General features: G+C 39.7%; 1 protein-coding gene across 2 annotated transcripts; it reads right to left on the minus strand.

Moving 5' to 3' along the window:
- Positions 1-38,824: 38,824 nt before the first annotated feature.
- Positions 38,825-101,801, minus strand: MBD2 (methyl-CpG binding domain protein 2). 2 transcript variants are annotated; one of them, XM_082641441.1, is made up of 7 exons: positions 101,205-101,801; positions 87,739-87,898; positions 73,482-73,619; positions 48,738-48,828; positions 47,250-47,427; positions 42,992-43,130; positions 38,825-39,070 (listed from the first exon to the last, which is right to left on the minus strand). In XM_082641441.1, the coding sequence occupies exons 1-6, from the start codon at positions 101,738-101,740 to the stop codon at positions 43,004-43,006; spliced, it is 1,230 nt and encodes a 409-aa protein (XP_082497567.1). In that variant the 5' UTR covers positions 101,741-101,801; the 3' UTR covers positions 38,825-39,070; positions 42,992-43,003. The 2 variants fall into 2 exon arrangements, with proteins under 2 accessions (XP_082497567.1, XP_082497566.1); XM_082641440.1 differs by having other exon boundaries at positions 38,825-39,300; positions 101,205-101,800.
- Positions 101,802-132,941: the final 31,140 nt, after the last annotated feature.

The following is a 132,941-nucleotide window of genomic DNA, read 5'->3' on the forward strand; positions in this document are numbered from 1 at the left end:
AAAGAAAGGGACTGAGAAAATATTTGAAGAGATTATAGTTGAAAACTTCCCTAATATGGGAAAGGAAAGAGTCAATCAAGTCCAGGAAGTGCAGAGAGTCCAATACAGGATAAATCAATGGAGAAACACGCCAAGACACATATTAATCCAACTATAAAATTTAAATACAAAGAAAAAATATTAAAAGCAACAAGGGAAAAATAACAAATAACATACAAGTGAATCCCCAAAAGGTTAACAACTGATCTTTCAGCAGAAACTCTGCAAGCCAGAAGGGAGTGGCAGGACATATTTAAAGTGATGAAAGAAAAAAACCTACAACCAGGATTACTCTATCCAGCAAGGATCTCATTCAGATTCGACGGAGAAATTAAAACCTTTACAGACAAGCAAAAGCTAAGAGAATTCAGCACCACCAAACCAGCTTAACAATAAATGCTAAAGGAACTTCTCTAGGCAGGAAACACAAGAGAAGGAAAAGACCTACAATAACAAACCCAAAACAATTAAGAAAATGGTAATAGGAACATACATATCGATAACTAACTTAAATGTAAATAGATTAAGTTCTCCAACCAAAAGACATAGACTGGCTAAATGGATACAAAAACAAGACCCATATATATGCTGTCTACAAGAGACCCACTTCAGACATAGGGACACATACAGACTGAAAGTGAGGAGATGGAAAAAGATATCCCATGCAAATAGAAATCAAAGGAAAGCTGGAGTAGCAATTCTCATATCAGACAAACTAGACTTTAAAATAAAGACTATTACAAGAGACAATGAAGGATAATACATAATGATCAAGGGATCCATCCAAGAACATATAAAAATTGTAAATATTTATGCACCCAACATAGGAGCACCTCAATACATAAGGCAAATGGTAACAGCCATAAAAGGGGAAATTGACAGTAACACAATCAGAGTAGGGGACTTTAACTCCCTACTTTCACCAGTGGACAGATCATCCAAAATGAAAATAAATAAGGAAACACAAGCTTTAAATGATCCATTAAACAAGATGGACTTAATTGATATTTATAGGGCATTCCATCCAAAAACAACAGAATACACTTTCTTCCCAAGTGCTCATGGAACATTCTCCAGGATAGATGATACATTGGGTCACAAGGCAAGCCTTGGTAAATTTAAGAAAATTGAAACCATATCAAGTATCTTTCCCGACCACAACGCTATGAGACTAGATATTAATTACAAGAAAAAAATCTGTAAACAATAAAAACACATGGAGGCTAAATGATACACTACTAAATAACCAAGAGATCACTGAAGAAATCAAAACCAGAAACAAATGACAATGAAAACATGATGACCTAAAACCTATGGGATGTAGCAAAAGCAGTTCTAAGAGGGAAGTTTATAGCAATACAATTCAACCTCAAGAAACAAGAAACATCTCAAATAAACAATCTAACCTTATACCTAAAGCAATTAGAGAAAGAAGAATAAAAAAAACCTAAAAAGTTAGCAGAAGGAAAGAAATCATAAAGATCAGATCAGAAATAAATGAAAAACAAATGAAGGAAATGACAGCAAAGATCAATAAAACTAAAAGCTGGTTCTTTGAGAAGATAAACAAAATTGATAAACCATTAGCCAGACTCATCAAGAAAAAAAGGGAGAAGAATCTAATCAATAGAATTAGAAATGAAAAAGGAGAAGTAAAAACTGACATTGCAGAAATACAAAGGATAATGAGAGATTACTACAAGCAACTCTATGCCAATAAAATGGATAATCAGGAAGAAATAGACAGACTCTTAGAAAAGCACAGCCCTCTGAGACTGAACCAGGAAGAAATCAAAAATATAAACAGACCAATCACAAGCACTGATATTGAGACCATGATTAAAAATCTTCCAACAAACAAAAGCCCAGGACCAGATGGCTTCACAGGCAAATTCTATCAAAGATTTACAGAAGAGCTAACACCTATCCTTCTCAAAATCTTCCAAAATATAGTAGAAGGGGGAACACTCCCAAACTCATTCTATGAGGCCAACATCACCCTGATACCAAAACCAGACAAAGATGTCACAAAGAAAGAAAACTACAGGCCAATATCACTGATTAACAGAGAGGCAAAAATCCTAAACAAAACACTAGCAAACAGTATCCAACAGCATATTAAAAAGATCATACACCATGATCAAGTGGGGTTTATTCCAGGAATGCAAGGATTCTTCATTATATGCAAATCAATCAATGTGATACACCATATAAAAAAATTGAAGGAGAAAAATGATATGATCATCTCAATAGATGCAGAAAAAGCTTTTGACAAAATTCAACACCCATTTATGATAAAAACCCTCCAGAAAGTAGGCACAGAAGGAACTTACCTCAACATAATAAAGGTCATATATGACAAACCCACAGCCAACATCATTCTCAATGGTGAAAAACTGAAACCATTTCCACTAAGATCAGGAACAAGACAAGGCTGTCCACTCTCATCACTATTATTCAACATAGTTTTGGAAGTTTTAGCCACAGCAATCAGAGAAGAAAAAGAAATAAAAAGAATCCAAATCAGAAAAGAAAAAGTAAAGCTGTCACTGTTTGCAGATGACATGATATTATACATAGAGGATCCTAAAAATGATACCAGAAAAGTAGCATCTAGTAGCATCCTAAAGATGATACTAGAGCTAATCAATGAATTTGGTAAAGTAGCAGGATACAAAATTAATGCACAGAAATCTCTTGCATTCCTATGCACTAATGATGACAAATCTGAAAGAGAACTTAAGGAAACACTCCCATTTACCACTGCAACAAAAAGAATAAGATATCTAGGAATAAACCTACCTAAGGAGACAAAAGACCTGTATGCAGAAAATTATAAGACACTGATGAAAGAAATTAAAGATGATACAAGCAGATGGAGAGATATACCATGTTTTTGGATTGGAAGAATCAACATTGTGAAAATGACTCTACTACCCAAAGCAATCTACAGATTCAATGCAATCCCTTCAACCTACCAGTGGCATTTTTCTCAGAACTAGAACAAAGAATTTCACAATTTGTATGGAAAAACAAAAGACCCCGAATAGCCAAAGCAATCTTGAGAACGAAAAATGGAGCTGGAGGAATCAGGCTCCCAGACTTTAGATTATACTACAAAGCTACAGTAATCAAGGCAGTATGGTACTGGCACAAAAACAGAAATATAGATCAATGGAAGAGGAAAGAAAGCCCAGAGATAAACCCATGCACATAATGTCACCTTGTTTTTGATAAAGGAGGCAATAATATACAATGGAGAAAAGACAGCCTCTTCAATAAGTTGTGCTGGGAAAACTGGACAGCTACATGTAAAAGAATGAAATTAGAACACTCCCTAATACCACACACAAAAGTAAACTCAAAATGGATTAAAGGCCTAAATGTAAGGCCATACGCTATAAAACTCTCAGAGGAAAACATAGGCAGAACACTCTATGACATAAATCACAGCAAGATCTTTTTTGACCCACCTCCTCGAGAAATGGAAATAAAAACAAAGATAAACAAATGAGACCTAATGAAACTTAAAAGCTTTTGCACAGCAAAGGAAACCATAAATAAGACCAAAAGACAACCCTCAGAATGGGAGAAAATATTTGCAAATGAAGCAACTGACAAAGGACTTATCTCCAAAATTTACAAGGCGCTCATGTAGCTCAATATCATAAAAACAAACAACCCAATCCAAAAATGGGCAGAAGACCTAAACAGACATTTCTCCAAACAAGATATACAGATTGCCAACAAACACATGAAAGAATGCTCAACATCACTAATCATTAGAGAAATGCAAATCAAAACTACAATGAGGTATCACCTCACACCAGTCAGAATGGCCATCATCAAAAAATCTATCAACACATGAAGAACCTAAGGGCAGGACAGGAATAAAGACACAGACCTACTAGAGAATGGACTTGAGGACACAGGGAGGGGGAAGGGTAAGCTGGAACAAAGTGAGAGAGTGACATGGACATATATATATGACCAAATGTAAAACTGATAGGTAGTAGGAAGCAGCCGCATAGCACAGGGAGATCAGCTCGGTGCTTTGTGACCACCTAGAGAGGTGGGATAGGGAGGGTGTGAGGGAGATGCAAGAGGGAGCAGATATGGGGATATATGTATTTGTATAGCTGATTCACTTTGTTATAAAGCAGAAACAAACACACCATTGTAAAGCAATTATACTCCAATAAAGATGTTTAAAAAAATGTGGTTGTATGTTCTTAAAGTCAAAAACAAACAAATTAACAAACCAGACCTGAATAAAGTGAATGTTCCCAGCAAGTACCACGTCTTCAAGGGTCAGCTATCTCCCAAGGAAGAGGAAGAGGGCTGCATGTCACATAATTCCAAGAATCACTAATGCAGAATCTTTACCTTCTGAATTCTTCTTGCCAACAACTCTATTTTGAAACCCTATGGATTATTGGGTATGGTATTTTTAAAGAGAATCTCTACTTAGGCTGACACATTTGGGAGAGGGAGTTATTTATTGTTGCATGGGAAGCACCTGGGTTCCCATATTTCTGTCCAACAGGAGATCCATTTTCAACTCTACTTCTGATCAGGAAGCTAATTTTTCTATCAACAGCAGTGAAATCCTCTTCTTCCAAGCACTAAGTGTAGCTCATGGAAAACACAAGAGCCAATGGCCAACGCCTTGAGAACAATTGGAGCAGAGGATGATAAAACTATAGGAACAAATGGCTATTAGCCCATTCTTGGGATAATAATAATCAATAACCAACAGTTTTGCTGAAAGTAATATTCATCAAGAATTGAGTGGATAAATACTGTAAGTAAAATAAATTGGAATGTCTTCTTCAAAACAAAAACTTAGTATTTTCAACTAGCTAGGGCCATGATAGAAGCAAGTGAAATCTCTGGGTACACCAATATGGAAAAAGTACAGTATAAAAAATACGTTAGAGGATAACCAAGATTTATGTAATGGTGGGACAGATGTCCAGATTTGACAAGAACAGGGCCATTTCTCTTTACATTCACTCCTCATTTCCTTAAGAGGAAGAATCAGACCACAACCCTACTATATATTACTTTTAATTGGTTGTCCATAATTACTTTAAGGGTATAGAAAACCTGTGTTGCTTTCATCTCAAAGTATGAGTTCAGTCATTATTAACTAATACATCTTCACAGATTTCTGAATTAAAGACTACGTCCAGATAGCATGAAAAGGGGGTATCTGCATATGGTGGACCCAAATGACTATGGCAGTCAGGATTTTTGTACCTGGTAGGGAAGGCACCAGCTACAGAAAGAATAATCCTAGAATGTCACCCTCTTCTTAATATGTTACCTTAGCAGGTTTTTAATCTAAGAATACTCTTTGCATTTAGTTTGGTACTTAGATGACAAAGATGTGATTCTGATTCTTCCTTCTAAGCAAGGCCTAGAGAAAAGAAGTCCTATATTTTAAAACCTGATCTGCCTATGTGAACAAGCAAGGTTTCCAGCAAGTGGAGTTCTTTGTACTGACTTAAGTGACTTAGTGTACAAGGGGGGTCAGCCACTGAGATAAACGACAGTCTCAGGAGTAACTGTATAGTCAAAGCATTTCAATGAAACAGCCGCAGTTTTTTTCCTCCCCTTCTTCCTCCTCCCCATCTGCCCTCCTCCTCCTTTTTCTTGTCTTTTAGTGATTCCAATGCTTCAGAGTTATTAATATTCAAATACAGTCACAATTTCTAAGTCAATACTAATTTTTAGTATCTGATATTTTAGATGAATCATGCTACTGCTTCCTCTCTAAAAAGAGAGAACCTATGAGTGTTTCACCCACTTTTTATAGACTTTGCTCAGATGTCAAATCCCTGTTCCTTTCTAAAGGTATCAGTAACTGTGCAGTTGATTCCCAAGTCTTTCATCCAACAAACTTGTGCGAAATACTCCTATGTGCTAGGCCCCACGTGCATAAAGATGAGGAAAACAAAGTTCCCGCCCTCCAAAATTTTTAGGGGAAACCATCAAAAACACAGATTGTATTATAGAAACGTAAGTAACATAATAGAGCTCTGAACAAAGGCATGAGAACATGGAGGAGCTGATGATCTGAGTGTCTGTTTCAATGTGGTTTACCAGCTGTAGATAACATTCTGGATCCAAGAAATAGTTCTATGCCGTTGTTCAGGGTTCTGCAGGAATGTATCTGCTTTCCCTTTGCAGGATTTTACTACCAGAGAGGATTACAGGCTCAAACCGAGCATAATACCACTATTACTATTCATCACGCTAAAGGGTCATTTTTCTGGGATTCATCCTTAGGTGTCTTCTCTGTTAATTCAATCCTGGTGAAGTCTTTGACTTCATAGGGATGTGAAGTGATAGATTTATATAAGTTGGTAGATGAATAAAAAGAAGTCATTCCAGATTATAGACTTAAAGAAATTAGAATGAAATGGAGAAAAGAAATGAAATGGGTGGTCAACAGCTCTTTCAGAAATGTATTAATAAGATGCCCAAAACTACTATCCATGCAATCATGTCTCAAGTTATGTATTACATGCCATCTCAGAAACTGGGCTGTGAATCAACATTTGAGTCAAATTCTATTTGAAATGTACCCCAGGGCAATTTAAAGAAATAATTTAGTAAATCTCCTTCTAAAGCAGAGACTGTTACAATGTGAATAATCACTTCCTCATTTTATGTCTTGTAAGTTGGAGTTTTGTCAAGTTTACTTAATGCAAGGCAAACCGCACCTTGTAGTTTTTGTAAAAAAAAAAAAAAATTACTATGAAGGAAATGGCAGCACACTGGCCGACTTTATGTCCATATGCATTCTAGTCACTAGGTTCATGAGATCAGTTGTTCTAGTTTTTAAATCACTTGTACCATGTAGACGAGTGCCCCAGGACAGAGGCAGAATAGGAAGAGGAAAACTGAGTTGTAGACAACAAAGGAGAGGAGAGGAGAGGAGAGGAGGGGAGAGGAGGGGAGAGGAGAGGAGGGGAGAGGGGAGGGGAGGAGAGGGGAGGGGAGGAGAGGGGAGGAGAGGAGGGGAGAGGAGGGGAGAGGAGGGGAGAGGAGAGGGAGGGGAGGAGAGGGGAGGGGAGGGGAGGGGAGGAGAGGAGAGGAGGGGAGAGGAGGGGAGAGGAGGGGAGAGGGGAGGGGAGGAGAGGGGAGGAGAGGAGAGGAGGGGAGAGGAGAGGAGGGGAGAGGAGGGGAGAGGAGAGGAGGGGAGAGGGGAGGGGAGGGGAGGGGAGGGGAGGGGAGAGGGGAGGGGAGGAGAGGGGAGGGGAGGGGAGGGGAGGAGAGGAGAGGAGGGGAGAGGAGGGGAGAGGAGGGGAGAGGGGAGGGGAGGAGAGGGGAGGAGAGGAGAGGAGGGGAGAGGAGAGGAGGGGAGAGGGGAGGGGAGGAGAGGGGAGGGGAGGAGAGGAGAGGAGGGGAGAGGAGAGGAGGGGAGAGGAGAGGAGGGGAGAGGAGAAGAGAGGAGAGGAAAGGAAAGGGAAGCAAGGGGAAGGAAGGGAAAGGAAGGGGAAAGAAGGGAAAGGAAGGGAAGGGAAGGGAGAAAGAAAGAAAGAAAGGAAGAAAGAAAGAGGGAAGAAGAGGGAGAAAGGAAGGAGGGAGGGAGGAAGAAAGGAAGAAAGAAAGGGAGAGAAAGAGGGAAAGAGGAAGGAAAAAGGGATTATCTAAGCCATCACTTATCAAAATTTAATGCACACGTGATTCACCTGTATTTTGTTAAAATACAGATTCTGATTGAGGGGTCTGGGGTGAGGCACAGAGGTTCTGCTTTCTATCAAGTTTCTGGGTGATGCCAATGCTGCTGGTCCATGAACCATACTTTAAGTAGCAAGGGTCTAAACTGAGTCTCTAAAATAATGGTTAGAAGGATACCTTATACTATGCAGTTTATCAGCCACTTGAACATCCAGGCAAAATGACTTTGAGGTCTTCAAACCATATCAGTGAGGGAAAAAGATCAAGAGAAAAAGGGAACTCACTGAGACAATATTTCCTGTTCCTCATTTTTATTTTCTATTGCACTTCCAACCCCACCCTCACTTTTGCTGGGGAGGGCTTTATTTGAAGCAGGAAGTGAGCTACCATAACACTTTTCAGAGGAGTCTTCATAGTATTTCATAACAGCAATGAAAAGGCAGGGCATAGTGGGGCTGGTCAAAGGTTTTAGCTTTGATCTCGTGCAATATCATTTCACTGAGCCACCCAAGCTCACTCTTCGAGCAAAGTTAAGGCAGTGTCTTTTACTCTGGCTCTCTCCCCCTCCTGAGATGTCTCCGGAACAATAGTGCTATATATGTAAAGTTTTTCCTTTGAACTAAGGCAAAGGGAGTACATAAGCCCCAGAACACCTTTGGGTTCCAAGCACTGTATCAACTTTGAAACTAACTATGAGACTATAGCTCTACATTTCTAGAAACATATATTTACTGAAAAATTGTAGGTATGCTATTGCACCAATTTTTTTTAAAAGCCTTGGCCCAAATAAAAGCTTATAAAGAACTTCCCCTTATCAGGGCCTCAGGATAATTTCTACACCTTGATTTTCTCAACAGCCAAAGAGAAATACATAATTAGTTGTACTTCACGTTGCCATTATAAGGCTTCCACTTCTACATGGTTTAGAGAATTCCCTAAAACCACAAATCAGCCATAACGTTCACTAGGATTTAACTTCCTACATAGTAGAAGTAAATTGGCAAAAAGGATACACAAGGGCTTCCCTGGTGGCGCAGTGGTTGAGAGTCTGCCTGCCGATGCAGGGGACACGGGTTCGTGCCCCGGTCTGGGAAGATCCCACATGCCGCGGAGCAGCTGGGCCCGTGAGCCATGGCCGTTGAGCCTGCGCGTCCGGAGCCTGTGCTCCGCAACGGGAAAGGCCACAACAGTGAGAGGCCCGTGTACCGCAAAAAAAAAAAAAAAAAGGATACTCAAAATCAAAATAGTCCCACTTAGAAATTGCACATAGCTCTTCTCCAAGCTGATGGAAAAATATCTTGAAGTAGAAATAAATCAGTATATCAGAATTGTTATTTCAAATATATATCAGGCAAAACTAGGATATGACCACAAATGTTCTTGCAAAATGGCATGCCATGCCAATTAGTTCTACATTTATTTCTTCTTAAAATCTCCTGTGATGTATGTTCTATGCTTCAAAATAAATCTGGGTTAACACAAACCAATTTCTATTGCTAAATACCCTTTCCAGGTCCATAAAACCACTATAAGTGAAAGTACAAGTAAAACCACCATAAGACTATACATATTCACTTAGGATAGATATCAGTGTTATACATACTAATATACCCTATAGAAGCTTATAAATATTAAAGATATACAGAGAAAGATACAGGAACATAATTTTTATGTTACATTATTTATTAACCTGGTCTTTCTTTATTGCAAAACATACCCTGAGTGTTTCAATAGCTATGACATATCTGCCCTCTGGTGGAAAGATGGGTTTAGCATGTCAGGCACCACTGTTCTGGATCCTGCAACAGAAATTTGCCTGCAACAAGAGGGACATCTTTGGGCTTCCCTGGTGGCGCAGTGGTTGAGAGTCCGCCTGCCAATGCAGGGGACACGGGTTTGTGCCCCGATCCGGGAAGATCCCACATGCCGCGGAGCGGCTGGGCCCGTGAGCCACGGCCGCTGAGCCTGCGCGTCCAGAGCCTGTGCTCCGCAACGGGAGAGGCCACAACAGTGAGAGGCCCGCGTACAGAAAAAAAAAAAAAAAAAAAAGAATGAAGGAAACAAAAGAAGGCTGGGAGAAACTAGTTTAATTAAGGATGGAACAACCCAGTCTTCACAGAGAATAAACCCTACAGAATCTTTAGTTGTATAAACTTCTAACATACAAGCAACCTGTCAGCATCTTCATAGTATTTAATTGTTCCCATCACTGGAATTCATGTTTGGTGAGTATATTTCAATAGGGCCTTTCATTCAGGTACCTGATTTCTCCGTTCTGTAAACTCTATCACAATTCCTGTGATACTGGTCCCATAATTTTCCACCTGTAAATCTTTCCTTGCTACTTCTTAATGTCATTTCCTCCACAGTGCCTGGCACAGAGTAAGGGACCAATAAGTTTTAAACAAGCACATTTTTATGAGTGAAATATTTTTTAAGGCACAGAAGGCAAACCATTTGAAAAGCTCCCATAGAAATCAGGTCTACCTTCACCCCTCCTGCTGTTCCACCTATTTCTTTAGAATTAATAGACCATCAGGAATATCCCAGGAATGGGATGTATCAAAATCACAAGATGCTGAAATTCTCTTCCATAATTCCTGCATTATCCAGGTTTTCTAAAGTAAGCATGTAGTTACTCTTAACATCAAAAGCAAAATCATTTCAAATTCTCCCAGCTTAATTACTTTGCCCCAAACCATTTCCATCTACTTTTTTATTCTCTGTTAACTTGGGGCCACCGCCCTCCCAGTCACCTACTGTCAAAATCTCAACTTTCCCTGGATCCTCCCTCTTTCCATTGCTTGCCTCCCCTATGCAAAAAAACTTCAGATTTCATTTGTTTTTTTCCCCTCCACAAAGTCTCTTGCAAACATCTTTCTTTCCATTCCTCTGCCACTCAACATCCTTATGACCTAATCTGGACTCTAGCTCCATCCTGAAAAAACTGCAAAGTTAACCTTAATTTAAATATATATGTATACATATTTGCTTTGTTTTGAGCAAATCACTCCACTCAAAACTGTCACTGCCTTGAGTAAGAAATCCAAATGTTCTAGCCTGACAGCTTGGCTTTCACCTTCCCCTCTGGCTTCTATACCCCACCACTCCACCCCAAGCATCACCACTTTCTGAGAACCCTCTGACCCAGGCAGATGGATCTGCTCTTGACTCCTTTATACAAACCCTTGGTTCTTCCTTCATTATATTCACGTTCACCCCCTTTTCCACACTTCAACATTTTCTCCTACCTCCTCTCACCATACCAAGTCCTCCTCTTCCTTCAACTCCTATAACAAGGTGCCCATCTCCAGAGATTCTGTGACCCCTTACCTCCTAATGATTGCATTCTCCTCTGAAACTATGACATTTATAGTTCACGTTAAACATCTGACAGTTTTCCTTAGTGTGACTGTATGTCCCGGTGTGTGGGGGACACTCCTATTTTGCACCTGTATTTCTGGTGAAATACGTAATAGCGCCCCCTTTCATGCTCAAAAATGATAAAACATGATGATAAAAACATGATCACCCTACTTATCAAACCCAGCTTTGCGAGAATATTGCCTCCTGAGCAGGACTGTCCATGACTCAGTGATGAGAACTTTATCACATTCCTCTGACACCTCTGCACGTGCTGCACATTTGCCCAAAGTAGCAGCTCAAACAGCCCTTGAAAATCAACTGGTCTTATTGGGCAAGTGGGTCTTAGTGGGCAAGCCAGGGATGCTTATTTTGCTTATCAACAGTCTGCCCAACAGATAATTCTATGGGGAATTACCTACTCTACTCCTCACCACCCTCCCCTACACACACACACACACACACACACACTCACAGTCTGGCCAGAGTACATGTCTGAGCTCCTTCCACAGACCCTATCTTTACTGTGTGCCTCATTCTAGGTAGGTGGGGCTAGGGGCGCCTCTGTGTCTTGCAAAACCCAGAACTTCTAGATTGTAAATATCTTTACTAAGGATTGGTCTGAAACATAATCCTAACAGTTTGTCACTGATGACACTCGTTTCCTGTTTTAGCACATCCACTGGCTCCTTCGTTCACAAAACAATTGACAGGCATCTGCCATGTGCGAGACACCATGCAAGGTTCTGTGGACTCAAAAAATAAGCAGTTGTCCTTCCCTGTAGGAACTTAGAATTTTGGTGGCCGAAGAGACACCCAATCAGGATTCTGTGTGGCACGTGCTATTGAGAAATGTATAATATCATATGCTACGGGGACACAGAGCAGAGAATACCTAATTCTGATTGGTCTACTTGGATGAGTTGGAGAAGGTTTCACAGAAGGGACCTTTGAGCTGAGGGACCAGAGAATTACGAAGAAAAGCCACACCAGCAGATAGCTGCAAGAACAATGTCCTGCACGGGAAGGGGAAGGGGAAGCTGGGACGAAGCGAGAGAGTGTCATGGACAAATATACACTACCAAATGTAAAATAGATAGCTAGTGGGAAGCAGCCGCATAGCACAGGGAGATCAGCTCGGTGCTTTGTGACCACCTAGAGGAGTGGGATAGGGACGGTGGGAGGGAGATGCAAGAGGGAGGGGATATGGGGATATATGTGTACGTATAACTGATTCACTTTGTTATACAGCAGTAACTAACACACCATTGTAAAGCAATTATACTTGAATAAAGATGTTTAAAAAAAAATGTCCTGGAAACACGAACTAATTCAGTGTATAACGAACATGCCAGGCATGAGGGCTGGATGTGAAGGGGGGAAAGGGCAGAAGATATTGCTGAAAATGTGGACTGAAGCCAGGCAGCGCCTCGGATAACATGCTCAGAGTTTTGGGCTTTACCTTACAGGCAAAGAGAAACCAGTAAAGGTTTATTAAGTTGGGGAATGATGTGATTAAATTTATGCTTTCTTGCAGAGAAATCCAGAATTCATATACAAGAGGTTAAGGGCTGCTTTTCTGTAAGGAGAGGTTGGATAAGTATACTTAGAGTGTCTGTTTTCAGGGTATGACGGGTTGGGAGGTGTGGTTTAATAAAGACTATGGAGAAGCTAAAGCCCTTCCCACCAAGTAATTACCCATTCTACCCGTTTGTCATTTATCATATAGAGTCTTTGTTACTGGGTGGATTTTGAGGGGAAAGCAGTAGTGATGTGGGGAGTAGGAATGGGGTGGGGGGAGATTGAAAAAAAAGAAGAGAAGCTTCTAGCTTGGGCCACTAGATGGATTATGATGCCGTTAACAAAGTTGGAGAATACAGCAGACCCAGATTTAGGAGGTATGATGATGAGCTTGGTTTGGGACATGCTGAATTAGAAGCACTTGTCAGCATTCCAGATGGGAAAATCTAATAGGTTATAGAACTATGGGATGATGTCATCCAGGGAAAGGATGGATATCAAAATGAAATGGAATCAAGGATTGTAGGAGAGGCACAATTAAGGCAGGCTGAACAGGAGGTATCATCCATCCTGCCTACTTTGATCAACTGGTGGTGTCTGCTTGGAGCCCTGAGAGAGCATGCTAGGGCCACAAACAGGTGCCAGGATGGATTCACAAGGTCGTTAGTGGGGAAGGAAGTGGTGACACAGGTGCCATGAGGCTACTGGGCCAGGTTTAGGAGGTTGTGAAACGCAAAAGTGCAAAAGGCCAACAAGAAAGCACGTCGGAAAGAAATGTTCAACACTAGCAAGTGCCCCAGGGAGAGCTCATAGAATTAAGGGCTGAAAAAGGGACGCTGGAATTTGGACCTTCGTGATCTGAGAGTTGTCTCAGTGATGTAGTGGGGGCAGGACTGAAGAAGGTTGAGGAGTAAATGGGAGGAGTTGAAACTACTTCAATAAGGAGAGACTACGGCTCAAGAAACTCCCAGCATCCTTCACACGCTACAGTGCCTGCCCAGGGATCTCAAGTTCTCCATCGCCACCTGCCGGTTCAGTGTGTCTTGTGCCTGTTTATCATTCTCTCCCCCAACACTTCCACACCATCTCCACCGCGCCCTAAAATTGAAATATCTTTTGATAACATAACAAAAGAAATTAGGACTTTTCAACGTTGAAAAACAAAGGCCAAAATGACAGATGTATACAAAAGGGAACACGCACACAGACACACACACACACACATACACGGGTTCTTTTACTACAAGGGAAAAAAGGGGGAGTTAAAGTGAGGCGAAAGGGCAACAGGCTTCTGCCCACCCTGGGGGTGAAGCTTGGAAAGGACAGTGGGCAACCTTCCAGGTTCCAACAGAACAGGTGAAAAGCAACATATTTGAAAACAGCACAAACAGTCCTGAATTTCAAATTAGAGCTGCCTTTGATGGTACATGTTTAAAGTTACATTAAAGGAAAATGGCCATCTGGGGGATTGTTCTGGAGCCAGCCTCGGCAGGAAGTAATGGGACCGGTCCCTCATTATGATGAAATAGGGACAAAGCTGTGATTGAAATCTCTGGGATTCAGCTCAGCTGCGAGCCTTGGCCATGTTTTACGTTGCACTGACCCCTAGAGGTTCTTCATTTCCTTCAGAACATGCTAGGCGTTTGGCTCAGGGGAAAAGAAATAAATAAAGTATGGGAAAAGGTTGCTTCACTTTCTTAAAATCAGAAAGGGTGTGGAGAGTAGCGGTAAAGCAGAGAGCGGGATCTCACTGCCAAGTGCCATCAATTAAAACCGCCTTAATAGGAGCAAACTTCATCAGCGTATTTCTCATGACCCGAGCGCCAGCAGTTAAGCTTGCTGCTGTATTAGTCAGACAGATTGGAAACAAGCCCTTACTTTTTTTTTTTTTCCGGACGCGCAGGCTCAGCGGCCATGGCTCACGGGCCCAGCCGCTCCGCGGCATGTGGGATCTTCCCGGGCCGGGGCACAAACCCGTGCCCCTGCATCGGCAGGCAGACCCCCAACCACTGCACCACCAGGGAAGCCCAGCGCTTGCATTTTAAATGTGCAACTTTGATTTCCTGCCCCTTGTAGCAGCTGAGACCCTAGGCTAGCTGCCAACCATTCCAGTCCCTTCCAACACAGGGAAGGCAGCCGGAAGCTGTGTTCCTGCGTGGAGGCTCCGGGCTGCCCGGGATGCGGCATCCCTCGCATCACCCCTTGCCTTGCTTCATTCCTCATCTAGAAGAGAAGGTTGAGTCACACTAGGTTGAAATACCAGCGCTGCCACGGAGGCTGGGGGCGCGGCGGACACAAGTTGCAGCATTGCCACCGAGTGGGGAGAAAACAGCTGTGGCGTGTCAGCTTCTCCCAAGAATCTTAATGACACACTTCTGGCAACTGAAATTTTGATTTGTAATACACAAATCACCCAGAGATCTGTCCCCATATATAGGGGGATTGAAGGAAAAGAAGCACATGGAACACTGAGGGAGCTGAGATTCCGAGTCTGCAAGTCTAACTTTGAGGGATGGGCGATTTTGGGGGTGCATTCTAGGGTTGCAATAAGGAATGAACCCCCCGGGGGCAGACAGTCCACGTCGATCAGTCCAGAAGGAGCTGGGATTGTACTCTGAAATTCAAATGATCCGCAGTTATGGTCAGGGAATCTACATAGTGTCACAAATAGGGACAAAGGAAAAATATAAGGAACTTTGGAAACAGCTCCAAAACCATAGCTCGATCACCCTCTAAACGTCATGTAAAGCCTCTTTATCCTTGAAGCAGCCCAGACCTACCTAAAGGGGCTCTGCCCTTCCAGGACATCTCTGGTTTAAAGAGGCTTTGTTTGCACCTGGTCGTGCACCAGGGCTCAGGGTTACCTGATTGGAACTGGAGGATGCTCCCCAAAGGGGTTGCCAACTAACCTGGAGAGGTCATTGCAGTCCATGGATGAAGCAACATGGTGTCCACTCCTCGGTCCTCGATTGTCTTGGTCTGAGCAGGCAAGAGTGCGGATGAGGTTTCTAATCTATTTTCCTCTGGGCAATAATACTCTCACCTACAAGATCGCTACCTTAAAGCTCCTTTCCTCAGCAGTGGTAATCATTAACATCTCAAACAAAGCCAGCGTCTCCAGAGCATACACCTGGGAAGAGGCTGAATTTATTGAAAAATGGTGAGTCTGAGAAATACAATCGCAGATAAATCTCTTTATCCCTATGAACTGTGGAAGAAGGAATTTTAAGCCGGTATATACGTAGGTGACTTTTTTAATTTTTAAAAATGAACACCTGTGGGGGGGAGAGGGGATGACTTCTCACCTAGACACTTGATTTGACTCCAAAATTAGAAACATAGACGGTAATTAAACAACTCGTGTCTTGTGGCTAAACCAGTTACCCATTTCACGAAAATAACAACCGTTAGTGTCACTATCCTTGACGTTATCCATTTGGAATTTCAGGCTGTCTTTACTACTGATAGTCTAATAATTGATCAGGCAGTGATCTGATTTGATGGGGGACTAGCTGAAATAATTGGATTGACAGTTTCCACAGATGAGCTTACACACCATCTTTTGCCCATTAGGATCTCATGCATTTCCTTCAGTAGATCCATAGAGCATCATAATTATTCACAAATTTTCCAGTGCCCCACAGCAGTTGTCACTCAAAAAGTATGTCCAGAAACCAAGGAACAGAAATACATAAGTATGTGAGCATTTATCAAATGTATCCACCTTACTGCCAGTCTAAGGGTTCCCACTTTCATATACAAGGAATCCTGATGCAGTCAGTCCTAAGACTTATAGCACTGATTGTACCTTCAAATATATCCCTTTTCCCCAAGTGTAGTTTGAGTTCGAAAAAAGTATCAGAGCCAGCACTTGCTACCGACTTGTAAGCCTTCATAGTTATGTCTATAATTTCTAAAAAAAACCTGGGAGAATACCAATCTCCCCAAATTACATGAAGATGTGATTTATACTTACTTTCCTTTTCAATTGTGTTTTGTTAGTTAAGCACCTTTTGCCCAAGGGAATGGGGCATTCCTAGTTGTCCTCTGGGCTTGGAAGGTAGAAGAAAGTAGAAAATACAGCCGCTAAGTAGGCGGAAAAAGCAAGTGCTAGTTGGCTAACTCCTGTACCCACCCCAGTCCAAGGATTCAATTTCTCCTTTAATTTCATCTTTTGGACTAAAAATGATAGAATGTTGTTGCTTTGCATTCTCGGGAGTTCCCCTGGTGAAATTCAAACCGGCCCCAGTATGCAGAGGACAAGGAATGACCATAGGCAGGCTACTCCAGATTGGTAGGTGGCAGGTGTAATAAGCAAGAGAACTTACCTACAAGGCTTGTCTTGAGCCGCTGCAAGATGAGTAACTCTCCGCACCTGCCCACCAGAATCTTAAGTTTATATAAAGCCCTTAATGGAGTTCAGTCACATACCTGGTCCAGGTGGTCTCAATCAGACATTACTCTCTCAAGACTTGTTCCTTGAAACTGCTGCTAATATGAGAAGAGTGGACGGGTGGAACATACACCCCAAGGACAGGGGACGGGGTGAAGAGCCTCTGATGTCATGGTCAACTGGTGGCCATATCCTGTGACCTCCTCCAATTGTATTTAAAGAAGCCTAATGCATGGACATACATACACTACCAAATGTAAAATAGCTAGTGGGAAGCAGCCACATAGCACAGGGAGATCAGCTCAGTGCTTTGTGACCACCTAGAGGGGTGGGATAGGGAAGGTGGGAGGGAGACTCAAGAGGGAGGGGACATGGGGGTATATGTATATGTACGGCTGATTCACTTTGTTATACAGCAGCAACTAACACACCATTGTAAAGCAGTTATACTCCAATAAAGATGTTAAAAAAATATATTACCTTCCTCACAGTGTCCCTGTGAGATTAACTGAGTTCATATGTGGAGAACTTGAAAGAGTGTTGGGTACATTATAAGGGCTGTACAATGCTGTGTATGAGTGTGTTGAATGTGGAGACAAAATGTAGAGTGCTTGTTATTTATGGGAAAGGTATTCTAACAACACCACCCGTATGTCAACCACTAGACCCTAGCATTTTTTGCACTACAAACGCACTAAGAGTCTGATGGAAGTGTGCTCATAATGTAGAACACAAGTTTTGCTTTATGATTTCAGCATGTTTATGGACCCCAAGTAGTCCATGGGCTCTAGATAAGAAGCCTCGCCTTATGCTGAAATCAGGTTTACAGTGAAAACATGATGACACAATGAGCATTAAGATATTTTTAAAACTTCAGCATCTAAGATGTGGTATCAAGGATGTAGGGAGTTATGGACTGAAATGTGCCCCCCCAAATTCATGTCCATCTGTCTAGTCATAGCCCCCGGTACCTCAGAAAGTGACTCATTTGGAGATAGGGTCTTAAAGAGGTAAATGACTTAAAATGAGGTCATTTGAGATGACCCTAATCCAATCTGATTGGTGTCATTATAAGAAGAAACTGGACTCAGCCATATAGAGAAGGAAAATGATGGGAAGACACAAGGAGAAGATGGCCATGTACAAGTCAAGGAGAGAGGCCTCAGGAGAAATCAAACCTGCTGACAGCTTGATCTTGGACATCTAAGCTCCAGAAGTGTGGGAAAAAAAACATTCTGTTGTGTAAGCTCCCCACTTTGGGGTGCTTTCTAATGGCAGCCCTGGCAAACTAACACACAGGGTAATAGAAACAGTGACAGCATTGGGGTGTGCTGAACCGAAGAGCTGAAAAAGTTACAAAAAAGAAGGGGGACACTTATTCCTTTACACTTAGATGTGTGAATATGGAAAAGAGGTGAAGAAAAACAGTTGCGATTATGAATTTTACTGAGACCTTGTTTGAAATACTACATCCTTGTTTTGAAATTCTCAAACTGTTATCCCACGTGAGACTCTATGAGACTGTCCGAATGAACCAACAATAAATACAAAACCTTTGTATCCGGATGAATTTAATTACGTGGCAAGAGGAAAAGATTCCATAGGCAAGTGTATGCAAGCATGAATGATGTAGATGCAGGTGTTATATTTCTGAGAGGGGGAAAACTGTCGCTGTCCTTTGTCAAAACACTAGTCACGTTTGGCCAGAGAGCAGAGATTGAAATCTCCCTGTACAATACTCAAGCTACGGCCATGCATAATTGAAGGTAATGGTAGGGCTGCTACTGCAGGCAGAAAGGACATGAATGTTAGCACCAAATGTTGCTTCTAGGAAAATAAGAGCCCAAGTCTGTAAGCCAGGTTGTTTTTCTCTTTCAGAACAGGTCCTGAAACAAAGCCCTGCGTGCCGTGGTGATGACTAAAGAGAGGGAAAAGGAAGAGGAGAGAAAAAGCAAAGAAGGAAGAGCAGCCCCATCATGTCAAGGCTTCCCTTTGATCCAGCCTGGGCAAGAATTGCCTATTAGCTCTGGAAAAGACTCAGGACAAAATTCTGAAAGATTATGGTAAATGGAACCTCAGAAGAGTTCTCTTGGAAACTCAGCACTGACTTTTCAACACGTGCTTCTTGGAGCACATTTCATTGTAAGTATTTCGTGGACATTGATGCATGAGCTGGCAATGCTCCTCTTAAATTTTCTTGAATAAAAACAATTCAGGAACTAGCTTGCATACATTTTGTATATGATTTTTAGAAAGAATGTAGCATTCAGAAAATATATTACATTGATGACTTATTCCCAAGAGTACAGAAAGTTTCCCATTTACCCTGCCTGGGTCATTACCTCGGCTTGGCCCATCTGAACCTGAGCTATCTGGACAGCCAGTAAAAAATGAAGGTAATGAGGCTGCCTCTCCAACCAAAGGCTAGGAAAAGTGAAGCATTAAAGAAATAAAGCATGCCATTTGAGTGAAGATGCAAAATGCTGAAGAAGCAGCATTTTCTAAAATATCTAAATGTGGCTTCTTTCAACATGGGGCTCTTGCTCCTGTTTTCTTTCAGATTTTTTTTCTTTTTTTTTTTTTGCGGTACGCGGGCCTCTCACTGTTGTGGCCTCTCCTGTTGTGGAGCACAGGCTCTGGACGTGCAGGCTCAGCGGCCATGACTCACGGGCCTAGCCACTCCGCGGCATGTGGGATCTTCCCGGACCGGGACACGAACCCGTGTCCCCTGCATCAGCAGGTGGACTCTCAACCACTGCGCCACCAGAGAAGCCCTCTTTCAAATTTTGACACAGGCTTTTTCTTTACAATTTTCTTTACCATTCCCTGTTTAAAAAAAAAATATATATATATATATATATTATTGAATATGAATTAATATATATATATATTTCTATTTCAAGTCATATTTTCTCACCTTTTCTCATTCTTTTCTCATTCCCAGGTCCACTACTCCACTCAGATATCCCCACTTTCCACTCATTTGAGTTCATGCCCTTTCTCTCCGTTCTGGGGTTTTTACAGAAATGTTGCCAAAAAGGTTGTTCTCCCACTTTAACAAAATCCATTCCTCTCTAGAATTAGGGCACTCCCTCATGCTGTTCTTTCTGTGAATATGCTAACCCGATCCACAGAGACAGAATGGAGAGGTGAAAATGGTGTCCTGAATGGACTCTGGCACCAGCTGGGTGGCCTTGATGAAGGTCCTCTAAGACTCAGTTTCCTTATCTGCAAAATGGGGATAGTAATGTCTTTCTTGCAGGGGATATTGTGAGTCTAAAATGAGTGTATGTAGACATCTGTCATTATTATATGTTATCTCATAAGCTATTTTCTGGGAGTTCTCCAACTCAGTAAGAACTGATAAGCCTTTTCCATGGAAAGAAAAACAGATTGTAATAGGAAACAGAGTAATGCTTCTCCTGGAAGTGTTTGGTCTGTGTCACTTCCCTCTGTGCCAGAAGAACTACATGGAAGAAGGTCCAGTCACTGCAAAGATCATCTCCCTTCCTTATGTGGCATCTTAGTGTGATCACAAGGGTGACCCTGGGTTTATGCCCCATGGATCCATACCCCCACTCATTTGTATCTTCATACACAGTTCTAAACATAATTGGATCTTTTGAAAGCCCATCATTGGGTCAAACTGAAAGTTAATTATTAAGTTCACTAGTCTAGCCTGACAATTTTCCATTAAACACCACCATAGAGTGTGAAGTCAGAAGTCAGCATTTTTCTTCAGGAATTAACCAAAACTGCCACCAAAACCATCCAACAAAAGAAAGAAACTGGTCACAAGGAAGGAAAGAAATTTAAAAACTTAAATTTACAATAAGGGAGATGCTATGGTAACATAAGTTCCATATTTGACAACTGCTGACCAAGATCCATCTGGAAAGTCTGCCTCTTCATGGAGATTCAGGAGGGTCACACACTGATAGATGAGACAGGCAACACACTCCTTTGCAGCCAGATCAGCTGGATCCACCCTCTGGATCTACCCTCTGGATTAGTGGTATAGGAGATGTTGCAGCCAGAAAGCCCTCCTATCCATGTTTGTTTAGTACTAGAGCAGCCAAAGAAATTCTGATTGCCAAGGGTGAAAGTAGCTAAAACAAGAAAAATGTCACTCAAAATACTTGGTAGGGAAATGTTCAGGTGAATATACAGTTATGATTCCAAAAGAATATCATTAAGGTTATATGACAGTGTTTTTTCTTTTCCTCTTTAGACCCACAATGACTGTGATTACCAAGCAAACAGCATTCCCATATTATGCTGGGTTAGGCCAGAGGACAAAGATGGTGTCTAACTCATGTGCTGCATTTGGAGAGTATTTTGTACTTTCGTTACTGTATCCAGCACAATCCTGAGCATATATTAAAGTGCAACTCTCTGAAACAAAAAGCAGAATGATTAAAAACAGAGCAAATGTCTCCTATTTGAATTTGACTTACATTGAATTTGGAAGTTCACTATGCATAGAATATGATGCTACTCTTTTGTTTGAACCTCTCAACCATAAGATGTGTTAAGATGATCAAGTTTTGATCCTAAAACAAAGTGGAGTAATGTCCTTAAACAGATGAATGGATAACCATGGATGAACAAACATCCACAGCAATAAAAGAATGAACTTTCAATATATGACTTATTCTCAGTTGTATTATGCTAGGTGAAAGAAGTCAGTCCTGTAAGGCTACATACTGCATGATTCATTCATATGACATTCTAGAAAAAGCAAAAGGCTATGGACATAGAGAACAGATCAATGGTTGACAAGGGTTTAGGGTAGGGAAGTGGTTAACAACAAAGGAATTTGGAAGGGTGATGATGATAGAACATTTCCGTATCAACTATGGTGGTGGACATATGACTTTCTTCCTTTGTCAATACTCACAGGCCTGCACATCAAAAATTTTAGTGTCTATGATTTTTAAAATAAATATTTTTTAAAACCAAAATTACATGTAATCCTCCAGGCAAGCAGGAGCACTTTAGAATTCTCTACCCACCCACCCATCCACCAACCCCAATTCACATCTAGAGAGTGACATGTACTTGAAAGGCAAAATGCTCAGATATATCTACATTTTGACCATATGTACCTTGGAACTTCAGGACCCCCCAGAGATCATGACTCTATTGTAGAAATAATGTGTCAAGACTTGTTCTCCTGTCCTATAACCTCACTTATTGGTTTATCCCTTTTACTAGATTTTTACGACTAGCCTCATAAGATTAGCATCAAGAAAGTTCTAATGTGATATAGATGAAAGGATGGATTTTTTAAAAGGTCTAAAAAATATTGAATTAGAGGTAGGAAAGTCCTATTACTTTGTAATTGCTGCAATAATTATTATTGTTAAAGGTTAATGGAGATTATTGCTTTTTCTTCCTAGGAGGTAAAGTGTTTGCATGATTACTCAGTCTGTGGCCTTGTTGTTTATTCCTACACCATTTATTTGCTCCAGATTAAGAAAAAAGAAAGCAATTATTTCTTAATTATCTTATATAACTTGTGAAGAAAAAGCAACAGAGAGATACTCTTGCTTATTTTACATTACAAGGGCAAGGAATTATTCCTGTATAATAAGAGCAAAGTTGAAAAATAAGGTTTTAGTGAAATGGCACAAAATGCTAATTGCTGTTTAAGTATGATCATTCTATAGCATATCTAAATATTAATTTGATTATCACAGTTCTTTGCTGAAGGCTCTAGTAATAACCAGGTTAGTATTTGTTATTACTAAAATACTTATCATGAAGTGTGTAGTAAAGAATTTGGCCTTGCCTAGAGAAAAGAGTGGCCATTGCCCTTGGCTTCTGGGAGGTAATCTATGTATACCTGAAGGGAGTCTCTCTTTTTATGGGAAGGCCTGGTCACAATAGATTTTAGAATGGGGCTGACCATGCCACACTCTCTTAGGGGGAGAGGGGCTAGCCACAGCAGAAAGAACCAACCGTGTGAATTGGGTAGAAGCTTTGGGTCAAGCAGTATCGTGGAGACTGAGTTTGACCACGTGGGCAAACAATCAATCAGCCATGTCTAGATAGTGAAGCCCCAATGAAACAAAGAACCCTGAAGCTCAGGTGAGCTCTCTGGGTTGGCAATACCCAGTGCGTTTTATCACGTTGATGCTGGGAAGGTAGTGTGTCCTAACTCAGCAGGGAGAGGAAAGTGGGGATTTTGCAATTAATGCCAGGTATTAAATTGACAAACTCACCCCCAAATTCACTGCTCACATCCTGGAGGAACTTAACACTAGTTAAGATGAGAAACATTTGAGGAATGCGCCATATGGAGTCACGTACAGTGTGTTAGACAGAGTCATGCTATCTGGAAGGGATAGATTGGAGGGAGGGATGCATGAGAAGCACTCTGGAAAGCAACGCGATGTTCTCGGGCTTAAAGAAGATATAGGACTTGGATGATTGTGAGAAAAACAAGCTAGTTTTTTTACAAAGAAACAAGTAAAAATGAAAGCACAAATGTGGGGAAAGCATGACACAGAAGAATAGTGAGTCGTTTGAAGCAGGTATTGTGGTTGACTCCTAACAGCCATGTCACTCCCATATGATTAATCTAAGCCATTTGGGGTAATTCCAACCCCCTTTTTCAGTGACTAGTTTAGGAATGGCCAGGTACCCAAATCCAGCCAGTGAAGTAGGGAGGAAAGTGTTTGGGGCTTTTAAAATGCAGATGTAGGAAGAAACAGTCTATCTTCTTCCTCTGGCCACTGTCATGTCTAAACATGTCATCCAGAACCATCCTGCTACTGAGATGAGGATGTAGCTAATACATGGAGGGGAGGCCAGAATCAGAAGACTACACAGAAGCAAAGCTGCCGGGCAGCTTTGATGGTGTGCCCTGGGTGTCTGTCCTCCACTAGGATTGTCTTTAATATACATTTAATATTTAAACCACCTAAGACTGATTTTTCTGTTACTTGTAGCTAGCAGTATGTGACAGACAGAATGGCCCCTTCAAAATGTCCATGCTCTAATTCTTAGTAGCATCAATATAATAGGTTCCATGGCAAAAGGGATTTTGCAGATGCAGTTAAAGTTGCAGACCTTAAAATAGGAAAAATTATCCTGGATTATCTGGGTGGACTCAGTCTAATCAAATGAGCTCTTAAAAGCAGAGAACTTTCTCTGGCTGGAGTTGGAGACATGAGGCAGAAGGGGAGATGAGAGAGATACAAAGCGTAGAATGGATTTGACCCACTTTTACTGGCTTTAAAGATGAAGGGAGTCATGAGCCAGGGAATGTGGGCAGCCTCTAGAAGTTGAGAATGATCCCTGGCTAACAGTCATCAAGGGGGACCTCAGTCTTATACTGCATGTACCTGAATTCTGCGGACAACCTGAATGCACCTGGAAGCAGATCTCCCCCAGAGCCTCCAGATAAAATCTCAGACCAGTCAACACCTCCATTTCAACCATAATACTCTGAGCAGAGAACCAGCTTGTCACAGTGTGCTGGGATTTCTGACCCACAGAAACTATGAGATGATAAAGAGATGTTTTAAGTTTCTAAAACTTTAGTAATTTGTTACCCCAGCAGCAGAAAACAAATACACAGTGTCTGAGCTGATGAAGGGGTTTAGTTAGGAGTATCCTCAGGTGAGGTGTGTCGACCAAGGGCCAGACGTCATTTGAGGAATACACACCTGGTCCAGAAGGATAGAAGCCCACTGTAAACATGACCGAGAACATCAGATTATCTAAGAGGTATAGGTGAAACATCTGGCAGCAATAGGCAAAATGGAATGGAGCTGGAAAAACTAGAGGCAGGGACAGCAGATAGAAGTCACTGCAGGAATCCAGGCAGGGGTTAACAAAAGCATACGAAACCATGAGAATGAGAAGGAAAACTGGGTGGGGCTTCCAGTGACTAATTGAATATGAGTGTTCAAAGCTGAGTCTAAAGTTTGGGTACGTACTAATTAGCAATGGCTGCTGAAGATCTAGGCATCTGATCTTAATTAGGAGCATAAGAGTGGCACCAGTACATCTGTGAATGGCTATCGGGTTAGCCAACCTTCTCTGTCTGCCACACAGCACATGGTTAAATAACCAAATAAGAGGTTTCCCTTTTTTGGGACTTCCCTGGTGGTCTAATGGTTAAGACTCTGCGCTCCCAATGCAGGGGGCCCGGGTTAGATCCCTGATCAGGCAACTAGATCCCACATGCTGCAACTAAGAGCTCTCATGTCACGACTAAAGATCCTGCGTGCAGCAACGAATCCCACATGCTGCAACTAAGACCAGGCACAGCCTAAATAAATACATATTTTTTTTAAAAAAGAGGTTTCCCTTTTTATTTGAGAATATGAGCCAAGATTTTTATAGATATTTGAATAAGCAAGTACTAAGTGGGCATATTTGTGAGAGTGTACATTTCTTCACTGTCACATTTGTTTCTTCCCCAAATGTCCTCTGCGATATCTCTATGCCAGGTAGAAATCTCCTTGAGTAGTTTGAGTTATCTCCATTCTTTACCTCTCACCTGTATTTCCTCTTGCCTCTCAATTGGTCTTTAAGGATATGGCAGTGGAGCCTATCAGATTTCATTTAAAAAAAAAATTCAGAAGAACAAAGATTGTGATCATTCCCTTGAATGAATTTAAAGTTCCAGGAAAGTTGTACGTGTTTTTGACTCATTGAGTAATACTGCACTTCTCCCCAGCATTAAGTGTTTTCAGGGTTAGGTGACTAATCCATCCCCTTCTCACAGCAGATTCTGATAAACTAAAATCTGGCTTGGTACAAAGAGCCACAATGTTATTTTTTTTTAAATAACAGTCATAGCTGTAAGCCTGTGGTTTTCTCATTTACAACATTATACTAAGTGACTTTATGTTTTGGGGCTGATGAAGAAAGGCTTTAAAAGAAGGCATTTATTCCCTTCATAAATAGAACATTCTACCATGCTGCTATTCATATCTTTCCCTTTAAGTTTCCAAATGTTTCTATTTTCACACAACTAGCTATTGTTGGGTCCAAGGCTCTTCAGTGTAAATCATGCTGCGATCAACAAGGCACTCTAACAGCTGGGCACCAACCTCCCACCAACACACCCAACTCCCCACTTTGGCTCTCTCTTGCTCCAAGAGGTATCTGTCAAGTCAGCAAAATTCAGGATAATTCCCCCCAAAGCAGATTCCAATCCAGAAAAAATCATCGGGGTGTGTTTTGAGGGAAGGGGTTGGTATCATTTATGAAATACGGAAACTATGATATGTATTCCCTATTGAGAATTTTATGGAAGCTCTGGATACTAGCCCAGGAGAAGGGCACATCGCCACAAAACTTTGCACTTCATGGCAAGAGGTTGGTGGGCTCCTTGACTCCGGGGTACATGAACCCCAGATGAGGAGTCCTGCACTGGAGTAGTGGTCTCAAAACTCTTTTACTTTTTTTTTTAAACATTTTTATTGGAGTATAATTGCTTTACAATGGCGTGTTAGTTTCTGCTTCATAACAGTGAATCAATTATACATATACATATGTTCCCATATCTCTTCCCTCTTGTGTCTCCCTCCCTCCCACCCCCCATCCCACCCCTCTAGGTGGTCACAAACCACCTAGCTGATCTCCCTGTGCTATGTGGCTACTTCCCACTAGCTATCTATTTTACGTTTGGTAGTGTATATATGTCCATGCCACTCTCTCACTTTGTCACAGCTTACCATTCCCCCTCCCTATATCCTCAAGTCTATGCTCTGGTAGGTCTGTGTCTTTATTCCCGTCTTACCCCTAGGTTCTTCATGACCTTTTCTTTTTCTTTTTTTTTCTTAGATTCCATATATATGTGTTAGCATATGGTATTTGTTTTTCTCTTTCTGACTTCACACTGTATGACAGGCTCTACGTCCAACCACCTCATTACAAATAACTCAATTTCGATTTTTTTTATGGCTGAGTAATATTCCATTGGATATATGTGCCACATCTTCTTTATCCATTCATCTGCTGATGGACACTTAGGTTGCTTCCATGTCCTGGCTATTGTAAGTAGAGCTGCAATGAACATTTTGGTACATGACTCTTTTTGAATTATAGTTTTCTCAGGGTATATGTCCAGTAGTGGGATTGCTGGGTCGTATGGTAGTTCTATTCGTAGTTTTTTAAGGAACCTCCATACTGTTCTCCATAGTGGCTGTATCAATTTATATTCCCACCAACAGTGCAAGAGTGTTCCCTTTTCTCCACACCCTCTTCAGCAGTTATTGTTTGTAGATTTTTTGATGATGGCCATTCTGACCAGTGTGAGGTGATACATCATTGTAGTTTTGATTTGCATTTCGCTAATGATTAATGGTGTCGAGCATTCTTTCATGTGTTTGTTGGCAATCTGTATGTCTTTGTTGGAGAAATGTCTATTTAGGTCTTCTGCCCGTTTTTGGATTGAGTTGTTTTTTTGTTATTGAGCTGCATGAGCTGCTTGTAAATTTTGGAGATTAATCCTTTGTCAGTTGCTTCATTTGCAAATATTTTCTCCCATTCTGAGGGCTGTCTTTTGGTCTTGCTTATGGTTTCCTTTGTTGTGCAAAAGATTTTAAGTTTCATTAGGTCCCATTTGTTTATTTTTGTTGTTATTTCCATTTCTCTAGGAGGTGGGTCAAAAGGATCTTGCTGTGATTTATGTCATAGAGTGTTCTGCCTATGTTTTCCTCTAAGAGTTTGATAGTGTCTGGCCTTACATTTACGTCTTTAATCCATTTTGAGTTTACTTTTGTGTATGATGTTAGGGAGTGTTCTAATTTCATACTTTTACATGTACCTGTCCAGTTTTCCCAGCATCACTTACTGAAGAGGCTGTCTTTTCTCCACTGTATATTCTTGCCTCCTTTATCAAAGATAAGGTGACCATATGTGCGTGGGTTTATCTCTGGGCTTTCTATTCTGTTCCATTGATCTATATTTCTGTTTTTGTGCCAGTACTATACCGTCTTGATTACTGTAGCTTTGTAGTATAGTCTGAAGTCAGGGAGCCTGATTCTTCCAGCTCCATTTTTCGTTCTCAAGATTGCGTTGGCTATTCGGGGTCTTTTGTGTTTCCATACAAATTGTGAAATTTTTTTTTCTAGTTCTGTGAAAAATGCCAGTGGTAGTTTGATAGGGATTGCATTGAATCTGTAGATTGCTTTAGGTAGTAGAGTCATTTTCACAATGTTGATTCTTCCAATCCAAGAACATGGTATATCTCTCCATCTATTTGTATCATCTTTAATTTCTTTCATCAGTGTCTTATAGTGTTCTACATACAGGTCTTTTGTCTCCTTAGGTAGGTTTATTCCTAGATATTTTATTCTTTTTGTTGCAGTGGTAAATGGGAGTGTTTTCTTAATTTCTCTTTCAGATTTTTCATCATTGGTGTTTAGGAATGCAAGAGATTTCTGTGCATTAATATTGTATCCTGGAACTTTATCAAATTCATTGATTAGCTCTAGTAGTTTTCTGGTAACATCTTTAGGTTTCTCTATGTAGAGTATCATGTCATCTTCAAACAGTGACAGCTTTACTTCTTTTTTTCCGATTTGGATTCTTTTTATTTCTTTTTCTTCTCTGACTGCTGAGGCTAAAACTTCCAAAACTGTGTTGAATAAGAGTGGTGAGAGTGGGCAACCTTGTCTTGTTCCTGATCTTAGTGGAAATGGTTTCAGTTTTTCACCATTGAGGACGATGCTGGCTGTGGGTTTGTCATATATGGCCTTTATTATGTTGAGGAAAGTTCCCTCTATGCCTACTCTCTGCAGGGTTTTTATCATTAATGGATGTTGAATTTTGTCAAAAGCTTTCTCTGCATCTATTGAGATGATCATATGTTTTTCTCCTTCAATTTGTTAATATAGTGTATCACAATGATTGATTTGCATATATTGAAGAATCCTTGCATTCCTGGAATAAACCCCACTTGATCATGGTGTATGATCCTTTTAATGTGCTGTTGGATTCTGTTTGCTAGTATTTTGTTGAGGATTTTTGCATCTATGTTCATCAGTGATATTGGCCTGTAGTTTTCTTTCTTGGTGACATCTTTGTCTGGTTTGGTATCAGGGTGATGGTGGCCTCGTAGAATGAGTTTGGGAGTGTTCCTCCCTCTGCTATATGTTGGAAGAGTTTGAGAAGGATAGGTGTTAGCTCTTCTCTAAATGTTTGACAGAATTCGCCTGTGAAGCCACCTGGTCTTGGGCTTTTGTTTGTTGGAAGATTTTTAATCACAGTTTCAATTTCAGTGCTTGTGATTGGTCTGTTCATATTTTTGATTTCTTCCTGGTTCAGTCTCCACAGGTTGTGCATTTCTAAGAATTTGTCCATTTCTTCCAGGTTGTCCATTTTATTGGCATAGAGTTGCTTGTAGTAATCTCTCATGATCCTTTGTATTTCTGCAGTGTCAGTTGTTACTTCTCCTTTTTCATTTCTAATTCTATTGATTTGAGTCTTCTCCCTTTTTTTCTTGATGAGTCTGGCTAATGGTTTATCAATTTTGTTTATCTTCGCAAAGAACCAGCTTTTAGTTTTATTGATCTTTGCTATTGTTTCCTTCATTTCTTTTTCATTTATTTCTGATCTGATCTTTATGTTTCTTTCCTTCTGCTAAGTTTGGGGTTCTTTTGTTCTTCTTTCTCTAATTGTTTTAGGTGAAATTTAAGTTGTTTATTTGAGATGTTTCTTGTTTCTTAAGGTAGGATTGTATTGCTATAAACTTCCCTCTTAGAACTGCTTTTGCTGCATCCCATAGGTTTTGGGTCATCGTGTCTCCATTGTCATTTGTTTCTAGGTATTTTTTGATTTCCTCTTTGATTTCTTCAGTGATAACTTCGTTATTAAGTACTGTATTGTTTGGCCTCCATGTGTTTGAATTTTTTACAGATCTTTCCCTGAAATTGATATCTAGTCTCATAGCGTTGGGGTCAGAAAAGATACTTGATACGATTTCAATTTTCTTAAATTTACCAAGGCTAGATTTGTGACCCAAGATATGATCTATCCTAGAGAATGTTCCATGAGCACTTGAGAAGAAAGTGTATTTTGTTGTTTTTGGATGGAATGTCCTATAAATATCAATTAAGTCCATCTTGTTTAATGTATCATTTAAAGCTTGTGTTTCCTTATTTATTTTCATTTTGGATGATCTGTCCATTGTTGAAAGAGGGGTGTTAAAGTCCCCTACTATGATTGTGATACTGTTGATTTCCCCTTTTATGGCTGTTAGTATTTGCCTTATGTATTGAGGTGCTCCTATGTTGGGTGCATAAATATTTACAATTGTTATATCTTCTTCTTGGATCGATCCCTTGATCATTAGGTAGTGTCCTTATTTGTCTTTTGTAATAGTCTTTATTTTAATGTCTATTTTGTCTGATATGAGAATTGCTATTCCAGCTTTCTTCTGATTTCCATTTGCATGGAATATCTTTTTCCATCCCCTCACTTTCAGTCTGTATGTGTCCTTATGTCTGAAGTGTGTCTCTTGTAGACAGCATATATACAGGTCTTGTTTTTGTATCCATTCAGCCAGTCTGTGTCCTTTGGTGGGAGCATTTAATCCATTAACATTTAAGGTAACTATCGATATGTATGTTCCTATTCCCATTTTCTTAATTGTTTTGGGTTTGTTATTGTAGGTATATTCCTTCTGTTGTGTTTCTTGCCTAGAGAAGTTCCTTTAGCATTTGTTGTAAAGCTGGTTGGGTGGTGCTGAACTCTCTCAGCTTTTGCTTGTCTGTAAAGGTTTTAATTTCTCCATCAAATCTGAATGATATCCTTGCTGGGTAGAGTAATCTTGGTTGTAAGTTTTTCTCTTTCATCACTTTTAATCCTGCCACTCCCTTCAGGCTTGCAGAGTTTCTGCTGAAAGACCAGCTGTTAAACTTATGGGGATTCCCTCATGTGTTATTTGTTGTTTTTCCCTTGCTGCTTTTAATATGTTTTCTTTGTATTTAATTTTTGATAGTTTGATTAATATATGTCTTGGCATGTTTCTCCTTCGATTTATCCTGTATGTGACTCTCTGTGCTTCCTGGACTTGATTAACTATTTCCTTTCCCATATTAGGGAAATTTTCAACTATAATCTCTTCAAATATTTTCTCAGTCCCTTTCTTTTGCTCTTCTTCTTCTGGGACCCCTATAATTTGAATGTTGGTGCGTTTAATGTTGTCCCAGAAGTCTCTGAGACTGTCCTCAGTTCTTTTCATTCTTTTTTCTTTTTTCTGCTCTGCAGTAGTTATTTCCACTATTTTATCTTCCAGGTCACCTATCCGTTCTTCTGCCTCAGTTATTCTGCTATTGATCCCTTCTAGAGAATTTTTAATTTCATTTATTGTGTTGTTCATCATTGCTTGTTTCCTCTTTAGTTCTTCTAGGTACTTGTTAAATGTTTCTTGCATTTTCTCTATTCTATTTCCAAGATTTTGGATCATCTTTACTATCATTATTCTGAATTCTTTTTCAGGTAGACTGCCTATTTCCTCTTCATTTGTTAGGTCTGGTGGGTTTTTACCCTCCTCCTTCATCTGCCGTGTGTTTTTCTGTCTTTTCATTTTGCTTATCTTACTGTGTTTGGGGTCTCCTTTTCACAGGCTGCAGGTTCGCAGTTCCCATTGTTTTGGGTGTCTGTCCCCAGTGGCTAAGTTGGTTCAGTGGGTTGTGTAGGCTTCCTGGTGGAGGGGACTAGTGCCTGTGTTCTGGTGGATGAGGCTGGATCTTGTCTTTCTGGTGGGCAGTTCCACATCTGGTGGTGTGTTTTGGGGTGTCTGTGTAGGCAACCTCTCTGCTAATGGATGGGGCTGTGTTCCTGTCTTGCTAGTTGTTTGGCATAGGGTGTCCAGCACTGTAGCTTGCTGGTCGTTGAATGGAGCTGGGTCTTGGTGTTGAGATGGAGATCTCTGGGAGATTTTCACCGTTTGATATTACATGGAGCTGGGAGGTCTCTTGTGGACCAGGGTCCTAAACTTGGCTGTCCCACCTCAGAGGCACAGCCCTGCCACCTTGCTGGAGCACCAAGAGCCTGTCCTCCACATGGCCCAGAATAAAAGGGTGAAAAAAAGGAAGAAAAAAGAAAAGAAAAGAAAGAAAGAAAGAAAGAAAGAAAGAAAAGAAAGAAGAGGATAAAATAAAATAAAGTTATTAAAATAAAAAATAATTATTAAGAAAAAAATTTTAGGGCTTCCCTGGTGGCGCAATGGTTGAGAGTCCGCCTGCTGATGCAGGGGACACAGGTTCGTGCCCCGGTCTGGGAAGATCCCACATGCCGCAGAACGGCTGGGCCCGTGAGCCATGGCCGCTGAGCCTGCGCATCCGGAGCCTGTGCTCCGCAACGGGAGGGGCCACAACAGTGTGAGGCCCGCGTATCGCACAAAAAAAAAAAAAAAAAAAAAAAAAAATTTAAGTAAAAAAAAAAAAAAGACGGACAGACAGAACCCTAGGACAAACTATACAGACAAAATCTCACACAGAAGCATACACATACACACTCACAAAAAGAGGAAAAGGGGAAAAAATAATCTATCTTGCTCCCAAAGTCCACCTCCTCCGTTCCGGATGATTCGTTGTCTATTCAGGTGTTCCACAGATGCAGGGCACATCAGGTTGATTGTGGAGATTTAATCCGCTGCTCCTGACGCTGCTGGGAGAAATTTCCCTTTCTCTTCTTTGTTCGCAGAGTTCCCGGGGCTCAGCTTTGGATTTGGCCCCACCTCTGCGTGTAGGTCACCGGAGGGCGTTTGTTCTTCGCTCAGACAGGACGGGGTTAAAGGAGCAGGTGATTCAGGGGGCTCTGGCTCACTCAGGCCAGGGGGAGGGAGGGGTACGGAAGCGGGGCGAGCCTGCGGCGGCAGAGGCCGGAGTGACATTGCACCAGGCTGAGGCGCGCTGTGCGTTCTCCCGGGGAAGTTGTCCCTGGATCCCGGGACCCTGGCAGTGGCGGGCTGCACAGGCTCCCAGTGGGAAGGTGTGGATAGTGACCTGTGCTCGCACACAGGCTTCTTGACGGCGGCAGCAGCAGCCTTAGCATCTCATGCCCGTCTCTGGGGTCCGCGCTGTTAGCCGCGGCTCGTGCCAGTCTCTGGAGCTCCTTTAAGCAGCTCTCTTAATCCCCTCTCCTCGCGCACCAGGAAACAAAGAGGGAAGAAAAAGTCTCTTACCTCTTCGGCAGTTCCAGACTTGTTCCCGGACTCCCTCCCGGCTACCTGTGGCACACTAGCCCCTTCAGGCTGTGTTCACGCCGCCAACCCCAGTCCTCTCTCTGCGCTCCGACCAAAGCCCGAACCTCAGCTCCCAGCCCCGCCCACCCCGGCGGGTGAGCAGACAAGCCTCTCGCGCTGGTGAGTGCCGGTCGGCACCGACCCTCTGTGCGGAAATCCCTCCGCTTTGCTCTGCGCAGGAATTGCTCTGCGCAGGAATTGCTCTGCGCAGGAATCCCTCCGCTTTGCTCTGCGCACCCTTGTAGCTGTTTTCTCCTCCGCGCGCCCAGAACTCCCCCGTCTGCCACCTGCAGTCTCCACCCGCGAAGGGGCTTCCTAGTGTGTGGAAACCTTTCCTCCTTCACGGCTCCCTCCCTCTGGTGTAGGTCCCGTCCCTATTCTTTTGTCTCTGTTTATTGTTTTTTCTTTTGCCCTACCCAGGTACGTGGGAGTTTCTTGCCTTTTGGGAGGTCTGAGGTCTTCTGCCAGCGTTCAGTAGGTGTTCTGTAGGAGCTGTTCCACGTGTAGATGAATTTCTGATGCATCTGTGGGAAGGAAGTTGATCTCCGCGTCCTACTCTTCCGCCATCTTCTCCTCCCTCAAATTAAGAGTTTAATAACAAACCCTTTTAATAATAATAAGCCCTTTCAAAAACAAAAGTATATGTCCCCAATTTATGAATATTTACTTATAAATCATATACATGTACTACTTTCCTAATGTATTATATCTTTAATTAAATACTCACAAATTAAAATCTCAAACAGATGAGATGAAAACAAATATTAAAAGGTCAGATATTTTCCTGTAACTGAACAGGACCCTTTGGGGTCTTCCTGGGACAGACCCCTCCTCCATATCCTCAGCTGCAGCTCCTCTCTGAAGTATTTAGAAAATAGTATCTGATGCAGATTTCCTGAGTTTTTCAGATGCTAAAACCACCACCAAATGGAAGAAATTAACTACTTGATGATCATGAGCATGTAGCCCCCATAGCTACTGGCACCTAAGGATTGATAATGTCAACCCTTGTGACACTGCCCTGTTACCTGTTTTGAGCACTAGCTGCCCTAGACTCCTTGTCTAGCACCCTGCAATAAACATTGAACTTTGCCTCACCAAGACCCAGTGTCAGTAGATTGGCTTTACTGCACTCGGGTGGGTAGACCCAAGTTTGGTTCGGTAACATTCCCACCCCCACTGAATGCTTTTACACAGCCCTAGATGCACGTGCCCCACTTTGCAGCCCCTTCCCCAGGCCCTGCGGTCCAGTTGCATCTTGATGCCAGACTTCTCACAGCATCAAGCTCATGACGCAAAAAATAGAGAGTACTACAGCAGAAAGAAAATGCTAACCCCCTCAGATAAAAATAACTCCCAACATTCTGCGACTGAGAAGCTGCACCTCTTCCCACCTGTTATAAAAGATTAATCTTAGTAAAGATTTCTCAGCAGAAGAATTCAATGGAAAAGCTTTGACTATTCAGACTGAAAAGAACCAAGTTTCGCATAAAGAGTCACTCTGCCCTGTGTAAGCTTTCAGGCTACAGTCACACTGTACTTGATAAACCAAACTGTTTTGTTCTCTGTCACAGAGAGAAAGGCAGCTTCAGATGTGAGTGGAGAAGTGTTGGAAGGTTGCATGGCGTTCTAGAAACAGAAGACCTCTGCATTCAAATGCCCCTCTCTGTATCTTACCGCTTGAGTAAGTAAGTCATTTAACCTGTCTGCTTCTTAGATTCCTCAACTCTTAAATGGGGGTAATATCATGTGTATATGACATGGCTTATATGTAGCTTGAAATTCAAACATGACATTCATGGAGGTAAACGTGCTCTATAAATCATAAAATGCTATATAAATGAGAGGAAATAACAACTTGGGTCCTCCTGTCATAAAAACAAAAGCCAAATATTTGACAGAGTAACTTAAATGTGCCCTTCTGGAAAAATCAGTATGCAACTGGAAATTTTAAAGTCCACCCCAGACCCTTTGAGACATGCAGGCTTGATAAGCCACTGCTGTGATTCGCAATCCCATAGCTAATGCTATTTTGACTGATGTGATGACTCCACCTGTGGATTTGATAGCCACTGAAGTAGATTTCGTATAGGGGTCATATATGCATCCCAGCAGTGAAGGCGGGCAGGACAAGGGAGCTATGACAGTCTTAGTGGAGGTTCGGAGGCTATGGCCTCACGAGGTCAAGTGTGGCCGCCACCTGATTCTGTGGAGAACCCTTCCAGACCTTTCTGTTCACTAAACATGCCAGCAGCATGACTGAGCACTTTGTCTCAGTAACAAATGAAAGCAGTATCACTGGATAAGCTTGAAAGCTTAGGGGCCCTAACCCCAGTCTGAAGCTCCTATGTCTGGGAAACACAGGTCCTAGATGTTCTCCATAGATTAAGTCATTGAAGATAACTTACACAAACAATTTTAAAGCTTCAAAATTTATTGCTGTACATTTTCGCATAGCATTTACTATGGAAATACTAATAGTGAAAATATTTATTTTGGACTTCGTAGCATTTGAGGGATCACAAAGCTTTTTGATATCTTTTGCAATCATTTATGAAGATCTATATTGTTCAACTTATTTTAGAAATTCAAACAAGTCATCTTCTATTCAAAGAGATTACATAATGCTTTCTAGATCTCCTCTCTAGCACAAAAAAACTACCCCGGAAGCCGCCAGGGGCATCCCTTTCTGTAATAATACATACGCCTTGCAAGATTTTTCCAACTGCAAGACGCTCTGTTCACTAATTCATTCAACAAGTATTTATTGACAAACCGTTACATGCCAGGCACAGCGCTAGGCTCTGGGGACATGAGGATGAAAAGATGCAATCTCTGCTTTCACTGTGCTTACAGTCTAAAAGTAGAAACAGACATCCAAACAAATTTACAATACAATACAGTAAAGTGCTTCCGTGGAGGTATTGACAAAGTGCAGTGGGAATTTGGAAGAGGGGGAAAAGAACATCTGCCTGGAGAAACCAGGGACAGCTTCAGAGGAGGGAGCTGTGACTTGACCAGTGCTCAGGAATTGGCCGTGTAGACAGGCAGGCAAAGAGAACGACAGGTGCAAAGACACAGGGGCCCAAGGGGCACTTCAAAGGAGCAGGTGATGTGTTTTTTCTTGAGCCGAAGGTGCAGTGGGGACAGTGGCAGGATGAGCTAGACAAGTAGGCAGGCATCAGATCGTGAAGAGGCTTTTGATCATTTGTCCATTTATTCAACACGCACTTTTGAGTGCTCACTGTGTGCCAAGCACTAGGCTAAGCGCTGGGGTGATAACAGGGAAAAAGACAGACACATCCTTGCCCTCATGGAGCTTACATTCTAGTAGATAGACAGACAAAAAGTCAACAGATAAAATACAGATTTAGAAGATTTCTACAAAGGAAATAAACAGAGTGCCAAGGCAGAAAATGAAGTATTGCGGGTACTTATAAAGTGGAGGGTAGTTAGGGTTATCAGCGAATGCCTCTTGGAAGTGACATAAAATGACACCTGCAGAGATAACAGCGAGAGCGCCCACTCCAACAGGAGCCCTCATTATGCGCCAGGCACTGTGCTAACACTTGACAAACAGTATCTCCTTTCGTCCTCACAACGACTCTATGAGGTAGGTATTATTATTCCTATTTCACTGAGGAGGAACAGGCTCAAAGACATTGAGTAACCTGACAAGTCACACAAATGGCAAAACCAGGGTTCAGACACAGGTTCTCTCCATTTCAAAGTGCTCCTTTTTAAGCATGATTCTAAACTGCATACACAGAGAAGTGAGGAATTTCGAGCAGGGAAATGATGAGGTCACATTTGCTTCCAGGACCATTCTGATGACTACATGGAAGAGAAAAAGGAGGGATGGAGAGGGAAGAAGGGAAAGGGGACAGGTGAAAAATAAAAGGAAGCCGCTGAAAGAGCAGAGGAGAGGAAAGGAGGCAGTGGTTGCAGGAACGGAAAAGAGATGTAGATGAAGGTGTGAGAAACGTGGTTAACAATTCTGACAGGATTGATGGGCTATTGGAGGCAAGGGGAAGAGTGGCATTTGGGGTCACACCTGGGCTTCTGCCTTGGGCAACTGGATCAGATGATTTGCTTTTACACGAGTTAGGGAATGCAAGATGGTGGTAGGTTTGGGGGATAAGATGATGCATTTACTTTCGGACATGTCCGGCGGGTATACTGGGAACACCTGGACTTATGGGATAGTTCCCAGCTAGACACCACGTAACGGCTTTCAAACCTTGTTCTCTACCTGAGCCATGTATATAAGGACAAAAATCAAAGTTTTGTACGTGTGTGTTTTTTCTTTTACAAAATTTGTTTATAAGGGCATGTACATCTTGGTTGGATTGCTTTGTGAAAAGAACATATGATCACCAAGGTCAAGTAAAGACTCGTGAACTTTGAGGAGTCTAAGCAAAGCCTTTGGACATTCATTCTAACTAGTCATAATAGCTCTTAAAAAGAAATCAATATTATTGTAACTTCCCACTGCCACCCCAACTGGGACAGTCGGGAGGGCCCAGAGCGGGCACCCTCTGCCACTTGTCTTCCCAGAGTCTGCAAGTATCTCTGCTTATTTGCCAGCAGGATTACTCTGTGGAAATAGGTGGCCTAAAGCCCAGAGATCAAAGTTGCATGTAAATCAGGAACTCCAAGAAGGTGATATCTATGTAGTTTTGCATAAGGTCCAGAGACAGCAGCTCAAACCTAGCCAGCCATATCGCTTTCACCGTTTTCTTTTCTTTCCCCTCCTCGGAAACCGGAAGGGTGCTGGAGGTAGTGATAAAAAAATGTACAAGTGACATTTAGAGGGGTTTGGTCACATCCTTGATCACATCATTCTGCGTCTGATTTTGAAAGAACTCAGAGTTAAGAAGTGCATAAACCCTTCGTACAGAAAGAAAACATGTTTGCTCTATTTCTCAAAATGTACTTAAATTTGCTTATAACCACGCCCTCCTTTCTTTGGCATCAGATTACCTTAAGTATGTTTTGATGTTTAAAACTCATTTCTCAATGCTATGCCAGTTTTAGTAATTAGATATCAAGGAATTTAACTGGTAATGAAGTTAACGCTTGTGAGTTTCAACAGAAAAAAAGATGTTAATACTTTGGAGGCCGGGTAGTAATTAGCAAAGTATTACAATCTGGTTCATTAAGCAACTCTGCCCAGAAAAATGCCTCTCTTTGTGGCAAAGGGTCTGACCTGCACCTGTTAACTCTGTAAGCCAGTAGACACTGGAAAATGTAAAATGTTCTAGAAAAACAGACATGGACTTCCAGTAACATCTGAAGCACACCTGTGTACCTAACTCATGCCCAAGGGAAGAAAATGCCTTATTTTTATAGAACTAACCAAAGTACTCGTTACAGGCAAGGGAGAAAAAATGACCCATGCTACACAACAACTTATAATTCTGGTGAAAGCAGCGCAATTCTCATGATATCCAGAGGCATACTGCAAATGGATGAACTATTGGCTACTACCTCCATTTCAAACCTAAGTCCCAGGGATCACAGTTGAATGTGAACCAGGAATCCTAAGGAGGGGCTATGTATTGTGTGCTCCTTAACAGAAAGAATTCCAATCAGTCTGTGAATAGAATCATTTATTTGTCTTTACAGTGATGATGGAAGAATGTACAGGTGTCCTCTTTCAATAAAGTATAAAAATCTGTTTATATACAGTGAAGTCACAATAAGCTTTCATTGGGAAATTTATTTGGTACTCCTGATCCGTTCATATTAAAATTGCGGGGGGAGACGAATATTTCACGTTAAGTGCTACATTTCCAGTAGATTGCACCTGGCATGAAAAGCTCAGCTTCATCTTCAGGGTCCTGCTTGACAGATATTACAAAAGGCTAATTTTAAGTCCTGGGACTCAAAATAAACATCATTTTTGAATAATAGATATATACATCAAAAATACATCTAAAAAGGCATTGGTTAGTGCTATTAAAAAGCTCTATGTGCTTGGGTGCATTTTTTTCTTACAGGCAAAACCCAGTGGAAACGTTTTTGTTCAATTCTAGGAATTTTCTCTTGGGGAAAGTCGGTCAAAAGTTACCTGTAAGAAAAAACAAACAAACTTAAGTGATTCAGTGATTTCTCAGGTGAGGTCAGCAAAACCTAGAAAAGCAGTTAGAGGCCAAATTTCACTTAGAATAGGATTTTTAGAGCCTGATAGCATTTAGTTACAGCACTTTGTACATAAAAAGTACTCAACATTTCCCTTCATTGTTTCAAGTGTTTTATTTTGAAAATAACCCTTAATACTCACTTCATTTTCAAATAAATCATATGTACACCTTTGTATGCTTATGAAAATATTTTCTATCATTAATTAAATCAGCATAAAAAGAGAAATCACAGGGCATACAAATGAAGAAAACATAATAGACGTAGCCAAATCCAAACATACCTTGAGAAAATTTAGGAAAATTTCTAACAATGATTTATTTTATTTCACAATAATTTATTTTACTTCTCAGACTTTACGGATGATAGAAATGTACTGAAGTTTTATTACTGCTTAACTTGGGTGAAATGGTACTGTGCAACTGCCAATTCAACTACATATGTATTTGATACTCTAGCTCATTTGTAGCTAAATGCTTTAACACTTTTGTTCTTATAGTTATCTTCTTCTTGCAGTCACTCCTAAAATGTTTGATAACCTGGGCACTCCTCTTGAGTGTAAAATCTTAAGTAACATAGCAAACCTCAACCTGCTATTGATGGTGTGTGTGTACACACAGACACACACACGGGCGCACGCACACACGCGCACATGCATGCACGCACACACACACACACACGCCTGCTCGCCCCGACCAATAACAGCCTCAGCTCCGTCCTCCCCGACGGGCTCATGTGTTCCGTCAATCTCTGGAGCAGATTCTGGCGGAAGGGACACATGCAGAGGTGGGCTGAAACCACAACTGAGCCCCAGGGGCCGTGTGACTAAGGAAGAAGAGCTGAAATCTCTCCTTGCGACTGCACGAAACTTGGAGTTACACCTCCGCTGACAGCTTCCTAAACTCTGCGCCTGCCAAATATATATATACATACAAATTAAGGTCCGTTTTGCTAATAAGGACCATCAGAAAGAGCATCCATGTCATAATGCGGTGAACAGACCTAAACAGAACCGCATGTTACAGGTTCCATCTCTTAGCAGCCATGTGAACTTGGCCATGTCCCATCTTTAGTCAAGCCAAGTCCTACCTATCCCACAGGTTATTATGAACACCTAATTAAGTCTTGTGGCAGTGCTCTGGTTTATTAAACACTTCAGGTGTACGTGGGGCTAAATTAGTGATTTAGGTAAATTTAATTTTGATAATTAAGAAGTACATCTAAATCTTCCACAACCTACAAGTCTAATGGCCTGGTCTAATAATACCATTCTCAAGTTTAGAATATGATACACGTAATGCAGATCTCTCCCTAGCACCATGCCAAAGTGATGGCTACTCTTTAAGTACATATTAAAACTTTAATCCCTCAACTTTAGTTTGTTCGTGCATTAACCACAGGCTCACTTACATAGATTAGGGTGCTGCCCTGACGTCAACCTGCAAAGTAATCTGCAAAGCAAGTGAGGGTCTCGTAAAACCTCAACTACATGACCCCTGGTTATTCTAAATTGTTTTCAGGGGAAAAGTCTGAAAAACAACAAAAAGCTCTGGAGAAGAAGAGGGCTTTCCCAGAGTCAGTTCTGATGTGGTGCAGGCGCAATGGTCCAGATCCCCACACTGCACTGAAGTCTCTGGAGAAAAGAAACACGCTGCAGACTTGCCTCTGAGAGACTTTACACACATTAAGTACGCTCATCAAAGTCCATAAAACACATCCTGATCGGAGTGGAAAACAAGATTCAGTGTCAACACGGCATCTTCCTGTCCTCAGTATGGAAAACAAAACAAAACCACTTAAAATAGCACTGAACTCAATTTAAAAGGTTCTGCGTGGTCAGGAAACTGTGTGACCGAAATGTTGCTGCTGTCCCTGACTATGTAAATGGAAGACACTGTGATTATCACCTGATCTGTGTCACTGTGGCATGGGCCACTCCCTGAATTAAGACAAAGCACTGACGGGAAGGAAAGATCGTGTTAACAATGAATTCATCCCCCTGCATGCAACACCCTCAGTAGGACCCTCTGAACAGGACCCCTCCCCATCCATCCAGTGGCTCCAGTTAAACACCTGGAGTCATTCACCCCACTCTCTCACCCTCACTAACAGTCAGTCACCCAGTCAAGTCGATTCTACCTCCAAATACATCTCAAATTGGCCTTTTCCTCTTTTCCTCCACATCTGCTGCCGAGACCCTCGTGAAGCCACCATCACCTCTTGCGGGACTACGGCGGCCTCCTAACTGGTCTCCCTGCTTCTAAGCTTTCCTTAGAAAGGACATCCTTTTTCATGCAGCAGCCGTAGGGATCTTATAAATAAGCACATCTAATCACTTTACGCAGCCTTCAGTGGATTCCCAGTGGTTTTAACGATAAAGCTCAAAATCCTTAACAAGAATCCACAAGGCTCACCATGGTTTGATTCATCTCCACACTTTCCGACCCTCCCCAGACTTCCTACGTTCCAACCATAGTGACCTTTCCTTTGGTCCTTAAAGGAACTGAGCTGTCTCTGCTATTTCTTTGGAGGAGAACACGTTTCCCCTAACTTCTCCTGCTCACTCCTACCCACCTTTCAGGCTCACCGTTAATGCCACGTCCCCAGAGTCTTGTCGGCGCTCACATCGCATTAGCTCCCCTGCCGGCGGCTCTCCCAGCACCTTCATTTCTCCTTTATCGCACTGATCACAGTTGGTGATCATACAGCTATGTGAGCATTTGTTTCATACAACTGTATGGTAAGCTCTGTGAGCGCGGGGACGTCCCCAGGAGCCAGCACTGAATGCAGGACCGACTATGAGGACGAGGAGGTGTGAGGGGCGGAGACGGGCTCGAAGGGCGCCACGGGGTTAGACTCCCACTCGCTCCGCTCGCTCTTCTCGGCCCCTCCCTTTCTCCTTCCCTCCCAACACCACCACCCACCGCTCAGTTTTGCCTTCAGAGGATGCAAATAAATAATTGGCTTGGGGGTGGCAGAAAGACATGGCCCCCAAAACGAAGCCGGAGAGAAGTTGGGAAGCAAGCTGCCACATAAACCCTCGGAGGTTGGAGTGTGATCATCTGAAGAGAATATGTACCCGGTGGAACAGAGACTGTGAGACTCCTACGTGAGTTCAGGACAGGGTCATGATTTGTATTTTTTAAGGTAAATTATCATACTTTAAAACGTCCTCTCATTCTCCCTGCTCCACGTCTGTGCTAGAGAGAACAGAAACGGAGGGAAAAAAGGAGGGATCTTTGCCTACTTTGTGACCATAATTTTACAGAGGGGACAACAGACCCCAGAGAGCTACTGTGGTAGAGGTGATGGCGCCTTCATCTCCTGCAGCTGCTTCTCCCTCCCTGGCAGAGTCCTTTCCTCCTGCTTCTGCTTTTCTCTAGTGACACCTTGGAGACCAGATCCCTTGCAAGTGGCTGCAGGGGTGTGAACATCTTCACGTAATGAGAACAAAAGGATGCATGCTTATATGGTCCTTAAATACAGAGGGGGCCAAACAACAGCACACGCACAAGATTTGCAGAGGAGAAGGCTTTGTAGGCACTGCTGAATCAGGCTACAAGGGCAAAAGCAAGGAAATAAAAGACCTTAAGTTCCACGTCTCTCTGGTGTTGCTTTACCTGATGCTAATCTTAGGCTTCATCTCCACTGTCCATTTCAATGTCCATCTCCTCCGTATCAGCAGCCCGTGACAAGATGTCTGCCATCAATGCTTCTTCCAATTTCTTACGCACTTGTTGTACTCGCTCTTCCTGTTTCCTTTTTAAAAACAGAGTAAAAAGATACTAAATAATTTGGCCAGTACTGGAACAATGAAGCTGCCGAAATGGTTTAGCTTTACTTCAAAGTCATGAAAATTCCTGAGAAACATACATTTCCTTCTCCTTAGACTTTGCAAAAGTTGCTTCTACCTTCACAAAACCAAGTCACATGGGGAATGAACTCTGTCAAAAAGAGGGACATTCAGACAGGCAGATAGCCCTCATCTCACAGAGAATTCCGGCAGGAGTAGATTTATTTCAGTGACCTTTTCTACAACTTCACAAACTTCAAATATGTGAAGATTCAGGGTTATTCCTATAAAGGATAATTAGAAGTAATTTAAAAGCAGGGAAGGAATACAGAAAATAAAGAAGGAGAAGAGACTTGCTCAGTGAAGCACTGAGAAAGACGGAGGAGGTGGAGGCATGATGGGCTGGGATCTCGCTGCCGCTCTCTGCTGCGTCAGGGGAAAGGTAGTTGGAGTTCTCCCCGGGTTCCCCGGCCTGCTGGGAGCAGGGCGTCAGGAAGGAACCAAGGCCACGTGATCCTGTACACCAAGGACAGGGAATGAAAAGACTCCTGAACTGAGATGAGCTGAGTAGGTTAAGAATATGCCACAAGTTTCCCTGTGTCTTGGGGACTCTAAAGGAACCTCAAAAGTGAGAGTTAATAACACCGAGTCATAAAAAAGTTCAGAACCATTAGGTGAAAAACAAAGCACAGGAAGAAAGGCTATTGGTATACAATTCATCTTAAAAAAGCAGGAAAAAACGGAGACTAGCTCCTTGACAGGGCAAGAGAGGGATTCCTAAAACAGTTCTAGCAAATGAAGATGGTAAATAGAAATTCGCCTCCAGAACCCAGTGGAGAGGCAATGGTTGAAGACACAGGGAAGGGACAAGACTGGCTAAGTAAAAGACTTAGAAAAAAGCAATAAAGGGAGAGAGGCAAAGGCCCAGCTGGGAGGATGAGCCTTGATTAGAGAACAGGACGAGTCACCTCCTGAGACCAAAGGAAAGGTGGTTAGGATGGATACACAATGGGAGACGGAGCAGCCCTGGGACAAATAAGAGATGCAACAAGGAATACTGATGGCTCTACTGAAAGAAGTGATTTTCTCCATCATTAGGTGAGGAAGACAAATTGTAACAATGCCCCAAACCTGGGAAAGCAGAAGGGTAGAGGAGCAATGTTCCAGAAGGCTCCACTAAGATGCCCTGAGTATTCACCCCTTGGGCACTCAACCAGTTGTAAAGTCGTGTTTACTGCAGTCTAGTCCCCACGTCTCTCTATCTCATGAGACCATGTCCAAGGCAGTAAAATTAACACATACTGTGTAAACACAGAAACTTTAGACGTCATCTTTACTAAACTCTAAAAACAGCACAAAGAGATAAAAGGTTTGGACTTATACATTTTAAATGAATTTTCAAAAAGAGGGGATCCGTCACGGAATTAATCGAGCTCTGTAGCCTTGATCATATTAACAGAAACTGAAGTTCAACCGATTTTCATGCAGTGGAGCAGTCATGAAGAACGCAATGTTTATTTCTTATACAGTTAGCCCTGCCACTGGCTCAGTGACTCCGGCTTTATGATAAATGGCGTATCCGTCTCATGGCAGTCTCTCATGCCTAGTAACAGAGTATGAGAGTCTGCCAACTGCCCTGAAGTCACCCCATCAGGAAGACAAAGAAAATGGAAGGAACGGTCCTTTTGGCTAGAGAAGTATATCTGAAACTCTTGACATTGGCCACTGTTTCTCTTTTGTCTTGAGCACTGCTTCCCACATTTATGAAAACTGAAATTAAAGCATCTGCTGGATGTGGTAGGCAGAATTCTAACACAGTCCCGAAGATGTCCCCACCTGCCCCTGCTTAGATGCCTAGTAAAATTCTCTCCCCTGAGGGCAGGCAGAACTTATGAATATGACTGAGCTATCCTTCTATGATTAGGTTACTAATAACTGGCCTTGAGTTAATCAAAAGGGATTATCATAGAGGGCCTGATCTAATAAGAAGAGGCTTTAAAAGGGGCTGGGCCCTTCCAGAAAGAAGCAGGAGAGGGGATATGAAGGGAGCCATGGAGCAAGGAAATGCTGGCAGCCTTTAACTGCTGCGAATGGCCTCATCCCACAGCCAACAAGAGAACAGGGGCCTCATTCTTACAAGTACAAAGAAATGAATTCTGCAACAAACTTAAGGAGGGGCCCAAGCTACAGAAGGCCTGCAGTTCTACCGACACTTTGATTTCAGCTTTGTAAGACCCCAGGAAGGGAATCCAGTCATGCCTGTCCCGGACTTCTGACCTACTGAACTGAGAGCTATTTATAGGTATTGTTTTAAGCTGTGAGGTTTGTGAGAACTTGTTACTCAGTATTAGAAAACAAATATACCCGTGGGTGAAAACAGTATCAAGACTGATGAAAATATATATGCTTAATGTTGAGATTCTTAGTTGAAGGTTTAATACAAACAGATTATTGGCTACCCAATTGGAGAAAGGCTAACAATTCCATTTGCAGTCATGTGTTTTGAACCTGTACTAATTCAACAAGAAATGTTTGCTTAATAATTTCTGTGATGACAATGAAATCAAATGGACAACTTGTTAGACAAGTTTCCCCTAAAAGGAAAACATGCACATCTGGCTTTGAGAGAGCTTCCTCCACTGTCAAAAGATCTGGTGTTGAAGCCGTCAGCATTCCCATGACATCACTCAGAGAACCTCAGTCAACCCCCATAATGACCTAGCGGAATCCCTGCTGATTAACTGGGTACTCATTCCAAGACAGACAGGAATTTGTCTCCTGAGTAATTTCCTTCCTCAAAGGTAAGAACTGCCCAAAGAGCACGTTGATTCCCTTCCTTGATTTTACATTTTGTTTTTCTTAAAAAATAACACTGATTGTAAATTCTATGTAATAAAGGCATCTGAATGCAACTTTGAACCATTCTACATCTTTGCAAAAGAAACTACTTTAAAACCCAGGAAAGGCTTTCCAATTATAAACCTAGCTAGACTCAGGCATTTAAAAACATTCTCATGCCAACTTTCATGGATTTAGAAAAAAAATACAAATATAATACATGTTTTTTAATTCCAAAGTGTCTTCTTCCGGTTTGGTCTAGGAATAATTCTCCAGTAAAGCTTTCTGGTTTATATTCAGAGGATAGAAATAGTGAAGTGTACACACTGCCCTATATTTAAAGAAAATACAGTATACTATACAATCATTCTAGAGTAATAATACTGAAGCTCATAAATCCCATATAAGATTTTCTTTGTGGTCTTAAACATCTGGAATAGTTTTGTTTCTCCTAAGCAATGGTTTGCTTATACTCCTTGGGCATTATCAATCTGAGCTATATGTCTTCCTTTCAAAATTTGCTGCTAAAAACCTAATTTGTGGCCCAGCCTTAGAAAGAGTAAAAGATGTTAAAAGATGCACCTTGTGTCCGCTCCTCATTCCTGGCTCTGTTTTATTGCTTTACTCTTTGCTTTTGTCTTTCTTCTCATTTGCTTCTTATCTGGCTTCACTGTGTGTGTCTGTGTGTGTGTGTGTGTGTGTCTGTGCGTGTGTGTGTCTCTTTGGGGCCACCTTAAATCTTTACTTGAAACAGGTTGAAGTAGAGATAAATAAATCTCTAAATTGAGCTTAAGTGAGGTAAATATAATCAAGATAAGTAAACTGAATTTTGAAAACACAACTGAACTTAAAGTAGCACAGCAGTGATCTGCTACTGCAGACAAACCAATGCAGTCAGCAATCACAAAAGGCATAACTGAATGAAGGGGTTCTTAGAGCAGAAAGGCAGAACCCCAGATTTCATAAGACATTGCAAAAATGATGTGGAGAGAGTACAACTGATCTGTCCTTTGGACATCATCGTGATGATGTGCCTTATACACAGCACTGCTACCTTTTTCAAGCATGTATTTGTTTTAAATGTTCTCTATCACCTTTCATTAGTTTCACAAAAGCTCTGTAAAAAAAAAAAGTATAACTTTCTGATTGATTCATCACTTACTAGATGTGCCACGGAACCTAATAGGCAGTATAAAATGTAACAAGTGTAAAAGACAAGCTTTTGAAGTCATGTTAAGCTGCCTTACCTAATGTCTTCATCTGTGACAATGAAAGCCTTGCAGAGGGGTTGAGATGTGTTAAGCCAAACAGCGGGGTTCTTTTCCACAGCAGCGGAGACTTGCCCTGTGATCGGTGCAGAGCTTGTGTGCAAAGCACTGGCAACAGCAGATAAAAGGGTCTCATCATTACTACCTGGACCAACTCCTGCAATTAGAAACATATATGAGTTAAAGGAAATTTCTAGATGTGCTGAGCAAACCTTATGTAACCTAAAACAACGGATATCTTTATATTCATTTGGGATCAGCTATTTAAAACTGACACAAGCCAAAGCAGCAAAGGATAATAGCATATCTATTTAGTTATTATACACCAAAGAATTAACATTAAAGAAACAGTAACAAAATACCTGAGTATTACAATAAAACTTTAACATAACTTAAAAATACATTTTCCAAAGTATTAAACTTTTTAAAAGTTGGCTACATTTCTACAAGCAAGTTCAATTATTTTAATGATCTAAGTCCCTTCTAAGGTCATATTACACTCCAGTATCCCTATTAATGTGTCCCTAGGATCCTGGAATAGTTTCCCCTGTAGCTGTTTAACATTCATTTCTAGCCATATCTCAAAACTTATCTGTTTTGTGTAGGGATTTCAAAGGAAAAGCCAATGCAAGTATGCTGTACCTGCACCTTTAACAGCTTTCTCAAATACCTAACAAAATATCCAAATTAACAGAAGTAATAATTGCACACCTTGACTACATGTAGGAGACTGGAACCATGGCTACATTTAAGTGCACTGCTTAAAGTCCTAAACTTGTTAAACCAGTTAAAGCAATAATTTCCAAGAGCATAGAGGGATGAGACAATATTCTAACCATGAACTATGAGGATTTTTGAGCAATCCACAGTGTATCAAGTTTTAGAAGCCAAAGTTCTAATACTTGAAAAATAATGCTTCTCTAGAAGTTGGAATTAACATATGATATGACAAGCACACCAGCAGCTGAGCTCTCCACCCCAGATCCCACTCCCTCCTGTCACTGGACCAACGGGCATCTGCTCCCACTGCTACTTGCAGCAGCAGTTTGGGGAGGGAGAGGCAGAAGGAGAGCTGTTGGCTGCTCTTCTGATAAGAGGAGGAGAGAAAGAGCATGCGCTGGGGCCAGATGCTGCTTTGAGCAGGAAGCTTGGGACATTCTGTCATTCAGCTGCATTTGGTTCTAAAAGCAGAACATGGGTTAATTTACATGACGAACCTAACTAATCTAAAGCCAAAATGTACACGCAGAAAAAAATCTTAAGTAAGACACTGCCCTGACGCATCCCTGCAACGTACAAGCTTTTCAGGTACATTTCCTCTGGGTTTACTAAAACCCAAGAGGTACCTCATCCAGCAAGGCATACAGTCCCCAAAGCAAAGACTTGTCTCAAGCATGTCTGACTCCACTGCACCTAACACAGAGCCTGGCACATAGTAGGTACTGCTCAACTGAACTTGGATAATACCTTGAAGACCTTTAGGTAGTTCCATGGTTTTTATAATTTGTTCAGTTACATCTGATGCACTAAGTCCTTGTAGCCTCTTCTCCCAGAAAAGCTGTAAGGCAAAACATCACTGTTAATAGATACATTCTTGGGACAAGAAAGTAGCGCATTGATGCTGTTGAATAATGAAATTGAAATCATTTCAGTAGTTTCCTAATTTCCCCACTTTTTCCTTACAAAAAGCTAAATGATATTCCAAACGTGACTTCAACACATCATAATTCTTTCAAGTTATATTACTCAAAAACTTTTGTTATTCTATGCAACCTATTCACTTGTTACATACAATAGATTGTTATGTGCTATGTACTATATATAGTCCTTTATAAGGTATCTTCCAAAGAGTATAACTTGAATTTTTTAAAGATTCACTTGGCATGAAAATTTAATGTTATAATTTACCAGGAAAGAGAAAAACTATATTATGTAATACCTCTTAATCCAATATTGTTTGGGAAATAACTCCTCCACCTATGTGATTTTGCCAAGACACTGAAGTTTAGCCCTTTAGCATACTTTAAGGGGAGAAGGGCCATTTTTTAATGGAAACTTTCCTAAAATGTCTTACATACTTCATTGCTTTTTAAACAGGATGTAATGTTCATGAGTGACTCTCTTCCTGTTGCACAGAGCCTGGGTTGCCTTAGCCACTCGGGGGCCCCAGGTCACCCTTCTGACACCAGTGAGCACACTGAAGTCTCTTCACACCCTCTGGGGCTAGTGAGGTACGCAATTGCTTATTCAAACACTAAATGGTCCAGGACAGTTCTGTTTGATTTTATACCCTTCCTACACTTAGTTCTCTCTCCTACTTGGCTATTACTTCTCACTAATATCATTCATCCATTCGACATGTATTTATTGAGCTCCTACTATGTGCTGTGCTTGTCCTGTGGATGCAACAGTAGATAAGATAGACAGTGTCTTTGTCCTTAAGCCTCATCTCTTTTCTAGTCTGTTTCATATTTACTACAGCCCAAAAAACAGATAAAGGAATTCCTCAGGCTTCGATATATCTGTCTTTAACCCTGGATACCCAGGGCCTGTCGCGTGGTAAATACTGAAAAAATATTTGTGTGAATGACTGAATGTGGGAGTAAATGGACTCAGAATCAGGATCTTGAGGGACACACAAACCCAAGTTGAGAGCCCAGCTATAGATGTATGACCCTGGACGAGTTCTATAACCTCCAGAGTTTCAATTTCCTCTTCTGTAAAATGTGGCAGCAATGACTATCACATAAGATTACTGTGGAGATTAAATAAAGCAGTATATGTAAACACCTGTCACAGAGTAGGAATAAGGTTCATTTCATTTACTTTTAACAAATTTTGACCACTCTGAGGGCTTTTCAGGCTTATATTCTAACTTCAGGATATATGAAAAGTATCAAATAATCGCCTTCCAGACAAATGAAAAGATACAGGAAAATAATTCTATTTATGGCAGAACAATAATATGTTAAATTACATAATAACCACAATGCTAGCACCAAGAGTAACCTGCTTCACTGTCCTTTGAAGACCTCTGGTATAAGGTTAACAGCTCCTTGTATCTCCACACAAATTACATCAGCAGCAGAATATGTGGTCAACACATATGAGGACATGAATATATCAACCGTCATGGGAAAAATAGTTAGGTGAAGGTAATAATTAATGAATGTGATAAATGTCCCAAGAAAGCCTGCCTGCTTTTCCTCTTTGGGGAAATAACAATCATCTATGCTTTGAATATCACAACTATAGGAAAAAAACAAGAAAAACCAAAGTGCAGTTAATTCCTAATGAAAAAGCATACAGAGGGAGTCAGTGAATATGAGATTAGTAAGTGCTTTTATAATAAAATTATATATATATATATATATATAATTTGTAAAAATAGCACTGCAAAAAACCAAGTTTGAAAACCTTGTACAGAGATGATTACTAACAAATTACATCTAAAAATTCCAATTCTAGATAGCAAAAGTTAAATTGTTTACCCTCTATAATTTTTAATGTTTAAATTCCTATTAATTTGAAGGAAAAAAATTTAGAAAGAAAAATTTTGCAAAATAAATCTTGGATTGAGAAACAAGTGTACAGCTCTAGATTACAAATCCTGGTACCACTACGCATCATCTGATAGCCCTCAACTAAATGTGAAGTTGAAACTGAAAGATTGATGAGCTCTTTATAAATGAAATGCTTATGCCATGAAAATGGAGATACATGTATTTATGAATGTATAAGTGTGTATGTGTGTATTTCTCCCTGCCCCTACCCCCCACCCCCGAGAAGTGGGGAGGTAGTGGGAAAGTTCAGAGCAGGAAAGGAGGCTAGTTTGAGAAAAGAAAATATTTAACTGGTCAAGAGTACCACTGCCCTCCTCTCCATCCTGTCCACCATGCGTTCAAAGCTAACAAGCTTGCCTAGGTTCCATGAGGACCGGAACCATCTTCATGAGCTAGATGTCTGTTTACATTTCAATATGTCCCTAACTCACTTTCTCTACACCCATCTTCTCAGGTTCCTACTTGTTTTGTTTTGGAGAGGGGGGATTCTTTGTACTTTAAAATATGTTTAAAATTTACACTGAGCAGGCATTATGCTAAGTGAAGGAGTCCAGTCTTTTACATATTGTATGATTGAATTTATATGACATCCTAAAAAAGAAAAAACTATAGGGACGGTTGCCAGGGATTAGGGGTAGAGGGAGGGTCTCACTGCAAGGGGTTAGCGCAAGGGAATTCCTTGGGGTGCTGGAACTGTACGCTCTGGTTTTTTTTTTTATAAACATAAACTTTATCCCACTGATACAATTACCATTTTTTTCCCCAAGCCAATTGCTCAAGGAATGATCAACATGCACTATCTCCATTCTCCCAGGCCCAGTTCAACTTTATTACCCCACCCCCTATTCCATGAATTTCCATTAAATTTACTGTAAAACTTAGTCAGCTCCTCTCACCAAGTTCAGTGACCTTTCTCGTTATCTCTGGTTACTTTATAGCCCTGAATGCTTTGGAGGGGTGCAGCGAAAGGGAGAGGTCTTCCTCTGCCTGAAATTAAAATTTCTGATCTACTCATTTATGTATTCCACGTGTTTACTAGGTGATTAACTGTGGTAATCTGGAGTTCTTTTTATTGAATTTCCATTAGAAATCTAAAGACAGAAATATCAAAAAGATGAATCTCCCTAAATGTGTAAGGAGTCCCCCACTAGGACAGCTGTCTTCTCCACCCTACTTTCATGAACACTATTGCTTTCATAAATCCTAATCCACCCAATGAAAATCTGATTTCACCTGCCAAATCCAATAGTTTTCACGGCTTAACCCTGCTGCCTTGGGTGAGGTCAAATAATCAATGTAACGCTTTTAAGGATCGAATATTTGGAGAAACTCCCTAATGTGCTCTCCCTCTCAGCTATTCTATCCCTTTCTAACCCCCACTAATCAGACCCTCCTCTAATATCATGTTTTCTTTGTCACCCTCCAGTATATAAGAGAACTGGAGAGCTCCCATGTGTGCATCGCTTTATATTGCCAACGATCTGGGCAATGCCCTATCCAACAAGCCAGTTGACAGAGAAGCACAGGATGGGATTAAAAGTTGTCCAAAACCATAAAGAGTGCCTAAAATATCACTGACAGGGACAGTGCAGCTTTGGAGAAACCATCTTACTAGAAAGTGGAGTTCATCTCTACACCTTTGCTCCACACATGAATGCAGGAAATACCTCTATGACATCATTGGAAGCACAGCTGCAAGTACTTTATCTATCTTAGAGTCCCAGAGGACAAGCATGATGATGTGTTATAACTAGGACTTCGGCAGACTCTTTCAACGTGCCTTACAAATGATATCCAAAGATGAGGATAAGGAAGAAACGGGGATGTCAAACAATTCCTCATATCATACACAAACACACATCCCAATTCTGATGTGCTGGGATGCAAGGCTGATCATGTTTATTAGGACTGTCCTCCATCACCCTGAGCTTAATAATATGTACTCTGAAGGGATCTGTGCTCTTCGGAGGAAGTCAGAACAGAAGGTTTTATTGGAAAAAAGCAGTAGAGAACCAATCCAAATTACAGATACTCTTTTAGTGCCCATTATACACAAAGCACTTTGCTGGGCACCAGGGATAGTTATTAGGATAACTGGCAATCAGGCAATCACTGCCCTCTAGCTGCTTACTGTTTGGTGAAAAACTAGCAAAACTCTATGAGGTAGACTGTAATAATTGCAATAATGAAGATACAAAATTAACTTCAATTTGGGAGAATCTGGAAGGGCTTTTAGGAAGAGGCAGCATTTGAATAGAAGAGGAAAGACTACTCCAAGCCAAGGAAATAGCTTAAGCAAAGGCAGGGGAGTGAGACGGAGAGTATGGGCCAGTATTTCTAAATGCTTTTTATACACAAGAATAACCACGGTGGCTTATTTTACATGCATGTTCTAAGACCTCAGCCCCAGAGATTCTGTTCAGTAGGTCTGGGGTTAGAGAGCTGGCTTTTATTTTATTTTTTTAACCAGTTTCTTAGGTGATTCTGATACAGGCCGGGGATCTCAGTTTGAAAAAGGCTGGTCTGGTCTGTGCTGAGAGAACGGCAGTACACACACAGGGCTGTGTACACTGATCACCGAGACCCCCGAGTTATTCCTGATTCTACTAGAAAATAAAAAACACATCATGCTATCCTCTCCTCACAGAGAACAGGAGGAAGATATGTGCCTTTCTATTTTTCACTGCAGGAGGACGTGTGTCAAAGTATATTTAAGAATATACCAAATTATTTAGGTGTAAACAGAAAAAGGGCTTGCCCAAAGTTCTGTTTATGCCCAGGCATATTCTCTTGGTGGAATAAGAGGAGAAGGAGGATGACAACTCCCACTTACCCACTGAACCCTTTCCTTCAGCCTGGCACTGTGCTCAGGGCTTTACATACAGTAATTCGGTCTTTCCTACAGCATTTTGAAGACATCATTGGTCCCACCTACAGTAACTCACCAAAGGTGCACAACTAGTCAGTGGTGCAGCTGGAATTAAAACTCAGGTCAGTGTGATTAAACAGTCCTGATCTTAACAGTAAAAGCTCTGGAAGAACACTTAAATGCATGGCTCTGTGTTAACAGTAACAGGCCTGAGACCCTTGTAGTCATGAAATCAAAGGCAGATGAAAGATCAGTAACTGCTAAGAAAACTGTCAAGTTGCTCTTAATCCATTTACCAACTAAGTAATGCTGTGTAAATTGCCCACTGTAGGTGACTGGTGCCGACGCCTGCCTCCTCCTCATGTAGAATTAAGAGGCCTGGCCATGTAATGTATTTTGGCTAAAGCTGGCACAGGGTTTCAAGATGATATCAAGGGACATCCCTAGTAGTGCAGTGACTAAGACTCTGCGCTCCCAATGCAGGGGGCCCGGGTTCGATCCCTGGTCAGGGAACTAGATCCCACATGCATGCCACAACTAAGAGTTCGCATGCCACAACTAAGGAGCTGATGAGCCGCAACTAAGGAGCCTGCCTGCCGCAACAAAGACCCAGTGCTTCCAAATAAATAAATAAATAGATAAATATTTTTAAAAATATTTATCTATTTATTTATTTATTTTTGGCTGCGTTGGGTCTTTGTTGCTGCACGCGGGCTTTCTCTAGTTGCAGCGAGCGGGGGCTACTCTTCAATGTGGTGCACACGCTTCTCATTGCAGTGGCTTCTCTTGTTGAGGAGCATGGGCTCTAGGCACGCAGGCTCAGTAGTTGTGGCATGCAGGCTTCAGTAGTTGTGGCTCACGAGTTCTAGAGCACAAGCTCAGTAGTTGTGGCACACGGGCTCAGTTGCTCCACAGCATGTGGGATCTTCCCAGACCAGGGCTCGAACCCGTGTCTCCTGCATTGGAGGACGGATTCTTAACCACTGTGCCACCAGGGAAGTCCCCAAAATAAATAAATATTAAAAAAAAAAAGATGATACCAAACCATAATGTGGGGTAGCTCACATGATAAAAACCAAAGAATTGGTATAAAATATATTCTCTACAAATTAGCTTTCTTAGAATTAATCGCAAATATCGATGACATTGAATAAGACATTTTTTATTTGGTGGATAAAAATTAAAGACAGAAACCCGTACTCCAAGAAAACTCTTTCAGGTAAGTCACGCTAACAATGGAGTGTTAGCTCCAATGGATGTTTCATAAAACAGGAGAGATGGAGTGATTTACGAAGCTTATAGAATGGAAGACTTTTGAGTTTTTTCTGTAAGAGTACTATTTTAGGTTACTTATGCGAATACCTATTTCTCATGAACACAAGGAAAAGCATCTAGATCAAATACACATTTTCATCCACCATTATATTTCATTTGAAAAGCACTGTGTAGTGTTTTAAAACAATTCACTGATTAAAAGAAATTGACCTCCTATGTATACTCATGACCTTAACTTGAGAGTCAACTGGACAGTAGGAAGACTGAACTTCTGAGTAGCTGATTGAACGGGACTGGCCTTCAGAGTCAGACCAACCTAGGTTCAAATCCATTCTTTGTCATTTACTAGCTTTATAAACTTAGACAAGTAACATAGCCCGTTTCAGCTTCCTACCCTATGGAAGGGGACAATAAAAACAATCTCAAATGGTTATGGACACTACACGAGGAGGTTTTATAAACACCTGAAGATAACCCATAGAGAGCAAATATCAGTTTACTACTTAATTTTACCCACGGCGTCTAGCACACTGTTCATCACACAATAGTACCTAGTAAGTAACTGGTCATCTTATTAAAATTAACAAATATAAACACAGCAAAAAGAGTCAGCTCGGAAAGGTGCATATTTACAAAGGAAGACTGAGACATGCATTCCAGTCTGCCAGTCCCGCCCAGATTTTCAGCGGGGGGCCTTCTTGCTACTCTAAGTATCTTAAAACCCTTCCACTTCCTTTTCTCATCCAAGCCAGTCTGCACCCCTCCTGGGCCCAGGGTTGGCTGGGAGAACTCTGGTAAGCTACACAGTTTGCGAGGCCCAGTACGAAGTGAAAATGTGAGGCTCTTGTTCCCAACGTTATTAAGATTATTTCATGATGACAGCACAGCACTTGACCAGGCACGGGCCCTAGTAAGGAAGTGCTCAGGTCACATGCCCAGGAAGCCAGAGGGATGGTAACTACCGTGCCGGGTGGACAGGAGGAGAGACCAGCAGAGACAGGAGACCCCCGTGCCGTGTAGCAGTACTTAGGGAAGCGCTGTGGTATGATCTCATTCTGTGAATTCCTTCAAAGTAGCAGGGCAACAGAAAATTGTTCTGGCCGGATCTATGCAATAACGAAGGAAGCTTCCCCTCACTCCGTGTCAAAACAGCCCAAGGATTTCTCTTCCCTCTTGTCACTCCTCATTTGGAGGACTGGAGAGAGGACCCCCTGCCAAAGCCTCTGCGACTGAGCTGTACGGTAGGAAGGAGGGAAGCCCAGGGAATGAGGAGATCATAATGCGGAAGAAGGACGGAAGCCTCAAGAGGGATGAGAATTTTGTTCTATTTAAAGTACAGTGAGTGGATAACATGGAAGCTTTTCATTAAGATTTCCTGAAACTGCAATTTTCTTGTTATTTTTACTCCATCTATTTCCATCTTGTGATGATAGGAGAGCCCTTAGAGAAACCTCAAAGGGCTATGAGCTTGTTTCAAGAACAGAAGGTAGAAAAGAATCTGGAAACAAACGACCTTTCTGTTCCTCAGTGAGGCAAGAAGGCAAAAAACTCAAACCAGTAGCAGGAGCCTAGAGCTGAGTTTCTCAATCTTGACATTACTGACGTGTCAAGTTGGATAATTCTTGGTTCTCAATGTTTAGCGACATCCTTGGTCTACACCCACTAGATACGAGTAGCACCACCCCAGTTGTAACAGCCAAAATGTCTCTGGACACTGCCAAATGTCCCCAGGTATTTGGGGTCAGGGCGGGAGGACAAAATCAGGTCTGGCTAAGAACCAGGGGTCCAGAGGAAGAGAAAGGGGAGAGGAGACAGGAGGTTTACAGTGGCAGGGGCCCAGATCTCACAGCTGAGACAGAAGGGAGACCCTCCCCTGGCATATGCATCACCACACCAGCCCCTTTCTCGACTTTCAAAGAGTCTCTATCCCAGCTCTCCATTCCCGGGCCTTACCAGAACCACACTAAGTGGCCTGGAGCTGGGTGCCTCTTTCGTCACTGCCAGACAGCCAGAGGGTGAGAAAGATAAAGCAGAAGTGGGAGAAACACTTCTTAACTTAAGAGTTGAAATTGAACACACTTCCTGATAGAAACATGGTTATAAACAGTAATTATTTTTAGTAATTCAGACACACTTTAGATTTAATCGTCTTTTATGGGCTGGTCTAGGACACCAGAACCATATTTCTGTTGGAAGATGTGGAGTTCCAGATGACTGAAACACGACATTTTATATCCCAACCTGTAAGTTGAAAAGCATCTGTGTGTACAGATTTTAGAGGGAGTTCTCTATTATTACCACAGGATCAGAGACCATATGTATGTGCAAAGATGTCACTGACTACTGAGAAAAACACAGCGCCATTCAGAATGACTTTAGGTGTTCAAATATAGGTATGGTAACAAAACAGAACCATGGGTTGATCTTGAACATTTTAACTTCCACAAATTCTTAGTATGTAGCTATCAGTAGGGCCTGGCCAATATTAAATTAGAAGTCCAGGGAAAAAGCATCCCACCAAACTGAGCCATACAAAAACTTAAAAACTTAGATCTTCATATAATTTTCATATCTTGTCTTAAATTACATCTTCCCTTCCCTTTTGAAATTATAATCTCCATTAGGAAAAATCAAACTGACTATATAGAACACACTGAGATTTCAATAATGAAACTAAATTCATCTAAAACTGCTATATATCCAAACTTCTATTTCTTACTGCTCATTTTAAATACCACAAGCTGAATATTAGCTCCTAAGCCAAGAAGCCTGTAATAATTGACTCCACAGCTGACTAGAAACACCAGCAACTGAAGCCTAAAGGCCCCAAATTTCTTCAGTTATCCTCCCTGCCCCACGGATCGCCCCTGGACCATTTCGCCCTTCCTTTGCTATTCTCCTGTCTCAGAGGAGTCAGTATCCTGCCGTCTTTCTGAGAGCTTCTCTACAATGATGCTGGGTCGTATCTTCTCCTGCCTCCTTCTGATCCCGCCCAGCAATTTAAAAAATCCTCCTCTCACACTTTCCATTTTACCCCTTCTTCTCCTTGGGCTTATTCCCCTGAAGTGACAGATACACTGGAACATGGCTAACATAAAAAGTGTCCTTATTTAACTACATCTCCCTCAAACCATCTGTCTTCCTCCTTCCACCAGGAGAGAAACTTTCTTATTTCCTCACCTTCCATTCATTCTTTCCTTCTAACCTCGACCCTACTCCTACTATTATATTAACACTGACCTGCCCAAGGTCACAGTAACCTTCTAATTACCAAATCCAATTCCTGATTCAAGCCTCCTTTGCCCTACTTCACTGTTGCCACTGCCTGCTGTCAGAAGACTTATGCAAGTCTGCCTTTTACGATGCTTCTCTGTATGTTTCTGTATTTTCTATTACTGTTAGGCAACAAATTGACAAGACTTCTAACAAAACAAAAGACTTCTAACAGTAATTATCAAAGAAATAAGACTACAAGCAATTTTTCTAATAAAAACAAATATTTAAAATGTATGAGATGAAATATACCGGGACTTCCCTGGTGGCACAGTGGTTAAGACTTCACACTCCCAATGCAGGGGGCCCAGGTTCAATCCCTGGTAAGGGAACTAGATCCCACATGCATGCTGCAACTAAGAGTTCACATGCCACAACTAAGAGTTCGCATTCCACAACTAAGGAGCCCACCCGTGTGCCGCAACTAAGGAGCCAGCGAGCCACACCTAAGGAGCTCTTGAGCTGCAACTAAGGAATCTGCCCGACACAACTAAGATCAGGCACAACCAAATAAATAAATAAATATTTAAAAGAAAACAGAACAAAACAAAATAATTATCAACATTAAAAAAAGATGTAATATACCTTTTAAAGTATTTGAGCACAGAAGTGTTAATACTTTGTAAAGTAGAAGAACCAAAAGTTACCTTTAAAATTTAACCATTTTATGAATTTTAACTTGCACAGTCTTCATCTCTGTCAAGAGCATGATGCAAGACACTCAAATTTCATGGGATGAATTTGTGGCTAAGTAGAGGGAGTACAGGGTAACAGGAAAACCACTGGTTTAGAAGTTTAATGCTTTGGTCCTGACTCAACCATTAAATAGATGTGCTGTCTTAGGGAAGTCACTTAATCACCTTTGGATGTATCTTCACAAGTAAAATAGAAATACTAATAACTGCCTTATCTACCTCAGAAGATAAACACTGATAAAAAACGAGGAAGTTCTTTGAAAACATAAAAATTTTATTGTATTGTTCAGAATATTTTCCAATGTTAGGATTTCGTAAATTCGATGAATATCTTATTCACTTCTCTAAGGCTTTTGCTAAATCTAATCAAAGAACAAAGGAGCTTGTCATGTATTTGCAGACTAAACCAAAACCCCAAAAATGTACACTTTATATTCAGTGATTCATGAAAAGCTAAATATGCAAGACACTGGGTTAGGGCTACACAGAAGAACAATGTTTCCTGCCCAGAAGGAATTTGCTGTCCAGTTTATAAACTGCTCTATTTCAAATCAACCCCATATGATATCTGAGTTGCTAGTTTTGGTCAGCAAAAACAACTTAACTTAAATACCATGGCCTGCAGACATCAAAAGACAAACATGAGCTACCCTTTCATTTTGGGGAGTGGGCTAGGAAGAAAGGGCTAGATAATGACAAGAAAATTATTATGTAAATCAAGGAAAAGCTTGACTCATGTGGCTGTGCAAACTACAGTGAGATCGCTTGTGAAGGCAAAAGATAACAATGTGGGCTGGAGAGGAGAGAAGGATGAAGCGAGAGGCAGCGGAGCTGAGGAGGACGGAGGTGCAGGAACCGTCTGCTGCAGCTGCTCGTCTGAACGCTGTCATGACGCCACTTCACTTACACAAAGTGGGTAGGTAATACTTGCCAAGTACCTGAAAAGGTACTGTTACCCTAAGATAACCATGGAATAAGAATACTTGCTCATGAGGCCTGTAAGTTTTTCATGTGCTACTCCCACAGGAAAAGTTGTAACAATTTTCCTATTAATATGTAAGTCCATATAAGGATGTAGCTATGTTCCTTTATTTCTTGTATGTCACATTTCCACACAGTTGAAATTATTTGTTCAGTGTTTGTTTTCCTTATTAGATTGAAAGTTTTATAAGGAGAGGATGCATGACTGATTTGTGTGTTTGTACAGCACCTGTAATAGAAGCAACAATATACTCTGTTTAATAAATGAATTAATGATTTCAAAACCCACTCAAGTGCAAGAACTTTAATCTCTGATAGAGAGCTATCACTAGTTGTTTATCAGAAGAGCTTCCCTGAAACTAATTTCAATAGTATAAAGTAATTCCTCATTTTTATAGTGGGACATTAATAGATAATATTTCCTTTTTAATATCAATAAATCAAGAAATAGAAGTACATACGTACTATTTAAAACATGACACGAGCAATGATTAGAACTAAAATCAGGTTACAAATTCTCAAAATTATCAGAAGTATGAATTTAAGTGGAAAACCCAGACCTCAGAACAAAAATTTTAATACCAGAAAATGACAATAAAATATTAAAAACAGTATATAAATAGAATGATAGAATCAAGACCAAACATATCTATAAACTCAATAAATATAATGGTCAACTCAGCTATAAAAGAAAAAAAGACCCTCAGGTCAGATAGGAAAAAAAAAATCAACTGTATGTTTTATGGAAAAAAACAATTTCTAAAAATAAAGGGACTCAAAACGCTGACAATAAAGAGTAAAGAAATGGAAAGCAAATATAGACAATGAGAAAACAAAGCCTCCAATATTACTAGAAAATTACTTCAAGGCAGTAAGTGTCAAATAAGACAAAACTTAACCCATTATAATTAACTAACTTCCATAAAATAAATATTATCTTAATAAATTTGATGATAAAAATAGGAGTTTGGTTTTCCATGGGGAAATGTGCATGTATAGACTGAGTTCAAAACTTGTTAAGAAAGCTCTCCCCAATACTTCATTCCACCTTTCACCTAGATACTACCAACAGAGAAAAGAGGGTATCACAGATACTACAAACATTAAAAATATTACTAGAAGATATTATGAACATCCTTATATCATTAACTTGAAAATTATGAAATGCACGAATTCCTAGAAAAACATGTTCTCGAAGTTGGTACAGGAACTATGAATATTCATCCACATACTCATTAAATAAACTGAATCCGCAGTTTCAAGGCCTTCCACTTAAAAACAACAACAACAACAAATTAGGCTGAGATGACTTCACAATTCAGTCTTCCAAACATTTAAAGAAAAGTACCAATCTTCCACAAATTCTTCCAGGGAATATTAAAAGAGATATCACCTCCCAGCTTATTTTACAAGGCCAGCAAAACCTTGATACTAAAGCTTGAGAAGAAAATTATGAGAAAAGAAAAATGCACATCAATCTCTCTTGTGACTATAAATGCAAAAAATCCTAAACAAAATAACACCAAATCTAAACAATGATAACACAACATGACCACACTGAGCTTAATACAGGAATTCAAGGTATGTTTAAAGGTTTTTCCATCTAAAAAAATCAAGTCTTGCAATTTACCACATCAACCAATCACTGTAATTCACCCTATTGACAGAAAAGAGATCATTATATCATTTAACTAGGTAGGGAAAATAATTTGATAAAATTCAATACCCACTCATGAAAGATATTCTTAGTAAACTAGGAATATAGTGAATTTCCTTAATTTGGCAAAGGGTATTTACCAAAAAACCTACAGCAAGCATCATATTTAATGGAGAATGATTAAAAACGTTCCCTGGTATTACAATAACAGACAAGGATGTCTGCTATCACTTTTATTCAAGAGCATATTAGCATTCCAAGCCAGTGAAATAAGACAAGGAAAAAAAAAATCAAAGGTTTAAGGATTGGCAAGGAAGAAAACAACTCTCGTTTGCAGATGATATGTTTGTTCACGTGCAAAGTTGGAGAGACTCACTATCTAATGAATGAATTTAGGAAGATAACTGAATACATAGTCAATATACAAAATTCAGCTTATTTCTTCATATTAGCAACAGATAACTAGAAAAAATTAAATGTAATCAGAATAGCATTAAAAAACATCAGATATCTAGAAATCAAAGATGTAAGATGTCTAGACTGAAAACTATAAAATCTTAATGGTGGGATATACAAGGTTAGTGAATTGTAAGACTTAATATTGTAAAAATATTAATTCTCCCCCAAATTGATCTATAGATTTAAATCCTGGCAGGTTTTGAAGAAGACTAGACAAGCTGAGTCTAAAGTGTATGTGGGGGACTTCCCTGGTGGTCCAGCGGTTAAGACTTCACCTTCCAGTGCAGGGGGTACGGGTTTGATCCCTGGTCAAGGAGCTAAGATCCCACATGCCTCGTGGCCAAAAAAAACCAGAACATAAAACAGAAGCAATATTGTAACAAATTCAATAAAGACTTTAAAAATGGTCCACATCAAAAAAAAAAACTTTAAATAAATGAATAAACAAATAAAATAAAATGTATGTGGAAACGCCAACAGCCAAGACTAACCAAGATAATCTTAAATGAAGAATAAGAAAGCTGGAAAACTTACACTACCAGATATCAAGACTTTTTATAAAACTACAGCAATTAAAAGAGTGCAGTATTGAGAAACAACAAACAGACCAATGAAATAAAACAGAGTGTAGAAACAGATTCACATGTACAAATAGGGCAAAGGAGCAGAACAGACCAAAAACAGACTTTCACAAGACTTTCACACTTACACATTTCATTTATGACAGAGGTGACAACACAAAGCAATGGAAAAAGAATGGTCTTTCAGTAAATGGTGCTGGATCAATTGGATATCCATACGGGAAAAAAATAAGTCTACCTCACATCATACACAAAAGTCAATTCCAGATGGATCATAGACCCAAATTCAAAAGTAAAACAAAGCTTTCAGAAGATGACATGGGGTATATATTGATAACCTTGGGGTAAGCAAAAATTTCTTAAACACGTCACAGAAATAAAAGGAAGAGACTGATGAAGTATATCCTTTACTTTTCGTAAATCATCATTGAAGTATTACATACAGAAAAGTGTAAAAAAAACCATAAGTATACAGCTCACTGGAGTTTCATAAAGTAAACACTCATGTAACTACCATGCAGATCAAGAAACAGAATATCACTAGCACCCCAGAAGCCCCCACCCCACACTCTCCCAGTCTCTATCCCACCTCCCAACTCTCTTAAAATTATGAACTTACATTTACCAAGAAACTCCATTAAGGAAGTGGAAAAGGTAAGTCACAAACTGGAAGAAGATACGTGTGATAGATATATCTGACAAAGTACTGATACTGAGAATATACAAAGAACTCCCACAAGTCAATGGAAAAAAGATAAACAACATAACAGAACAATGCATAAAAGAGTAGGCACTTCAAAAGAAAGGATATCTATGCAGCCAACAGACATACAAACAGTGCACAGTATCATTAAATACCAAGGAAATGCAAGGTAAAACTGTAACAAATACACCTAAACACATACCAGAATGTTCAAAATTTTAAAGACTGATAATACCAAGTGCTGACAAGAATGTGAAGCAACTGCACACTGGTGGTAGAAGGGTAACTTTGTATAATCACTTTGGAAAACTATATGGTAGCATCTAACAAAGCTGAACATATGCATACTCTATGACCCAGCACTTCTACTCCTCTATAAGCTCAAAACCAAAAACACATACTACAATATTCACTGAAGAATATCCATAATAGCCAACAAGAAAGACAGAAACTAAAATAACAGCAACAGAATAGTCAATGCAGGGAACAGAGAAAAAACAAATATCATACAAATAAAAAATTTCCCTATAATTAATAGATTCAGAGAGGAAAGAGTAGAGGTTGTATCCATAAAACAAGAACAGTAAAATTTTATGTACAAAAGCCAAGAAACAGCTGCTGGAAATTAAAAATATGATCACCAAAATAAAAAAATCAAAAAAAGGACTAAAAGTAAAATCAAGAAAATATCCCAGAAAGTAAAACAACAACAACAACAAGACGGAAAATACAAAAGTAGAAATAGTAGAAAAAGTAGAAATAGATGGCTAATACACAACTCATACAAAGAGAGAATGGAAAGTTAGGGGATTCAGGAGAAAATGGGAAAAAATGACACAGGAAAATTTCCCACGCAAAGGATAGTAGTCACGTCTATCACCTACTAAGTGCCTGGTGAATGAAGAAAGGCCTACAGGCACATATCAGTGAATTTTTAAAAATCATAAATATACTAAACTTTTTAAGAGAGAAAAAAAAAAGACCATAAAAGAGGAACAGAGATTGAGCATGGCACTGAACTTCTCTCTGGCAACTCTAAAGCTAGCGAACAATGAAGCAATGCCTTCAAAACTTCAGGGGAAACGATTCTCAATCTAAGATTTCATACCCAGACAAACTTGGTTGTGTCCAGCTGGAATAAAGTTTATTTCCAATGTGCAGGTTCTCAACTTTACCTCCCATTTTATTTTATTAGAAAACTACTAGAGGATTTGTTACAAACTGAAGGCATCTACTGAGACAGAGGAGGACAGAGTTCCGGAAAACAAACCCCCACACAGAAGCACAGTAAAGAAAATCCTCAGAGCTACAGCTACACAGCAAGACCAGAGAATGCATTCAGACTGAAGAGGAGAGGTGGTTCCAGGAAAGACACAAGAAGGAACGCCATGATTTCAGCATAAGGAAAGTATCAGTGATGGGCATGTGGCAGAAACAAGCATGAGGAAAGATGAACTCTGTTATAAAGAAAACGTAGCATACAATTCTTAAGACTGACAACAATAAAGAATTCTGATGCTGATGATAAAAGACATTACTTGCCAGAACCATGAATAACTTTCAGTCATAATAATGTAGACACTGACTAGTTAACCTATTTAACTAAAAATGTAATATAACTATGTTGGGAGCATGAAGCAGAGAGAGGACTATGTACTCATGTACCATTGTGGGAAGTCAAGAAGTAATGTCTAAAATTAATAAATAAAGAAATAGGATTATAAGTTTATTATTCAGAAATATAGAGGTAATTATAAAGGGAAGTGACCAGAATTGAGATTAAATGCTTCTGGAAATGGAACTAAAAGACACAAAAAGTAGGAAACTACTGTTATGAAACACAAGTTTTTAAGCATTGATTTTTTTTTCATCTATATTCCTACGTTTCTTAGAGAAATACAAAAATCTCAAAAAATGCCATGGATCTACCCATATCGGAGAAATATTTTTAAGTGATCTAGAGAAATATATGATGATTAAAGGTCACTATGAATGAAAAACCTATGGATTCATTAATTTTTTTAAAAAAATTCACATAATCTTTCAGCTGCAACTCTTACCCCCATAAAACTGACAAGTCACCAAACCGGTTTTCTCTATAGGGCTCCAACCAATCATCCTTTACCTGGATCTTTTACTTCCCACAACTGCTTTAAGAGTATACATTTTCTAATACTTATATTCATATTTTATTATTTAAAAAACATTTCCACATTCCAGTCAATGACATTGTTTTCCCAGTTATGTTAAATTTTAGAACTCTCCTCATAGGCACAGCTGATTCATAGACAAATTTTGTCAATTATTTTATGACCAGCATGAAACCAATCTTATCATCTATGCCCTAGCTTCCTATACTTTCTTCAACAGTCTCCTGGCCTTAAGTCAGTTATCATATTACATACAAGAGCCAGATTAAAACCTCTGTCTAGGGACTTCCCTGGTGGCGCAGTGGTTAAGAATCCACCTGCCGGGCTTCCCCGGTGGCACAGTAGTTAAGAATCCGTTTGCCAATGCAGGGGACACGGGTTCGAGTCCTGGTCTGGGAAGATCTCACATGCCACGGAGCAACTAAGCCCATGAGCCACAACTACTGAGCTTGTGCTCTAGAGCCCTCGAGCCACAACTACTGAGCTCACGTACTGCAGCTACTGAAGCCTGTGCGCCTAGAGCCCGTGCTCTGCAACAAGAGAAGCCACTGCAATGAGAAGCCCACGCACCACAACGAAGAGTAGCCCCCGCTCACCACAACTAGAGAAAGCCTGCACGCAGCAACGGAGACCCAACACAGCCAAAAATCAATAAATAAAATAAATAAAAAAATTAAAAAAAAAAAAGAATCCGCCTGCCAATGCAGGGGACATGGGTTCGAGCCCTGGTTCAGGAAGATCCCACATGCCATGGAGCAACTAAGCCCGTGCACCACAACTACTGAGCCTGCGCTCTAGAGCCCACGTGCCACAACTACTGAAGCCCACGCTCCTAGAGCCCGTGCTCCGCAACAAGAGAAGCTACCACAATGAGAAGCCCGGGCACCACAACCAAGAGTAGCCCCCGCTCGCCGCAACTAGAGAATGCCCGTGTGCAGCAACGAAGACCCAACACAGCCAAAAATAAAATAAATAAATTTAAACCTCTGTCTAGAATGTCCTCCCCATGCTTCTCTTCTTTCAAAGACCATATTCTCTCACTCCTCTGTTTTTTGTTTTCATTGCATTTACCATGCCATGACACATTATATATGTATTTATCTGTCTCTCTCCCTATCACTCTAGAAAGTAAGTTCCATGAGAGCAGGGACTTGGTTTTGCTCACTGCAGTATTCCCACAACTTAGAAAAGTGCCTGGCACAAGTTGAGGGCTCAATTCACGATTTTTGAATTAAAAAAATTCATTCATTCATTCGACAAATGTGTGTTATGCACTGACGTAATGGAGACACTATGGATAAAGGAGTGAACAACTAATACAGTTATGATCAGAAAAGGAGAAAGGAGAAGTACTTAGGAGGGTCTCTAAACCTAGACTTCATGAATCAGGTTTCTTGAACAGATGAAGTGATATCTAAGTTCAGGCTTGAGGGATGAGTAGGAAATAGCTAATTAAAGTGGGAAAGAAAGCAGCATGAAATATGATCAGGGAATGCAAGGGCAGGGTGCAGAGGGGGAGATGAATAGCACATTCAAAAATCTGCAGTTTCACATGATTCCGTTGTAGAACAAGGGAAGAATGTGAGGCCAGAGAGATACACAAAAGCCAAATCATGAAGGATTTGTAAGTTACGTTAGGTGTTTTGACTTTAAAAGTCATGTTTAGTTTTTTTTTTACCTAAAAACTAACATGAATCATCAAAACGTTTTCAGCAGAATAACACTATTAGACCATTATGTCTAACAGATCTTCAGGATGCAATATGAAGAAAGAACTGAAGAAAATAAGACAAGAAGCAGAGAGATGAAATGATAGTTACTTGGTAGAGAGATGGAGCAAGTGAATATTTAGGAGGTAGAGTCAACAGGACTTGTTGGCTAATTAGATCTGGGGGTAAGAGATGGGAAGAGTCAAGGATGATGCTCACGTTTCTGGCTTAGGCGGCCAAGTGGGCAGTGGTACATACAGTGAGATAAAGCATATAGAAGAAAGAGCTGGTTTGAAAGGATGATGGTGAAGTTTGGGAAGATGAATTAGAGATACTGGTGAGACTTCTAAGCAAACAATGTTAGTAGATTGAGTGATACAAACAACTGAAGCTCAGGATAAAGATGTAAATTTGGAAATCATTAACATATAGATGATAACTGAAGCCATGACAATGAGTGAAATCATCCATGGAGGGTTTACATACAGAGAAGAATGCACAGTATTCCCTAGGAAACCCCACCATTTTGAAAGATAGACAAAGAAAGAACATAGGATGGGGACTGAGAAAAAACAAAGAAGGAGGAAAACCAAGAGAGTACAGTGTCACAGAATAAAAGACAGTATTTCAGAAGGCAGGAGTAGTCAAGAGTGCCTAATACTAAAACAGGTCAAGTAATGTAAGGACTGAAGTTTGCTCAACCAATTTAATTAGGATCATCAATAATCTTGATGAGAACAGTTCAAGTGGCATAGTGAGAACAAAAGTAGTATTTCAGAGATATAAAAACTAAGAGGTAAAGTAGATAGTAAATACACACAACTCCAAGAAGTTTGGTTGTAAAGGGAAAAGAAAGAAAATGAATTCTAAAGGAGACACAGAGTAAAATAAACAAATTTTTAAGGTAGGGAAGATGTGAATATATTTAAATGCTTTGGGGAAGAAGCCAGTTTAGAAAGAAGTTGAAGATGAAAGGTAGCTGACATAATCCATTGAGTGAGCTGTCTGAGAAGGTAAGAGGGAATGTATCTGGGAAGCACAGATATTGGTATTAGCTTTAGGTCACAAGATATGGTCAAGTTCAGTCCAGAGGGGTAATAAAAAAGCTACTTCCGGGGTTCCCTGGTGGCGCAGTGGTTGAGAGTCCGCCTGCCGATGCAGGGGACGCGGGTTCGTGCCCCGGTCTGGGAAGATCCCACATGCCGCGGAGCGGCTGGGCCCGTGAGCCATGGCCGCTGAGCCTGCGCGTCTGGAGCCTGTGCTCCGCAACGGGAGAGGCCACAACAGTGAGAGGCCCGCGTACCGCAAAAAAAAAAAAAAAAAAAAAAAAGTATGTATATATATATATGGCATCTTTCCAACATCACCCAGAATAATGCTTTTAAATAATACTGGACAACATATCATCTATTTCTTCTGCCCAGGCAGCCAATTTATCTGTCTAGAGACAAGGAATATAATATCCTCCATGGAACTCTGTGCTTTAGCGTATCTATTTCTTAATCATAAAAGCATTTTACTAAAGACTAAACTAGAAATAACAGTCAGGGGTTAGGAAGAAGTAAATGTTAAAATGCCTGGAATGAACAGCAATTTTCAGGGTTATAACAACTGAATACTAAAATATTTTATAAACTTTTCACACACAATGTCTTTAAAGTGCACGTTTTTTAAATTTATCTTTCACCTAGAAAGTTTCTTCTAACATGTAAAAATAGTCACTCTTGGTTATTATCAAAAAGATGAGATGTAAGTGCTGGCAAGGATGTAGAGAAAAGGGAACCCTCATTCACTACTGGTAAGAATGTAAATCGGTACAGCCATGATGGAAAACATCTGAAGGTTCCTCAAGACATTAGAAATAGAACTACCATATGATCCAGCAATCTCACTTCTGGCTATATATCCAAAGGAAATGAAATCAACATCTCAAAGAGATACCTGCACCCCCATATTCACTGCAACTTTATTCACAATAACCAAGTTATGGAAACAAACTAAGTGTCCACTGATGGATGAATGGATAATGTGTGTGTGTATACATGTATATATATATATATATATATATATATATATATACATGTATATACACACACACAATGGAATATTATCATCCATAAAAAAGAAAGAAATCCTGCCATCTGTGATAACATAGATGAAACTTGAGGTCATTATGCTAAGTGAAATAAGTCAAACAGAGAAGGCAAACACTGTGTGATCTTGCTTATATGTGAAATCTCAAAAAACCAAACTCATAGAAACACAGAGTAGAATGGTGATTGCCAGGGGCTGAAGGTAGGGAAAATGGGGAGATGTTGATCAAAACGTACGAACTTCCAGTTATAAGATGAATAAGTTCTGGGGATCTAATGTACAGCATGGTGACTACAGTTAACAATACTGTATTATACACCTGAAAGTTGTTAAGAGAGATCTTAAATGTTCTCACAATCACCACCACAACAAAAAAAATGGTAATTATGTAAGGTAATAGATGTATTAACTAACTTTTTTCTGGTAATCATTTTGCAATGTATACATGTAGAAATTGTCACACTGTACACCTTAAACTTAACGATGTTATATGTCAATTACACCTCAATAAAGCTGGAAAAACATCATTTAAAAAAAAGACATTTCTGGAAGGGAGTAAAGGAAAGTTTCATACCCTTTGAACAAAGAATTAGCTAACAAAATAAACGGAAAAAAATCTAGGATCAAATGGAAGATTTAAATCCACTTCTTCGGTGATTTAAATGTTTACTTTTGGGTAAAAAAAAGAATATTCTGTAAGAAATGTAATTAATATTCAAAGACTATCAGAAACACCTAAAGCCTATAGGCTTTAATTAAAAGGAAAAAGGAATGGCTCAAAAGATGAAGTTTCTTTGATTTGAGGATAAAAAAAGAGAAAAAGCAAGAGACCATAAAGTGTCAAAGATGACAGCATTAAAGAAGTAAGAAAGAAGCAGACATGTGAGTTCTTCATATATTGAAAGAAGGAAGCTAGGAAAGACACCCTTAACAGCAAAATCACTATTCAATTAGATTAAAAAGAATTGGGGGCATGTTTTACATATCTGGCCAAATAAGGATATTTCAAAGATCTTACTGTTTGGGATAAGAGTCTTATAACTGGTAGAATTCCCTCCACCCCAGTCAAGATTTCTTTTTAATCTAATGACAAGACAGTACATGTTAAATATGCCAATAGTATATATGAAACTGGCTGGCTACTTACCCTATCATAACCAGCTTTTACAAATGCCATCTCTACCTTATAATTTTAATTGTAGGCAAAAATCACTGCTGAATTCTGTTTAATGCACTTTTGTTTACATACCCTAATTTGCCCTTTTAAAACTAAGGCATTTTCAAGGAGTCAGTACATTAGAATTTCATAATTTATACATTTTATAGAACTCAAATTAGACTGCCATATTAGACAGAACTAGGCATATGATGTTTGTTATATAAAAACAGAATTATGAATTTCTATGATTGCTTCACATCTAAACTAATCACTTCAAACCAATTCAAGGTAAAAGATCTAAAAATCAAATCCTAGTTCTAGGTCTCAAAATTCAACACTCCGAAAGGAATTACAATACCACTAGCTTGAATATCTTATTAAAAGAATGTGATACAGTTAAGATAAAAACCTATCTGCAGGAACCTCAAAAAAATAGAAACCTCATTGTCTAATTTATTTACTCTATGCTCAAAATAACTTCTCCAAATGAAGTATTTGGCAATTTATATTACTAATCTAGTTCAATGAAGCTATGCAAAAGGTAGCAAAATTGGAATAATCATTTTTGCCTATGTATTTTATGCCAACTATCTCCTCAACAATAATAGCTCACTAGCAGTCATCTGCCATATGTACGTCAAAATATAATTAAATCAACATCTTTCCTTTACTTAAAATCCTGAATCTAAACTGGAATGGTCAGGATGACAGATCATGATTTCAAAACACATTAATACCGAAGTTGTCTCTTTACTATTTTCCTGCGTTTACTCAATGCACAGTCCTGTATTTTGAAATCCTGTTAGTGAGACAGTGGTCAAGTATTCTCTCAATTCTTACGTTCAGGATAAAGAAGCGGGAGAGACAACTAATGTCTTAGTGTCATCAAAAACGTCCAGCACCAATTGTCAGGTGACAAGAGGATAATGTGAAAAACAGTGTAAACATTTGGAGAAGTAACCTCCAAAATAATTTTAACACTTCCTGTCTCTGAAAGCTAGAAGGAAGGTAAAAACCCTCAAAAGATCTGGGTTAAAATGACATAAGTGGGGTTTTTTTTTGGTGAGGGCGGGAGATGATTTAGCTTTCTTGACATATTCTTTTCACTTGAGAACAATCTCATAAACGTTAATTAAAGAAGGAAAACTTACAACGACTCAACATGCCGAAGAATAAGAAGCAACTAATCTGGTTACTTCAGCTTTAAAACTCTAGGTTGCCAATATCTCTACAACCAGATAAACACCCAGTAAATATAATTACTACTGTTTTTAAAATCTGTGACTGAACTTAAGTGCAGAAAACAATTAAATTCCTGTTAAAATGACCATAATTGGCTACTCGGTTTGTCTTTAACCAAAGTATTTGTTCACAGACTATATGGAGAATGATTTGACAAGGAAAAGATGAGGATAAAATTTACTAAATACCATCTGTTCTCAATGAGACAACTCAGATTTTCAATATGGAACTAATATTATTAGTTATTCCACTTTCTTTATCTTTTGGGCTTTTTGAAGCAAACTTTCTTACCCAATTATATACTTGCAAATTTTTCGATTAATAAAAATCTTTACAAGGAAACGATTTTAACATCACCAAAAAGCCAAAGGACAAGATGTTCAAGACTTTAGACAGTATCTAAGAAAGAACACAATCAGGGAATGGCTCTGTCAAGGTGGGCAAAGTTCAGAATGGCAGAATTCCTTCCCTGTTGGAATGAATATACTAAAACTGCCGGTGGTTTGGTGGCTATCACTGGGTGCAGTAGTAAAACAGAAGGGAAAAGCCTGGCACAGAAAGCTGAATGGCCCAAAGAAAACCTAAGTGGTGACAAGAGCCTAAAGGCACATGCAGGTACGCATCTTTTATATTGGATGTGATACACTTACATGGCCCCTGTTGAATCTCTTGGGGACCAACAGTAAAGCAAGTTTAGAACTTCAAATCTTGAGACATCTATAGCAAGATGCTGATCCAATGTGGCTCCAAATATCTTCTGTTTTCCTGGCTCACCTGAAGAGGAAAAAACACTACAGAGGATGTGGGAACTGAATTACTTTATGTAGTTTCTTCTAGAGCAACTGTCTGAAAGTTTTGGCCCAATCCTTTTTGAAGTCTGGAGATGAGACACTTGAGGGACTAGCGAAAAACAAAATTCAAATGAAAAGGTGGAGTGAGACATCTAAAAGGGGAATACGAGAGCAAAAGATACTGGCCGTAGGTAAATCAGTGTTTCTAATCCTTAAGTGGGAGGAGGCAGAGAAAGGAGAGAAAAAATGCACCGATGTTTCTCCCTCCGCTCCCTCACCCCAATTGCTACTAAAATTTCACAAAGTACCTAAACTTTTTGACCACAATTAGGGAGTGAGTGAGCAAGACTACTTGGAAAGTTTAAGCGTTTTGTCAAGTCTCCCTCCCCTGGCTAAGTGGCATTATTAAGCAGCAGGGAGGCCTTTCAGATAATACTTTTTTTTCTAAGAAAAGATTCTGGTGGAATACAGCTTGAAACAATAAAGGAAGAGAAAAATAAATTCAATTTATACAAAAATGGAAGTCACCGGACAATATACCATATTGACAAAGTTTATTTACTTCTGTTTTTCCAAAGGGGAGGGACTGCTTTCTTGACATAAGAAATCAGAACAAAAAGTAGTTTCCAAATAATAGAAAATATTTTTAAACTAAGCAACACAAACTGCATGCTTCATCCCCTTAGGAAATATTATCCCTGGAAAGATAATCTTTAAAAAACTAAGAAGAGCAGAACCAAGTCTGACGTACATTACCACACAAAAGCATAAAGGTGGAGTCCATATAATTAATTTTAGATTTTTTAATTAACTTAATTTTTTTCTTAAAACATTTTACCTAAATGTTGTCTTATCAGAGTTATTCTCCAGCATTCATGTAACAGCCTAGGATATAAAACAATTTTCTTTCCAAATATATTCCATTTTAACCAGAGTTTACTTGAACTATATCTGGTAAAGATACCAGAATTTTCTGAAAAATAAGATTGGAGAACCAGTTAGATTCTTACCTGACGTGGCTGTTCATTCATTCGTTGTGGATCTGATTTCACTTTATTACTAGGATGATTTGTGACTTTGGTTACCGGTTGTTTGAAAATTGATGCTGTTTGTCTAATTGGCAATGTTGTATTCAAGTCTGGCTTACCCTGTGGATATAAGTGCGTTTTAATTAATAAATATTATATATAAATACAATTAGATGAATTTTTATTAATTCAATATGTATTACTTTAACTTGGATTATTCCAAACTTCTCAATCTCAGCATTTTAAATACTCTGGAGTACACTTTAATCACTTTATTATGTAAGACTTATGCAAAGTTTTCTCATAATAAAAAGCTTTCTGTATTCTTTTAAATGTAAGAAAATTATATTAAAATTCATAATTAATTTGATTAGCAAGATACTAGGAACTTTTAGGTGAACAAATATGTTTAAGGTTAGGTTACACAAAAGGAAGGAGGGTTTTCAGGACAATAATCAAAAAGCAGTCATTTCTACATTCTGAGAATGGAGGAAACTAATAGTGCACTTGGCCATTAAAATATAAATAACCTCATGAGCTGTCAGGGGGCCAGGCTTACATAAAACCACAAAGGTTAACCTTCCCTTTTATATTAAAAAAAAAAGATAATTAGAAATGAAAGTTGTAATTCCACAGAGCTCAATTTAGAAAAATGTAACAAAATAAGGAAATATTCTTTAATATTTTATAGCACATTTAATGCTTTTTAAAAAAAAACTTAAAATTGAAGTTTCAGAAGGGCAGGCAATATACTTATATATTTTTAATCAACCAGTAAAAAAATTAAGTTATGTTCTAATGAAAAGCAAATGTGGCACAGAATTGCTATTAAGCTCATCTGAAATACTCTAACATCAGGTGGGGTCAGAGGCGAGGAAAAAGGGGAAGAAAAAGAACAAAATGTGATTTAATCACTGTGTATTCTGAGTCTGGCAAAAACCATAAAGGCTCAAATACATCTGAAAGCAATACACATCAGATAATTTTAGTATAGAAGTATACTTGATAAATCATCTACAAGATATTCAATGAACTTTTATAACTATCTCCAAATAAAAATTATATCAACTTTGAGACTCCAGAACAGCAGTTCTCAACCTTGGGCATGCATCAGAGTCACCCAGAGGGCTGATTAAAGCAGATTATTGGGCCTCACTCCCAGAAATTCTGATTCAGGAGGTCTGAGGTAGGACCTGGGAAACTGCATTTCTATTAAGGTCCAGGTGATGCTGATGCTGGTCCAGGGACCACACTTGGACAACTACTGCTCTAAAACAAAGACTGCAGGTTGGTGGCGGGGAGACCAGGTCTAACCCATAGATGTGTTTTGTTCAGTTTTTAGTTTCCTTAGTAAATTAAGCCAACATCTACAAATAAAATTCACATAAAAGGCAGAATTCTAGCTTCTCTTAAAAACTCAAAGATCTAGAAATACTGGACTGATGTGGCCAAGCAGGCCATTATTGATTAGTAATGGCTGCCACTAGAGGTGTCAAGGTTTGTTCTTTTGCAAAAGTCTTCAATTCACATTTGCAAAGCTGTCTGAGCCCTACAGGTACTGAGTTTGTGATCTCTGCTTAAAGAATATCAGGATGACTAGAAAGGTAAGGATCACAATAAATTAATCTGATCATTATTACAATTACAGTATTATTTGGACTATTAAATATGCCTCTACCCCCCAGCCCCAAACACACACACACACACACATCTTTTGTACCTACTGGGCATGCTTATCATTTCTTGCACTCAATTTTCTCCCCATGTATGTGCTTACCTTTAAGAGACATATTCATCTTTAATAACTCTAATATTATTTCTCAGGCATTTCAATTTCTTATCTTTATGGTTTTCCAAAAAACTTAGAGCTGTGGAAACTTGACCAACAGGCTGCAAAATAACCACTTAGGATGCCATCTCTGAAAAGTGTGAGGCCCAAAAATGTGTATTTTTTAAAGCTCTCCTGGTAATTCTGTGATGCGCAGGTTTGGATCCCTCTGATTTATGACATCTAGAGCATTCTGAGGCCCTAAGTGAAGCCATCCAACCTATAACATAGCCAATATTCAATCCTAAAGAAGCTTAACACATAAATGCTTATGAAGAACTTATCCTGTCACTAAGTAGTTATAATTAGTATCTTCCACTAAACAATATCTTGTTTGGTTTTTAATGTTTTTGTTCTTTAATAAAGAACAATAAACTCTGCTGGTATTATGACGAAGATGGCATCAGTAGACAAAGAAGTATATAACAACTGTTTGTATGAGCAAACACAGTCGAGCCTGTAAGTTTCTCATTGTTACAAAGAATGACTGGAGGAAGCACAGACTAGCCTAAGCTATTCAAAACAATAAAATCCTGAATCCACACAGATTGGAAGGAAGCATGGAACATGTAAAACGACCTGTGCTACAATGGTTAGATTGATATTTTTTTCATTAACTTATGTTTGTGGTACAATTAATAAAAATTTATTTATGGCTAAAAGTATTCAAAATATACCATTAACTTCCATTGTCTGACAATGAGACAATTCATTTCCCAGTGGCATGGAATGAGATTATTCAAGAGTGTGCTGCCTTGCTCTTCTGTTGATCTTATTTTGGTTTTATTTTTTTCTCTTTTAAACTGGTCTGAAAGCTCTGAAGACAGAAATAATTTTTTACTAATTGATTTTGTATTCTACAGCAGTATCGTGTAGAATAATCTGAGAAGCTGGACGAACTGGTTTTCCCAGAAACTGTCACAAAAACAGTAAATTTTATTACCATTCTCCCCTGAGGACTGTCAAAGAGTCACTGTTAATTCACGCCCAGTTGTTGTCTGAGTTTTTCTAAATAACTACCAATCTGCCATGAACTTAGGAGTTACAAAGCAAACACTTTTTTTATGGGACAAGTTAAAGCTATTCATGTATTTGAAATCCTCCCTTTCAATACAAGAAAAAGTAAAGTAGAAGTTCCTTATATCATAAAACTAAACTGACAAACACACACATTCTAATAAAGTTTCCAACCTTTGATAAATCTTCTCAGTATACAGGCTAGCGCTCAAATCAAAATTTAATGTATTTTATAATAATGTGTATATTAAGCTGGAAGTATTCAAATAACTCAAATAATTGTTGAGGGTTTATTCTATCCCCCTGGGATGAATACAAAAATAAATCTTTTTAAAAAATTTTTAAACTTTTACTTCATCTCTTTCCAATAAATATCTGAGATGGCTCTTAAAACTCACAAAGGACAAATATGCAATAAATTAATTTTTAAAAATCAAGGAGAAAACAAATTTCCTTTTGAAACGGTTAACAGTGACTGATACTAGAGCTGAGCATCAAATGTGGATCTGAACTTTCTAGGGGTGTGGATGAAAAAAGAAATATTAAATTACATAGATATCACACTCAGAAGGGAGGAAGCATACCAATTAATGAGGAAAACAAAAGCTGTCCTGGTATTAAACCTAGAAAAAAAATTAAATACACTTAACATCAGAACAAATATTTAGCAGATTTCAAATGCTTTTTCTTTTTCCAATGACCTTCCATAAAAGCCAAGAACATATTTAAAGGACAACTCAGTGAAGATGAATCTGAAAAGGACTAAACCAGTGTGGTCGGATTACTGTGTAAACTTTCAGTGATCTAATGTGATTAAGGCTAGAAAAGAGGATAACTAAAGAGGTGATGCAGAGCATGTTTCATAAACCGGTCGTTTTCAAATACTGTTTCATTCCTACCCTTAAAAATTTTTTGCAAATATATATACCCCACCTACATTTTGAAGTATTTCACATTTTAATGTAAAGAGTTGGGGAGCGGGGGTGGGGAATGAATTGGGAGATTGGGATTGACATGTATACACTAATATGTATAAAATAGATGACTAATAAGAACCTGCTGTATAAAAAAAATAAATAAAATTAAATTTAAAAAAAGAGTTGGGGAGGATGAGCTTACTAAGGTATTTTAAATACTGACACTTTAATAATAAACTGTTACATCATGTTAAATGTAGCTAACAGAATCTAAATATACCCACCATCAGCCATGTACACATAAACAAAATCTTCAATACATTTATTATACTCCTTTTTCCCTTTGAACAATTCCATTCCCAGAATCATTTCTTATTTTAAACTTGAAAACCTTTAATTAATCATTTATACATCATAAAGTTATTTTTTTAACTTTCTGTGACCTTAAAGTTCTTAGTGATAAAAAAAATTTTTTTTCTGGTTTATTACAATTATTAGTATATAACCGACCAAAAACAGTAAATTATACATTTTAATAATTATTAAACATAAGAGATAAAAACTATACATGAAAATTTTTTATTTAAAATTTAACTCCATAGCCTTAGATGAGTAGTCCTAATTGCTAGAATAGAATAAGATTTAATATCGATTCTATTCCTATTCTTCATTTTTTGATAGATATAATACTAAGAAACCTTGTTCGCATAAATGGATAGTTTTAGTCTGTCAATTTTTTGGACTTCTTTTGAGTTATATGTCAAAATATCACATAGCGAACCAACAAAAATTTCAATAATTGACATCTACATTAAGTCCTCTGTAAATTTTATTGCGGGCAAAGAACTGTACTAGTAGAAAGACTTGACTATTACCAAGTCATTCATTCTCTCAGTATCAACACCAATATTTCAAATTGTCCCTTTATTGGAGGTCAAACATTTTATACCATGGTAAAATTGCACACAAGCGAGAAGAGTATTACTCTTCTATAAAATGGGAGAGAGTTGACTATGGCAGAGGAACTGGGGAAAAAAGAACCTGTACCTCTATCTCAGGTACATTCTCAGAACCTAAGGATACAGAAATAATTCCTTTAAAACCACCCATGCTGTGTATACCATGTTAAGCCTCCACATAGCATAGTTTGAACAGCAGGAACTTAAACTATATATTCTAAATACCACTTTCCTCAGCCTAGCTTTGAAACTGTATGATAGTTCAGAACTGTACATATTCTATAAAAAGCGCCTAGGGGATTCATTTTATCTTTAAAATGCATGCAAATTTTGCATTTTATTTTAGAAATTAGCCATGTTTGTTTTAATGTAAAAATGTTGCTCTCCTACCCAAAATGCTTCAACAAAACTGGACACCTCCAATGGAATACTACTCAGCCATAAAAGAATGAAATTTTGCCATTTGCAGCAACATGGATGGACTTGGAGGGCATTATGCTATCTGAAATAAGTCAGACAGAGAAAGACAAATACTGTATGATATCACTTGTATGTGGAATCTAAAAAATACAACAAACTAGTGAACATAACAAGAAAGAAGCAGACTCACAGATACAGAGAACAAACTAGTGGTTACCAGTAGGGAGAGGGAAGGGGGGAGGGGCAATATAGGGGTAGGGGACTAAGAGGTACAAACTATTAGGTATAAAATAAGCTACAAGGATATACAACATATACAACATGGCGAATACAGCCAGTATTTTATAATGGCTATAAATGTAGTAACCTTCAAAAACTGTGAATCATATATTATACACCTGTAACTTATATAATATTGTACAGCAATTATACTTCAATTTAAAAAAACAACACAAAAGGAAAAAAAGAAAACTGATCATTTAATATCATTTTAATTCTGTGGCTCTGCATATCCCCAAGAGATATTCATGCCCCAATTTGAGGAGCAAAGACTTTATTTTTCTAAGGTCACTTTCTTCATCTGTAAATGAGGGTAAATACAATAACTATTCATAAGATTCTTATAAAGATCAAACAAGATAATTCATGTATGATAACGAAAGCTCATGCAGCTTTCATTCAGTCACTGAACGAACACTGAGTGCCTACTATCTGCCAGGTACTGACCGTACGCTGGGTACAGTATCACTCACAAAACACCAAAATCCCTCAGAGCTTACATTCTCAGGGTAGGGATAAGACAACAATTAACAAAATAGGTGTAGAGTTTATAGTTATGTTGGCACATGAATTCTGAAGAAATAGGAGCTATTTTTATTATCAGCACTAACATGCTATTGAACATGCTACTAAAATTTAGAAACTTGACCTATTAAGCTTTCTCATAAGGAAAGCCATCTGCTGCTTCACACAAAGAGGAGCCTGAGTGGTATCTTCAGGTCGAAACAAGATTATCCTCAAAACGTAATTTCGGATTTTCTCCAGAATATGCACAGTAGCCAACAGCTAATGCGTTTCCACAAAAATCAAAAGCCAACAATGCAAAGTGCTTTACAACCCTTCAGTTTTTTATATAATTCACACACCATAAAATTCACCATTTTAAAGTATACAACTCAGTGGGGTTTTAGTAGATTCAGAAGGTTGTGCAAGCTTCACAGGTTTCTGCAAAAAGTAAAGAAAAATATACCTGGGATCTATGATTTTGTACCGAAAATCCACTTCATGTAATATCCTAAATGAGGAATAAGATATTACCTTTTTAAGGAGATCAATGGAATATTAAAAAAATAATGAAATGGGTGTACTATACTTTGAGCTCATTAAAAAAGGACATATACTTGTAGTTAACTGAAGAAGTGGAGGTTTGAAATTCATCATTGAAATCAAGTTTTGAAGAGTTCTGTTTGAAAAAATAACTTCTTGGAGCTTTAGTTAATACGGGTTCATTAAAGGACAGATGGCAAAAGATTAATGAGTTTCAACCAGAACAGCTCTACTCAAACTAAGGCATCAACTGCATGGAATTCATTATCTCCTTTACATCTATGTTGGCACTAGCTGAGTACACATCCCTAGAATTATGGAAACAGTCACCCAAGTAGTTTTCTGTAGGGCTTCATTCTCTCGTTGACCTACAGTCTACAAAGTCAGCTAACTCTTCAAGACCTATAAAACTTGGCGAAATTCACTCAATTGTTGACAGAAAACCAGGCATCCAAAATAAATCTTGACAAAACCATACCATGGGCACCTATGTCCCCAAATCCACCTTCATTATTAGCACAAAGGCCAAGCCAGACCCTCCCAAAAGCTCTATTGTACTTTGATACCTTTGAGGTACTAACTTATAACATGCTAAGCCTGCTCTCATACTGAACAGTATACTCTCATCAGCAAGTCTATTGCTAACATGGCTAAAGTTCTTCTGTTCACTTTTTGCTTCCTAGCAATCTTTATACAATCCATACCTAAATACCTACCTCAAATCAGCCAAAAAATGGAACAGTGCTGTTAGTTGTTAATAACTTGTTATCTTCATTCATCAGCTAAAGATAAATAAATATCCTTTATTTATTTATTAAGGATATTTCTGCATATGAGAAAATCAGAAGTTCTCTGGAATACTAAATACAGTTGACCTTTGAACGACGTGGGAGTTTAGGCGTCAACCCTCCGCACAAATGAAAATCGGCATATAACTTATAGTCAGCCCTCTGGATCCGTGGTCCTGCATCCATGGATTCAACCAACTGCTGATCGTGTAGTACTGCAGTATTTACTATGGAAAAAAATCTGCATATAAGTGGATGCATGCAGTTCAAGTGTGTTGTTCAAAGGTCAACTGTAGTTCTAGTGTCTTTTTTTTTTTTTTTTTTTTTTGCGGTACACGGGCCTCTCACTGCCGTGGCCTCTCCCGTTGCAGAGCACAGGCTCCGGACGCGCAGGCTCAGCGGCCATGGCTCACGGGCCCAGCCGCTCCACAGCATGTGGGATCTTCCCAGACTGGGGCGCGAACCCGTGTTCCCTGCATCGGCAGGCGGACTCTCAACCACTGCGCCACCAGGGAAGCCCCTCTAGTGTCTCCTGCTACATCTTACTCTTTCTTTATTCATTAAACGACCACTGTCCAAGGCATCATCATCCCAGCCTGGGTAAATAGCCTCCTGCTATAACTGGCCCCCAGCTCTCACTTCTGCACCTCTACAGTATATTCTCCACACAGCAGCCAGAGAGCATATTGCTCCCTACATAAAGGCCACAAATAAGCATTCCATACCACTCCTTATGGTGGCTTCCAAGTCCTGTCAGTAGGTTTGTCTTCTTCCTTGACCTCACCAAGTACCCCCTCCCACTCACTAACCTCCAGCCACCATGGCCTACTTTCTCCCCTTATATGCTAAATGTAACCAGCCTTAAGGATTTTGCACTGGCTATTCCCTCTGGTTTTTAAAAAGCTGGCTCCTTCTCATTCAGATCTTGGCCAAAAATCACACCCTCCAAAAAGCTTTCCTGATCACTCAGCCTAAAATAGCCACCTAGTCAATCTCAACCATTCTTACTTAATTTACTGTGTAGCATTTAATACTTAAATTGTGTATTAGTTTGTCATACCATTAGAATAATAAGCTCCACAAACACATCATCTTCCTCTACTATATTTCCAGAATCTGGAATAATGTCTGAGCACACAGAATGTGCTAAAAATTTTTTGTCGAATAAATGATGCAATAAGGTGTCTGTTACATGTAAGGTCTTGTTATGCAGCCCTTACTCCTGAATACTCTGTCAGCCTGAAACGTACCCATGCTACGTTAAGTGGAAATTACTAGCTCAACATGGTCTACAATATCCATGTCAAAATTATTAAGCATAGTCATCTGTATTATATACCTCAAGATTACCAATGTAAAATAATCCCCAGACTTGTTCATTTATTAGTATTTAACATGAAGTTATGCTTGTAGATACACAGCCAGTCCTACACAAACATCCCATGGGAAAATAAATCCTCAGATGGTGTATTTGGCAAAGTCACTGTCAATTATAGAGATGTTACACCATGAAATAATGGGAAATAAAGAGTACAAAAAACTTATAACTCAGGGCTTCCCTGGTGGCGCAGTGGTTGAGAATCCACCTGCCGATGCAGGGGACACGGGTTCGTGCCCCGGTCCGGGAAGATCCCACATGCCGCGGAGTGGCTGGGCCCGTGAGCCATGGCCGCTGCTCATGCGCGTCGGAGCCTGTGCTCCGCAACGGGAGAGGCCACACCAGTGAGAAGCCCGTGTACCGCAAAAAAAAAAAAAAAAAAAAAAAAACTTATAACTCAGCAGACTGCCAACATGAGATTAAGACATCAAAACAAACTATGTACACTGGCAGAAAGCATGCCATATTGCTCCTAGAGAGCCACGGTTTAGGAAAAATGTTCTTCATTATGGATCTGAAAACTTCAATCATCTCACTATAACTTACTGGCCATAACAACTCCTCATCTGTATAGTAAAATAACCTAAAATTTAGCAGTGGTCTAGATAAAGGAGACTGGTATGGAGATTAAAACCTTGGGCCAAAGTGTAAGGTCAATAGGATGTCAACAGATAAGTTATAGAGACAGGTGATCTCTTGGTTGTTACACCAACTCAAAGTAACCCCCTCCCCAAACCTGCTCTTCTTGTCCTACTTCCTACTGACCCCCAAGTCACCCCCAAGTGACTCAAGCCAGAATTGTAGCTAGCACCAACAATTCCCTCTCTCTACAATCATCAGGTACTCATATCTACTAATTTCTGTTGACTGAGTCTCACACATTTTCATACCTCCTAATACAGCATTAATTCAAGCCATCATTATTTTTCTGGACTAAAACAACTCAAACTGCTCTCCCTACTTCCAGTCTTCCCTTTTCCCAAATCACACCTACTGGATATTCACCTATCCAATACCCAATCTGACTTCCACCATTACCACCAGCTCACTTAAGTTTCTCAACTTGCACAAATATTGCTCCCAAGATATATTAGCTCTCTACAAGAATTTGTTATTATTTTGGTGAAGATAATTAAAGCAAACACCTGCTAGATGGTTTGATTAAGTACTTAGGACACAACCATACAGAATCCAATGCTGTGTTTATAATCACAATAGCATACTACCATAAACCAAGGTAATTCATGAGAAAATAATGGCAGACTTATACAATTAATTCCTTCAAGAGAACATAATGCTCTTTATTTCCAAATGTTTCAAATTTGTGAAATGTGATGAAAGAACTGAGTCTTTCCAAGGTATTAGCAGAATTGACAAGTCAGGCTAAAATATTAATTTGTTCCATACCATATTCATATTGTGAGCAAGCTGTAAAATATATGCCACATTAATGTTAGGGAACTTGAATTTTATTAGTTTTGTAGATTTAATTCATAAACATTTCAGTGTTGTTAAGAGCTGGAAACACAAGGAATTCAGTTTAATATTTACACATCTGAAACATTAAAATAAATTTCTAGCAAGAAAACCAAGCTACTCAAGTTCCTTAAACATATCCTGCACTGAGAAACACCGTACTCTTCTTTACCCAATCTTAAGACTGTTCTCTAATTTTTAAAGAAATGTATCTTTTTAAGAAATTAATTTCCTTCATAAAATGTTGAGGATCATATCTCTAAAACACGGAAACATCTCCTCTTTGAAAAAGCAAAGCCTGCATAAATACCTAGACAATATTCAGCTTTCGAAGCAAAAGTTGTATTGAGAGGCATAGCTCTAGAACTGTGCAGTCCAATATGGTAGCCCCTAGGCACATATGGCTACTTAAACTTTAAATAAAACTAAAAGTTCAGTTATTCAGTCACACCAGCCACATTTCAAGTACTCAGCAGCCAAATGTGGCTGGTGGCTAAAACATCTCCATCGCCACAGAAACCGCTATTGATAGTGCTGCTCTACAACTTCTCTCTGAGTAAGCTTTGAGAAAGCTGCTCATGACTTCAAATATCAGCTCTAGGTTGATGACTTCCAAATCTTTCTCTAGTCTTTTTCCATTAATCTAGTGGAATATCTTTAGTAACATACTCGATATTTGAATTCTACTTTATCAGCTGAAGAGATGGAAGTAGCGGCTGGAAATAATCAAGGCAGTGGCAAGAAAATCAATAAGGTACAATGTAATCAAGAATGGAACAGATTTTCAGGGTAAGGCTAAGACTGAGTTTGAGACAAATGGGAATAGGTACTGCAAAAACCTTAGTAAGTATCGATAGAAAGATAATTTCCACTCCATTGTACCCACTAATCCTAAAAGAATTTAAAACCATTTTGCAAAAATCTTCAAAAGATATTCTTCCAAACACACCTGAAGATATTCACCCAGTAAATTCCCCTTTGATATAAAAGATACATTAAAATCACAGTTTATAATCAGTCAATATAAACTACAATTCAGCCTGTTTCAAAGTTTATTTTGTTCATTACATTTCTAATTCTTTAAAGATACGAGTCTTTAAAAAAATTTCACTCCTAGGTATACAGCCAAAGAAAACGAAAGCACTAATTTGAAAAGATACATGCACCCCAATGTTCACAAGCAGCATTATTTACAGTAGCCAAGATATGGAAGCAATCTAAGCACCCATCAACAGATGAATGGATAAAGAAGATGTGATATATAAAGACATACATATAGATAGATAGACACACACACACACACCCCTGAATACTACTCAGCCATAAAAAAAAGAATGAAATTTTGCCACTTGCAACAATATGGATGGACCTGAAGGGTATTACGCTAAGTGAAATAAATCAGAGAAAGAAAAACACTGTATGTTATCATTTACATGTGGAATCTAAAAAATAAGACAAACCAGTGAATACTAAGAAATAATAATATAATTAATAAAGCACTTCAGCCAGGTTCACAACTACATAGCTAAACACTACCTCAGATTCCTGTTTATCACTTTAAATCTCTCAATTTTTTTTATACTGTATTATTATAAAAAATACTTAATATAGTTATTATTAATTACCCACAAACATGTTTTCTGCTTTATAGAGATATTTAATGTTGGTGTTACTCCAAAAGAGAGCGTACTTAAAAAAAAAAAAAAAAAAAAAAAAGGAGAAACTCCATCTTCTGTCTACTCAACTAAAATAAAATCAGATACAAAAATAAATCAGGCCCCCCAAAATTCAGACAGAGAGCTTCAGAAAACAATGATAATAAAAGGCATTTCCAAAATATGTATGGTATATTAATTTATTCAGTAAACATTTATGACCACTGTAAACTTCTGGAATGAGGTGAATAATACACAAACATTCAGCAAACATTTATTAAGTACCTACCGTATGCTAGGGTTTGGACTAAATATACCAAAACAAAACAAAAGACATGGACCCTGCCCTCAGGGAGCTCACACTCTAGCTGAAGCCGACAAACAATCACAAATACAATGGCCAAGCACCAGGGAGGCATTATGGAAGGAAGGACTGGTTCTGCCTGGAGGATGCAGAGCGGGCTTCACAGAGACGGAGACAATGGAGCTGGGCCTTGGATGAGGAGCAGTTCACCAGATGGAGGGGAAGGGGGAAGCACATTCCAAGCAGAGGAAACAGCACATGAGCAAGCAGAATCTTGAAAGCACATGCCACGGTGCAGGATGACGAGCGGTCCAGCGCAGCTAGAGCGGAAAGGTGCATACAAACTAAAGAGACGAATTAGTTTTAGGTTTTTAGTGAATCATAACTACCAGGAAGTATATCTTCATATTACACTTAGCGCAGCTTAACTGTGATTCTGGTAACAACAGAGTAGCTTGAAAGCATTCCATTCATTTCATAAATATTTAAGCCCCTTCAAAAGACAGCCAGCACTGTTCAGAGTTTTAAAAAGGCAGTTTCAGAAAAATAAATCGTAATTTTCCTCCGTACATTTAAGCAGCAGAATAAGCCCAGAATAAAGACTTTCTTAAGCTGAAATCACCCAGCTTCGCCTCTACACACTCAAGGTCCCAAACTGAGCGCCCCCGACTCCTACCACTACCTCGTATCCTCCTTAACACCTTCAGAACCATCAACCCACGGTAACACCATAGTTGAGCGATACGGAGGCAATTCCAGCCTTCCCTTCCCGCTCTGCCTCTAAACATGGTACTTGCCGATGACCCTTTGGAAACCATGCCAGGTAACTAACGCAGTATGTGAGGAAACAGTGCATTCTCACCTCCACACCATTTTTTTGGAAATCAAACTATTGTTTAAAAAAAAAAAAAAAGACAACTGTTAAGCTAAATTCTGAAAAAAAAAAAAAAAAAGAGGGATATGAAGCAGAGACCCCATATTCTCCAGGAAAAGTAAAAGGTGAGGAGGAAGAGAGCTTGGGTCAGAAAAGTTTCCTACACTGGCCACCAGACAACACTGTTCACTGAGGTAGCTCGCTGCTTAGGAAGCTACACCGGGAACAGGAAAGGAACTTGCTAGGTGATTTCACATAAATTCCTGTTTACTCCTCACAACAGCTAAAGGAAAGATTTTATTACCTAAATTTTACAAATGAGAAATCGGAGGCCATCAGAGGTTAATAAAGTGGCCCATGACTGCATGAGCTGGTAAGTGGCAGAGCCAGCACATCAAACCATGCCCGGCCCGGTTCCTCAAATGAACGCGGCACTCCCAAGGGGCACGCAGGGCTACATCGGCCAAATACCTAGAAAGAAGAGCCCTTCCTTTTCCCTCCACCATTTTCATGGTCAGTGTGACACAACGGTGGTGGCAACACACATACATGTGTTTCTCTGAAATTTAGAGGGAAAAAAACTGGGGAAAAAAAAAAAGGTTATCTAAGATTAGTTGTTTCGGGGCCACGAGGAGGTGGGGAGCTTTCTCTGTAAAGATACTGGGTGCTTTAATACAATTAAATTAGTATCAGAATTCAAATGCTACTCATTTAAATTCCTGTACAATAAACCATCAACTAAGCAACTCAGTTAAAGTAAGAGCTAATGGAACAATCTCCAATCACAGTATTAGAATGAGAATATTATTCCTAAAGGTCACTATCCTCAACATCATCAAAAAGTCAAAATAAAAACTGCTCTTTCTCAAATCCTAATCCTGAAAATTAATAGGTAAGTATAAACGATGTGGTAGGTAAGGATACTTGCGCCACAATAAAATTTTGCCTCTTTTTGGGCAACAGGAACTATTTTAAGGGGGGGAATAAAGGAGACAATTAACATCAACAAAGAAATCTTTTGTAAATAGTCCCAATGGGCCAAAAGTGTGATGTATGTTGGCCTAGACAGATACTGAAATGTTGTTTTCAACTGTGCACAATTTTACTTAGGCTATCTCTCTGTAAGCCAACTACCAGAAAATTAATCAGACATATAAGTCAAAATGCTTTGGAGGGGGAGGAGGAAAAAAAACTGGGACATTCAGACAACCAAAATTCCAGTGACATAGTACAATGTAAGATACTTTGGGGAGAGCCTGTGGAATAGCACTCATTTGCTATAAGTAAATTAACCAACCTTATTTTGATTGAGAGGATCATTCCGCAGTCTCTGTTTGTTCTTCTGTAATTTACTAGGCATCATCTTTCCAGTTCTGAAGTCAAAACTGCTGAGGTCAACAGTATTTCCCAGGTACCTTGCCAACTGAGGTTTGCTTCTGAACTTCTTACCACTTGGACTAGAAGAAAGATAACATTAATTGTACAAAAGACAACAATATTTACCCTAGATCACTACATAAACCTTTTCTTCATGCCTTCTTTTCTGCTCCCAATTATTATCTCATCACGATTTTACATATTTTTTTTCAAAGAAATATCAGAAGTTTTAAAGGAACTTAATTATAACTTTTTATCTCCTGTAAAAAGAGATAACGTGCCACCTAATATAATACTCCACTAGGTACACCCCTGGAGCACATAACAGATGTGAATACCGATTACCCCACTGGTCACTCACCCAGCAACCATTAACAGAATCCCAAGCCAAACAGCATGCACAACACAATGTGCACACTGCAAACGTCTTCAATCTTTCAAATTTTCCAAATTGATTCTTGAAATTTTTTTTTCTGTATTACATATACACAATGCCAACAGTAAGCACAAAGAACTTCAAAATAAATTGTTCTGAAGTCAACAAATCTTGTTAACAACACACTTACACAACACTTGGAACCCATATAATCTTTGCGCTACCGATTTGAACTCATAACATTCACAACAGAAAAAATAAATTATTGAATTTCTGACAATACTTAAATGCTCCCTAATGTTACTGAAAGGAGAAAACTAAGGCAAACATTTGCAAAAGTGTTTGTATGATGCTGACATGACTTTTGTTAGCCTAACTCTTATCTGAGAGAAGGATATCAAGACTAACTTACCTCCTATAAGAAAAACTGTCAAAGCTGGAAAATGACAGAAGTCCCGGAATTATATAGAGGGCTAAACTAAACTAGTCTTTCCTAAAAAAGTTTTTCCCATATTGCACTGAAATGTAAGAACAATTTTATAGGAAGAATACCCCAAAGTCTCATCTAAAAAATTTTCTGAACCAAATGTGCCAGAATAAACTGCAGTGGGATATGTCACCAGAAGAGAACTGTGAGAATTCTCAAACACCTCTCAAAGAAGCCAACATGTCATATTGAGAACTTAACCTTGCACCAACTGACTACAATAAAAGAAAAATAATTCAACAGGAAGACAAAAGAGAAAAGGCTGGAAAACCAAGCATTTTACATTTCCCTGGAACAGCAAAACTTCTCTCTGGGTCAAGTCCAAATCAACACACCCCAGTCTGTCACAAACTCCATGGTATTCTGCCACCACAGACTTCAACACAACTGAAGATAGTATCAACATTCTTTTTCCACAATCACATGACGTAGCTATTCCTGAAACACAATTCAAGGTATAGAATTCAGCCTACAGATGAAGATAACAACCAGTTAAGACCAGAATGTAACAGGATAGAAAGAACCAACAAAAACCAGAACACAGCAGAGGAAAGAATATAGAATTATGTATAAATAAACCTCAACTCCCATTCTAATCCAGATTTCCAAATATGCTCAGTATCACAAAATAAAATAGCACGTAACCCTCAATACTGTTTAAAACTTGAATCATTTCTGCTCACTGCAAACTTCCACCCCCAAACCTGATCTTCTTGTGTTGCCCTCTATTGTAGCATCATTGTCTATTTAGCAACTAATCTTCAAGCTAGAAGGCCAAACACAATGTTCAATGCTCCATCTCTCAGCCCACACATCCAATACCAACTTCTAAATGTTCAGAGACTCCCCAGTGCTGACAAAATAGTTTTGCATCCTTAACAGAACATCAAAAACCTTCCATCTGTTCAGGTTTTTTTTTTTTTTCCCTGACTTTTTCCTACCAGCCTTTAACACACCTCACATTCTAAACTCAACGTCACCAAAATATGCCATGTACCTTTGACTTCCAGCCATGTCTTTCCAGGTGGAAGGTTGAGCATAAGCACTATCCTGTCTATCATAAAACTATTAAATCCTCCAAGCCCAGCTGAAATGTCACTGCATCTATGAAGTTGTCTGTGATTCTGAAAGCCCACTTAGAAATAATTTGACTATCCCTCAATTCTACTTCATTACAATTCTAAACATTCCCTTGATTAGTAAACAACCAAAAATTACGATTCCCTTATTAAGACCCTCAAACATAACGTATATAGGCTAATACTGAACAAAGTAACTTCTGAGAGCAAAAAAAAAACCTCTCAGTTGAATAGTTAAGAACATGGTTTTCATTTGCAGACACAATGGAACAGAAAAGTCTATGCTTATATAAAACTTACATTGTCTGGAATTTAAAAACTGAACTGGAAAATATTTTCATGGTTAATCTTATACTACATAAGAAGTGAAGTATTACTAAAAACCCAAGTTAATGAAAAATTGGTAAAGAGTACCCTGTTATTATATCACTTATATAATTACGAATAATTTTAATTAAGCTAAAATAGGCATATAGTCCTTATAACCAGATATTCCAGTTACTGGTAAATAAGATTCTGATAAACTACTTGATATACAGATACAAGCAACTGTAATGCACAGCTACAAGTACTGGTCATACACACTGTTGCCTTCAGAACGTGCTACAAGCCATTTTCTTCTCCATAACTGCTACAGCTTGTGTTTGGTGCTTTAAGGAAAGTCAACCTGGCTGCCCCAGGGGATTTTAAGACCAGGGACCTTCCTCTGCAGGAGATGAACGCAAGCATATTAGAAAGGCAAGGCCCATGGGAATAGTTAAGCAGAAATTCTGTCCATAGGGACTATTGCACAACGGCAAAATGACTCTGGAAGTGGCCGAGGAAGTCAGTGCTAGATAAACAAAATGACTGTATGTCACTAAAGTGACTAACTTATCATCTGTCTGCCCTCTAAGATGGCTGCTGTTAGGTAACAGTCTCAGGCACACCAGGACTTAATGTGACTAAGCTTTTATTCTAAAAGCATCAAATTGTAACTCAGGGAAATTATTTTTTTTTTTTTTAACTCTAGTAGACTAGTGAAGGATATTAGTCACTTTCAGTTTTCTCTGCCCAAAGCGATTACTTCTAATCCTGGTAATGAAATACTAATATTTCACTTTCAACCACAGAAAATTTCCCTACCAACTGCCCCCTAGATCTGCCTATCCTGAGCCAACCTGTGATCTCACCTTTAACTTGTCCTCCCCACTAAATATCCTGAAGAAAAGTAACTATTAAATGAAAATCAAAAGCATGAGTTACATTTTTCTGGTTCATATTAGAACATTTCATCACTTGAACTATGTCTTTGCTTGCCTTCATCTTGATTAAGCTGTTTAAAGCAACTTTTTTTTTAATTGAAGTATAGTTGATTTAAAGCACTTTTAAAACCTAACTCTACCTTAGAGGTTTCTAACTATAGATTATCAAAAGGAAAGAAATTTTATTTGGCATCTGACTTTCAAATCTAAAAAAACTTTATTGAGATACCAGAAAGACTTAAATAACGGTCACCTTAACTTAGTAGTATTCCCATTATGTCACTCTATAAACTCATCTGTAAATGGCATTACCGGAGCAAGACAACTGTAATATGCCCTGCCAGTCTATGATATGAAAATTAACTCTCTGAAGACCGCTGCTTGCATGTGAAACTGCACTCTGAAAATGAGTAGTAGAGCAAACGTATTTTTTCATGTTACTTTGGTAAAATGGACAATCATGATGTCCAGTCAAACCATTATGAAGAGACCAGAGGTCTGAGCAAACACAAGTATACCTTCAAACCAGTTTCTAACAGGATGAACTGTGGGGGTGGCGGCAACCAGAGTGGAAGCAGATGGACTGGCCTATTCGGCAGGAAGGAGCATCGTGGACGGCAGATGGATAGGTCTATGGCTCAAGAGCAAGTTCTAAGGCGCATGGCTCTCCAACTACATCAGGAAGTGCTTTGTGGGGAATAATAAAAATTCTAGAAGCTACAGCATTGGAAAAGTTTGAGAATAAAGAAACATCAACTTTCTGTTTTTTCTATCCCTCTAAGTGTTAAAGTTCACTTGTTACTTACAAGAGTGTTAAGTATTGAAAGAAAGATTTCTCTAACTTTAAATAGCAATTGTCTCCAGAAATCAAATTTTAGCTGAGACTAAAAATCTGAAATTAACATTATCTTTTTGTACCTTAGTACAATCAGAAAACTGCCAAACCAATTAATTCGAAGAAATATATACCAATTTTTTCAAAACTACATGACATACACACAGGAAAATCCATCTAAATGTCAGCTCCCAGTCCCCCTTAACTCCTTTCCTCCCAAACTTTAAATGTAGGCCTTTCCTAAAATGAACATCCTCAGCCCTCCTCTATAGTTTGTTCCAGGCAGAATTTAGCTACTCTTATCTATCTTACTATCTCCCATCTCTGATCAATTATGAAATCCAGTTCCTTCATAATCACCTTTGAATCCATCCTTCCTTTCCATTTCCATTGCCACTGCCTAAATCAAGTCTTTATCACCTCAAGTCTCAATCACCACAATAGGCTGATTTTCTATTTGCTAGCCTCTTTGCATCCTAAACTAGCCAAACTGCTCTTCCTCAAACACCACTATTACCAAAGTGCCAGTTTAAATGCCCTCAACGGACTTCAACCCATTAGCAAAAGGGAGCCAAACATTTTAGCCCTGCATTTGAGATTCTCTGTCATCTAGTCTTCTCTTAACCTTTCAACCCTATTTTCCACTCCTCTTACCCAGTGACTTCTGCCATATTGGTTTATTCAAGTCTATTCTGAATCAATAGGCTGAATGATTTCCCTCTTCAGCCCTATGCAAACCATGTATTTCACTTGGTCCAGCATGCGTGTCTCCACCCCCAATCCCCAAGAGCCCAGAAACACTAATCCATCTTATATCTCTTCCATAAAGCCTTAACAGAACAAAGTAATAGGAATTACGTAAATAATCATGAACCGCCTGTTGGCATCTCTTGTAGTCTAGTTTGAAATACTGAGTTCTGTATGGCTGTAAAACTTCTACAAGTTCAAATCTTATCTTCACAAATAGCATACTGAAGTATAGTTATTAATGAATGAAATGATAGGACGTCAAATGTGCTTCAAAATAATGAAGGCTGAGTCAGGGTAGTAGATGTGGGTATGGATGAAATAAGGCTGTCAACTGTTGAACTGGATACTTGGTAGTTCTTTATATAATTCTACTTTTGTATATATGTTTGAAATGTTCTATAATAAAATTCTGAAAATATAAACATTAAAGTATGCAAGCTATTTCCCCATGAAAACTGAAAACTAGTTTTTTTAAAATATGAAGAGTTTGGGCAAGTAAATTGGAGCATGAAAGAATTTCCTTAGCAGCTGGGGTGGGGGCTGGGGTGGAGAATTATTTTTAAAGTATCAACAAGAAAAAAAGTCTATTTACAATTTGGCTACTGATAAGATAGGACACCATTCCACCTTTTCCCTCGACTTAAATGTTTAAGGAATCACCACATAATTTTAAATGGTATGAAAGACCTTTAGTAGATTTCAAATTCTGTACCAATCATCCTTATTCCATAAACTAGCATTTATTTAACAAAAATTATATGCAAAGAGTATATTATTGGTAGCAAATTCTATTATCTCTATATCATGGTTACGCATATGGTTAAAAATTCAGGGTGATCCACTAAAAAATAAATGAACATAGAATTCTACCTAATCTCATCCCACTGCCACAAGCACTCACCTTCTGAAAAAAGCAAAAACACTGGTTATTTTGGTTGAATTGGAGATTGAACATTGCTATGACTGAACACTGGAAATGTCAGAAATTAAGCATGTCTGGAAATTATTTCAAAATGTAATGGGAGAGGTGGGAAGGGGACTGCATATTGATGAAACGAGACTGGCCAGGAGTCGATAATTGTTAAAACTGGTAGACAAGTACAGGAGGAATTCATTACACTTTTCTAACTACTTTTGTTTTTGCATATGTTTGAACTTTCCCATAATAAAAAAATATACACATAGATAGATAAGAACACCCAAAAAACAAACTATATTTCTTAAAAAAAGGCTAGGGGTCTCTGGAAAAGGCCTTTTTAAAGAAATGCATACATCACTGCACACATGTTAAAAAGAATTTTAGAAAGAATTCTAAGGGCATTCATTTTTGCTTTAATCTATGTATTCTTTCAGTATAAACAGAAGAGGAAAAGAATACCAAGATACAGTAGTCAAAAATCACCAAGAGGATGATGTTCTTCTTCCTCACATTTGTAAATCACTAATAATTGTTCCTGACAAATGCTAAGTGGTCAATTTTTAAGATCTAATTTTAAATTATATTTACTATCATTTGCATTTACACACTGCCTATGTAGTCAAGTTCCCAAACAAATGAGTTTGAAGTTATACTCTAATAAGATAAGGCAAAATCATAAGATCCACATACATTATTCAAATTTCACCCTATTTCATACTTCTACTTCCTTGAGAAGTTTTAGTTTTTAGAAGTTCTGACAAAATTAAGTAAAACTTCATTTTTCAATTTGCCTAGTTATTTCTTAGTGGAAATGGCAAACAACAATAAGAGATCAACAGACAAGAGCTGCAAGTAATACCTATCAAGTCAAACAGTAAATCCATGAAATAAGAGTCGATGACTTTTTTTTTTTTTTTTTTTTTTTTTTGTAGTACATGGGCCTTTCACTGTTGTGGCCTCTCCCGTTGTGGAGCACAGGCTCCGGACGCGCAGGTTCAGTGGCCATGGCTCACGGGCCTAGCCGCCCCACGGCATGTGGGATCCTCCCGGAGCAGGGCACGAACCCGTGTGTCCCCTGCATCGGTAGGCAGACTCTCAACCACTGCGCCACCAGGGAAGCCCTTGATGACTTATTTCTGATTCATCATGCTGGGCTAAGAAATCTCAAATACAAACTAAACATTATGAATCTCTATTAGTCCCACTATAAAGTGTAAAACAAAAACAAAGCAAAAAAAAAATCAACTTCACAAATCATCTGCTTCTGTTCCGCTAATTAAAGTTAAATTACGAAAACTTAAATTGTGACTATATCTCACAAATGAAATTTTAAAAGCAATTTGAAAAAAATCATACATCAGTTTCTGTTGGAGATTATTTTTAGAATGTACGTGTATCGGTTCCTTTTGAGCTATGTATTTCCTCTACTACAGGTATTATGCGTGTTCTGGCAGGTGAGACTTTGCATGTCAAACTCTAAAAATCGGATGTAGGACAGATGGCAATGTTGCAACCTAACAGAAATCCCTCTAGTACATCACAAAAAGATGTGATGGTACAGTTGAGAAAAGAATTATCAGAGCACAATTTCCACCACAACCTGTCTCTTATTTCTGGATTCAGGCTTCAATCAGGCATTATCAAGAAAAGAGACTAAAAGCAAGTTAAACTTTCAATTATGCACTAAGAATTTAATAAATATTGTATTTTGTCCCTTTCTCCAAATAAAGGGATTTTTTTAATTGGTCTGTAGGATACATTTCAACTATATCTCAACTCTGAAAGAAACATATAAAGCTTTTCCCAGGAACCATATAAAACTATCTCATAAGCTGCATTTAGCTTGCAAGTTACAATGTGATTTCTTCTAATTTAAGTGAAAGCTTTTAAAATGAAGAAGATCTATATAGCTTGCTCCTCGGCGAATGTGTTGCCTATCTGAATATCTGATAAATAAGAGGGGCAACCCTAGGATAAACGAGAAAAAGAGAAAGAGAAATATTTCTGAACAAAATGGTCACGCCTGTTACCCAGAAAAAAACTGCTTTAATTATGTTAATTTACTACAATTTTTCCATTTTTTTTCCCCCTTCAATATTACATAGAACTGGAAGATCATCTTTTGGTACAATAGCTTCACTGCGAAATAGGATTTAAAATGTACCCCTTGTCAACTTCAGGATGCAAGCGTAATAGTAAATAATTACATTATTTTAGTGGTACACCAAGCTTCATAAAGTAGATTAGGCAAGAGATGTTGCAATATTTCAGAATAGAACTAGAGATCTCTATGTGAAGCAGCAGCAGAGCAGGGTAGCTAAGAGTTGTGGGGTTAAACCACCTGCATCAGGATTCTAACTCTGCACCTGCTGGCAGTACAACCTCAAGCCTATTACTTAACTTCCCTGTCCTAACTCCCCACCTATAAAATGGAGGTAACTGTACAGCACAACATCACAGGTAATATAAAGCAAAGGCTAAGAGGTCAGTTAAGCCCTGTTTTACAAAATTGTACGTGCCATACGTCAAACACTTAATTTAGTATCTGTGTGTTCAGCATTGTGTCTGGCTGGAGGAAGACAGCTAGGGGAGAAAGGCACAGGTCCTAGGGGGACGAACAACAGGGTAACACAGGAGACACCACGTTAACTACACAGGGATGACCAGAAAGAAAAGATTATGGAGAAAGACAGTTTCCTGAACGTCAACGAGACTTCAATTAAGAACTGTGACCCTTGCAACTATACTCCAATAAAAATTATTAAAAAAAAAAAAAGAACTGTGACCCTTGGTCCACTGAGCTAGTTTTTTCCAACAAGACTACAAGGGAGAGTCTATTATTTTTAAACCAAAAAAAAAAAAAAAAAAAAAGAGGGAAAGAGCCTAGTTGAACTTTGACATCCTCAATGATTCAGAATTCATGCCCTCAAAGACCATACCAGCCTTTCATAACAAATGAGATATGCCTACAGACTTTTTTAAACCTATTTATATGTTCAGTCCATACAACTTGAGTTATTTAATGAACTGTTTTCCTTAGTTAGTCCTTAAACATATCCAAAGCTTTAAGGGATCTACATATTTATTTTGGTGTTCTAGAATTGAATCCTTATAGCACTATGAGGTACAGGTACAATCATACCCACTTTACAAACAGAGAAACCACAGCACTGGGAAGTGTAAATGACATGCTCGAGGCTGCACAGAATAAACGCACAGGTAGAATACCAATTCCAGACCTTAACCCCCTGTGCCCTGCTGCTTTCCCTAGAGACTCCTACTTTTATCATCTCACTCATGATTTAAAGTCCTCAATTATATTGCCTCTGAGTCCTCTTCTTTCCAGATGAAGGTGCCATCTCTTCAGTCTCTCATCATGCATCTGCTGCTTAATGATTATTTTAATTGTTCTCTGGCTCCATTTTATCTTTTCAGAGAAGTGACAAGGTGTGAATGCGTCATAATTTGATAAAAGAGTCAAAAATGGTTACTATTATGTTTCCAGTACCCAACCAGATGATATTTTATGGCAGCAGCTGTAGCAGTTTACCATGACCCCCAGGCCTTTAACTCAGTTATAACCAGAAGTCTAGAACCCAACAAACATCGATACAGAGCTCACACCAAGGTTAAGCATAGACGTGATTTTTAAAAAGGCATAAGACAGCTACTAAAGGTTCCTCTGCAGAGGAAAACAATATTTCAAAAATATCAATCTGCAAGTGCCAAGAACCAAAAACTAGAAATGACAGGAGTCAAGTAGACCAGTAAGAAAAGTATTGTTCAAATAAGGGGCTCATGTGATGGCAATGAACTTTTTCAGAAACTATACCAATGGATCCAACGCTTGATCAAACCACACCCTTTTAAAAAACAAACTTTGGATGATCATATATAAACTGTCACAGTACTATCAGTAACCCTGACAGAAGGCATAATTATATTGCCTAACTAGCAACCAGAGGCATACCTTCCTATTAGAACTTGGCAATCTCAGGAAACAGCAAGAAAAAAATTCTACCAAAATTTGAGGCTTTCTCAATGAGCTTAATTTAAGTCCAATTAATAAGTGTAAAGGCTTCCCTGGTGGCGCAGTGGTTGACAGTCTGCCTGCCAATGCAGGGGACACGGGTTCGTGCCCTGGTCCGGGAAGATCCCACATGCCACGGAGTGGCTGGGCCCGTGAGCCATGGCTGCTGAGCCTGCGCGTCCGGAGCCTGTGCTCTGCAATGGGAGAGGCCACAACAGCGAGAGGCCCGCGTACCACAAAAAAAAAAAAAAAAAAGTGTAAGACACACCCTGCGTTAACAGGCACAGATTTGTTTAAATTAATCTTCCCATGGGCAAGCTAAATCAGGAGTTAGCATTATTAGAATCTGTGTGCACACAACTGTGTGCAGGTGTTCACATTACCAACAGAAGAGCTGACTCTTAACCCACCTATTAACAGATATGGCTAGTATTTTGTGAGCTACTGGTTTTTAATGAGTGGCAGGTATACGGGGATGCTAATATGCAAAGCAGTGACAGTGCGGATTGCAAAATAGTGTGTTCACCTCGAATATGAGTAGGTGACTTCCAGCATTCATCACTGAAAGCAGAAGTCAAAGTCAGAGTAACTACTATATCACAAGTATCACATCACACTCTCTGTGTCCTCCTGTCTCAGAATGTAACCTCTCAGAATGAAATCAAGACTGGATGTTACAATCTTGTAGAGTAACTAAGCTTTGTAGGTAGACAACAAACAATAGACAACACTCCCTCCAGCCGTGAACTAAGCACATGTGGCACAACTCTGTTCAATGTGTCTTTTCATTTGTCATAAACAAGTAAAAAGCAAATCATGTTGCACTGTCTCATAAAAAGACTTTAAGGGACTTCCCTGCTGGGTCACTGGTTAAGAATCTTCCTGCCAACTCAGGGGACAAAGGTTCGAGCCCTGGTCCGGGAAGATTCCACACGCCATGGAAAGCCCGTGAGCCACAAATACTGAGCCTGCACTCTAGAGCCCGCGAGCCACAACTACTGAGCCCTCGTGCCACAACTACTGAAGCCTGAGCGCCTAGAGCCCGTGCTCCGCAACAAGGGAAGCCACCACGATGAGAAGCACGTGCACCGCAATGAAGAGTAGCCCCCGCTCGCCGCAACCACAGAAAGCTGGTGTGCAGCAACGAAGACCCAGTGCAGCCAATAATAAAATAAATAAATAAATTTATTTTTTAAAAGACTTTAATTTTATAAATTTATTAAATAAATTTATTTTTAAAAGACTAATTTTATAAATTTATTTATTAAATAAATTTATTTTTAAAAAGACTTTAATTTTATAAATTAAAAGCCCAGTGCGCGCGCTTCTCATTGCGGTGGCTTCTCTTGTTGCGGAGCATGGGCTCTAGGCACGCGGGCTTCAATAGTTGTGGCACGTGGGCTCAGTACCTGTGGCTCATGGGCTCTAGAGGGCAGGCTCAGTAGCTGTGGCGCACAGGCTTAGCTGCTCCGCAGCATGTGGGATCTTCCTGGACCAGGGCTTGACCCTGTGTCCCCTGCACTGGCAGGCAGACTCTTAACCACTGGGCCACCAGGGAAGCCCAAGACTAATTTTAGAGAGTAGCTATTACTATACTGGTTTGTGATTCTTCACAGGATGAATTTGTTTAGAAAGTTTTAGATTGATTATATCAGTTTTTCTACCATAAAATAATCTATTGAGCTTGTATAAAAAAGTTAACATCGTAAATTTACAACACATTAAAAAAAAAAAAGGTGACCACACATCAGAATGAGCACTACAACAATCTGCCTTTTTAAAATAACTTTTCCAGGTACTGCAAGAACAGCAACAAAAAAGCTTTGCAGCAACCAAAAGTAAGTTCGAACAAATACATCATCCCAAAACCAAACAAACCATATCCCAGGAGAAATGCCACAGGGAGTGAAATTCAAAGTTGAAGATGCTCTACTGAGAATAGACTAGTCACTTACTCCTCAAGGAGTTCAGTCCCAGACACAGAATGTTCTTGTCACATATAACTGGCTAAAAGACATCAATACAGAGTTCACATAAAGGTTATGCAGACTAATTGCTTAAAAAGAAAACAGAAGCTGTTAATGAAAGAATATGCAAAAATGAACAACTGTGAAAAGCACTAAATGAAACAAGTGAACTTGAGAGTAACCATTTGTTCCACAATAACTTTCTTAGTATTATTGAAATAAATGTAATATGTAATGATAGGGAAATACAAGATTATCACCTTTGTATGTTTAAAATAAGTTTTCTAATTATCGTTTAAGATTTCAAAATGAGTCGTCTCGGATTAAGTGACAAAATAAGTTCTAGTGCAACACCACTTTCATTTTATTTTATTTTTTTTACTTCAATAGGTGAAATAACTTCACTGAAACTACTCTTCCATATATTTGAGCAACTATCAGGAATATGTTCATATTTACATGTTATACCAGTAGTGATTGCATTCTTGTGTGTATATATATATGTACATACTCATATACACATATACACGTATTTTTTTAACCTCTTAAATCTATTTAAGAGTATTTTCAATTCATAAACATTGTATTGTGTGTGTGTGTGTGCGTGTGTGTATATATACTTTTACCTAGGGGTAATGTACGGAAAAAAGGACATCCTTCCTACAATACTCCAATGGCTAAATGGCAGACGACAACTACTCCAACACCCATATATCGTCCCTGAAAATGATTCAATTAGCCCACAAACATGGCCCTCCAAGCCACTGAGTATAACATGTTTATAGTTATATTCTCTTTGAGAAATGGGACTGCGTATAAGAAAAGTTAGTAAATTTGTTAAGAAAATTCCATTGGTATCAATAGCCAAAGACACTTCCCTGAGCTTACTGGGTCGGACAGCATGACCACAGGATTCACCATCAAGCTGAAAACCTGTTATCATTCAGACCAAGTTTTCTCAATCCAGCACTTGTGACACTTGGGGCCAGATAATCCTTTGCTGCGAGGGCTGTGCTGTGTATCGTAGAATGTTTAGCAGCATCTCTGGCCTCTACCCGCTAGATGCCAGTAGCACCCCCTTCCAAGGTGTGACAACCAAAAATGTCCCCAGACATTACCAAATATCCCCGGAGGACAAATTTTGGTCTAGGAGTCTAACAACGTATTACAGTGTTTGGTTTCAAAAGGGAGTAAATTCTGCAACACCAAGAAACTACAGGCATTCCAAGTGGCTACTTCATAAGAAACTTTCGTGGATCCCACAAAGCAACTGAAACCTTGTTACTGCAGATACCTCATTCTTCCACATGTGCATGATTAAACACTCTTGTGATGATGAATCTGGGACAGGAGCCAACAGTGACTGGTTTTACAGTTTCGACGAATTACACCTTCTTTTAACCCTTCAGAGGAATAATCATCCCTGCCAGAGTAACCCTTCTTTCCGCAAACCATTTTCCCCAACACTTTACCCATAAGAGGCCCTCCTACGGGCTTTCACCATTCAGACATTGTGACTGTCACTGCACTGGGGTCAACTCTCACCCAAGGGCTCGGGCACCTTCTACTACCAGGACAGTCTGTCTCTGCCACTCCCCTCTGGCCCCTGCTCTCCTCTTGACATCCCCTACCCAGGTCAGCTCTCGACCCTTGACCCCGGCCTGACCCTGCCGCCCCCTCCCCGCCCCCAAGGCGGTACCTGAAGTAGTAGACATCGCTCTTGCCGGCACTGAGCCCAGATTTTCGGATCACTTCCTCCTTCTTCCATCCGGGGGGGAGGGCCGGGCAGTCCATCCTCTTCCCGCTCTCCGTGGCCCGGGGTCCCCTGGGCCCCGGTCCCGCGCTCCCCGACGGGAAAGGGACCGGCTCCCGCCGGGGGGCGCCGCCGCCACCGCTGCCGCCGCAGCCGCCGCCGTCGCCGCCAAGGCCGCTGCCGCCACTCTGGGGACGGCCGCGGCCCCGGCCCCGGCCCCGTCCCCGTCCCCGGCCACGGCCCCGGCCCCGGCCACGGCCACAGACGCCGCCGCCCCGGCCCGCCTGCTTCCACCGCCCCCGGCCACGGCCGCCGCCCCGAGCGCCTTCCCTGCGCACGCCGCTCACCGGGGACGGGGCGAGCGCGCAGCCCTGGCCCCCCTGCTCTATGGCGGAGTCGCCGCCAGCGCCGCTGCCGCCCGCCGCGCTCTCCCCCTCCTCCTGCTCCGGGCAGCAGCGGCCTCCCCCCGGGTGCGCGCGCATCCAGCCCCCTCCCCAGCCGGCGCTGCGCTTCTTCCGTAACCGAGCCCTTGGAATCCCGGAGACCCGCCCCGCCCGCAGCGCGGCGCGCGGGGGACGCGCGCAAGCATCATAGAGCGGGCGCGCACAGAGAGGCCCTCCCGCCCGGGGCGTGGCCCCAACCACCGCCTCTTAGGTCCTCCAAGCGGTCAGGGCGGCCATCTTGTCTCCGCCTCCTCGATGACACGCCCCACAGCCCCACCCGCTCCGCCCCCGGCCGCGCCCTTCCGGCCCCCACCCCCACGAGGCGGGCGATTTGGGCCCACAGTCACTTGTAGAGAAATGTCAGGACTGCGGTTTATTTGTTTCAAACTGGGTTAACCTCTCTCACTGTATGATTTTACCTACGTTTGCTTCCCAATTAAAGAGCAACAAACAAAATGTATGTCATATTTTATGTTTACTATATAAATATGAGACTATTCATTTAACGGCATAGAAGATACCCCCTTTCCTGCCTCGACATCTTAGCTTGCCAGGGAGCTCAGATTGATGGATTGAGTCGAAGTGTCCCCATAGAGGAGTATCACTATCCTCCAGAGTCTGGCTTCCGGGCCTTAGGACCCTGGATTGATTATTCTCTTAGAACTTTGTAAGGCTACAGGAAGGTAAGTGACAACTTGGAAAGTTCCCTCCTGTTCTACAGGTTTTACCGCTAAATTCCCCATAAAATGACCAGAATTCCTGAATCCACCTAGAATTTACCAAATTTCTCAGGATCTTTTCTTAATTTGTACTTCCTTGTCTAATGACCTGTGACAAATATCAATGGCCTTTGACTTGGTAAATACACCTTTATGTTGAAAGACCAATTTAACCCACTGTCACCAGCCTTTAGGAATCTGGATGGAATTCACCTGGACCTGCCAACTCATTGTTCAGGAGTGATTTTTAAAGAATAATACCAAATTGATTAAGAAAACTGATTTCCATTTTGGAGGAGCACAGTTTCTATATCTTTGTTTAACCTTTCGAAATTTAAGATGATATATTATGAAATGTTTGGAATACTGAAAATAGTGTTCAATTATCTTCAGTTTTTGCATACGTAGGACCTAAAAGTTGAGGGCCAACTTTAATGGATAGAAAATATTGATTAATATACAATAATGGAAAATCTAAATTTATTTGATTTGTCTTTACAGATTATTCAAACACCAGCTCAAACACACAAACTTGTCTGTCTCTGAGCTTGATCTTAGACTTCTTTTAATGTCCTTGAGTTGAGATACGTTAAGCTATAGCTTCCTCCATGAAATCTGTCTAGAAATGTGTCTAGCAAAGAGTTGGAAAGTCAAGTTCTCAGGAGAGAGGTCAGTGCTGGAGACATGCATTTAGAAGTCATCTTGTGAAAGTGACAATTGAAGGAAACCCTGCAAGTAAATAAGATCGCCAAGGAAGAGTATGCATGGTAAAATAATCAATTAATTAATTAAAATATTTAAAATAATAATAAAAAAAAAGAAAGAGGAACCAAGAACTGAATCTTAAGGAACACCTACGTTTAAGGCTCAGGTGAAGGAGTAAAAGTCAGAGAATTATGAGATCAAGGTTTGGATAACAGGGAATTCCCTGACGGTCCAGAGGTTAGGACTCCATGCGTCCACTGCTTAGGGCCCAGGTTCAATCCCAGGTCCGGGAACTAAGATCCCACAGGCCACACGGTTCGCAAAAAAAAAAAAAAAGAAAAAGAAAAACAGAAAAAAAAAAAAAACCTCTGTAAGAGGAAAGGCTTTGATATTCACACCTAATTAAAAACAAAAGGATAAATGTGAGCAAAAATCTCAGTAGAAGTGGTAGTTGAGATAAGAGATGGGAAAAGATATACTTTTGGAAATTTTTACCTTTCCATGCTGTGTCTAACAAGGCTATAGATCAAATGATGTAATGGATATAAAAGCATGTTTAAAAGAATAAATCACTATCATTTTAAGGTAATTACTTTGACTTCTATTAACAGATTCTATATGCTAAATCCCACTAGACATAGTGGAATGTTCCCTCTGTTAAGAAAATCTCATTTAGAGCATTTCAAAAGCTTTTCTGGTCACATTTGAATTTTTCTGTTGTGATACCATAAACCAAAGTACAAAAACAAACAAACAAAATTTTATTCTCCCACTAAAAGAAGAAAATAGTGTAAGTAAACATTAAATTCTCACAGGGATTAGATTGACACCTAAAAGTATTGAGGATAAATGCTAAATACCTAAGAGATAGGTCCTTTTGTTTCCCTTAAAATACTGGACAAATAATAACCCTTTTCTAATTCTGGGAAAATGCATTTTGTATCACTCCTCGAAGAATAGCAACATTGTTTTTCTCAGGCAGGACAGCTGTGACCAAACTTTTCAATTTTCTCTCTCTTACAGTGGAAAAGGTCTTGCTGGCTTCACCTAATGGAAAAAGTGAAAAACAAGAGAGAATTATGTATGAAATCTGGCCCATTAAACAAACAATAGAGATTTAACCACCTCTGATCTCTTACTCCCAGGTGTAAAAGCAGGTGCTGAAACTCCAACTGTCACCCCTGGAAGACTACCTATTCTTTAAAATATTTTCGCTTTGTTATTTCCAGGGAAAGCTGAGTTTAAGCCACTACAGAAAATGCAGTTTTCAAGAAAAATAGGTGTTAGTTTGGATTTTTATTAAGAAAAATAGAACAAATTCAGGGAATGAAACTTAAAAGAACATGAAGTAGTGGCTGGTTTTGAGATCTGTATATTAATTAACAAATACATAACCTGCATTTTAATTTTCGAATGTGATAAGATACTAAGTAAATGAAGGATTTAAATGTTGGAAATTCTTCTTGTTTCTAATGAGCATATTTGCATCAAGTGATAACAGGGGCATAACTTTCCCTCTCTTAACAGAATTCATCAAGACATTAAATAAGAGTGAGGGCATAGCCGAAAACCATTCTCCAGCTCTAGTTAGCAGGTTTTATGATTCACTGAGTTGGCCCAACTACCGTTCACCTAATTCCCAACTAAAACAAAATGCTGCTGGCATGGCATGTCAGGAAACCGAATGACACTTGCAAGTATATGCAGTATAAATAAAGTTTTTTTTGCTTTTTTTTTTTTTTTTACCTGCCACTTGGAATGACTCCAGAGGAATCTTACACTGCATAGTTCAAACTAAAAAGAGAAGAGTTAATTACCTGAAAGGCAAGAGAAAACAAGGAAAGGTAAGTTTTGTACCAAGGGAAATTATTTCAGAAGATAGTGTCTGGTATTTTTAAAATTTTCTGCTGGTTGTTACATTAGCCATCGGTAAGTGGCTGGTATTAAGTGTTTAGGATTAAGGGGTGGAGAGATGCTTATTTGATTTAACATCCTAAAAAATAGAAAACACAGTACTAGGAGTAGAAAGGAAACCAGATTTAGGTTTCAGAGTCCTAAGATACCACTTAACACGCCAAACAGTGGGGTTTTTTTAACTTAATTCTGGCTACAAAACACCAGAATGCTCAAGCCCAAGTTCCCAAAGGGTGGCAGCCGCAAACCTCAGGCGACTTGCCTACACTGCTCACCCCAAGCTCGGGAAACGTGCTCGTGCCCACATCGCCAAGGGTCTCAGGCTCTGCCGGCCAAAGTCCCAGGCCAAGGCTCAAACCAAGGCCAAGCCAACTGCAGCTGTGGCTCCAGCTCCGGCTCCAGCTCAGGCTCAGGCTCCCACAGATGCCCAGGCCCTCACAAAGGCTCCAGAGTAGAGGCCTTTGTGAGGCCAGAATGTCTTGATGAATTCCGCCAATGTGAGGACAGAAGAACCGGTGTGACCCCTGGGCTGCATGGGGCTGGTGTCCTCCTGTGCTATTTGTACAAATAAACCTGAGGCAGGATCTGTCAAAAACAAAAACAGGGCTTCCCTGGTGGCGCAGTGGTTGAGAGTCCGCCTGCCGATGCGGGGGACGCGGGTTCGTGCCCTGGTCCGGGAGGATCCCACATGCCGCAGAGCGGCTGGGCCCGTGAGCCATGGCCGCTGAGCCTGCGCATCCGGAGCCTGTGCTCCGCAACGGGAGAGGCCACAACAGCGAGAGGCCCGCGTACAGCAAAAAAAAAAAAACACCAGAATGCTAGGACACGTGATCCAGAGAAATAAGGGCTGACAATGGCTGCTGTTCACAAGAAGTGGAGTAGTAACTGAATAAATCAGAAAACGCATCTTGCCAGGAGATTTCGTGCTGTTAAGTGGCTTTCCCAATGTCTCACATATGTCTCAGATGTAGCAGAGCTAGGGCTAGACCCCAATCCTCCTGACTCCCAAGTTTAGAGCTTTGTCTGCTTAGCTGCTTTCAAACTGCCCCATTGTCTCTGGTTTTCTCACCCTTGAACTTGTTCCTACTTCAGAGTGGAAAAAGCTCCTTTGCTTCTACCCCCATCCCCACCCCAGCACCTGTCTCTGGCTAATTCCTATTTATCCCTTAGGTCTCACCTTAGACATCACTTCCCCCAGGGAGCCTTTTCTGACCTCCCCTAGGCCTCCTCTCCTGCACCCCCCTGGGTTGTGTGCTGGATGCCACACTATCCTTAGGTATTTCCCCCATCCATTTATTGTACTTTATTGTAATTTGTTATTTGTCTTTCTTCCCCTACCAGCCTAGAAGGCCATTCTTCATGTTCACCATTGCATCCCCAGTACCTATGACTGGGCTTGCCTGGAACATGGGAGAGGTTATTAGATACTTGATGAATAAATCAAATTAATGCATTTCGTAAAAACTGTGCACTCTCAAAATAATGGGTAGCATATTTTATTCTCAATGGAAGTGTATAATCACATGGATTATGTGAAATCAGAGTATTAACAGCTGTTCTTATCTCAGAAAATATGAATAGGTTTCCATGTCCCAAGAGTTACTTAACAATAAATTTGACTTAATTAAAAATGAGGCTTAAATTTATTTTACAAACATGTTTAATTATAAAACAATTATAAGATTTTTTTAGGGTAGTCGCGCCTACATGAATTGAAAGTAACTATTCATCAGTTCCTCAAAAATTTTGAGGAATATATATCATAAAAGAATCACAAAATAAGAGTCTACTTCTAAACAACCATTCCGGAATTGGTATATTTATGTACAGTTGTTTCTCCTCTTTGACTTCGAATAACTTGACTCCTCCTAATAGTCTGAAATTATATGCACACATATATTTCAATGTCTTTTTGTTTATCTTGGAATCTTTTACAAAGTTCTCAGAGTGTTTTTTGTTTGTTTGTTTGTTTTTGAGTTGCTAATTTCTGCCTTACTCCTAATCTGTGGTACTTTTTAGCATAGCTTAAAAAAACTAAGAGCAAGCCCATGATTTGGCCTTTTGATTCCATTCTGAAATACTTTCCAATTTTATATCCCAACCTTTCAACTACCTCGACTCCCCAGCAAGTTAATCACAATTGTACAGACAATCTTGGATCCTCATATTGCTTATCTCCAAGCATCTATTATTAATGTCACCTATTCTTCTACACAGCCTAGAAGTCTGTCCTCTGAGATGGAAGGTGGGAACAGCAGTGATCCAGCAGCTGTCTGTCAAGATCTGTGGCAGACACATTGGTTGGTCTAATGCAATACCCACTACCAATCTCCCTTGCCTGCCTCTATTATAAAGACGAAAAAAATCTAAGTACTAGCTATCCCAGTGTAGTTTAAATGAGAACAGGGAAGAACTGGCAGTGGTTCTGAGAAAGTCTTTACTTCTCTATTAAAGCAAAACAAAAACTTGATGGGCACCACCCTTGTCCCTTTGTCCCTACCTTAAACATGGACATGATTTCTGAAGCCTTGACAGCCACTTGCAACGGTGAACAGAAATATAAACAGCAGACATCCTAAGAACAGTGGAGCCAGAGGATGAAGCCTGAATGGCCTTATTGAGCAGCTGAACCAAATCTTACAAACTCTTTATCACCAGACCTTTGTGTTATTTGAGAAACTAGACCATGTTTGGATTAAACCACTTTTGGGTTTTTGGATAACTGAAGTAGAAAGCATTCTTTACTGAGATACGGTTCCTACCTTCAATGAAGTGTGTGTATCTTGCTGGAAATTGGGCAGCTCCCAAGCTTACGATCGCTGGGTAAGAGATTGCAAAGGGTAAGGGAGAGAGTCAGGGAGAAGGGAAGAGAGAAAGCAAAGGAGAATGGATGGTAGGCTTTGCCCCTAACAGTAGCAGACCAAGAAAGGCCTCCCTTTCATACTCAGATAGAAGGAAAAGCATTCCAAGAGATCCCCACTACTTCGGCTCTAATTTTTATCCCCTTGCTTCACACAATGACAAGTCCAGCTCCAGAGAGTATCTGGAGTTCAAGTTGTCTTTGAACTTGATCATTTCATTGCAACTGTCATCTGAGCCCTGAGTAGAGTAATAAGTATGGGGAGGGAGAGCCTAGTCAGTGTTTCTACAGTTGAAAATTCCATTTCAAGAAAATCTTTTGTTTAAAAAAAAAAAATCCCTAACATAAGAATAAACACCTGGTGTCTGAGTCACGCCACCTTATTTCACTGCCCAAGATCTAGTTGGTAACAGTGCTATTTTGAATGACATTGACTAATGACAAAGGGAGGGACAGATGCCAACTTAATATGTGAAAAATGAGGTTGTGCCATATGAAAGCCAAATAACTTCAGGGCACATCAAATAAAAAGTTTTGCTCTCTTTCAATCAGAGAAAAGCGGTGGGAAAGCTTGTTACTTGACGAATACAGTGGTGTTCATAGGCCAAAACCCAAACTATCTGACTAGTGGCAATCGGTGCCATGTTCACTTGAAGTCAGTAATTTGGCTTCAGGGAGGGGGAACGGACTTTGGAGGGTTTGGGAATCATCCACAATAGTAAACTGAGTTATTTGATAATTTTACTTATATTTAACTTATAAATTTTTTTTTTTTTTTTTTTTTTTTTTTGCGGTACGCGGGCCTCTCACTGTTGTGGCCTCTCCCGTTGTGGAGCACAGGCTCCGGACGTGCAGGCTCAGCGGCCATGGCTCACGGGCCCAGCCGCTCCACGGCATGTGGGATCCTCCCGGACCGGGGCACGAACCCGTGTCCTCTGCATCGGCAGGCGGACTCTCAACCACTGCGCCACCAGGGAAGCCTCTAACAATATTCTTTATAGCAAAAGAATCTTGTCCAGAATCATAACAGTGCATTTGGTTTTCATGTCTTTTTAGTCTCCTTCAATTGTGGAACAATTCTTCAGTCTTTCGTTGATTTTCATGACCTTGAAGCTTTTGGAGATTACAGGTTGGTTATTTTGTAGAACATCCTTCAGTTTGGGTTTGTCTGATGTTTCCTTGTGATTAAATGCAGGTAATGTGCAACTTTGGCAGGAACACTACAGAAGCGATGCTGTGTTCTCATTACATCCTATCAGCAGACACAGGATTTCTATTTGTCCCATTACTGGTCATGTTAACTTTGATCACCTGATGGTGGTGTCTAGCAGGCTCCTCGACTGTAAGGTTACATTTTTTACTTTTGTAATTTGTACGTATTTTAGTATATAGGCTAAAAACCTTTTAATTATGGTAAAACACACTAGAATATGTTATAAATCAACTTTTAACACCTTGGAGGCCATTTCAAGTTGTTGGAATAACTTACGTTTGCATAGAGCCTAGCCTGTTGCTTACTATCTTTCTCAGGTTCTTACAATATAATTTTGAGTGATTCTTTATAGCGTTTTCTCTCTAGCTGAGCTGAGTTTTCTGAGCTAATCTGAAATCACTCTCAGCTATATCTCTGAGCTTAAAGAATTTTTAACACTGAATGACAGCCCTGAAGTGCTCACAGTATTTATTTGCCTGGGAATAAAGCATCTGTATTCATTTTTCTATTGCAGGATAACAAATTACCACAAATTTCGCCTTTTAAAACAACACATATTTATTATCACACAGTTTCCACGGATCAGGAGTCTGGGCATGGTTTTCCAGGTCCTCTGATTTTGAGAATATTCCAGGCGTTGACTGGGGCCAGGGTCTCAATCCGAAGCCCAGTCTTCTTTCAAGCCCACGTGCTTGTTGGCAGTATTCATTCCTTGTAGCCATAGTACTCACAGTGGCCTATTTCTTCAAGACTCACAAAAGGGTCTCTGGCTTCTGCTTCTGATCTCAGGACCCTCTTTGAAAGTGGTCACCTGGTTAAGTCAGACTACAAGGATAATCTCCCTTTTGATCAGCTCAGCGTAAACTAATCAGGCACATTATCACACCTTGCAAAACCTCTTCACCTTTGCCATCCAGATTAGATGCTTGAGGTTCTTGCACTGCTTCACTGGCGACTGAGTTTGTCACTCGGTTCTGACTCAGCTTTTTCTTTTCTCAATCTTAATTTAAGTTTTTGCCTGTCTGAACACATAAAACTGTACAAGTAAAGACACTGTTACAGCCTGCATGCACCATTGTGAAATATCAGGCGAGGCTCGAGTACGTTTGCTTTATGTGTGCTTACCATGGAGTTGTGCAATGAGAGTAAATGCACAGCCCTTGGGGTTGTGATCCTTTCCTGTTAAGTGATTTTAACACTTATTGTAAATCTTTTGTGCTTTTTGCCTGCCTTTTTCTTTTCTTTTTTGGTAAGGAATGAAATCAGTTGTTAGGTATTATTGGGAATTCCACTCAGGGGCAAACTTTTATTAACATCCTCTTAAGCTTCTGGAACCGTTTAATTGAAGAGTTTTCCAGGAGCGCTGATAACAAAATACCAGTTGAAATTCGTTATCTGTATGAATCTGGAATTTCTGAAAACTCGGCAATCCCAACAAGATATAGAAATGGATGCTGAGGTAGATAAATCAGCAACGATCATCCAAGCCTGTGTTTTATTCTCTAGTTACATTATACTCGTTGATAAGGATTTTAAAATGTAATCTTACAAAATAAACATGACTTATGGTCATAAGTTTCTGCTTTTATCTACAGCAGGGGCAGTGATTGAGGTGGGTGTTCTGTGTGAGGTTTTGCTTGATTAAGGAGTCTATTATTTTAAAAATATTTGAAAGCCACAGAAGAGTTTGAACAAGATAGTATTGGGAAGACTGGATCTTCAGCTAGCAAATGAATCTAGGAAATTCAGGAGCTTAATCAAGTTAATAATTTAATTCAATTCTTTCTTGAATAGGACAAATGGAGCTTTTATATAATTTGATCATTTGTATATCCACCCAGTCTGATGACAGGGCTACTGACATCACCTCCTCTAGCTAAGGTTTGTTGAACCTGATCAAGACCCCGTTCATTCTCTGCTACAGAGATATACAATAGCCTTTCTTCTGTCGCTGAGTAAGCCTTAAATCTGAATAAGTAAGTCTCCTACCATTAAGATCTGACTAGACGCATTTTACCAGACAAGGTCCGTTCTTTCAACTGTCAGCTGTAGTTTTAGTTAACTGTAGGCTGCCTAAAATCCATAATACAATTTTCCAAACACAGTGGATTCCTTGGTCTGTGCCTCCTATGGGCCAGAGGCTTCCTCTCCTGGACTGGGGTCAGGAAAGAGCAAAATCTAAATGTCCTAAAATGTTAGGTTTCTCAGGGGGTTTCGCCCTGAATCTTATTGAGGTACCATTGAAATGTACCAAACCACACACGTGTGGAGAGTACAATTTGATCCATCTTAACGTATGCACACCACAGTCAACATAATGAACACTTCCATCAGCTTCAAAAGTTTCCTTTGCCTCTTTGTAATCCCTCCCTGCCTCCACCCACTCCCCCAGAGAACCAGTACTCTGCGTTCTGTTATCACAAATTAATTAACATTTTCTGAAATTAAATGGTATCATCCACTATGTCTTCTCCTTTTGCCTGGCTTCTTTCACTCAACTAACTCATTTTCACATTCACCCTTGTGGTGACCATCAACTGTCCATTCCTCTTTATTGCTGAGTGTATGGATATACCACATTTGTTTATCCATTCAATACTTTTTTCTTTTTTTAATTTTTATTTTATTTTATTCTTTTATTTTTTAGGGGATATATATATATATTTTAACATCTTTATTGGAGTATAATTGCTTTACAATGGTGTGTTAGTTTCTGCTTTATAACAAAGTGAATCAGCTATACATATACTTATATCTCCATATCTCCTCCCTCTTGCATCTCCCCCCATCCTCCCTATCCCACCCCTCTAGGTGGTCACAAAGCACTGAGCTGATCTCCCTGTGCTATGCGGCTGCTTCCCACTAGCTATCTATTTTACATTTGGTAGTGTATATATGTCCATGCCACTCTCTCACTTTGTCCCAGCTTACCCTTCCCCCTCCCTGTGTCAAGTCCATTCTCTGTGTCTGCGTCTTTATTCCTGTCCTGCCCCTAGGTTTTTCAGAACCTTTTTTTTTCTAGATTCCATATATATGTGTTAGCATACAGTATTTGTTTTTCTATTTCTGACTTACTTCACTCTGTATGACAGACTCTAGATCCATCCGCCTCACTACAAATAACTCAATTTCATTTCTTTTTATGGATGAGTAATATTGCATTGTATATATGTGCCACATCTTCTTTATCCATTCATCTGTCAATGGACACTTAGGTTGCTTCCATGTCCTGGCTATTGTAAATAGAGCTGCAGTGAACATTGTGGTACATGACTCTTTTTGAATTATGGTTTTCTCAGGGTATATGCCCAGTAGTGGGATTGCTGGGTCGTATGGTAGTTCTAGTTTTAGTTTTTTAAGGAACCTCCATACTGCTCTCCATAGCGGCTGTATCAATTTACATTCCCACCAACAATGCAAGAGGGTTCCCTTTTCTCCACACCCCCTCCAGCATTTATTGTTTGTAGATTTTTTGATGATGGCCATTCTGATATCCATTCAATATTGATGGACATTTGGGTTGTTTCCAATTTTGGACTATTACAAATAAACCTGATATGAACTTTCATGTACAAGTCTTTATGTGGACATATGTTTTAATTTTTCTAGGGTATATAGCTAGGAATGGAATTGGTATATGGTAGGTGTTATGTTTAACTTTTTAAGAAAGTGCTACATTGCTTTCCAAAGTCACTGCACCATTTTGCATTCCCATGAAAAATGTATGAGAGTTCTAGTCGCTCTACAGCCTCATCCACACTTGGTACAGTTTTTAGAAGATTAGTCTTTCTAATGGGTGTGTAGTGGTCTTAAGTTACATTTCCCCAATGACTAATGATGTTAAGGATCTTTTTGTGTAAAGTGTTCAGATCTTTTGCCCATTTTCTTACTGGGTTGTCCAATGTGTTTTTGAGTGTGTCTGGGAAAGATTTGGCATTCAAATAATCCATTTCCTCAGGTTGAACATTTTGGCTGAGAAAATGATAAGCTAACCACTTTGATCTCTACCAAACTTGAGGGGACTTATACTTTCCTCTCTGTATAATAAGAATCTGTTCTGGACTGCTCAATCTGACCACCTAGTATGTTAGATGTCCCCTATCTCTATAGTTAGATCTTTCCTGCCAGGGCATGTGCTGCTTGTTACAATTTGGTGCCCTCTTTATTTCACATACCTTGTAATAGATATTAGTATTGGAGACATGAGCACTAGAATTAGTGCAGAGGCTGTTGAAAGCCTCCTTGCAATCAATGTAGAATGAAAGAAAGTTTTTTTGTGTGTGTGTTTTTGTTTCTATGGTTATCCTTCTAGGGAGAGAATGTCAACTTAAACAAAATTTTCTCTAACTGTATCAGTTAGTAAATGAGATATTGCCAGTAGAAATCTAGGGGATACTTTTTAAATAACTCATCTTTACCCTTAGACTTAGAATTATCTATTTAAAACGCGAGAGGCAAATTGAAAAACAATTAAGCTCTCGTTGCTCTCTCCCATGCTCAGGGTAGATTCTTTGGACTCTATAGACGGTGCCATATCTCCTTACTCTAAATCTTGAATAGCTGTCTCTGAGCTGAGCTGTGTGCATACTTAGACTTTGAAATCTGTACTACCTGATAAAACAAAATACAGATTAAAAAGATGGAGTCCCGGGCTTCCCTGGTGGCGTAGTGGTTGGGAGTCCGCCTGCCGATGCAGGGGACACGGGTTCATTCCCCGGTCTGGGAAGATCCCACATGCCACGGAGCGGCTGGGCCCGTGAACCATGGCCGCTGAGCCTGCGCGTCCGGAGCCTGTGCTCCGCAACGGGAGAGGCCACAACAGTGAGAGGCCCGCGTACCGCAAAAAAAAAAAAAAAAAAAAAAAAGATGGAGTCCCATCCAAACTAAGAGCGGCGATCTATTTTTCACACTATTGCAGATGTGTGTCTGGGGGTGGTTTGTTAAAGATTTGCTCTGAACATTTTAATAATGAAGAGGACTTGTGCTGTGCTCTCCCAGAGGCGCTGTATTTACATTCCTTCTCTCTTTTACTCTCTTCATCCTCTCTTTTGTCTTCCCCAAGGCAAGAACAGTTATTTATTTAATTAGTGGGGAGAGCCTGACAATCCTAAAGCCAGGTGGGCTCAACCTTTAGAATCCTTCCTGGACCGCCTCCCCCGAGGCATTGTGGGTTCACTGTGCTTCCAGGTTCTAATTAGTAAGTTGGCAGGTGTGTTTAGCTTCCCGCAGGCCCTGACAGGCCTCTGTTCTCTGAGAACCGGCTTCTTACCCTGTTCCTGGGTGGAAAAATCAGCGCGGCTATTCACATTTGGTTGTTTTTCTTCAATTCATGGTGGGTAGGGCAATATGGGAGGTAGGGGAGGGGCCTCAGAAAAAAGCTTTTTACTTCAAACCTAGATTTACTGCTAGTAAAATTTTGAATCAAAATGTCTTCCATCTCCTTGGGGCTGTGTTTGAGTTAGCAGAATCTGGAGGGGATTTGAGCTATGGCCTTTGAGATTCAAAAAAAGACCTTGCATTGGCTTATGTGAATGTGTGGTTCCATTCTGTTCCCTTCATGGAAGTATGGCCCAGTTCAGAGGTTCATGGCCAGCTCTGTTTTTTGCCCCACCTTCTCTGACATGCCTTCAAAACCAGACTCCCTCCACTCTCCCCTAATACTTGAATATTGAGATACCTTGTAAAAAGTCTGGGTGTTACCCAAGCATTTGCTGAGACTTGCAAAAAACAAAGGAAAGCATAAGAAAAAAAAAAAAAACAGTAAATTTTAAGGTAGAGAGGGATGATTCGAAAGCATTAAATAGTTAAAGTCTGATAACATGCTGTTAACTTGTATATCTACCTCAGCAATTTTTCCTGAATAATGGATAAAGGTGACTCAGGAAAAGGGTGACTTACTGGAGGAAATATTTAATGCCAACAAATCTGGTTTCTTTCTAAAGCAGATGCCTTCTGCTTTTGTTTACTGAGTTAAAAACATGTATCGTATTTTTATGATGTGCATTTTTCTCCTCACACTGTATATTTTTTGTGTTTAGGATCATAACCACAGTGGTTTTGCCAACCACAGTACTTTTTAGGAATTTAACCTCCATAATTGATAAAGGATTGCCATATTGCTTTTATATTGGGGGAGAGGAGGGAGTTATTAAATTAAAAAAAGAAAACTTAAATGACCTGGTTGAAAATCATGGGCTTTCAAATTCTATTATTTATTGAAATTTCCCTCAGATCTCAAAAAACAGATCAATAACAACCTACAACTGACGTTACCCTTCTCAGGTTTAAACTTCCATGATTAGTAAGCCAGAGGCACAATCTGGATGAGGCTATTTGAGAACTCAGTGATTTTCAATCTTATTATAAATGTACTATCTGTAAAAATATGTGTAAAATCTTGGGTCTTAGCACTCAAACCTTTGCTGAGAATGGTAGAATAACTCTGATGTGTGAGATTTTAGAAGCCCGAGCCCTGACAGAAATTTTGGAGGCCTTTTTCAGCTCTAACATCCTAAGATAATTGCTCTGAACTTTGCAGACTGCAGCCTTTTCTCTTGAAACCTAGGAATAACTCTTCATATATTTCACTGTAATAAAAAGTTTTATTTAAATAGGGTACACAGTGAAGACTTTTGCTATCAAAACAGTTCAAAAATCTTCTTAGATTTGTGAGCTTCAAACTTTGTCTCCCTTTGTACCTTATTAAAAATTCTATCAGTGGGATTCTGTTTGAACAGACAGAATAGATTCAACCCAATGTCCAGGAGGATATTCTTCCAACACTCAGCACTATAAACAAATGAATCTGTTGCCTGTTTTATCTAAAAAGTACGCTAGTAGCCTCTTCAATAATTGTGTCTCAATTTTTAGAACAATATTGAATTGAGTTTTAGGCAGAACATGCCACTGTTAACCTGTTATACTGTGTTTGCATGCTTGTAGTAAAATCAGTTGACAAATGAAGATTATTGACAGCTCATATTGGACATTTATTGACCTTGAACTGAGGGCTAATCTGTTCAAGCTTTACATAGATCCTATATGTTGATGCTTTTACAAAGCCTGAACCTCAGTGAGCAAGAATGATTTCTTAACAGATACTTCAAATAATGTCAAATAAAATTCTGTCACCTATAATCCTTGTGCATTTTCTTTAAATTCTCTCTCTCTTTCTAAACTTGTATTTTTTTTTTAATACTCTGCACAATTGGCGCTTTACAATTTTTTAGCCCTTGGGATGGTGTTCTTTACAACCTCAAAGCATGAGCTTGAGGAACCTGAGAGGAAGACTCTGTCTAGGAAGATAGTTTGTTGAGATTAAAAACCACTGGTTTAGGCATTAAGAAGCCTGGCTCTGCCAAACGGCTCAATGACTGTGAAAAGTTATTTAATCTTTCTGATCGTTCATTTCCTCTTCTGTAAAATGACCCAGTCATTTTAGTCTCTATGATCCTTTCCAATTCAGAATATTTGAATATATACTGTTTTTAAATACCCTGGCATTTCTCATAAAGCCCTTTCACGTACATGTCATTTCATCCTCAAAAGAATCATTAAATTCGATAAGGCTGGTCTTTGCAGAACAGATAGAGAAGGTGGGTAACATTTTAACTGTGGTAACGAAGATTGTGGGAAAGTAGGTGATTGGCAAAGATTACCTATCTGATAAATGGCAGAACTGGAACAAGAACTCTGGTCTTTTGACTCCAGCAAACGCCTGTGTAGGCCACAAAAAGATGCAAGAGAAAGCATGACTGTTTGGAATCATTAATTGTGTGCATGAATTTCTTCTCCTGGTGATACGCCCTTGAGCTACTTAAACCACACTAAACTCAAAGTAAGTAACAGAAATAAAAGTAACAAAATGACCAGTACTTTACTGTGATATGAATATGGGGTAATTACGAGGGATTGAAAGATAACAGCTGAGCTGTGGGTGGGTAAGTTTGAGGCTGCAATGTGGAGCAACGTTATGATTCAGTATGGCCACTCCTTACCGGAAATGTAGAGATAAGGTATAGGCAGTAGGGGAACAAAGTCATGAGGAAACACAAGGAACTGGGAAATTCTCACAACTTAGCTAGGTAAAGTAGGAGAACACATAGACTCAAAATATTTGAAAAACAATGGCACACAAAAATCACAAGTACGTATCATGTTGGAATGAACTAAGACTAGGAAAGGATGTAAACTTGGTTAGATTGCAATTAAAAAAATGTTTGTGAATGCAAAATCATATGCCAAAATGTGGTAGGATTTAGGAAATGCACACTGAAAAACTAAGGGGTAAAGGGAATGACGTATGGACCCTACTCCCAAATAGTTCAGAAAAAAAATGTATGGGTGTAGATCGAACCAGAAAACTTTCTGCTTTCTGTTGCTCTCTGACACAATTATTCCTGTGGGTGGAATAAAACTCCACCCAGTTCCATAAGGATATGGGAGATAGACAAAGGTTATAGACGGAGGTATTAGCGATGTTTATGTCCTGGTACGTGACCCCATTCTTGAGAGGGATATGCTAAACTCCTGTCTTGCTCAAGGTTTCCCTGGAGATCAACTGAGCTAACGAAGGAGAAAGTACTTGGTAATGACAATGGAATAATAAAAGGGAAAGCGTTCCTGAACTGTGGCAATATAACTGTAATGTATACACAGTTGTTACTATTAACCTAAAAGAAAACCAAGGTTAGCATTGGAAAAAAAATCATCAGATTGGTAGACTTGCTTTTTTGATACTATAAACGCATAATAGACAATTGAGTTGCCCTAATCCTGATAGACACAAATCCACTGCTCTTTTCTCTTCCCAATGACTCATGAAATATATTAGTTTGCCAGGGTTGCTGTAACAAAGCATCACAAAGTGGGTGGCTTACACAACAGAAATGTAATGTCTCACAGTTCTTAAATTTGGAAGCCCAAAATCAAAGTGTCAGCAGGGTTCCTTCTGTGAGGAAAGGATCTGTTCTAGGCCTTTCTCCTTGCCTTGTGGATGCCTGTTTTCTCCTATGCCTCTTCACCTAGTATTTTTCTACAAGTGTCTGTGCCCAAATTCCCTCTTCTTATAAGGACACCAGTCATATTGGACTAAGGTCCACTCTAGTGGCCTCATTTTGACTTGATCACTTCTGTAAAGACCTACTCTCCAAATAAGGCCACATCTGAGGTACTGGGGGTTTGGACTTCAACATATGAATTTTGGGGCAAAACAATTCAACCCATAACATGAAGAATGGTTCTTTTTGTGAATGTAGGTCCTTTTCTTAAAGACCGAATTCTTTGATGATCTGATGGGTTCAGTGAGAGATGGTTCTCCCTTCTTTACTTTCTTAGTTTCAAGGCAGGTCTCATTTCCACTGCTGAATCTGTCTCATTGAAGTGAGGGAGAAGAGATAGGCTTGCCCTCCACAATAGTGCAAAGGATTGACAGTGAATTCAAAGACCTACCAGGTGGTATTCCAGGCATACCCAATGGGGTGTTCCAGTCTTTCAGTATACAGATCTTTCCCCAAGAATTTAGTAATAATAGATGAGAACCCACCTTACTACTTCCTGCAAGAATGTACAAAAAATATTTTTATAATGAACACATCAGTGACAGAACACTTACAAATACTAGATATCAATACGTTCTGTCGGAGAACACACTTTTTAAGACACATGAGGCATTGAAGAAGCCTTGTGTGTGTGTGTGGCCAGAATATCTATAAATCTGAGAATTATCCTATTCATTTATTTTTAACCATTACACTAAATTTTTTTTGCTGTTTTAATAAAAGCATTTCAGCTAGAATATTCATTGCAGCAGCCAGCCTTTTCCATTGTTCCCTGAGTGCACCCCCAAAGTTTAAAATATAGTCCTCATTTTCATTTGTCATGTACTAACACGTGCTCTGCACCTTAACTGCAGGCAATTACTGAAAATGTCTTTGATGCAGTAAGACAAGTTGTACCTAATTCTCCTCTTCTGACTCTTCATAGTTCAAGGATAAACTCTGGAAGTAAAAGGGGAAAATAAAGGAAACCCCCCCAATCCTTTTTATGAAACCTTCCCTCAATTTATATTCAAACAGTGACCAGTTGACTTCTCCTGCTACCAACAATTGCTAAATAGTGGTGAAAGCTGTGTAAGAAACTATCAGTGAAGCACACGTGAGATGCTCTGAAATAATCCCTAGAAAAGACTGGAAAATGTGCTGTAGGCTTTGTGTGCAGCAGTGTGTGAGAGTAGAGGCCTGAAACTGAAATCCTCAGTTACTTTTTGTAGTAGCCCGATGTCCAGCCCATGCACTTGTTTATTTTTGAATGCCTTTCCACTGTGTAAGAAGCTAAAAGTGTACCTGTTGGGCTTAAACCAACAGTAAGCAATGGTGGTGACACTCACTGAATCCCAGCTGAGTTGAATTATTGGTACAACAAATATAATGAGAAGGAAAGAATCTAGCCTTTCCTGAACCCTTACTTGGTGACAAGGTCAGCGCTTGGCCAACTTTAATGTGTGTACGAATCACCCAGGGCATCTTCTTAACAAACATATTCAGATTCAGCAGGTCTGGGGCAGGGCCTGAGATTCTGCATTTTTAACAAATTCTCAGTGACTACTAGCTTCTGGTCCCCAGACCACAGTTTGTGTAGCAAAAGCCTAGATCCTTCATATTTAATACAATAAATTTGAGGGATAGATATTATTATTTTTTTAAAAGCTGACATTGAAGGAGAGATTAGAAAATTCATAAATGAAGAAAACTGTAATTTGACTTATAGCAAAGTTCCTATTCTTTCCAGTACTCTAATAGCATCCTGTAAGAGCAACAAATGCTTTATTTTATTTTTAAAAGTTTGTGTCTCAAGTATGCCTGGTTCCCTGTAACACTTGTCTAAATTTCTGATCCTCAGGCCCCACCCCAATCTATTAAATTGAAGTTGCTAGATGGCGTGCCTAGGAAACGGTATTTTAAACTGGTACTTAGCTGATTCTTGTGACCAGGCAAGTTTAGGAAACAATGATTACCTAGGTGATACTGTAGTTTTGGAACTGAAGTGAGGAACTTTGGTGTTCTAGCTTTATTCGAGAGTTTGAGCAGAACATTACCTGCTCAGAACCTTTAATGCATTTCAACTTCACTGAGAAGGGCTGCTGGGGCACCGGAATGAAACTTGTCGGTTTCATGACATAAGGGATATGTTTAAACCTGTATCTTATAACAGGGTGCTAAAGTATAGTATCTAATTATGTCACTCTTAATTGTAAGGTGAAAACAACAACAACCACAAAGTTTTCTTTCCCTCTTTACCAGGTAAATGATCTTTGCTACCAATCCAGTTACAATCGGTATTCTAGAATAGAAGCTCATCGGAATAATTTTTCCCATGTCCAACCTACATAATTAACTTTTTTAGTAGAAACTCTCAATGCGATTAAAGTAAGGTTGGTTATTTATCTCTGCTTTGAAAAGTTTACTTTGCACCAAGGAGATTACCCATGAGTTTTTCACTATAGCTCTGAACAGGAAATGAAGGGCCAAAGTAGACTTTTTAAAGTAAACATCGAGTTACTTCTTTTAGATCACTGATATTTTTTCTGGTTGTTTTTTTTTTTTTTTTTTTTTTTTTTTTGCGGTACGCGGGCCTCTCACTGTTGTGGCCTCTCCTGTTGCGGAGCACAGGCTCCGGATGCGCAAGCTCAGCGGCCATGGCTCACGGGCCCAGCCGCTCTGCGGCATGTGGGATCCTCCCGGACCGGGGCCCGAACCCATATCCCCTGCATCGGCAGGTGGACTCTCAACCACTGTGCCACAAAGAAAGTCCTTTTCTGGCTTTTAAAAAACACGCTTAGTGTACTGCAATACTCTATGTGATTAAAAGGCACTTTAGCATCTTGGTATAGTTAAGTTAATGTACTTAAATATAATTTATTAGCTTGATACATTCTGCTATTAATGGAACCTAATAACTTAATAACTGGAAGACCTTGAATTTTCTTATATATTTCTATATTTTTAAGAAAATCTGATTATATATATGACCAATTTTCAAATGAAATATCACATTTCCTTTTAAAATTAACAGGGTATTTCAAATATGTAAAAAGACTTGTATACTGAAATCTCACTATGACACAATTCACTAAGGGTGGAATTTGCTTCAGGGAAGTTCAACCAATATAAATATTAGTCATTTGGAGACACTCAACTTGAATTTCAAACCTAGATTGGGCCAATTAAGTAGTTTTTCTGAGCCTCCATTTCCTCATCTGTAAAATAGGGACATTTCCTTGCTGGGTTATGTATTAGACTAGAGGTAGAGGAATGTGCAAGCATGTGGTAGGTGATTAATGAATGGTAATAATAAAACGGCATCATTGCTGAACTGCTGAAAGGACTTCTTTTTACTGATTATCACTTTTATAGTAATCTCAGAGAATGAATTCCATCATCACCCGTTTAGCAAAGTTCCTGCGTATGTACTTCCTCCATTGGATCACAGTGAAGTCACATGATATCTACATTTTACTTATTCAAATTCAACTACATGCACTTGACATGAAAGAGAAAACATGGAAAGAGGGGAAAAATCCCCCAATTTATAATTGTCTAGGCAATTCAGCCCAATATTCCACTCAATGAGCATAAATATTCTGGTGTAAATATAAGATGAGAAATGTGGGGCTTCCCTGGTGGCTCAGTGGTTGAGAGTCCGCCTGCTGGTGCAGGGGACACGGGTTCGTGCTCCGGTCCGGGAAGATCCCACATGCCGCGGAGCGGCTAGGCCCGTGAGCCATGGCCGCTGAGCCTGTACGTCCGGAGCCTGTGCTCCACAACAGGAGAGGCCACAATAGTGAGAGGCCCGCGTACCTCAAAATAAATAAATAAATAAATAAATAAATGTGACTCTTTCTCTCCATTGGTCTTGCTTCCATTGGTTCATGCCTCTCAAAGCGTGAACACTTCACTGTCCAAAGTATAACTCTAGGATCTTGACATATACATTTCTGTACAAAATATTCCTAAAGTGCAGGCCAACAACTGCACTTTATCTGCTGCTAACTGAAGAAAGAATGCTCTCTGTTTCAAAGCTGGAGGGAAAACTGGCTCTATTGGAACTATTGAGAAATACTGTGTCTCTCTTTGAAGTAACAACTTCCTGAGGAGTTTTCTAAAAATCTCTTATTTTGAAATAATTTTAGACACAGAAGTTACAAAAATAGTTCAGAAAGTTATTGTCTATCCTTCAGCCAGTTTCTCTGTGTTAACAACTTTCATCACCGTAGTCTAATTATCAAAAGCAGGAGATAAAAGCCTCATATTACTGAAAATGGACACTGTTGTTCATGGTGTCTATAAATTGTTAACGTGGCTACATTGAGAACACAGGTTTAGCTTCCATCACTGTAATTTTATTGCAGTGGTGACAGTGAGACCTGCAACTTTTTTTTTTTTTTTTTTTTTTTGGCTAGGCTCATGAGTAAAAATTGGATATAACAAGGCTTTTCAGTACTAGAAAAGATGAAGGAATAAATAGCAACGTACTCACTATATTTAACATCTAGGGTCCTAAAGTAAATCGCTCGAGGAAATTGGATCCCAAAGATTACAGGTGGGGAATTTTGAAGTGTGTCCATATTCCACTGGAGATCAAAGAAGCCCAACTAAAAGAATTGTGGGCTGACTCACATGACAACTTCTTTTTTGAAAGGGCTATTTTATCTTGAAGATTAAGAGTTTGGAGGAACTAAGGTGATTGGCAGTGGAAAGAATCAGAACGTGTGAAATTCCTTAAAAACTTATTGACTTAATTTTGTCTGTTACACATAATTAAAAAAAAAAAAAACCCTTTACACTTTGTGCGGAAAAAAAAAATCAGGAGATAAACATGTGTATAAAACTCTTAACCAGGGCTTCCCTGGTGGCGCAGTGGCTGAGAGTCTGCCTGCCGATGTAGGGGACACGGGTTCGTGACCCGGTCTGGGAAGATCCCACATGCCGCGGAGCGGTTAGGCCCCTGAGCCATGGCCGCTGAGCCTGCGCGTCCGGAGCCTGTGCTCCGCAACGGGAGAGGCCACAACAGTGAGAGGCCCGCGTACCGCAAAAAAGAAAAAAAAAAAAAAAAACTCTTAACCAAACTACAAAGCTTATTCGAATTTTGTCACATTTTCTCCAATGTCCCTTTTCTGTCCCAGAACTTGATCCAGGCTCCTACCTTTCATTTATTTGTTCCATTTTCTTAGTCTCCTCCAAACTGTGATGATTCCTCATTTTTTTTATCTTTCATGACTTTCATCTGACTCCAGGAAGATAAAGAAAAGTAAATCAAGTCATTTTTAAGAATGTCTGAAGTAGGTATCGATTTCTTAGCTAAAAAATCCTGTGTAAATCCCAAACCAGGATATTTTCTACAGAGGATTATTTATCAGTTTGTCATTACACAAGTGAATGTACCAGGTGCCATTTACTGGAATGAATATAACTACCTGAGTGACAACAAAAGTAACAAACTTCTTGCTTTTGGATAGTGACTATTTTAGAGTCGGAGCCATTTCAAGCACTGGTGAAAGAATCTGTTGATGGTTCTCCATTTCTAACCCCTGAGATGGATTGGAGATTCAGCAATTTTGACTTCAGGTGCTTGATTTCTCAATGATCTTTCTGGGGCTTCCCTGCTGGTGCAGTGGATAAGAATCCGCCTGCCAATGAAGGGGACATGGGTTCGATCCCTGGTCTGGGAAGATCCCACATGCCTTGGAGCAACTAAGCCCGCAAGCCACAACTACCAAGCCCGTGCGCGGCTGAGAGCCCTTTCTCTGCAACAAGAAAGCCACCGCAATGAAAAGCCTGTGCACCGCAACGAAGAGTAACCGCCGCTGGCTGCAGCTAGAGAAAGACCGCGCACAGCAACAAAGACCCAACGCAGCCAAAAATAAATGAAAATAAAATAAATAAATTTATTTTAAAAATAATCTTTCTGACTTTATTTAAAAGAAAAATGAGGTAAAATGTATAGATAAGTAAGAATCATCTCATGCAGAAACTTTCTAAGCAGTGATCATTTTAACAGCAGTAATTATCTGTTTGGTGCCAGTATATGCAAAAGTATCCTTCAGTTATAAACATTAAATGGGCATGAGAGCATCTTTTAGGGAGTTTAAAGTATGGTAACAGAAATGGAAAATAATGGTTGAGACCTCAGAGGTTTAAAAATTTTGTAAACAGAATTCAAAGGATAGTAGTCTTCAATCTATATATATATTAACTAATAAGATAGATTTTTCATTGCACTTTTGAATATCAGTAGCAACATATAAGATTTTTTTCCTCAACCTTAGTGAGGTATAATTGCAAGTAAAAGCTATATATATTTAGGTTGTAAAACGTGATAATTTAATAAACACACATGTAAAATGATTACCACAATAAAGTTAATTAACATATCTATCACCTCACAGAGTTATGTGTGTGTGTGTGCATGTGTGTGTGTGTGTGTGTGTGTGTGTGATGAGTCTGGAGGACTTTCTGTTTTCAGTTTTTTGTTCTTTTATGTCTAAGATTTGAAAAAATATTGTGGTTTGTTTAGAGTCTGATTTGTGATTACCTATTTTTTTAAGTAAACTTTTTATTTTAGAATACATTTTTGTTTACAGAAACATTGCAAAATTAATCAAGAGAGTTCTGGGGCTTCCCTGGTGGCGCAGTGGTTGGGAGTCCACCTGCCGATGCAGGGGACACGGGTTCGTGCCCCGGTCCGGGAGGATCCCGCGTGCCGCAGAGCGGCTGGGCCCATGGGCCATGGCCACTGAGCCTGCGCGTCCGGGGCCTGTGCTCCGCAACGGGAGAAACCACAACAGTGAGAAGCCTGCGTACCGCAAAAAAAAAAAAAAAAAAAAAAAAAAAGAGAGTTCTTACATAACCCTCGCCAGTTTCTACTGTTGTTAACATCTAACACTACCATGGTACTTTGGTTAAACTAAGAAAGCAGCATAGACACATTTCTTAAACTTGAGATTTTATTTAGATTTCCCCAGTTTTCCCATTAATATCCTCTTTCTGTTCTGGAATCCAATCCAGGGGGCCACATTGCATTTCATTGTCACGTTTTCTTAGTCTTTGCCAACCGGTGACACTTCCTTTTATCTTGTCTTTAGTGATCTTGACACTTCTGATAGAAACTGGTTAACTGTTCTGTAAAACACCCCTCAGTTTTGGTTTGTCTGAGGTTTCCTTATGATTACATTGAGGTTACATATTTTTTGACAAGAATTCCACAGAAGTGATGCTGTGCCTTTCTGAACCCATCCTATCAGGGATGTATGGTATCCACATGATAGTTCGGTTAAGTAGTGACTGCCAGGTGTCTTCACTGTAAGTTTACTATCCCTCCCTTTCCATCTTCTATTCTTTGGAAGCAAGTCACTGTCTAGCCTACCTGCAAGAGGGAGAAGAATAAGCTCCACCTCCTGGAGGGGGGCTTATCTCCATATATTATTTGTAATTCTTCTATAAGGAAGATTTGTCTACACAGGACTTCTAAAATCTAACATTACTAAATTATCCAATTGATGTTGAAATAATGCTATTCATTTATTGCACACATTTTGGGTAGATACCAATAAGGTACAAGGCATGCTAGGTCCCTAACCTAATATATCCTAGTAGGAGAGAGAGATTAAAAACAAGTAAACAGCAAATGAAAAAATTACACATCGGGATAAGTGTTATAAATGATACTCAGTATGTCGCGAGAGAATGTGGTAATTCTGAGGTAGGTCACCTGAGAGAGTGCGGTTTGGAAAAGTCAGAGGTGTTGACATTTGAATTGAGAACTGGAGAAAGCGAACAAGCCAATTCTACAAAACCTTTCAAATGGCAGAATGGTCTGGAGGCAGGAAATTGTCCTATGACGTTTCATTTCACGTGTCAACTTGATTGGGCCACAGGGTGCCTGGGTATTTGGTGAAATACTATTCCGAGTCTGCCTTTGAGGATGTGTCTGCATGGGATTTACATTCCAATGGGTGGACTGAGTAAAGCAGATGTGGATGAGCCTTATCCAATCTGTTGAAGGCCTGAACAGAAGCAAAAGGCTGAATAAGGGAGAATTTGCTCTCTCTACCTGACTGTGTTAGAGCTGGGACATCGGTCTTCTCTTGTTTTCAGAAGAGGACTTGAACTGGAATTTACACCATTGGCTCTCCCGGTTCTTGGGCCTTGGGGCTTAGACTGGAACCATATCATCAGTTCTCCTGGGTCTCCAGCTTGCTGACTTCAGACTAACATATGTCCCCAGAACAGAAAGGGGGCTGGGGTGACCCAAGTACAAGAGAAAAACATAAACTGCTATGAGAAGAAGCAGGGACAAGAAGGAAGAATGATAAACTTCTATGAAGCCTGCCCCAGTGCCGTCTTGAGGACCATGTGAGAAAGGGGTTTGAATTTTGCTCTAAAGGTTGTGGGAAGCCTTTCAAAGATTCTCAGCAGGAAACTTAAATTATATATTACATTATTTAAAGATCATTCTAGGGCCCACAGATGGTAAAGGGCAGACGCTCTGAGGCCAGAGCTGTAGGCTGAGCTGGAGGTGTCTGTGTGTGGCCTGCGCTGTGTCAGCCTGGATGCAGAGAATTGAAGGGGTTCCAGAGAATGTTTGGAGGTAGAACTGACAGGTCCCCTGTATCACGGTGCTCTCTCAAGTGGTTTTTATTAATTTTAAAAAGATAAAGATAACATTCTTACAGAATTTTAGGTTAGATTTGTCCTAGGGAAGGGTGGGATCAAATTCCTGAGGAAGAGCACAAAGATATACTTACAAGATGTTCACTGCAGCAAAAAATCAGAAAGAAGTGTCCATGAATATGGAATAGGTAAAACAGAATGTCCATTAAAAAAGAACACAGTAGGGCTTCCCTGGTGGCGCAGTGGTTGAGAGTCCGCCTGCCGATGCAGGGGACACGGGTTCGTGCCCTGGTCCGGGAAGATCCCACATGCCACGGAGCGGGTGGGCCCGTGAGCCATGGCTGCTGAGCCTGCGCATCCGGAGCCTGTGCTCCGCAACGGGAGAGGCCCGCGTACCGCAAAAAAAAAAAAAAAAAAGTAGATTTTTGTGCATGGAAAAGAAATGATGTTCAAGAGATACTAAGTGAAAAAGCATGGTACAGAAGAGTCTGCATAATACAATCCCCCTGATGTGAATTAGAAGTGATTATCACTATGTCTACTCTATATTAAATATTATAAGAAAAAGTCTGATGAAGTGTATCAATATATGTTAACAGTGGTTAACTCTGTTGACAGTGGTCATGTCACGGTGCAGTGGAGATTATGAGGGATTTTTACATTATACCTTATACCTTTCTGTCTTACTAGAATATCTTAAAAAATGGATGAGAAAAAAAAATTTTTATTTAGACGTGGAGTTTTCCTTCCTTTCCATATAACTTATCTAATTAAAATATTCATCTTGGTAGTTACCACAAAAAAATAACATAGAAAATTGTATTTACATTTTGGGACCAAAATACAAATGAAGAACAAGGTAATACCTTGCTCCTTTCCCTCCCACTTCCTGGAAAGAAAGAAAAAGCCCCAAAGAAACTGCTCATTACACCAAGGATCACAAAGGGTTAATTTGTAATTTGGTGATTTGTATGTAGTGTAGCACAGAAAAAAAAAAATTGCACAAGTTTTCACAAATGAGACCAAAGGTTCAACATCATCCTGTGTCTGCTCTGCAGCCATTTCAGTAACCCAGGAGAGGCAGTTGTTTAGAAACTCAGTTTTTCCTCTTCCTTCTGACCAAGTCACACCTCTGATACAGACGCTCTTGGAGGGGAAAGGGGAAAAAAATTTTTTAAACCAGAGATACAAGCAGTACTTTTAGGATTAATAGGTACTTTAATGAAGTCTTTGAATCAACTTTAAGAAATAAGTCCTATAAATATAATTTTCCTTTATAAAGAGTATGGATTATACTCAAACCAGGAAAATGGAGAATATTATTAATTAAGTTGAAATTATTAATATTTCCAAAATGATGTTGAAAACATAGTTATTCATTTCCTTCAAGTAACATCAAAAATAAATAAGGGTACAAAGATTTTCCTATGTCATTTATTTAGGCAATGGTTTTTGTGGTTTAGTAAAGAAAGAGAAACAGAAGTTTATTTGTGAAATAAAACGAAAGCTTTCTTTTTATTTATTTATTTATTTATTTATTTATTTTTTGTGGTACGTGGGCCTCTCACTGTTGTGGCCTCTCCCGTTGCGGAGCACAGGCTCCGGACACACAGGCTCAGCGGCCATGGCTCACGGGCCCAGCCGCTCCGCGGCATGTGGGATCTTCCCGGACCGGGGCACGAACCCATGTCCCCTGCATCGGCAGGCGGACTCTCAACCACTGCGCCACCAGGGAAGCCCGAAAGCTTTCTTTTTAAATGGTGCTTTATGAAAAGACTATTAATGCTTTGTTATCTCTGAGCACCAGATTATGGATTATTATGAATGACTACCATTTTCTTTTTACCTCCTTTCTATATTTTCCAAATTCTCCATAATAATCATAAATCACTTTTGCAATTAAAAAAATTGTTTCATTAAAGTTAGGTGTCTATAAATGTAACAGTGTATCTGATCAAGGTCAATCTGCTTGCACTTTCTATATGGCATCAAGTAGTTCTCTTTTTCTCAAAGACGGAAGTTTGCAGACCTTATTTACAAACTGGGACCAAATGACTTTTATCGTGATCACATTGGTCCCTACCTCTCTCTATCCAAAATGACAAGGCAATATCTATTGAGCACACCTTGACAAGCAACTTTTTAAAGGTCATTACTAAAATGACTATGCAGGCCTTTCATCGAATTCTACAGAACCACAAAGAAAGGTCAAAGCAAAGAGAAGCTGACTGTTAGAAAAACTCCAGCCTCTTACACCTTCTCTTAGCCACAATCACATGGTATGCAGCAAATATTTTTAGGTTACACTGAGAAAGCTTGAAACTGCAGCTTTTGTGTGCAATGTGCAAAAAAAAAAAAAAAAGAGAGAGAGAAGAGGGTTTTTTCATGACAATTGAAAATTTTATGCAAAGGGTGTGAGATCCTTGGATGAGCATTATTTAGTAAATACTGCACGACATGCACATTGTACAACTGTGTAAAATAATTCTAGCTTTCAACCACCTGAAGCCTTTCTTGTGCTTTCTGGTTTCAGCTTCTAAGCCGTGTAAATTATTTCTGACTCAGCCTTTTACCCTGGGGGCAACTCACAAGCTTCATAAAAGTGTGAATATTTTTCTGAAATCTCTTTTCCAGCCAATGCATTCATTTGCTTTTTAGCCTCCGAATGTAAATCCCCATGGTGAAAAGCAACTAAATAATACGTGTCTCCCTCTCTTATATCTTCCCTTCTCTAAAACTGTCCTATTTATAATTAAAAGCACATAACCAAAGACCAATTCTACATTACTAGTTTACAGCTGGGGACCATAAGCTGAGGAGGGAGTTGGCAGCAGGATGATACAAACACTACTAGGCCAGAGCTCCCCAAGCTTGGCCCAACTGACACTTTAGACTGATAATTCTTTATTGTAAAGGGCTGTCCTGTGTATTGTAGCATGTTCAACAATATCCCTGTCCTCTACCCAATAGATGCCAGTAATCAGAGCTGCAACTCCCCAGATGTGAACACCAACAGTGTCTCCAAAACATTGCCAAATATCTTCTAGGGGACAAAATCGTTGTCCGCAATTGAGAACCACTGTACTAGATCAAAGACTACAGAAAGACTACAACAGGCCCTCTGTTCTCACCAATACAAATTGTTCCTTTGACCCCATGGCCAACTTCTATTTACCTAGCCACCACCAACATAAAATACAGATACTCATAAACGCCCTCACACTCTTCATCTCAAAGCCCTTGAAGAACACCATCTAGAGTTCTTCTGCTGAATAATATGTGGCCAATTTATCTAGGAGGAGATAAGCAGACGCTGGTAACTTTCCCAGCCTTCCCTGACATGGCCGGTCATGCTTGTCACTTTTTTTTTTAAATTTATTTATTTTTGGCTGTGTTGGGTCTTCGTTGCTGCGGGCGGGCTTTCTCTAGTTGTGGTGAGCAGGAGCTACTCTTAGTTGCAGTGTGCGGGCTTCTCATCGCGGTGGCTTCTCTTGTTGGGGAGCACAGGCTCTAGGCACGCGGGCTTCGGTAGTTGTGGCACATAGGCTAAGTAGTTGTGGCTTGTGGGCTCTAGAGCTCAGGCTCAGTAGTTGTGGCACATGGGCTTAGTTGCTCCGTGGCATGTGGGATCTTCCCAGACCAGGGCTCGAACCCATGTCCCCTGCATTGGCAGGCGGATTCTTAACCACTGCACCACCAGGGAAGTCCTGTTTGTCACTTTTCAGGTATGTAAGTTCATAATGTCTTGACTTCTGAAGCTCATGAATGCCCCCAGTTTCTTTATTCATTACCCACACTGCAAACCCATGCTCCCCCATGAATATTGTTTCAACCATAATTTCCTTTCATTAAATGTTTATTCTGCCTTGCAATTGTTCTTCTCATTTGGCACTTAAATACGCAATTATGATCCAGGCTCAAAATATTTATTTCCTGAAATTATCCTAGATTTGGAGCCAATTAATTAAAACTGAGGGATGGGATTTCTAGATTAAAAAAAAAAAACACTTTCCCTAATTCATCCCACTACAAAGCAACACATATTTGCACAAATAAATTTTATTTTTATGCCTCCGAATATATCCAAGTTGTCGTGTTTTTTTTTAAATCAGGCAGATGATTCAAAATTCTTTTACTGATAATGAATTGATATGAAACTGAATTTGAATTTACTTAGTTGCAACTTCACTTCTCACTTTAAACAACTCTTTCTCAGTGATTGTCAGTACATAAAAAGCCCCTTTGCTCGTAAACAACGCAGCTCTAATACATAACAGGGCCTTGCTTATTCTTACTTGATGCCACGCTTTTGCACATACATGAATAACACTAAAAATATATTTATGCACTTAGTGGAAACAGCCATACAAGAGTAACTGTAGGATTCCCTTTATATGAAATTCTAGAAAATGCAAACTACAATGTCTACCTGAAGATGGCAAGTTGGGTAGGGTTGGAAGAGAGATAATACAAACGGGGCAAGGAAGCACCAAGGAAAATGGGCAGAGGGAGTGGTTTCCTCTGTGGAAGAAACATTTTTTTTTTTAACATCTTTATTGGAGTATAATCGCTTTTAATTGCTGTATAACAAAGTGAATCAGCTATATGTATACTTATATCCCCATATCCTCTCCGTCTTGCGTCTCCCTCCCGCCCTCCCTATCCCACCCCATCCCACCCCTCTAGGTGGTCATAAAGCACCGAGCTGATCTCCCTGTGCAATGCGGCTGCTTCCCACTAGCTATCTACTTTACATTTGATAGTGTATATATGTCAATTCCACTCTCTCACTTCCTCCCAGCTTACCCTTCCCCCTCCCCGTGTCCTTAAGTCCATTCTCTATGTCTCTGTCTTTATTCCTGTCCTGCCCCTAGGTTCTTCAGAACCGTTTTTTTTTTTTAGATTCCATATATATATGTGTTAGCATACGGTATTTGTTTTTCTATTTCTGACTTACTTCACTCTGTATGATAGATTCTAGGTCCATCCACCTCACTACAAATAATTTAATTTTGTTTCTTTTTATAGCTGAGTAATATTCCATTGTATATATGTACCACATCTTCTTTATCCATTCGTCTTTTGATGGACACTTAGGTTGTTTCCATGTCCTGCCTATTGTAAATAGTGCTGCAATGAACATTGTGGTACATGACTCTTTTTGAGTTATGGTTTTCACAGGGTATATGCCCAGTAGTGGGATTGCTGGGTCGTATGGTAGTTCTATTTTTAGTTTTTTAAGGAACCTCCATATTGTTCTCCATAGTGGCTGTATCAATTTACATTCCTACCAACAGTGTAGGAGGGTTCCCTTTTCTTGTGGAAGAAACATTCTTAATGAATTCTCCCCTATGGAAAACTCTGGAAAGTAGATTTACCATTACTAGATTCATAATCTTGAGTAAGCGTCTTAGTCTCTGATGGCCTGTTTCATCTTTGGTAAAATAAGAATGATGATACATACCCTCTAAGGCATATTGAATGACATAATCTGTTTTAAGCTCTTAGGGCTGTGCCTGACATACAGGTATTTTGTAAGTGTTCCTTTCTATGCCACTTCCCTCCTCTGTTCCCAGCACTGGCTAATAATTTGTGAGGTCCAGTGCAACATGGAAATGAGGGCTCCCTTGTTCAAAAATTATTAAGAATTTCAAGACAGCAACAGGAGAACATTAAATCAAGTGAGGGGTCCTTCTAAGTGCAGAGCTCTGTGTTATTTCATAGGTTGTACACTCACAAAGCCAGCCTGGCTCGCTCCCCTAAGGTTGCAAGTTTCCATTTGTCTTTTTTTTTTTTTTTTTTTTTTTTTTTTTTTTTTGCGGTATGCAGGCCTCTCACTGTTGTGCTCTCTCCCGTTGCAGAGCACAGGCTCCAGACGCGCAGGCTCAGCGGCCATGGCTCACGGGCCCAGCTGCTCCGCGGCATGTGGGATCTTCCCGGACCGGGGCACGAACCCGTGTCCCCTGCATCGGCAGGTGGACTCTCAACCACTGCGCCACCATGGAAGCCCCATTTGTCTATTCTTCTACTAAATTTAAAGTCACTCTTCAGTTTGACAATTGACAGGGAAATAAATTCAACTAACGAGGGCTTATGTGTGCTGTTTTTCAATGCTGGTTCACTTTTAGTCAAGCTGTTGAGTGTTAGTGACCCTAGGGCT

This window comes from Mesoplodon mirus (genome assembly GCF_964341445.2).
Source record: "Mesoplodon mirus genome assembly, chromosome: 13".
Classification (NCBI taxonomy): domain Eukaryota; kingdom Metazoa; phylum Chordata; class Mammalia; order Artiodactyla; family Ziphiidae; genus Mesoplodon; species Mesoplodon mirus.

Coding starts and splice junctions, on each gene's coding strand:
- MBD2 (XM_082641441.1), bottom strand. CDS start 101,740: ATGCGCGCGCACCCGGGGGGAGGCCGCTGCTGCCCGGAGCAGGAGGAG. Junction 87,899..101,204: donor AGCGATGTCTACTACTTCAG/GTACCGCCTTGG, acceptor TCTTTCTTCTAG/TCCAAGTGGTAAGAAGTTCA. Junction 43,131..47,249: donor GTCACAGATGAAGACATTAG/GTAAGGCAGCTT, acceptor GTTTTTAAAAAG/GAAACAGGAAGAGCGAGTAC.